Here is a 144,179-nt window from a genome sequence, read left to right as displayed (position 1 = left end):
CGATGATTTGGATCCTACTTGTTCATTCATTTTTCCACATCTTTTGAAGGAGAGAATGATGCAGAACCTCTTATTTTAGAAGCAGCTTTTAATGTGGAAGGTGCGAGACAATCAATGTGGAAGGTGCGAGACGACGGTAGCAAGGACGTCCTTATTCAATCAATCACCCATTTATTAATGACAAGAAGGAATGCACCTCCCAATAAGAGCATTTAAAAGGGCACTTTTGCCACACTTGTTTGCACCAAATATATAACACTGGTAAACAACACGATCAGAACGCTGTCTCCTTCTGTCTCGACGACGGCGGTTCGTGATGTGGAAGGCAGATGATGGATTATCAGGGTAACCTATATATATAAGATGTGATAGACTTTTCCGAGGCTCTAACATCGTCATCAATGCCCACTGTATCCAACAAAAGCAACCCCTTCAGCTTTTTTGTCATCATATTATTTCTCACAAGTGAAGCAGATTCTAAAGCAAACACCAGCTATTAATCAAAGGCATTGATTTCTAAACTGCATGAAGCTGTGTCATTATGCCAGTTCCATCTCGAATTTTCGACACAAATTAGTGGAAACATTATGAAACAAAGGATTTTGGACGTGCACAGAAATGCTCACCAGTGACAGAAAGCCATTTAAAGTGAGACCTCCCACTTGATTGGTCTCCGCCACATCACTATATGTCAGCTCCGTCCAGGGGCTGCAAGTATTGTTAGGCAGGTCAGAGTCTCTCCATGCACAATTCCAGTAAGTTTATAATATCATTGACAGGGTTATTGAAACGTCTTTAACTGGGATGCACATGTTCAAACTTTCTTCATATATTTATATGAGAATCGCGAGGAAATGGTTCGAATTTGTACAAAGACCTTACACATCCTGCAAAAAGGCAATCAAGTTAATTCTATGATAATCCATGTTATCATTGGCATATGAATATGAATGATAGATTATCATTGGCATATGAATGCAGAAGCTGAAACTCAACGAAGACAGACCATGTTATTATTCGCAGTGTGTTTGAATGGAGGAGGCAATAGACCTGGAGGGAGCTGTAGAAAAGAGCTCTTCTAGCTGTTGGGGTCGCAGTGCACAATCCTGCGCTTTCAACAACCTTCAATCCATCAAATATAAAAAATTCTGCTTAATGCCAACTAACCAGGCTGCAAATAAGTTAAGTATAATAGTGCAACACACTTTCCTCTGGTAAGTCCTATCAATGATCGTCGCAATTATAACATTTTAATAGTGACTTTTTATGAAGAGAGATAGCTGGAAATTAAGCCCTCTTGTAAGAGCATGTTCTGCTGGTTTGTTTCAGTGCTTACCCCATCTGCATCAAAAGCTACAAAATCTCTTTTGAGAAAATCTAACGCTTTCTCGGTCAACTCCACAAACTGCATGAGAATAAAGGACAATCGCATCAAGGACAATCTCAACTAAGCAGAACGAGCAAAACAAACAGAATATTCGGACAAGAAATTAGTGAAGGGTGACAATTCAAAGAGCCTCAACAAGTATCTCAATAACTGCGGTCAAACCTATGCGTCTGCTTACTCCACAAAGTTTTGACTACCAGGAAACTGGAAAAAGCTGAACATACTTCTCAGTGGGTTACGTTCAAATTTGAAATCGAATGTAGAGCTTGCTAAAGTAAAAATGTGAGTAATCATGGAGTTGGTAGAGAGAAAAAGTACACGACGTTACCGCATCCGCACACCGCTTGAATGATGGGTATTGTAGCAAGTCGTCCCTCAGCTTAATCTCATCGTCATACCCATATTTTCTAAGAACCGTCCACGTGGTTTCCAGGCGACCCTTCTCAATAAACAATGCATGAAGAAACAGAAATCCAGTCAAGGTGAGTCCGTCCACATTCACACCCTCGGCCATCTTCTCTGACACTACATTCTTCACCTCATCTATCTCAGATAGCTGCAGTGGTGCATTGAAGCACTTGACCTGGCTCCCCCCACATGAGAAAATAAAATTTTCAAGCCAATGGTAACATTCATCTGCCGTGAGCAAAAGAAACGTCTGCTCTTGAAGAGATCAGAAGATGAAACCGAAAGCTTCTGCGCTAGTGAGTACTGATGTCCATGCGTCCTCTGCAGCCTTAGACGACACATCAGGAAGTTGGGGTGCAGAAGAGGACGTTGTAGGAACCTGAAAGTCGTTAAGTTCTGCATCATTAAGCGCACCATCTTTATCCCGGTCACAAAGCATGAAAATTCTCTTTAATGCCCGAACACAACGGGGTTTTAACGTCCGAGTCTCCTGGTCAAATAAAGGAGCAGTCGGGTGAAGAACCGCTTTCTGAGCATAATAAAATACATCAGCAATCTGCAAATCACAGAAAAATAGCAAGCACTTCATGACATAATATGATATGCAATATGAAGCACCTTCTTGTGGCCTAAATGAAGTTCAACATTTTATTGACACTGCAAGGCATAGAATAAATGCGGTCTGCCAAAAACATAATACAAATACAAATAAAAAAACATATAAAAAAATAACCAGCGCATTAAATATCGACGTTTATTACACTATTAAGCTTTTATCAACTTCAAAACTGTCGAACGTGTCAGTTGATATCAATCAGAGCTATATTGAAAGCAACCTGAACTTGTTTAAGAGCAGAGCATTCTATAATTGTTTCAATTTCCCGGTACTCCTGCATCAGTGGGGCCATGATTTGTTCTATATCAGACTGACGATCATCGTGGAGGTCCAGCTTGCATCCTACCACAACGATGGGCACTTTAATCTGCAAAAATAATACAAACAAATAGTACTTGAATGTAATCCTCAGAGGAATGCACCCAATTGTTGTCTCATATCATGCTGTCATTTGGATGCCTCGTAGATGACAGAGACTAACCTCTAATCGCCGAAGCTCGGGCAACCAGTAGGTTGAGAGCCGGTCAAGTGTACGAGGCAGATCGTCGGAGTATGTCAAAACTATGGCATCCGCCTTCTTGCACTCTGTTTCCGTCTTGATCTTGTCTTGTTGCCTGTCCATTGTGATGCAATGCAAGAGACACATGAAATTATATGGTCAATCAAGGTTTTACTTCGATAATTCTTCTCGCTAATTTGTCCATCATCGCAGCCCCGCAACACAAGTTAGCAGCGAAACTACATTAATTGGCCAATCAAAACGACATGAAGGTGATATCCTCCCGAAACTCCAATGCAGAGAATACCGAATGCAACAAAACAATTAAAAAAATTGGAATCACCACCATGCATTCGTGACGAAAAGAAACGTCGTGAGGCAGAACCTTGAAGATGTATCCACGATGGTGAGCGAGACGCGACTGGGGTAGAAATCTGGGGGAAGGCACGTGGGCGGCAACACAGGGGGAGGCTTGTCAGGAAAGGAATCGGTAGCAAGAGCGATGATAAGACCGGACTTGCCAGTTCCGTGATCACCTACGACCACCACCTGACACCGAGACCTCGCACCCTGCCCATCCTCTTCTGCCATGATTCCTGTCCCGATTTGTCCACTCTCCCCCTCATGGACACCAGGTCATGCTCGTCGCGGCGGCACCATTACAGATTTCCATTGCTGCATGGATTGTCACTGACCTAAATCATGGTGCCACACTCTTGTTTTCACATCCGTGCCCTAATTAGATGCGGTTCATCCTGCTTGATACGCACACTGGCTTGTTCGCTGAGTTCGCAACAACCTTGAGTCGAGGTCCTAGGAAGTTTGGCTGTCTTTTCCGCAAGCATGATTGCTCCATTTGAATCCTGGACTTCTACCTCTTCGCCCATCTTGCGCTGAAATGGTCACTTTACTCTATACAGCAGCGATTACCTCTTGTGCAGTAGGGTTGAACCTTGTTAGGTTTGTTCGGTTAGAGAATTCGGCTTACTGTCTGAACGTGAGGAAAGGTTCTGTTCATTCGAGGTATTCCCATTTCCAAATTTTCTTATAGTTAGTGCCTGACTTCGAAAGATTGGCTGCTGGTTCAATTGAGAGCTTCCAGAATCCGCCACCAATCGTAAGCTTACCAGATGAAGTTCTCAGGAGTTCAAAGGTCGTTTGACATAGCGCCTCTTCAAGGATGAACGATGTAGACCTACGAACTCGGCTTTTGCTTTAGACACTCTGCAGTGCAGCCAAAACTTACATTAGAGAAATCAGACATTGTACGAGGTGGATAGTCCTGTCAGCCATGGCAACGCGGTGGGTCAGTGTGACTTATCCTTTGCAACAAACTGCAGTTGCCAGTGCTCATGAAGAGAGATAAGGATTGAAGCGAATTGCAGGGAAGTAATGAGAAGCTCGTTATCGGGGTTCTTGTACAATCGTGCATTCGATGAGGTTGAAGAGCATGAGCTGCGGGTTTCGGAGGGGTTCGCAAGCGGAGAGTATGCACGTCAACGTGAAGGCGTGGACTCGAGAGGAATGGTTTCTGATGACACGAGGTGTCTCTACTTCGAAGTCGCCTTAACAAGACCCAGCTGATATAGTGCACAACTGTTTCGAGGACATCAAGAGACGTGAAATAGCCAAGAATGGCGAATTATTTGCAGATCAATGAGTTCTCAAAAACCTCACGCAATGCGAAACCAGCTGCACAGGCCAATCTCACTCATTGCACACTGCCCTCATAAAGAAAGCGCACATATTCCGAATATGAAAAAGCGAGGGTTAACATGAGAACCCACATGCGATGGATACCGAAAACTCTCCAAGACTGCGCAGATCCTTTAGAAGTGGTCTGCTGCGGAGGGTTTCGTCAATGGCAAATGGGTTTACGAAGGTCCTTTACTGTCGAGGAGGTCATCTGCAGAATTGCCATAGTTTTCTGCCAAGATGCCTTGACTCACAAATCAAACTCCTCATTCAAACTGCTTTGCTACTACCGATTACATCTACATTGATCTGGATCGTAGAACAACATTCTTCGGTTTTTGCACGCAACGTGATTTGCACCATATCGTCAATCCTCGACTGCTATCAGTGTTTTGTTTGCAACAAGCAGCGTGTTCTGGACAATAGCAGTGGCCTACTCTACATACAAGCACACACACATGCAACACTGGAGATCACACGACGATTGAGGTGGGCATTGAAATGACCACCGCACAGGTTTTGCAGCTATTGTCAGAAAACTGACAGTTTTACTCGAATCGATGAAGCTCAGCGAAAGTGGCATCGGTCTATTATAAGACCCTTTTCTATTTCATCTCACGGGACACGGTATCCATGCCCGGTATATAGTAGCTCATATATTCGTAGAGTCTGTGACCGTAGGAGGGAACTTTCAACCGTATTCCGTCCCCATGCAACACACACTTTGGCTTTAGATTGTATCTAGACTATTTGGTACCAAGAGCATGTGGGCTGGCTCCTGCTGTGACGAAATTGGGCGGAAGGTCTGTACTTTTTGATTACCCCTAGTGACAATTTATTTTTTTTTAAAAAATAAAAAATAAAATAAAAAATTAGACACAAAAGTTGTTTACTACATGCATTGATAGGTTTGAGTGATAACAACAAACTACTCAAATATACTATGAGAAGGCACACATTGATGGAAATCAATTAATCTATCATCATATTACTATATATTAGTTTCATTTAACTAGCAAAATTAATTAGTTGAATTTGTGAAAAATTAGAATTTTACACATTATTAAAGTCAATGTGATTTTCTAACATATTTCAAGTCATTAACTTTTTATTCCCACAATAAAACAAATCTTTTGTTGTTGTTGACTTGTTTTTTTGGTTTTGTTATAAGCAATTTTCTTTACATCATATATCCATACTTTTGGAAGTTATAGTAGCCAATTTTCTAATATATTGATTAATCTATTTCTCTTCATTGAAAAATATACATTTTTTTTATATCCAAATAATCTATGAATGGAACCTTCTAAGTAGTGACAATATTATACTAAAACTTTCAAACCTATAATAAGTCATTGATTTCAAGTCTAATTGTAAATAAATATAAAGTTATATGATATGGTGAAAGTAATAGTAACTCATGAATTGTCATAATCAATGTGGATTTAAGATAGATGTAGACTTTTTTCATATTATTATATTATTAAATACTTTCTATTCTCTAAAATTTAATTTGATTTATTTACATAATAGATCTATCTTGTTAAGATTATTTCTACAAATCTAATAATATATATATATATATATATATATATTACTTTTGTAAGTCATATGTTATTATGAATTGATACTTCACAAGATTTAATAAGAACCAAATATCTAAAATAATTTCTTGGAAAATCAAAACAAATCATTTCATTGAACATTATTTTTATTAAATGTAATTGATTTGTTCCCAAATTTTCATAAAATGCTTTGTATAGACAATGTATTTTTTGAATTGTAAAAATATATTATTTGTTTGTGTTCCATTTTTGTCTTGCATGTGTTGAAATTTTTATTTTTCTTAATGATCTTATAACTCAATCTATTTGCATAGTATGAAAGTACATTCCATCTTTCAATCCAAATTATAAGATCGCCTCAATTAAGAGTTACTTGTAATTGGTGGTATAAAGTGGAAGTAACAAAAGTAAGAACAAAAGAAGTATAACACAAAAATAAGTGAAACAAGTGCAATCAAGCAATTCTATACTACAAAACTAATCACAATTTATTCACTGAGTTTTTATCTAGTAAAAAATAAAAAATAAAAGTAAAAATCTATTTTTAGAAAATTAATTTTATTATCTTTCTAATAATATAAGAATCACATAAATCCGAATTACTATGAATAAGTTATAAAAGATTAAAAATAGAAGATATATAATAGAAAAAGTAAGTGAATAATTTTTACCTCAAGAATAACTTGCTTAAGAGATCAAGAATTTGAACCTCAACAAGGCTCACAAGTAGTATATATGGACGTCTAAAAGAGGCTACGAGGCCTTAGTCTTATCCTCCTAACTATCTTAAAGATGCTACAATCCATATGGAACTTGTGCACCTCTCTTCTTATAAAGACTACACTAGCTGTTGGTCCTCCTATTTTCTACTAGTAAAACCAATATTTTTTTATTTTTGACTTCACCATGGTATTTTAAAACACCTAATCAGCCAAAAAAAAAGCCTTGTGTGGCCTTCAAATCTTGCTCCATTTCTTCATAATGACTCCCAAGGTAGTAAAACTCATTTTTACTAAAGTTTTAAAATTGCTATAAAAATTCTTAAATTTTTAAAAATAAATTCTAAATAAAATTTAAAAATTCCTATGATATTTTTATAATATAAATATCAATTTAAAACTATACTTATCTACCTTAGTGATATTTTATAATAATAAATTCAATTTAAATCAACTATAAATCCTATTTCTTATATAATTAATTAAAAAGACATGAAGTTCTTTGTCATGCTTGTTTTAACTATTAACTAACATTTATAATTTTTTTTTATAAGTAATACATATAAATATAAGGTCAATATAAATATTAATCTTAATAAATAATCCTTGATACTCAATAATAAATAAAAATACTAAATCAATTGAAATAATTGCCTCTAAGACTTACTAAGACTCCATTTCTACAACTAACATTCTAATTTTCTATTGGTCTAAAGATTTCTACACTACTCACTATATATTGAGGTTTTAAGTATTTTTATACATCTTTTTATCTTAAAACAACTAGTAAGGCAATTTGATGATTCAAACATGGTGACCATTTGGGATGACTTATAAAAGAAAAAAACTCACAATTGATTGTGTAAAATTTGCTGCTTAGAAAGCAACATTGCTATAGAAGCTGTCAATTTTTTTAAGATTAGAATAAATAAACTATTGCTACTTAATATTTCAATTAAGTTGGATTAATCTAGCTCACTATTCCAAAAAAATAAAGGACTTAAAATCTATATTGATTAAGACTTTTAAAGACAAAAAAATATTGAAAAAATAAAATAATAAAAATTAATACTCTAAAAGCTTTTTCAACATGAAAAAAATATGACATCAATCTTACAAGGCCTACATAACCTTTGGTTGTTTATTATTGGTTTCTCCTATACTAACACTAGCTTGTTAAAATAGCTTATTTTTTTCAACCAAGTTTGAATCTAAAATAGTTTTTTAACAATTCTTCACTAAACCAATAATTCTACAACCTTTTAATGATTAATTAAGACTTAACTACTACTTTCTAATACTCAAAATTATTTATTTATTTATTTATTTATTTATTCATTCTCTAAAATTTTAATCAAGTATTTTCTTTTTTGAATATATGGGATTTTTTGTGAAGAACTAAATTGAATAGAAGACAAAATAAATGAGTATAACAATTACTTGACTTAAATTTTAGAATTTTAGTTTTCTAAATTCCAACTAATTTTGATGATTTCTTACTCAAGGGTTGAATAAGAGTAAATTTAAAGATGAGCTATTTAATCACGTATATGATAAAAATCACACTCTATATTCTTTACATTTATTTCTTGAAGTTCTAATAAGAAAATATTCTCTGTTGAGAGTTTTCAATCAAACTAAATTGTTTGGAAAGACTTCTTTGATCAGATATGGTCTCAATTATATGGCATTAAATTTTCCTAGGAAATCTAGTCTTCTAGAATCTTGTAAAAGAACCAACATGCCAGGCCAAAAGATTCTAACTTTGTGTTGTTTATCAAAGGTAATTTTTTTGCATCTTTGAATTATTTCTATATATTGAGTGCTTCATCTTTTGGCCTCATGAAGATTTTCTAACTATTTGAGTTTATCAATTAAAGATTTTTTAGTTGACAATCTTTCTATCAAAGTAATACAAAGAAAAGAAATCTCAAATTTAATTGATAAAATGGCTTTTATACCATAAACCAAGGAGAATGGAGTTCCTTGGATCCTCACCTTGAACATCATCTTATAAGTCCATAAGGCTATAAGAAGTTTTGTGTCTCAATCTTATTTAGATGTTGTGACTATTTTTCTAAGTATATTAATCAAAGTTTGGTTGACTTATTTCATATGGCTGTTGATTTGAGAATCATAAGGAATAGTCTTTCTATGATCAATTTAAATTGTGAGGTCAAGTTATCACCTCATTCAAGTAATACTTTTTTCTAACATTAATCAAAATTTTTGGACATCCAAATCTAGTGATAATCTGCTTATTGAGGAATTTGGCAAATTACTTGGTATCGTTGGCTTTAATTGCCTTTGCCTCAATCCATTTGGTAAAATATTTGATAGCTACTAATTTATGTTTTATAGCACTAATGGAGTTGAGGTGAACCTCTTCAATGTAATTAATTATCTATTTTTCAAAAAAAACTAAAGATAAAGATACATGGAGAGAGAATGAAATAAGACTAGACTATCTCAAAATCCAAGATCCTTCTAATCCACAACAACATAAAGCCTTATTACAAAATAAGAAAAAATATAATAAAACAAAACTAAATGGAATTAAATAGAATAGCACATGAAAGACAAAATTGAGCAAACAAAAACAAAACAAAACAAAATTAAACAAAATAAAGTAAAATCAAATTTTACTAAGAAAAAGGGTCCAAAATCATACATGACTAGATGCCCCAAAAGACCCTAGTTAGTCCTATTTATACCTTATTGAATGACCGGTCTAATAATAAAATTGGAAGCATGAATGTCAAACATACAAGGGAGCTTGGGGTCATACAGTTACAATATTGGAGCAATAATGAGTGCCTCTTTCAACTTATCAAAGGCATTTTTTTGTTCTAGTTTCTATTCAAATGAGGCACTCTTCTCCAATATATTTTTCAATGAGACAACAATGTGAACAAATTGCCAAACAAAATGGTGATAGTATTTAACAAGGCCTAAAAATGAGTGGATATTAAAAGTATCTTTGGAAGTTGGCTAATCCTTTACTACTTTTATCTTATCTTACTCCATATATATGCCTTTGGAAGACACTACATGCCTTAAAAAAGTGACGTTTAACTTTTAAAGTTCATATTTTGATTGCTTGCAATAGAAATGACTATCTTCTAGCTGGTGCAATACTCCTCATAGGTATTTTTTATGCTCTTCAAGGATTTTATTATATACAAAGATATTATCAATGAAGACAATTACATACTTGTCCAAAAGATCTCGAAACAATTTGATCATCTGATCCATGAAAGAAGTTGGAGCATTGGTAAGGCCAAAGGATAAAACCATCCATTCGAAATGTCCATAGCACATACAAAATGTTGTCTTTTTCACATCCTCTCTTGCAATAGTTCTTTGCTATAGCTGCTCCAAAAATTCAATTTACTAAGGATGGTCACACCTTAAAGTTGGTTAAGCAAATCATCCACATATAGAAGTAGATATGCATTTTTAACAATCTGCTTGTTGATGCCTCGATAGTCGATACAAAGGCAAAATCCACCATCTTTCTTAGGTATAAAGAATACAAATACTGTCTATGGTGATGTGCTTTCTTGAATGAGGCTTTTCTCTAAGAATTTGTTTAATGTCTTCTACAATTCTTCAATTTTTTTTGGTACTAGGTGTTAAATTAGTCGACTTATTAGTTTGCCTTCAGGCAATAGTTCTATTTGAAAAGAAGCACCTTGGTCATGAGGTACGCCACTTGGTAGGTTGATTAGAAAGACATCCTGATATTTTCGTATGAATTGCTATACCCATTCTATCCCTTCAATGTCTTTCCTACCACTGGCACATGATTTGGAACCACTATATATATATCGGTTGCTTATGTTGTATTTTTTTCTTTATAAAGGTCATTCATATGAGTAAGTCTTTGGTTATAAATTATCTTTCATCTTGACTTGATATAGAGGTGCCAAGAGTCACCTTATGTCTTCTATCTTTAAAAGAGATTGTCCTTGCTACCCAATTAACTTGCTTATTTCTCATCTCTAGCCATGGCATACTAAACATAACATCATACCTTAGCTTTTTCACCTTGAATCTCTCTCTTAAGATATAGGCATCTATTAATTTTAAAATTTTTTTCTCACAAGTCTCACTCAATATGTTCTTTTGGTCATTTGCAAGGTATACTTTTCCTCCCTTGATTTCTTTAGTTTTAATTCCAAGTCGATCGACAATTTCAATTGAGATGCAATTTTTTTGTAGAGCCACAATCTACAAGGACTTGACACGGTTGTCTCTTTAGAAGTCTTATTAGATGCACTAATCGACTTCTTTTATAGTTGTTCGAGGCTATGCCATTTGTCTTTAAGAAATAGTAGCTATCCCAAGTACTGACCCTCGATGCCTTTACTAGACAACCTTGTTTTCTTACTCTGATTTATTGTTGACTTGGTGAGTGTCGAGACTGTAAATCTGCCTTGTCTTGCAAGTACTTGAATTTTGAAGTTTTGAAAAACCTTTGATCTGATGGCCTGGCTCCCTATAATAAATTATGCTCTACAATTTTTGAAATCTGTAGCATCAATCTTCTCTGTAATTCGAATTACATCTTTGAATGTTTGTAGATTCTTTAGCTCTACCTCTTACTAGATCCTAGGTTTCAAACCTTATAGAAATTGATCCATCATCTCCACGTCTAAAATATTTCTAATCTGGAGACATAAGAACTTGAATTGGGAGACATAATCTTGCATTGATTTAGCTTATGAAAGATTTGCCAATTGATTGCTTATTATCTTTTCCGCATTGATGGGCCAAAATTAATTCTTAAATTCAATCTTAAATTCCTTCTAATTACAAAATCTACCTTAAATTCTATAGCTTTGAATTTGATGTTGCCACCAAATGGCTATTGTATCTCTAAAATAATTGATTGTATATATAATTCCTTCAGTGGTATTTGTCATAAATAGTTGGAGGTATTGTCGCATGTTGAAGAACCATTGACATACATCTTCTTGTTTTGAAGTCTCAAAGTATGTATTAAGCTTACTCAATTTTAATCTAGTAAATGTTGACTCTTTTGTCTTCAAGGCTTTTATTTGTCCTTGCAAAGTAGCTATCTATCCTAAGAGATGTTGTATTTGAGCCTCCATCTAGGATTATTCTATTATATCTTTAGTACTGTAACTTCTCCGTTGGACTCTACTATTGTAATGCCTTTTCACATCTTGATTGACTTTTTAATAATAGCTCATAGTAGATTCAACATAATACGCAGTGTGACAATAAGAACTTGTTAAGGACATAAATTTCAAAGAAAGAAAATCCTTGATACTATCTTGTATCACCAAAGAGAACTAAAAAGTCACTCAAAAGATAATATAATATTTATTAAGAATGGCTATTGCCAAAAACAAGAAGACTAGAAAGTCTTGAAACAAGAGTAAGGACTAAAACGACATTGATAAGAGTGAAGAAGGCTTCATTCTAGCCTCCATATATACTCTTGACTAGGAGCTACATGGTGATATCCTTTAAGACCTCCAAAATATGTTGACTATGCTAGCCACATATCTTAACTTGCAAGGTAAGTTATCTGTGTATGTGCCACATGGTTAGCTTGTTCCACAAGCTATTATATGGAGTTAACTTGTTCTATAATCTATCAACACATGGTTAACTTGTTGGCCAAGTTTCTAACCTATAAATACATCTAAAATCAAAACCACATCTGTAGAGCTTCTATGAAGCTTCACTAATAGACTTTATAAAATTAATCTATATTTATGTATTTCTACCTAATCATATAAGTAATTATTTAGGTAAATATATATGTCTGTAATATTACTCTATTTTCTAGGAATAAGTTTCACGAAGAGCGATCTTCATACATTGAAAAAATCCAAGATGCGACGAATTATATTTGTTACAAACTTTGATCTTTGCTTTCTTTGAAGATGATTGATAGGCCTTCTCAGCCACTGATAGTATCTCATACGAGTGCAAGAAGACCACCCTGTTACTTGGTCGTTGTTGAGGCCTTTGTAACTTCTTTCAAATAAAATATTTAGAACATCGTCAAGAATTGTTCCTACTTCTAATAAAATCACCAAATAGCAGGAGTCTCTTCTAAGGTCATGATACCAAATACATTGTATCTTGCCATCTATTCGAGGAAGAACATGTCATTCTTCAGGATCTTCATGTTGATTTTATCATCTTAAAGATTGTAATAATTGCAATGTCTTATCTAAAAAGTCTGCAAATGAAAGCTCTTGAGTTGAATCTGCTAGTTGTTAGTTTTCCATGTCTTTAGCATCACAAATACACATAAGCTACAAAGAAAGATAGAAGGTAGAATGTTATCTTCCTTTGATCTTGTTTCTTTTATAACAAAGATTTGCTATTCTTCATCTTGATTTTGATGGATTTTGTTGATAAAAAGCTTCAAATTTCTTTACTGCTTTTGCTTCCATGTGTATTCACTAATATCATATCCGTGCCAATGAACAAGATATTTCAACCTATTTTGGCGCCACTTTGAATCTAAGACTTCTTCTACATCAAATTCTTGATTATTATCTACTTCTATAAGAGGATGTGACATTTGTCTTCTTCCCAAAATATTCACAGTCTTATATGGCTCAAGAAGGGATACATGAAATATAGAATGGATCTTCATAGATTCCAGTAGATGTAATCAATAAGCAAAAAGTTTGATTTGTTTACAAATAGAAAAAGGTCCCAGTCTACGATAGTCCAACTTATCATATGGACAAGTAGTCTTGATATTACGATGAAGTAACCATACCTTGTCACCTGTATTGAATTGTGGTTGCTTCTTGTGATAGGCATTTGTGATGGTCTTTTGCAATCTTTGGGATTCTTTTCATTGTATCTTTATTGTTACATGTAGCTCTGACAAATGATTTTTTTAAATCTTTTGGTATAAGATTATCAACTTTTGAAAAATAAAAAAGTATCAAGTCATAGATGATAACCATAATTAACAAATAAAGGTGTTTGTTGAGTAGAAGAATGTACATAATTATTGCATGCAAACTCTGCCAATAGCAAAAGAGTTGTCCAATCATCTTTATGATAGTTGATAGTACACCTCAAATACTGTTCCAAAATTTGATTCACCTATTCTATTTACCAATCAATTTGAGGATAAAAAGTAAAAAAAGTTTTATATCCACTTTTAGAATCTTAAATAAGATTTTCTAAAATCTTGGTACAAATTGAGTCCCCCTATCTGATCTAATATCCTTTCGTAATCCATGATAGCAATAGATATTGTTGATAAAAAACTTAGCTATTTCTTTATCTGAAATAGATTTTGTACATAGTACAAAATGTGCCATTTTGGTAAAGCTATCTATGATTAAAAATATGGAATCATATGAACTTGACATTCGAAGATCCGTGATAAAATCCATAGAAATAGAAAACCATGGTTGTTCTAGAATAGATAACAATTGAAATAGTCTATGAGGTCAAAGGTGAAGAGTTTTGGATCTTGAACAAGTATTGCATGATTGTACAAGGTCTTTGATTATCTTTCATATTTGAGGCCACCAAAAATCTCTTGATATTAGCTCTAAAGTCTTATTGTATCTAAAATGTCTAACCACTAGAAAATCATGACGAGCTTGAAGGACACACAATCGTCCCTCACCTTCTAAAATATGTAGGCAATATTTGAATATAAAGACATGTTCAAATAGACTTGACGACAATTCAAAATATGTATCGACATAAAGTACTCGAGGTTTTTATGATTTGTATACACGGTGATTGGATTTGAAGCGCCTTCTAGATAATAATACCATTCTTAAAATGAATCCATAATTGCAAAGAGCTCTTTATCATGGATCTCATAATTAATCTTGGCTACTGAAAATTTCTTAGAATGAAAAGCTACTAGATGGAGTTTTTTATTTGTTTCTATTTGTGACAACACGACACCTATAACAAAGTTTGATGCATCTATTTTCATAAAAAATACCTTGAAAAAGTTGATGTAATACAAGATTAGTGCAGAAATAAATTTCTTCTTTAAAGCATCAAATGATGCTTTTGTTTCTTTATCCCACTCAAATTTGTCTTTATAAATCAAATATATAAGTGGAGTTGCAACTTGAAAAAAGTTCTTGATGAAAATTTGGTAGTAATTAACAAAGTCTAAAAAGTATTGTACATCTTATACTGTTCTTGGAATCTTACTATCTATGATAGTTTGGACTTTTTTGGGATCCATCATAAGGCCTTTTTTAGAAATGATGTATCCTAAATAGTCAACTTGAACAGTGTAGAATATACATTTTTTTAACTTGGCATATAATCTTATATCTTTAAGTTTTTATAAGACATAATAAACATGAAGTTTATATTCTTCTTTGTTCTTAGAATAGATTAAAATATTGTCTAAATAAAAAATGACAAAATCATCTAAAAATTCATGAAAAAAATCATTCATAAGATGTTGAAAAGCAGCCAATGTATTTGTGAGTCCAAAAGGCATGATATTATATTCAAAATATCCATACCTAGTTCAAAAAGTAGTCTTCCATTCATCTCCTTCTTTGATACGAACTAAGTTGTATGCTCCTCATAGATCTATTTTGGTATAGATCTTTGCTTGATTGAATTGGTGAAGAAATCTTGAAATGAAAGGAAAAAGATACCTATTCTTGATAGTGATCTTATTGAGTCCTCGATGATCCACAAATATTTGCAGAGATCCATCTTTTTTCTTCACAAATAAGATAAGAGCCCTAGTTGGAAATTTAGAATGGCATATGAAGTTCTTTGCCAAGTTTCCATCAATGTATTTCTTTAATGCAGTCAACTCATTTTGTGATAAGCTATAAATTGGTTTGAATGGTGGTTGAGCTCCTTCTTGTAAATCAATTGAACATTCATAAGGTCGATGCTCTAGAAGAATATCTGCATTCTTCTTTTTAAAAACATCTTGAAATTCTTGATATTAGCTAAGAATACTATTTGACGTTTTTTCACCATTAGAAATAGGGTAGCATATATAACAAAAAATGATCCTTCTTTTGCAACATGCATGAAAGCTCTTGCACCTATCAGTAAAGATTTAGATGTATTAGACTTTTGTGCTTCTACTTCACTAACTCGATCTTGGATTATACTACGAAAAAGTTAAGATTACAAGAAATTCAATCTATTTGAGGGTTATATTTTTTTAGCTATAATAATCCTAAAATAACTAGATTGAAGAAAAATCTTATTATATTTAATACTACTACATTGTTATGATCTTTAATTATTACATTTAAAAGAATAATTTTATGGATAATATTTTCAAAAGACAACAAACGGCTATCTAAGAATTCTACATGTACGGATTTAGTTTTCTTGACTAAAGTTATTTTTTGATTTTTGACAAAATCTTTATCTATAAAATAGACTAAGGATCCTAAATCTAATAAGATAAAGACTTTGTGATTTTTAGGTCCTAAATATACATCTATTATAAAACAAAATGAGGAGTCTGAAAAGAGAATAGGACCTCTACTAGGTATTGCACATGATTCCAATTGCACAATCTCCATTGTAGTTGAAGAAATTCATTTTTTGACACATTATCTTCTTTGGTAATTATGCTTCTTATTTTATAATTATTTTGCTTCCTTGGACAATGTTAAGCAATATATTTAGCTTCTCTACAATATAAACATAAACCCTCTTGGCGACGTCAAGTCTTTTCCTACTATGCGAGAATTTTAAAACGTATCGTATCAATTTGCATTGGTTTTAGCCTTGATGAATATGTTTCAAAAAACTTAAAAGGTGTCATCATTACTTGACTTATTCTTCTTTAGCCAAATCTTTGTTCTTGATGTTTTTGAAATAATCAATTGTCACATGTAATGGTTTGAGCAATAAATTGTTTCAAAGATTCTACTTTTAACATTGTTAATAATAAATCTTTGACACTATCTTTTAATCTATATCAAAATTTATTGATGAGTGCTTTGTCATTTGAGTCTATATCGCAAGCAAGGTTTTGGAATTTAGCAGCATATGTGGTGGCTAATTGTGATCCTTATCATAAAGTTAAGAGTTTGATTTTTGCTACTCATTCTCGATCACTTTCTTTGAATAAGGCTGTAAACACTTCTAAGAATGAATTCAAATCATAAAGGAGTTGCAAATCTTTTCTATTAAAGATGCAAACCAAGAAAGAGAACTTCTTCATAAAAGTACGCTTATGAATCCAACTTGAATAAATCCATCAAGATATTGGAAAGAATACAACCTTAAATAGAGCTTAATTTGTTGCAAAAATCCTCAAAATTTTGATCTTGTTCCATCAAACTTCTTAAGCATGTTAATTCTTATCCCCATCATACTTGTAGAAGCAAAACTCCCTGAATTTGGTTATGAGATCAATCTACTTGCTTCCTTCAATTGTACAACTTCTTGCTGCAAACTCTAAACTTCTTCCATATGTGTATGCATAGTACCTCCATGATTCTCATTAGAAATACATGAGATTTTCACTCTAAGAATATTGACAAGCTCATGAAGATCTGCAATAGTTGTAAATCTATTCTCACTTATACTAGATGTAGCATCCATAATCTTTCCTTCTATATCAACTCAAAAAAATTCAAAAAGTTAAATTAGAGGAGGATAATCCACAAATTCTAATAAAAATTTCTACAAAGAAAGATAATCCACTCTCTTTAAGGAAAGATCAATGTTAAAAAATAAGATTTTTTTTGTTTAAAGGGTTAGTAGTCTGTAACCTTTAAAGTATAATAATAGAAGTGAAATAATCTATTCACTTCTAAAATAAGACAAAAATAGTATATTAGTACTCTTTTTAAACTATCAAGGACATAAATCTCAAAGAAAGAAAATCTTTGATACTTTCTTATGTCACTCAAAGGAACTAGAAAGTCACTCAAAAGGTAATGTAATATTAACTAGAATGGCTATTGCCAAAAACAAGAAGACTAAAAAGACTTGAAATAAGACTAAGGACTAAAACAACATTGATAAGAGTAAAGAAGGCTTCATTCTTGCCTCCATATATACTCTTAACTAGGAGCTATGTGGCAATATCTTTTAGGACCTCCAAAACATGTTGACTTTGCTAGCTACATATCTTAATTTGTAAGGCAAATTATCTATGTTTGCGCCACATAGTTAGCTTGTTCTACAAGCTATCAACACGTAGTTAACTTAGAGCCAAGTTTCCAACTTATAAATACATCTAAAGTCAAAACCGCTCTATAAAGCTTTTAAGAAGCTTCACTAAAAGACTTTATAAAATTAATCTATATTTATCTACTTTTACTTAATCATATAAGTAATTATTGAGGTAAATGTATATGTCCGTGACACAATTGATCTTAGACTAGATGATAACTATTGATATTCTACCAAAAGTAAACAGTCTAACTTTCACTCTAATACTAATGAAATACGACTAGACTATCTCAAAACCTAAGATCCTTCTAATCCATAATAACATAAAGCTTCATCTCAAAATATGACAAAACAAACTAAAAAAAACTAAATAAAACGAAATAGAATATGACATAAAAGACAAAACTGAACAAATAAAAATAAAACAAAATAGAATTGAATAAAAAGATACAAAACCAAATTTTACTAAAAGAAAGGTATGAAGCCATATCTGACCAGATGTCCTAAAAGGCCCTAGGCAGTCCTATTCATACCTTATCCTACCACCCTGGACTTTCTAGAATGTTCTTAGATGGTGTGCCCCACCTAGATAATTGCCTTAAATTCCTTTCGTTGAAGATTCTATGGTAGACTTCAACTACATAACCGCCTTAAGTCTTTTTTAGAAGATTCTATGATATGACCTATCTAAATAATCGCCTTAAATTCTTTTTAAAATGTTCTATGATGGATCCTACTTGGTCTACTAATCTAATCTCAAATTCTAGAAACTTCCATGGTTTTAATTGTCTATACAATTATCTTATATATACCCTGTTATAAAAAAACTAATCCTTAAGTCATTCCTACTATATTGTTGATATGCATCTACTTTGTAATTCTACCACTCAAATCTGTCTTATTAACAAGATATTTGATTGCCATATAATACAAAAAAATATTGTTAGTATCAAGAGGACAAGCCTCCTCGAGAGAATATAAGGTCTTTGATTATAAGTCAATTTTAAAAAGTACATTTTTTTCCAAATAAAATCAAATATAAAAAGATAGCCAAAGGCTAATTATAAAATTTAGACTACTTTCTTTCTTGTACCAAGATGCATCCAATCTCTAATTTAAATCTTCAATTGAAACCTTATCTTACTAAAATATCTATAATTCACTTATTATTAATTCAATATAATCAAATTTTATCTTATTTAACTTTAATTAAGCTACAAACTTCAAATTATCAAAGTCGATGAATAAAATCTTGAAAAAATGAGGGCCAAATCAAAGAGAAAAAAATGCTTTGCTTATTGCAGCCGTTATCTTTAAAATCTCCATCTACAAATCAATTTTGATCTCTTTCATCACACTTATTCTTCTTATATACTAGAACTTATTGGAAAGCTAATAAATCTAATTTCTTCCAAATTCTCAAAATAAAAAGAAAATCTAATAAATGGCATAGAAAATATCAAACTGGTTTTAAATTCGAGTATTTGAAAACTCTTGTAAATTCCTTCCTAAAAATTTAGGTGAATCTCTCTCATCATAGCTCTACTTTTTGCATAGTATAGCTTGTTATAAAGCTTACAATAAGATCTAGTTTTTTACAAAATCTTAAAATAATAGAAAAAAAATACCAAAAATGGTATAAATATCTTCAATCAAACTTGAATCTCGTCACCTAAAAACTCTATCAACCTCCTTCTCACAAATTTTCTTAAATCTCCCTCTTCACAGCTTTATTTTTTTATATGTTATAGCTTCTTAAAAAGCTCACAACTAGATCTAACTATATTCAAATATTAATATAAAAAGATAAAAATACAAAAAGTAGCGTAGAAAATTCTAAACTAGTATTGAATCTCTTCTCTCAAAAACTCCAGTGACCTCCTTTTCTACTTTTTTTGATCCTAGTCCCTCAAAAGAAATCCTTGATGCCAAAAATTCCTATTTGTAACCTCCTTCTAATATCCATCTTAAACCATTGTAGAGTCGGGTATCTATTCTAAAAGACAACACCTTCAAGTTCAAATAATCTACCTAGACAAAAACTTTATATTCTAAATTCTATTTAAATTCATTAATATATTAGTATTATATTCTTTTTCTCCCTACAAGTAAAATTAATTATCTAAGTGTCTAAAATTCTTGACAAAAAAATCACAGCAAGGCATTTCTATTTCATGGTAGTATAATTACTTTCTGTCAGAATCAATAGCTTGCTCCTTGTCAGCTCTTAATTATGCTTCAAAATTTAAATTTTTATTATTTTTCTATTTTATGATAATTATGTATGTTAGATTAGGATTTATATAAGTAAAATTTAGTTTTATAGAATTTTTAGGATTATAGCCTTTGATGGTATAAATTATAGCCTAATTTCTTGAATTAGATTAATTAGGACCAAAGTGATAAGAGTTAGTAAATTAGAATGGCAACTTAGTTAATTTTAATAATTTAGAGTTTATTAGTTACTACTAAGAGGATTGACTAAAAGCGTATGAGTTCACCTACAATCAGTTCATATGATTTAGAGTGAGTTAGAATCATAATTTTCTAAAAGATCTAGTAAAGTTTAACAATGTCAATTTTGAGATTTCTTCCAAATTCAACAAATTCAAGGTGTATAGTGGTTCTTCTAATTAATAGAAGCCTTTTTAATGCAATGGTGGCATTGGATTCATTCCATGGAGTGAAGAAAATAAGATCAGCATCCTCTCCTTCAAAATACAAGTAGAACAATGAAATTCTCATTTTGAAGAATTTTACAAAAATTGCCAAAATCCTTATAAATAAAAACTTTCATAAAAATTGAAATTAAGCATATATTGAGTCATGCAAGTAGTCGATCTTAGCATAAAAAGGTATTTTAAATACAATGGTGAAGTTAGATTTATCCAAAAGTACTTTCTTAATTACTTACAAGAGCCATCAACCTTAATAACGAAATTGGCTCTTAGATGAATGAAGGCCATAGATCTATATTAGAGATCTTAGAAATCAAGGGTGGAGATATGGCCGCCCTTCCATAAGCTACTACTCAATTGTATAAAAGTGGCTTGGTTCTCCAAGCCCTCTCTCTCTTCTTTTAGTGAAGGACAAAGCCATGCCAAATTTTGTTGTTAAATCCTAATCTTAATTTTATTTTTGATTTTTAATCTCATTGTAAACTTGTGGTTGTGTATGTATGTATCTTGAGTAGTTAATGATGGTCATTGAATTTTAAGACATAGATCATTGTGGTAGATAGCTCCCTTGACCTCCCAAATATCTCAAAGATTTAAGAATCTCAAATTTCCTTTAATTAGTCATTCAATTCTATGAATTTTGTGGTTATAGCTTTTGGTATAAGTTTTCCAACAAGATGAGGATTTCTTGATTTGGAGTAAGAACAAAGTTTTTTTAGAATTTTGAATGTGAAGGGGGGGACAGGATTGGCTACCTTGCAGTTTATATCATTCTTCTTTGAAAAGCTATTTCTTAGTGCTTTCTAATTAAATTATTGTGAAATTTTGGAAGTAAGTGAATCTTTAAGTTAGGCTTTTAATAGCATAAATTTTTATTGAATTTTAAGACGAAATGAACTTTTGATTAAATTTCAAGTAGAGAAAGATTGCATGCCATGGCAATCTTGGTCATTCATCTTTGAAGGAGCATTTCTCACGGCATAGATATTGGATTGAATTTAAATTTATTGAAGCAAGAGTACCTTTAAATTAAATTTGTAATAAACTAAAAATAATTAAATTTAAAATTAATCACAATTTTTGGCAAATTTTAGAGTAGAAAGGATTTGTTGCCCTCGATATTTGAGCATTATTATTGTACCTTCACTTTTATGTCGTTTTAATCCTAATTTAATTTTAATTTTAATTTTTTTTACAATAATTCATAGCTTTCATATTTTAACTTTTAGATTTTAATTTTAAATTTTTAACCTTTAATCTTCTATCTTTTACTTTTAATTTTTTATTTTAATTCAACTTTTAAGATTTTTTACTTTTATTATGGATTAATAGTAATAATTTGATCAATTACTTTTACTATCAGTTATTTAAGGAATACAAATTTATAAGTTTCAACTAATTAATTATGTATTTATTTTAATTAATTATACTTTTGTAATGACATAAAAATTAGTAATTAAAGATTATATAAATGATCTTGAACAAACCATTAAGATTAAAATGGAGATCATGCAAACAGCCTTGAAGACCATAGTAATTTTATTAATTTTTTTTTTTATTAATATTAACAACCATTGCTTGAGAGGTTTAAAGCTAATTGAATTGTTAATACTAAGATTTAAATCAACTTAGCAATTACACAATTAGTAGTTCTTCTATTCCACTTCTTGAACTTGTTGTATGGCATCAATTTCATTGAGTGGTGAAATTTGGGCTCACAATTACAAAGGCTATAGAATAGTCTTTACCTTTTTCTCTAGTTGTTTGACATAAAGTACTTCTTACTACCACTAACAAAGCATCACAAAGTATATAGAAGGATAATGACTAATTATGAGGTATTAAGATTGGAAAGGTATTATGTTTCTTTTAGAGTATGAAATACGTCTTGGCATTTTTTTTCTTTATTGGAACTTTATCTCTTTTTATATTAGTTAAATTATGGGCATAGAAAGTATAGCATAGTCTAATATGACTTGTCTATAACATCCAATATATCTTAAGGTTCTTTTTACTTCTTTTACCATTGATAGAGGACTTAAATCTATAATTACCTTGACTTTCTTTGGATCAAGTTACCTATCCTTTTCTTATACAACATATCTTAGTGTAATTTCTATTTTAAATATAAGAAATATTTTATCATATCTTAGTGTAATTCCTATTTTAAATATAAGAAATATTTTATCATATTTTAAATGCTGTCATATTACATATCATCCTTTTTAAGAATGTACCGGGCATCTGGCTGTAAAAGGTGGGATTGTATTTTACAAACATCTAAGAAGCTTTATATGTTTCACTCTTATAAGAAGAATGTAATTTTAATTTTAATTCAAAAGTGATTAAATCCAATACAAAGTACTTAAAAATACTCTTCTTAGTAATTTTAACTATATATAAATCCAATTGCCTTGTTACTTTCATAATTAGGTAATTTTGAATTTTCTTTGTAAGTCTTAATCCTAATTAACAAGCTTTAGTAAGCTGTAGCTCATAATTTAATTGTCCACTTAGAACAAAATTTTGCATATAAATGCCACTAAAAAGCTTTTATGTGCTTTAAAAGAATTTTCTGCAATCTAACTTACAGATTGTGAGAAAATGCCCAAAAACCACACTCATGTTATTTGGCCGCCAACTTAAAAATTGATGCAAACATTTTAGTAGTGTTTTTTCCTTGTCCAACTATTAACTTTAACTCAAAATTGATGTATAGCTTGATCTTCAAGTCTTCTAACACTATGCCAAATTTCATCTTGATGCAACTCGTAGATCTTTAAATATCATAGAAATACTATCCAACCCTAAACTGCCAATTTTTGATACGTCTTTCAAACAAGCTCCAAGCTAACTCTTGAACCTTAATTACTGATCTTTGAATAAAATCCTATTTTATCCTAGGTCGTTGTTTTAATAGTTAGAGGTCTGATTTTGATCCTATCTCTCAAATGGTCAATCCCCAAGTATCAATTTAACCTATCTTAGGAATTTTTTAGTCCAATCCTACCTTCAATTTAATCCTAGTATCAACCATGCTAATTATTTACATCTTTTAATCTGATTTTATCCAATTTATGGTCTTTCTAAGCTATAAAAAGAATCTCTATAACCTAAATAGTAAAATTATTAATCAATCTTTAACCTACTAACTATTAAGACAAGAAAATAAACTAAGAGGCTTTTATAAAAGCCATATTTAAGTATCTTGAATTATTATTGAATCAAAATAATTAGATATTAATTAAAAATTTATTTTTGATTATATTTTCATTGTATACTTGTATAATTGTAGTGATTTCTTTCACACATCTATAGCAACAAATAACATCTTTAAGTAAAAATCTACAAATGTCCTTTGTGGACTTTGTTCTTACTGCCCTGCATTCTACTTGGTTTGATAAATCTTTACAAACCAAAATTAAATATCTCATTTTTTATAGTTCCATTGGTATAATAACCAAATCCACAATCCATTTAAAATGAATAGCAAAAGGATATGTCAAATGTAAACCAACTCGAAGTCGTATATTTGAATATATTTGATAAGTTATACAAGATTCTACAAATGAAGTTATATCTCGATACACATTCTTCCACCAATATTATTCTTTCAATTTAGCAAAAGTAGCCCAAATTCCTCTATATCCTGTCTATAGACTATTATGAAATTTCTTGAATAGTCTTTATTAATCTTTTTGGTACCTACTACTTGTTGTCGCATTCTAATATTTAATTTTGGCTTCTTCCATAGAAATCTTTCTTTTAATACAAATTTATATGTTTTTTTCTTGATTTATTTAAATTTTTCAACTAATTAAGTAGTATGCTTGATTAATATACTTAAATAATGTCCAATATCTAATAACTCTTTTTCATAATTTTTTTCATAAAATGACTTATCTTCCTTGTTCAATTGTGTAACTGAATAAATTTTTTTATCTATATTATCAATATCTTCAATCATCTCAACTTATCTATCACATATTGCTCAAGATAATATATCTACTACCAGATTGTTTTTGTCTTTTTCTAAAATATGCCTAAATTTTGAAGTTAATGACTTAATATAAGCAATCCATCTCAACATCACAATATCTGGTATTATACAATTAGTAATTATTCTATGTAAAGGCAAAAAATCCATTTCAATTACCACCATTCCTCCAATCAAATAATCTTTTTTAGCTTTCATAGCTGAAACAATTCTCTATAGTTTTCTTTTCACCTGTGAATACGCACATTGATAAATACTTAAAATCTTAGATCCAAATTGCATTGTAAATTTGTGTCTATTCAAATCATCTTGACCTATATTCCATCCAATAGCAATCGTACTAGTATCCATTCTAAGAATTACTAGTCTATTATACTTATAGTCAATTTTTTTCAACATTAGAGGTAATGTCAATAATTTCTTCAACCTTTGCATTCCTTTGATATATTTTTTTTCCATTTAAACTGATAGTTCTTATATAAGAGTTCATATAATGGATCCACTATGTGAGTATAGTGGAGAATCTAAATACGATAAAATATACATGTACCAAAAAATCTATGAATCTCTATTAAAGAACTACAATCTTCTTTCATTCTCTCAATTGCATCAATCTTCATTGGATCCGGTTTTCTTTTATAAAATCTACATAAATTTCTAACAATCACAACTTCTTATATTCTAAATATAAATTTTTTATCCAATAATGTGAAATAAACTTCATCAAGCTAAGTCAATATTTTTTTATTATCTTGTATATAATCAATAACATACTTGTAACATCCCTTCTTATCTAAAGTTTCATCCTTGTCTTTTTTTTGTACCTCTAAATAGAAATATTATCTAGAAAAAGTATAATCTTCTCAACAATAAAATCTCTCAATACCTTGTTTATCTCATTTATCATATGTGCAACTGAGTTAGCTGCCCCTAGAGGAAGAATATACATTCTAACTAGTCAAAGTGGTATTCTCATCATTGTCATAACTCTATTCTTTTTTGTAAGTTAAAATTGGTCATAGCATGAATGTAAATCACTCATTGAATAGATTGCCCTTCTTGCAAATGCTTCAACAAATTCATCTACTATTGGTCCAATTCTTATATTTTTGATAGTGACTATATTTACTAATTACATATTTTGAATATATCATAATAATCAATTCCTCAAAAGTCTCTTTACTGAACTTATACCTAATATTTCTTACATTTCTTAAGTTCTTTTTTTTGATGCTTCTTCCATTTGTTCTTTAGAATCTTCTGGCAAAGGTCCAACAACGAGTTTCACCTTTTTATCTACTATCTTATATTTTGTCTCAACTATAATTTCTGGTATTTGAAAAGATTCAATCATATCATAAACTTCTCTTGAAAGAATTTGTATAACTTTATTATCGTTATCTAATTCAATAGATGCAATCAATTCTAAAAGATCTTCTAGCCTATTTTTTTCATAAATACTAATAATCTTTTTATTATCTTTTAATATTTCTAATCTACACAACTCTTTTTTAATAGCACACAATTCTTTTCTTTTTTTTCTTTTTAATTCTTGAATCCTCTTATACATAATACTTTCATTCTCAAAAATATCAATAAATCTTTTATCAAAGGCATCTACATCTTACAAGAGTACCTCTTCTTTTATATCTCTATAATCTTGCTTTATAGTAGTACTTCTAAAAAATCCTTGATTTTTTCAACAACTTTTGGCAATGATTTTTTTTTTAATTTATCTCTATTCTGCTCATGATTTGAAAGCACAATCAAAAATTATACTTCTTTCCTTTCATCTTCACTATAAATTCATGCATAAGCTAAATCATCATTAAGTACCATTGTTTCCATCCAAGTTGCAATAACATATGATTGTCTCAAAATAAAAAGATAAGACATTGCAGCTTGAATAAAGAAATTTTGTTCCATTGTAATATCACCAATTTGAATTTTTATATCTTGGCAAGCACTATGTAATTTATCTTGTGTATTATTAGCTGCTTGTATTGTTCATCCATGTTCCATATCAATTGGCCACCTTTGCTTCATATAAAGATCCTTCAATATAAGGTTTATTTCCAAACCATAATCAATCAAAGTAATAATTGGCTCATCCATATTTCCAACCTGCACTAATGCCTTTGTAGTTGCTCTAGACTAATATTTCTATGTATAATGATTTGAAACTTCTTTATCTTTATTACTTTGATCATCAAAACATACTTTGTGATTATGACTCCTTCCCTTACTTATTGATTATTTATAATAATTATCAAATTTATTTTCTTCATGCTCATATATTCATGCATCAATAGCATGACTCAATCCAATTACTTCTATTAATTACCTCTTTTGTTCAATACTATCAATAATGACATCATGGAATTTTTTTTTGGCAATTCTCAAAATCTCCTTCAATGTAAACTCAACCTTAGCATTGAGTACACGTTTCTTAAGTAATTCTTTTAAATCTATTCCTGCTTCAATATCAGAGAGTAGTTTTTAAGTTGTCAATTTACCTTTATCTTTTGTCTCTTTTATTTATTTTTTTAATATTGCTGAAGTATCTTTTGTAAACAATTCTTGTGAAGTTGCTTTACAAGCCTTATCTCCTCAAGTTTGCCTCTTGAAAGAATTTCTTTGTCTTGTATCATCAAAATTTCTTTTCTTCTTTTCTTCTATTAAAGCTTTATATTAGCTTTTAGCAATATATGCATGTACTGACAAAGCTTCTACAAGATCCTCCCAACTTGAAGCACCACAAATTATTGCAGTAGTTCTTAGTAAAGCTTTAAGTGGCATCTTTTTTTTTTTTATTGTAGAAATGGTAGAAGACCAAATTCTACTTGGTTAAATATTTCCAACAAAATTTTTTTTGCCATCATTATCCACCATAGTTTCATAACTTGCAGCTTCCATTATTGCAACTCAATATCTTTCCAGATAGTCTTTAACCAATGCTATCATACCTCTTTTATCAAAATTTATTTGGAGAAGATTATTAGTATCCTTCAATGCAACTTTTCCATCTTTTCAATAAACAATACCTTATTGCACCATCTCATTGAATTCACCACAATCTTTTTGAGAATGAGAATTATCATCATACGAAATATATCTTTGTACATGTCCTTGATTAAAAGTAGTCTTTGAACTTTTTCTTGAAGTCTTCTCGTCAAGCCTTGTAAGTTTGATTTGAAGATCTTGCATCTCACATATAATCTCCTTGAACCTCATATCTTCTTTCTTGATATAGCCAATAGAGATTGGACAATAGGTACAATCAATTGTATAGTATGCATTAGGATCTTTGGTACTTATACTATTTTCTAAGCACCAACCCTATCATTTCTTCTTTTTCTTTTAGCAAGCAATCCAATAGCATCTTCAACAGCTATTAAGGACCATATACAAGATAAGAATTCAAGACAAAGAAATAAACTTAGCTCAACATTACAACAATAACTAAATACAAAAGAAAAGGGTCTTAATTAGACCACAAGATGTATGTTGTCAAGTTTGAGGATCCCCTCAGCCTCGACTCCTATATATACTAGGTCCTAAGAAGCTTCTTGAGAAGTTTTCATGAAGCTTGGAATTAAAGCAAGCCTAAGATCCTTCTTCAGCAACTTCCTAAATCATCTAAAGCCTCTTAGAACTTTCTAAGATCTCCTATGACTTTCTAGAACTTTCTTAGAATCTACTGGAACCTTTTGGAACCTTCTAAAATCTTCTAGGATCTACCAAAATCTTCTTAAAATCCTCTAGAATCTCCTAAAGTCTTCTCAAATATTTTTCACTTGTATGTCCTCTAGCTTTGAGGTCTCTGAAAAGTAATGTTGCTGCAAGTTAGTATATGTACAAGAAGTTGAAGATCTATCACATAGTATCCCCTATATATTTTAGTTGTTTTTTGTAGAGAAAATAGTTTATAGGTCCTTTAGCCATTGATAGTGCTCCAAGTTTTATACTTATGACCAAGCATGAACTTCAGTATCTTCATTATAAAATTGTCCTATAAACACTCTTTTTAGATGTCCTTCATATGTAAGTTCTACCTCAAACACAATTACTAATGATCTATTATTAGGTATTCTTTGATGTCTTTGTGGTTCAATCAGCTCTTTAACTCAAGATCATGTTTGCGAGCTATTTGGTTAATATGGTATGTCCAACAAGGTATCTATTTCTTGACTATCCATATCACTTAAAGCAAACAAGACCAAAAGAATATAAACAAGTTATGATCGTAAATTTGAACTATTGACTTATATTATTCTAAACATTTGAAAAAACTACCTCTTCAGAGGTTGCTTCCTTCTCTTTTTTATAATGCCAAGAACTAAGAAACTTCATAGTGAAGCCATCTTACTAAGTTATTTATTTTTTTATTTTTGATTTGAATAGATATCATTAATGGAACTTTTGAACCTTCATTTGTGTATTTACAAGGTTGCTAGCTAGTTCCCACTTGCAATCATTGATATCATATCCATGCCAATAGAATAGATATTTAAGACTTTTATGTCTTATTCTTGAATCTAATACCTCTTCTACTTCAAATTTAACATGATCATTGACTTCAACCATATGACATAGTGGTTGTCTTCAACCTAATATATTTGATTCTTTATACCTTTCTAAAAGTGAAACATGAAAGATTAGATGAATCTTCATGGATGAAGATAATTCCAAAAAATAAGTTACATTATTGATTTGTTTTTGAATCACAAATGATCCCAATCTTTAGTAGTCCAACTTATCATATGGCCTATTGGTTTTTATATTATACCAAAGAAGCCACACTTTGTCATCAACTTAGAATGGAAGTTGTTCCTTCTTCAATTCATTTGTTAGTAGCTTATAACGTTGTTGAATCATTTCTAAGTGAGTCTTTATGATTGCTTGAAGTTCGGCCTTCTTTGTAACAAACTCCTCTACTGTTGGATTTTTTGACTTTGAAGGCTCTATCATATCCAACTTTGGATGATGACCATAGTTTGAATAGAATGGCATTTATTGTATAGATACATGGATTGTATTGTTATATGCAAATTCCATCAATGACAAGTAAGAAGTCTAGTTGTCTTGTTGATAGTTGATGATGCACCTCAAATATTACTCAAGAATTTCATTGACCTCCTTGTTTTGGCCATCAATTTGAGGGTGGAAAGTAGAAGAAAGATTGATGTCAACCTTAAGAATATTAAAGAGTGTCTTTCAAAACCTTGATACAAATTGTGGTCCATGATCTGACACAATATCATCTGTCAATTTGTAGTAATAATAGACATTCTCAATAAAGAGTCTTGCCATCTCTTCACTAATAATTCACTTCTTGTAAGGTATAAAATGTGCCATCTTTGTCAATTGATCAACAACTACGAAGATAGTGTCAAATGAGCTTGATGGTGGAAGATCTATAATGAAATCCATGGAAATAGATGACCATAGTTGTCTTGGAATAAGAAGGGATTGAAGAAGTTCATATGGCCAATGTCAAAGGTTCTTTAACCTTGAATAAGTATCAAATGATAGTACAAATTCTTTAATGCCCTTCCACATTTTAGGCCACCAAAAGTCTCTAGACAGAAGTTTCAAGGTCTTGTTGAATCTAAAATATCCACCTACATGAGAGTTATGGTGTGTTTGAAAAACATGCAAGTAAATTGGCCCTTCAAGACTAAACAAACATTGTCATATTACATATAGTCTTGTTTAAGAATGCACTGAACACCTGGCTATGAAAAGTGAGGTTGTGTTTCATAAGTATCCAAAAAATCCTAATAGGTTTCATCCATATGAAAAGAATATAATCCAAATTTCAATTCAAAAGTGCTAAAAAATACTCTTTTTAGTAGCCTTAATCATACATAAATCCCAATTACCTTGTTATTTTCATATTTAAGCAATTTAGATTTTTCTTATAAGCCCTAATTCTAATGTGTGAATTTTAACAAGCTATAACTTCTAATTTGACTATCCACTTAATATAAAACTTTGTAAACAACTGTCAATATAAGTCTTCTATATGCTTAAGAATTTTTAGCTGAATCCAACTTACAGATTGTGAAAAAACCTCCAAAAATTACACTAATGTCACTTAGCCGCCAACTTGAAAATTGAAGCAAAAATCCCAGCAATAATTTCTCTTTCTCCAACCATTAACTTTAACTTAAAATTGGTGTGCAACTTGATCTTTAAGTCCTTCAATACCATGCCAAATTTCAACTTGATCCAACTAATATATCTCTAGATATCATAGAAACCCTATGCAACTCCAAACTGCCAACTTCCAAAATCCTCTTGTGCTAAAAATTAAATATCTCTAAACCACACTATTAGATTATTACAAAATTTTGTACACACTTAGCATACCTAATGATCTAGACAATATCAAATTTTGAATTGTAGATACTACACCAATTGTACAAATTAGCCATAATTATTATTCCTAATTATATTATATAAAATCCAAATCACTAATACAAACCCTGATTTTGAACAATAATTGCTAAGTCTTCAAAAATCCTACAAAAACAATCCTTATGCTTTTGAAAAGAGCTTCAAGCTAGCTCTCAAATTCTAATCTCTAATCTCCAAATGTCTCCCTAATTTGCCCTAAGTGGTCATTTTAGTGACCATAGGACTAATTTTGACCCTGCCTCACAAATGATCTATCCTTGGATATCAATCTAATCTATCCTAAGGATTTTTTAGTCCAATCCTACCTTCAACTTAATCCTAGTATCAACCATATCAACCATTTACCTCTTCTATCTTGATTTTAATAATTTATGGCCTTTCTAAAGTAGTAAAAGTGTTTCTATATCCTGAAAGGTAAAAATACTAACTAACTTTTATCTACTTGCTATTAAGACAAGAAAATAGGCTAAGAGACTTTCATAAAAGCCTTATTAAAATATTTTGAAATCTTGTTGAACTAATATAATAGAGTATTAATTAAAAAATTATTTTTAGTCATATCTTTACTATATAATCGTATCACAATACCACAACGTTCTTCAAAGAATAAGAGTTTATCTTCATACTTGAATTTAGAAGACTCTTTAGAAAGGTTGTTGGCAAGAGGCTTGATGTTAAGAACAAGAGGGTCTATTTTTGAGGCTTTATGAACTTGATCAAGAAATGATAAATTCACAAGCATTGATACATTGGTTGCTCAAAGATCAAATTGCTCAGGCTTTAATTAGGTTACCTATTATTGATCATATGTTGCCTTGCCTTTTTTTAGTTCAAGATAGGAATGTCTTAATAATACATTTGATAATACATCTTGAGTCGATACGAGATGCATAAATCTAATTGTAATAAAGATATACTCCTATATGCTTGGTAATAGTTCAAGACTTGGGCTGCTATGAAATATTCAAGATTCTTGTGATTTATATATACAGTCGTTTGATGAGAGGCGTATTCAAGAAAATTGTCCTATTTTTGGAAAAATCTATAATGGCAAGCAGTTCTTTATCATGGATTTTATAATTGATTCTTATTAGTGAAATTTTTTTAGAATGGAATGCAATTGGATGAAGTTTTCTAAATTCTCCATATTGCAATAAGACTGCCTTCAATGCAAAGTTTGAGGCATCGGTCTCCATAAAATAGGGCTTGCTGAAATCTGGATGTGTCAAAATTTGAGGTGTAAAAAAAATAAATTTTAAGCTTTAAAAAGCTTTTTCTATTTTAGAGCCCTAGTCTAACTTGTCCTTGTATGTCAAATGCATAAGCGGAGCAACAATCTTGGAGTAATTCCTAACAAAAATCCTATATGAGTTTGCAAATCAAAAAAAATATTAGACATTACGTATAGTTTTTGGCTTTGCACAATCAATGATTGCTTGTACCTTCTTTGAGTTCATACAAAGGTCTTTGTTAGAAATAATATATCCAATAAATTTGACTTGAGGTGCATGAAATATACACTTTTCTAGTTTTGCATATACGCCAACACTTTGTAGCTTTTCCAACATAAGGCCGATATGTTTTTTGTGGTCTTCCGGATTCTTGAAAAAAATTAGAATATTAATCAAATAAATCACAACAAAATTATTGTGATACTTATAAAATATATTATTTATTTAATATTGGAATATAGCTGATACATTCATAAGTCCAAAAGACATGACATTGTATTCAAAATATCCATACCTAGTGTGAAATGTTGTCTTCCATTCATCTCCTTCCTTAACGCATACCAAGTTATATGTGTCTCATAGATCAATCTTTGTAAAAACCTTTACTTGGCTAAGTTGATCAAAAAGTCTAGATATCAATGGCAATGGATATCAATTCTTTATTGTGATTTTATTAAGATCGCAATAATTGACACATGTTCATAAAGATCCATCTTTTTTCTTCACAAATAATATCGGAGCACCAACTAGCAACTTGAAATATCAAATAAAATTCTTCGCCAAATTTTCGTCAATGTACTCCTTTAAAGTTGTAAATTCATTCTAGGATAAATTGAAGATGGATCCAAATAATGGTTGAGCACTTTCTTGAAGGTCAATGAGAGAATTATAAGGATAATGCTTCAACAATATGTCTACATTTTTCTTTTCAAATATATCTATAAATTCCTTATATACCTTTGAAATTGTTGTTGTATCAACTACATGTTTCGTTTGTGGATTTGCATAGACAACAAATGTAGTGCCCTATTTGGCCGCCCTCACAAATATTCTACCTCTAATAAATAAATCTTGTTTTAGTTTTGGCTTGTTAGGTGTTAGAAGTTTTTTCATAGATTTGAAGATTCTATGATCTACTGCACAAAATACTAACTTTCAAGATACCACCTCCAAATGTTCATTAGAATTGGATGGTGAAAAAGCTAAAAAATAATTGGTGTATTTATGTTACATAATTGAAGAATATTTATCTTATTGTCATTGAAATAAAGGATTATTGCACTTCACAACTTGACTAATGGCTTCATTGAGTATTTGAGGATATGGCATAGACAACAATAAGTCCTTGACATTGTCTTTTAATCTCCAATAAAATTGATTCATCAATGCATCTTCTCCTCAATTTATATCACATGCTAATTGTCAAAAATCTAAGGCATATATTGATATAGAATATATTCCTTCTTGAAGGCTTTGAATTTTAGTTATTGAAGAAAAAACTATATCATGTTCACCAAATGCTTCTACAAATGCTATAAAAAATGCTTCAAAATTATGCAATATTGGAAAATTCTTTTCAAATAACAGAGTGAATTAAGATAAATCTTGATCTGAGAATAAGGTTCCAACCAAACCAATACAAGATGCTTTAGTAAAATATTGTTGAAGTTGAAGTAAGGTGATTAGTCGTACTTGGTTTACAAAGCCACAAAAATTTGAATGAGTGCTATCAAACTTTTTCAGAAGGCTAATCCTTGGTTCTTTTATTATTATTGTTGTGAAATCATTACCTTGAGTGTATGTACCTCCCATATTTTTTGAAGTAGACATAGTCGTTTGAAAATTTGGAATCTCTATTGCCATTTGATGTGGTGGTTGAGGCACTCCGGCTCCTTGACTATTATGTATGATCATATATAATTCTTCATTCTGCTTTGACAAAGTCTCTGTCTTGATCCTCAATGTTTTAAGAGCATTAATAATAGAATCTAAGTTGATCTCTTTAGAGTCTCTCATATTGACTTTTCTACCTTTTTTTATAGAAAATTAGAAAAACATACACTTTCAAAAAAAAAAAAAAAAAAAAAAAAAAAAAATCTATGGTGTAAAGAAAAAAAATCAAAAGAAAAAAAAAAAACAATATTAGTCTAGAAGAGGATAATCGGCAACCTCTACATTGCTATAGTACTTCCAAGAAGAGAGGTAATCCACTCTTTGTTAAGAAAGACTAAGCTTCTAATATTGTTTTATGGCAATGTGGACAAACTGTTAGAGACCATATACAAGATAAGAATTCAAGACAAAGAAATGGAATTAACCCAAAATTAGAACAATAATTAGATATAAAGCAAGGTCTTGGCTAGACTACAAGAAGTGAGTTGCCAAGACTGAAGATCCCCTCAGCCTCGACTCCTATATATATTAGGTCCTAAGAAGCTTTTTGAGAAGTTTTCATAAGACTTGAGATGAAAGCAAGCCTAAGATCTTTCTTTGGTAACTTTTTAAATCATCTAAAGCTTCTTAGAACCTTCTAGGATCTCTTATAATCTTCTAGAACTTTCTTAGAATCTATTGGAATCTTTTTAAATCTTCAAGAATCTTTTAGGTTCTACAAGAATATTCTTAAAACCTTTTAGAATCTTTTAGAATCTCCTAGAACCTTCTCAAATCTCAGTTGTATGTCTATGATAATAGCCTTCTACTTTGTTGTCTATCCTTCATTTTCTTCCTTGTCTTTATAAGAAGAACATCTAACTTCTCTTATAATTCTCTATTAGCAGCTCGAAGAAACAATTCAATCTTATTTAGTCCAAATGTTAATTTTTTTATTTTTGATAATCAAAAAAAATTCCTTTCAAATTCTCTTAAGAATTCTATAGCTTATAAATTCTTATTAAGTCGTTTAATCTATTTCAAGAATGATTTCTTGATAACTCAATCAATATCCTCCAAAAAATACTTGTCTTTCAATGCATGTGAAAATACCTCCCATGAACTTCCAAATTACCCTATAATAGACCTTATATACTTCCTTATCTCTGATACCATAGCAAGCTCAAATAATTGAATCATTTCTTTTTCAAAAATACAATTCAATTATATTTTTTATACATAAAATCTTAAATATTTAAAAATATCCTTTCCATCAAATTAGTCAACCTTGTTAACCACTGCTTGCAATGCTCTAATTGCCAAAGTCTTTTTGTAATCATTGCCTTGTTACTATTGTATAAATGATGTAAATGCTTGAAATATTTTTGCAGCGATTGGATCAAAGTACATACTTTTTTCACTAATAGAAAATCCACTTGAAGCTTGACTTGAAGATCCACTTAAAGCTCCATCTGAAGGTCCATCAAAAACTCCAAATTTAACATTCTTACCTTCTTATGCCATCAATTCTAAATAACCACAAATATAATTTAATACCTTATATCTCAAACTTTCATATCAATTTTACTACTTATGTTATATTATGTGTATTCTTGTTTGGAAATACATCGGGCATTTGGCTGTGGAAGGTAGATTGTATTTTATAAGTATCCAAGAATCTTTATATGTTTTACCCTTATAAGAAGAATGAAATTTTAATTTTAATTCAAAGATACTTAAATCCAATACAAATTATTAAAAAATCCTCTTTTTAGTAATTTCAACCATATATAAACTCCAATTATTTTGTTACTATCATAATTAGATAATTTTGAATTTTCTTTGTAAACCTTAATCCTAATCAGCAAGCTTTAGTGAGCTATAGTTTCTAATTTAATTATCCACTTGGAGCAAAATTTTACATACAAATGCCACTATAAAGCTTTAATGTGTTTTAAAAGAATTAATTTCAATCCAATTTACAAATCAAGAGAAAATGCCCAAAAACCACACTGATATTATTTGGCTACCAACTTATAAGTTGATGCAAATATTCTAGTAGTGATTTTTCCATATCCAATCATTAACTTCAATTCAAAATTAGTATGTAGCTTGATCTTTAAGTCTTTTAATACTACGCTAAATTTCAACTTGATCTAATTTGTAGATCTATAGATATCATAGAAATTCTATCTAATCCCAAATTATCAACTTCCGATACCTTCTTATACTAGAATCTAGATATCTTCTAATTGCACAATTAGATTTTTACAAATTTTTACATATACTTAGGAAATACAATCAACCATCCAATGTTAAATTTTGAATAATAGATGTGACACCAATTTTATGAATTAGCTGAGAGTGCTAGCTCTAATTGTATTGCATAAATCCTAAGTTGCTAATATAAGCCCTAAATTTGAATAATAATTGCTAAGTCTCAATAAAATCTATAAAAATAAACCTTATATCTTTGAAATAAGCTCCAAGCTACCTCTCCAATATTCATCTTTAATCTTCAAATTAGAATCTTATTTTATCCTAGGTCATTATTTTAGTGGCTGGAGGTTTGATTTCGACCATATCTCACAAATGGTTGATCATGGGGTATCAATCTAACCTATCTTAGGGATATTTTTTGCCCAATCCTATTATCAACTTAATCTTAGTATCAACCATGCTAATTATTTATCTCTTCTAATCTAATTTTACTAATTTATAGTCTTTTAAAGATAGAAAAAGAGTCTCCATAGCCTAGATGATAAAATTACTAACCAACCTTTAACCTACTAACTATTAAGTTAAGAAAATAAACTAAGAGGCTTTTATAAAAGCCATGTTTAAATATCTTAAATTATTATTGAATCAAGATAATTAGATATTAATTAAAATTTTATTTTTGATTATACTTTCACCATATAGTCGTATTACATCACAACAATGCTATCCTAGCTTTTCTACACCTTTGAAGACTAGCCTTTATACAATCATGATGTATTGTCTTAAAAGACCGGATGCTAAAATCATCACTAAAACTTTTCATTGATTAGTATAGTAGATATAAGAAGGCATACAACATTACTCTTTGAAATGGTGTACGAACATTACAAAGTCTAAAATGCATGATCACATAGGTGAAGGTACCTTAAGATATAATAAAAGCAATTTTATGGTGGTCCTTTAAGGCTATAGATATTTAATTGTATCTTAAATATGCATCTATAAATATATAAAGTTCATAACCTATCACTTCTTCTAAAATGGTATTAATAAATGGTAGAGGAAAATGATCCTTTTGAGTGCACTTGTTATAGTATATATATACTAAGAATTTTGTATTCTTTTTTTTTATTAATACCATATATGAAATCCAATCCGTGATCTCTATAGGTTGAATAAACTTGACTTAGAGGAGTTTTTCTAATTCTATCTTGATAATTAATTGAAGATTAGAATTCATTTTTCTTTCTTTTTGGCTCACATGAATTGAATTGAAAAGGAGAAGGTTTCTATGTTAGACTATTTCTAAAAGTATGTCCTTAAGATCCTTCTAAAACCATAGAAATGTGTCCTTATAATCCATAATTAATGACTTATAACTTATCAACTCATCCTCTATCAATTGACTTCCCACTTTGATGAATTTTGGATCCTTATTTTCTAATGACACATCTATTAATTTGTAGTCAAGGTTGTGTAAATGAGCTTGTTCTATAGAGCCTTTATATCAATTATTTGAGATATGTAGATAGATAGCCACATCAATTCTAGCCATAAGACCATTGGAATTTTGTTTAAATTGTAAGGAGGGATTAAGGTTAATCTCTTCAATTATATCATCTAATTCTTGACCTTGAGTACCATCAAAGTTTACTCAAAAGACATCTTCAGTCATCCTTAGCCATAGTCTATCTAATAGCAGTGAATAAGTATTTCTACTTAGATGTATATGAATAACATAAAAAGTGAAATAATATTCATCACCACTTATTATTACCCAACAGCCATTAATTTGGCTCAAAGGGGTATCTTAGCTTTAATTAGCTATATTAATTATATAAGAAGAAGGGCCAGTTATACTAAGGTCTAACTTCTCTATTGTTTATATGGGCATCATATTTAATCCACTACTTCCATCTACAATTATATAGGGGATGATCTTGTCAACTAATAAAACCTCTAATTCAATTGCTTTGACTTTTTGTGCTCCTTAAATTATTCTTACATAGACTTGGATTTTTTTCTTAGATCTTAGATGTCTTTTAATAAGTATACTTGTTTTAAAAAAAATTCTCATTTTCAGAGATATGTCCAAAAATTGAGCAATGATTATATTTCCCTTGATTTTTTTCAAGTCTTTCCAAAAATCATGACTTTCTTTGATCATTCTCTTTTAAGGATATTGAAATATCACATTTTGGTTTTAGAATGTTAGGACCTTCCCACTCTTTCTTAGAAGAGAATTTCTTCATAAGGATTTTTTCCTTTATTATCATGGTTTTTGGATTGATAATGGATTCTAAATAATGGAATACTTGTCTTCATTTCCTCACATTATCTATTTCTTCTTTTATAGCTTTGTTTAAATTAGAAAAGTGAAAAAAAAAAAATCTTTTGAATTATTTTCACTCTCTATTGAAGTTAAAAATAAATAGCTAATAAATCTAGATCTAGTCACAAGTGTCAATGCTAGCATATTAAGAAGGCTTTTAACCTTATTAAAAACTTCTTCATGAAAGATGTAATAAGTGTGAGAAGGCGACAATCTTCAATGGATTAAGAACCTAGTTTCTCAATTGATATTTCTAAATATCTTACATCTTGTAAATTTTGGCTTTTATTTTATTGGCCATGTTGAAGTTGGCCAATGCTTAATAAAATAAATCCTCCTTGTTTATTTAAACCTGAGGAAGGGACTTGAATTTGATGATTATTATTATAATTATAAAATAAATTAGGAGGTCTTAAGGTATTATTTGAATTTAAGATTTTTTCTTCCTTCAAATAATCTATGGCTTGTTGTTGATAATTTTCTTGTCAAAATTTTAAGAAAACTACCTTGTCAAATTATCTACACATGTTTGTAGGATAGTTTCTCCTATAGTTTCCACATATTATTCCATTTTCTATTCAACAATTATTTGATAGATGGTTTTTTTTTTTGCAAATATGGTGCACTTATTGTTATTGTCATTATTAATTTATAAAGCCTTGGATAATATTTTTTTGATATTGGAATTCGAAATTAGAACCCATTCTACTTTGGTTCTTATAAAGTAAATCATACAATTAGTGCCTTCCTTGATTTTGATGGTAATTTTGCTAGATTGAGCAAAATTGACTAATATGCCCTGATTAGCTACACTTAGTGTATCAAAGCTAAGAAGTGTGCCTATCAGATTCTACAAAAGGTGGAGCTTGATTTGGATCTTGATTCTTAATTTAAAAGAGTCATTTGCTCTTACATAGCCTTTATTTATTGAAAAAGTTTATTTTCAAACCTTTATTGGCTTTTAATGACTTCATTCTTAAAATCCTCTTTTTATATATTCTTATCTTTTGGGTATGTCAATTCAAAAAGAATAGAGGGTGGTCTAACCTCTAAGGATATTGGATAGTATTTTATAGGTTGAAATTAAGTTTTCATAGTCCTATATGAATGTCGTTAAGAATTTCTTATATTTTGAGCATGTATAAGAATGACATAGGGGATTTTATGGTCTTCTTTTCTCCACATTTGCTCTTAGTACTTGTTGATATCTTCAACTATCTGAGTAATTTTCTTGATTTTTCAAAATTATTTGTCCTATCTTTTAGGATCTCTCAAATTATTCTTTCACTATTAAACCTTTGAATAAAAAAATATGTAAGGATATTATACATGAGAAGAGTTTTCATTGACTAAATTACTACTAACTCAAATTACCAAATATATTTTGTGATTTCTTATCTTTTACCTTGTCTCAAAGAAGAGAGGGTTGTGACGACATTACTTTGCCCTACTTCTAGTCTGAATTTTTCTAAAAATGTTGTCATGAGCAAATTTTAATTTTTAAAAGTTTAATGGAGGTAGTTTCTATACCATTCGTAAGTTCCATCTTTTAGGGTGCTTAAAAACCATACAAGATAATAACTTGGGTTGATAATTAAACATGTTGTTAGAAGTTCTATGTATCTCTTGAGAAGTGCCGATAGATCATCATTTCTAGTATCTTTAAATACAGAGAGGTTGTAAGATATGGGAGCTACTGATAAATCCTTAGGAATTACAATTAGCAAATTCCTTGGTTGAATCAAGGAATTAATGGATATAAGATTGAAATTAGTTTCTCTATCGTATTCTATTGGATGAAAAAGAAGTATTGATCCTTTTCTCTCTTGATTTATTTCTAGAAATAAGTTGGATGAATTGGATTTCAATTCTTCTCCTCTTATATTATCATCTAGATTTGTTTGAATTGAATTTAAGACAAAAATATCTTCTAACATTGTAAGTGTGGATTATTTATTTTGAGTCTCTCTTTATTTGATCTTTGGTTTATTTTTCTTAATAGCTAATTTGGAGTTTTTTATGATTGGTGATAGATTGAATTACCTAGTTCTAATAGAATAATGCATCTACACAACTATCAACCTAATATTCAACTTAATACAATTTCATCTATGAATCCACAATAATATAATTTTTGGCTCTTCTACTTGCAATCTGCTTAAAGTACCTTCCAACAAAGAAGAAAAACAAAATAAAAAAAACTAAAAAAAGAATATTTATTTGGGTATCATCTCAAATAAGACTATTTCCAATTTTAATTGTTATACAAAATTATCGTGTATAGGAGTGATTCTTACCAATCTTATTCATAAAAAAGAATTTCGTATTGAAATAGTAGAAAGTCCAAGTTTTTTTTTTTTTTTGTCTTTTTAAAACAAGAATAGTAAGGAATTACCTACTACAATAGTTAAAAATAATTTTTTATTAAAAAAAAATTATTCTTTGCAAGATAATCATATCATATTGAAGAAAAACTCACTTGGTTGCATCTTTAGCCAATCTAATATTAGTTAAAGAATTTCTAATTTTATTTCTTTTTATCCAATTTAAAATAAATAAATAAAATAAATAAATAAATAAATAATGGATTAGAATAGCCAAAGGTTCTAAAATCCTATTGATTCTATATGAAAAAATCTATAAGAAGGTTTAGAAAATTATCTCTTCTTGCATCTTCTTCTTAGATTCTACCCTCAAGTTTCTAGCTTTTCATTCTTGTGTTCAAGAAATTTTCTAAAATTTCAAAAATAAATAAATGAATAATTGATAAGGATTTAAGTACTTACTTGCTTACAAGCTATTAATACAACTCTTCTTTTTTCTTAGACTCCTTCTCTTCAAACCATAATCTATGGTAGCAAAATAAATTAAAATTTAATTAAAGTTATTCAAAAGAATATTCACTTTAGATTTATGATTTGAACTTGTTGGTCTTTTCTTCCTTTGTTGATGAAGAAATTTCTTGAGGTTCTTATTAAGCTCCTACTATACTACTTCCTATGAATAGAAGGAATATGAGAGGTAGAGAGAATGATTAAATTCCCTTACTACTAGAGAAAGGCCTTCAACTCAAAAAAATTTAAGAAGAGATAGTAAAGATCCTTGAAGAGAAGCTCTACTCTTTATGATGAACCCTTAAAACTTCCAAGCTTGTTCTTTACTCCAAAAATTACCAAAAATTGAAAATTAATGTAATTTCAAAGAAAATTATATAACTCCAAGCTTATCCTTCAAATACTTCTATTATAAAGTAATTTAATTTAAAATAGCCAATAGGCACTAAAAAATATCTTTTTCAAACATATATTATATAAAACTATCAAAAAAGTGGATCCCTTTTTAATTAAAAATTTACTAAAGTTTAATTTTAGTCCAATTCAAATTTGTGATAGTTTTTTAGAAAGGTAATATTAAGATACAAAATCTCACAAAGTTTCAAGTTAAAATAATAAATATATAAAAATTGATTGATAAAAATTCGAGAACAAATCACTTTCTATCTAGCTATGATTTTATTTTATTTTATTTTATTTTTTAAAAATATATTTTAATCAAAACATTAAAAAGATTTGTTTACAATAATATTAAAGAAAGGTAGAAGACTTCCCAATGATGGAAAAAATATTTGAAATGTTCACTCAAAAAGTCCACATAAAAGGTCAATTACAATTCACACACATAATTAGAAGTACTACTTCTTTACAAATGCACTAAAATATAAAGATAAATTCTATCCCTCAATCCAAATTATAAGATGGCCTCAATTAAGAGTTACTTGTAATTGGTGGTATAAAGTGGAAGTAGCAAAAGTAAGAACAAAAGAAGTATAACACAAAAATAAGTGAAACAAGTACAATCAAGCAATTCTATACTACAAAACTAATCACAATTTATTCACTGAGTTTTTATCTAGTAAAAAATAAAAAAATAAAAGCAAAAATATATTTTTAGAAAATTAGTTTTATTATCTTTCTAATAATATAAGAATCACATAAATCCGAATTACTATGAATAAGTTATAAAAGATTAAAAATAGAAGATATATAATAGAAAAAATAAGTGAATAATTTTTACCTCAAGAGTAATTTGCTTAAGAGATCAAGAATTTGAACCTCAACAAGGCTCACAAGTAGTATATATGGACGTCTAAAAGAGGCTACGAGGCCTTAGTCTTATCCTCCTAACTACCTTAAAGATGCTACAATCCATATGGGACTTGTGCACCTCTCTTCTTATAAAGACTACACTAGCTGTTGGTCCTCCTATTTTCTACTAGTAAAACCAATATTTTTATATTTTTGACTTCACCATGGTGTTTTAAAACACCTAATTAGCCAAAAAAAGCCTTGTGTGGCCTTCAAATCTTGCTCCATTTCTTCATAATGACTCCCAAGGTAGTAAAACTCATTTTTACCAAAGTTTTAAAATTGCTATAAAAATTCTTAAATTTTTAAAAATAAATTCTAAATAAAATTTGAAAATTCCTATGATATTTTTATAATATAAATATCAATTTAAAGCTATACTTATCTATCTTAGTGATATTTTATAATAATAAATTCAATTTAAATCAACTATAAATCCTATTTCTTATATAATTAATTAAAAAGACATGAAGTTCTTTGTCATGCTTGTTCTAACTATTAACTAACATTTATAATTTTTTTTTATAAGTAATACATTTAGATATAAGATCAATATAAATATTAATCTTAATAAATAATCCTTGATACTCAATAATAAATAAAAATACTAAATCAATTGAAATAATTGCCTCTAAGACTTACTAAGACTCCATTTCTACAACTAACATTCTAATTTTCTATTGGTCTAAAGATTTCTACACTCCTCACTATATATTGAGGTTTTAAGCATTTTTATGCATCTTTTTATTTTAAAACAACTAGTGAGTCAATTTGATGACTCACACATAGATTAAATGCTAATTCTAAAACATATGTCTTAAAATTTATTAATTTAAAAATCATATAGATTAACTTTTTATTTTTTAATATAACTGACTAAACATTGACTATTTATACAATTGATTCATTATCAATTATAACTCTATACTGAGTAGCAAGTTGGCTAAAATTGTGCCTAAAATACAAAATATGTAATTACAATCTTATTGTGTAAGCAACGAAATTCTGTAATCTATTCCTGAAATAAATAAATAAAATCACTATGATGATTTTACTTGTGGTCTATATTATGAATGTTTTAATCAAATACCTTATAAATTTGTATTGCCTACCTGATATATGTACAATTATAATTATAATTTTATATGTATATATATATATATATATATATATGAGAAAATGGTAAAGCGATTCAAATTTTTACTAAATCAATCTACATGTTTAAACCATCATTGTATCCTTTTAACTCTATCTCCATTTCCAACCTTTTCTAACCATTGCTCTTGTTTCCAACCATTTCCAACCCTTTGCCTTAGTCCTTAGCAACAGTTGGAAATAAGAAATAGTTAAGAATAGAGATGAAGGCTGGAAGGGTACAATGATCGTTACAATAGAGTGAGTTGCTTTAGTAAAAAATTGAATTGCTTTATCATTCCCCTATGTGTGTGTGTGTATATATATATATATATATATATAAAAAAAAAAACTTATAAAAATATTTTATATTTTTGGATTAATTCATTAAAAAATAAAAAAATAAAAATTATACTAAAATTGGTAAAAACAATGATATATTGACATTATTATTTTTTATTTAATTTTTTAAAAAAGATTTATTGAACTTTATAAATTAAATGAATTTTTTGTTTAGATCCATTAAAGATTTAATGAATCTAATAAATTAAATATAATATTGTAAGATTATAAAAATTATAAAATAAGACAAGTTTAATTTAAGTAATTCAAATGGTTTTATGATCAATCAAGAATGTAATTTTTTTAATCACATAATTATATATATATATATATATATATATATATATATAATTTTAAAAATAATAATATCAATTTATGCTTTTATGTTTAAAATATATAATTATTTTTATTCTAAATAATTATATCTAAATACATATAAGTATATATCTGTATATATTTTTCAAAAAATCATACAAAATTAAGTTAAAATAATGCACTACTTAAGTTTTTATTTTTAAAAATTAAAAAAATAATTTAAAATTACCTTGATAATATAAAAAATTTGTTATTATATAATTTTTAATATTATAGTGTAAATGATTTACACTGGCATACATTCTAAGTTTTATATTTCTATGTATATATATATATATATATATCTATAAATTTTAATTTTTTTGTGCAAGTATCATATGTGCAAGTGACAGATTCCAATTATTTTGGATTTTTTTTATTAGATTGCTGTAAAAATCTATGGTAGATTATTGCATAGTATACTATGGCACTAAACATACAGATTTGAAAGTAATAATGGCATAGTCAACTTTAACAGATATTAATAATTATAATTATTATGTATTATAAGATGTGTGTGTGTGTGTATATATATATATATATATATATACACGTGTATATCTAAAAGTTCAATAGGAAAAGAACAAAAATAAACTTTGAATTGATCATAGAGGGCTTTACAAGAAAGTTTAATAATATTTTTTAAACTATAAAATGTATTGGAATTAGCAAAGGAAATGTTACAAATATCTAATTATGAAAAAAATAGATATTTTGCACATGTCTTTGCTCCATTTTTCATTATAATCCAAATATTTAGTAAATCAATAATTGTGATGTATTCATAATCTCATAATTTTTGTTCTTATTATTATTTGATTGTATTTAAATCACATTGTCATAAGAAAAGAAAACCACTGCGTGCCCACCTCTGTTTTTGTTGCATGGACATCCCTCATGCCATGTTCCTTGACATACACACATTAACATTATTATTTACACCAAAAAGTATTGCATACAAATCTTTCACTGTAAGTTTTACCCTAAAACCTTTTTGTGTACATAAGAGTTTTATTATCTGTATGCAGGGTGCATGGCACGAGGTGTCCACCTAAAAAAATCCCTATAAATAAATAATTAATTTAAAGCTACATGTCAGCAAAAGATTGAATTTATATGTTTTGGATGAAAGTGGATTGAATGCCATTGGGAGAGGTCATTCTCCAAAGCCTACCCTTTTAGATCGTCTCTCCAAACCAGCAATTCTCAAAATGATTGGGCGTTAACAAGGCTTGGCCAAGCTCACAAATTCAGCAGGTCTCCAAGAGCCACAATATCCGGTGACTTGCTTCTGACACAATATTGGTGGGATTACAGACACAAAGGGAGGATGGTTAGAATTGAATGATGTGGAGTTTATCCCACACGTTGCCAGTCATCATGCAACAATCACACCCAATTCATACTTCATAAGGGAGCACCCTTCATTTTCTGTGCTGAAATCCAGGATGTGTGTTTTGTTACTTTTCGACTGTGCCGGGGATTCAGTTAGGCGGATTGTGGGAGGCGATCCAACAAAGGCTGCTCAGCTGAATTGGCGTTACCTTGATGTGAATGGTTTTATGCGCACATGGAAGGATGCCTCACTAGTCCTAACATAGATGCAAAAAGATTGCAGTAGCCAACAATGATATGATCCGAACATTTCGTGATCGCTGGTCCCGCCCAAACTGGTGCTGGGGATGTGCTGACGAGCTTCAGTTTGGTCCAAAAAAAGACCGTCACGTTGCGCTTTCGACCTGGAGATGCCTTGCAGCTACAAGTTCGTTTGGGTGAAATGCACGCACGTAGTACCTAGTGTCATCAGGACTCGTAGACAAAGAGGGCTCATTATCGGAGTTTTGGTGAAGCTGGACAAGTTTTCTTCGTGTACTGGGTGGTACCTTTGAAGTACAGACTCTTTTGTGTGTGTGCGTGTTGATAGGTGACTGTGGGTTGGAGGGGCCCTTGGTGAACAGCGGGGCTGCATTGTGAATGTTTAATGTGTTGCAGAGGCGAATTTTGAATTGGGATAAGGTGGTCTATTGCAATGGGTTTGATGGCGCCAAGTCTGAAGGACATGGATTATTGGGAAGTTAGTAGGAAAAGGAAGCCTGCAAAGTCGAGCATGGGCCTCAAGAAACCGGTGAACGTCGTCATGTGGACAGTAGATGGATCAGCCTTGCAAGCTGGCGAGCCGGCGCGAGTTAGATCGATGGAATGTTGCAATGCATTGTGGAGGCGGATGATGTGTGCACGAAACGTGGGCAGAGTCAAAGACGGATCAGAGCATACGAGGATTGGTCATGCGTCGGACTCTGGTCGTAACCATGGGCACGATGTACATGAGCTTGGGCAACCTCCGAAGCCTCACATGTGGGCCGACGTCGGTCCAAAGCTGCAAACAGTATTTGGCATGCGGCGATGGCCGCAGGGGTGGATCTAGGTTTCCCTTCTATCCTGATTACTATATTGATCTGTCTTGTATATTACGTGCTCGTTATGATTCTAACGGCCATTATAGACAGCTTCGTAATAACTAGAGATGTCTGTGACAGACAAGTAATTTGTACACTTAAAAGAATACTACCTACATTGGGTGGGATACGATTCATTCGAACTGGAGGAGTCACAAGCATTTGAGGTTTGCGGGGATGGAATCTGATTGGACGACGTGTTAACAATTCATCATATTCTTTTAGGTGATGTGAGAGAATAAACTGATAATTTTCTTATGTAGATAGAATATCTATTAACTGCGAATGGTATCACATTTGACTTTCTTTCTAATTAACACATCGATTACGGTGGTTTCACGTGCATTGCAGCACTTGTAGTAAACTGAAATAAACAGGATCTTCTTATTGCCCAGCTTAAGAGCGTCTTTCCGTATGTTGACATTGTTTATTACAAACTGGGGATGGACTGAATGATTTGGAACGAATTTTATTTTCAGAGGCAATGTTACCGGGTTTTAAGACTTTACATGTAGAATCAAATCAGAAACATGCTCTCATCGAAAAACAACTGGATTACACTGAGAGTAGAGGAAAGAGTGGACAATATTATCTATAATTGCACCTTTCCACATGCATGCTGCCGACCAGTTCATTTTCCGTCGAGTCTCGATTACAACAGAAGAGGTGTACCATCGATTTGTGTAACCCTTCACCTCACATTTGACAAATTGCACTGTTATCAAGAGGTTTCCAAGTATATTACAAGCATCCATAATTTCATGAGATGTTGCAGGTTTCATAGAAATAGATTTACGCCCACATGTGTTATCTTATTAAAGAGTAAACGATACATGTCAGCATGTGTGTGTATAGCAAGTATGTGACAGTGCACGAGATAATATTGCCTCAACCGAGTCTGTCACTTTTTGAAAAATATTTGCATTTTTAGATACTTATGATGAGTCTGGCCCAAATCTCGGGCATGCAAAAGCTGAACTTCAGAAAGTAGTTGAGGGATTTAAACTTTTGTGAAAAGGGAACCAAAGGCAAATGAGAAGTTCCAGTCAGTTGCAGACAACCAATTTCACAACTACGCATCCAATGGAAGACATCTAAAGTGTTATTTTTATGGCTGCAAACGTTTGCGCAGGCAAAACAATGTCGCAGGATTTTCAATTGTACAAGATTAAGTCTTGATCAGAAGCAACGCAACAAAAAAAAAAAAAAAAAAAAAAAAAAAATCTTCAGACCTAAACTGACAATGTGTCAGCCGGGTTGAATGAATCCGGCGCAGCCCAGGATGCTTGAAAAGAAAGCAAGGGAGCTGAATGACAATTGACCCTTTACACCTCTTGGGTTTTGCGGACAACCTTTTTCCCATTCCTATTACTACGGCCTGTCTACAATCATGCTTCTGAGAGTGCAAGAGCGAGTCCTTCGAGCAAAGCTAGATAGCGTGACACACCTCAGAATCTGTTTGATAACCACGGAAATAGGACCATGGTAGGATGCCATTGAATTTTGATGGCATTGACCTGTCTAATATCTGTGTAGAATCCCTCCCCCTCTACGTCATCTTGCAACCAGATAATCACTTAAGCATCGACGAACCACAACTACCAGCCAGATTCAGGTGGAGGAGCATACTCTGGCGCTGGGTAGTAAGGAGCGGGAGAGCTGGACCGAGGTGCATGATCATCCGGAGAAGAGATCGGAGAACCTTCGGGCAAAGATACACTGGTGCTAGGACCCTGGACGGGATACGAAGCCATCGGAGAACCATAAGGCGCAGGACCACCTGTGACTGGACCTCGGGCGAGGTACGAAGGCATCGGAGAACCCACTGGTGAAGGACCGCTTGGAGCTGGAGCCTGGGCGGAAAACGAAGGCATGGGAGAACTTAATGGGGCAGGTCCCCTAATGTAACCTCCCGGAGACGGCGCGGGGGAGAAAAAGCCAGCAGGAGAGTCGACAATAGGGGCAGCGGCAGGCTCAGAACTACGCAATTTGAAGCACCCTTCGTAGCAAATCGTCTCGCCGGTCACCGGATCCATAAACCGTCCCAACGTGTAGTATATATACGGGTTCAAAGCGCCAGGAGGGTTAGCCGTGGCATTCAAAAGAGCGTCTCGCAATTGCACCAGGCACGACAATCCCACAGCAACAGGGAATAGCTGGTTGGCGAAACCATACCATTCACATGGAACCAATTCACCCTGCAAGTCCAAAACTCCAGGGAGGGATCCATACGACGCCGTGGGTACGTCGGGGAGGTTAGCAGGCCGAGGAAGCCCATCCTCAACATCTCCCGCGACGCCAGTAGCGACGCAGGCAAGGATCGCAAACGTCACCACCACTGTTCGCATAATGGTCCCCATCCCGATGTTGCCGAACAACCCCAAAAATCTGCTACAGCACGCGGGTAACACCACGAGGAACTACGATCCCAACAATGGCGTCAGTCGCTGATGATCTAGCACGGAGGTCTCAGCCTCCGATGTGAGACAGGAGCGAACCGAGACCTCTGCGATGGAATGCCATAGCTGATCGGAAAGCTGCAAATCCTACAGCAGCTCGAAAGCAGTCGCGGTAGCGCTGATCAATCCTCGAAGAATTGTGTCGCAGAAACCTGTCTATTCAATCGACTGACACCGCCATTTTGAGCCGTCGGATCGTATCTGCCTCCCAGATGCAATCTCAACCATCAATTGGATTTCTGGGAACGGAGGGGGGAACGTAGGGGAACCAGGGGCGGGCAGGCAGGTTGGAGGTCGAGCAGTTTGGAGGCCGGGCAGGTTATATAATTTTTAAAACTATGTAACATGTGTTATTCCAATATAAAAATATAAATGAGAGCAATATAAAAACCTTCGTGGCATTTTTTTTAATGTTATGATTTTTGTATTTTTTAGAAACATATGCAATTTCTTCTACACACATACAACTGTATTAGAAAAGATAACATAATTGAAGATGTGAGGTATATTTAAGTTAGTTTTTAGTTCTAGTCTGATAATAATTCATGTATTTTATTTTATTGTAAGTCTAAAATTTAAAAGGCCATATTTAATAATGCATATGTATATATATATATATATATATATTCATGTTTTAATGTTCAAACTTAGAAAGGTCATTCAATGCCATGCCCAGCTAAGCCACACAAAAGTACAAGAGTCATCTATGCAAGTAATAAGGGCATCAGCATCACCCTCCTGCTTAGGGCTACACTGTAAATAAATACTTTGAAAAGAATTGTTTGAAGCAAGAGTGATGGTTGAAAAGTGGGGATTGAGAGGCAGCATCTGAACAAAATTCAGCGCCCATGACTGTGAATGCGGATCAGTGCGGGCCCAATAGGAAATGGCTTCTGAGTTCCCAACCTGCCCGGCCTCCAACCTACCTGCCCCTCCCTGGTTCCCCTACGTTCCCTCCCTCCGTTCCCTGAACTCCTATCAGCGGTCGAGAGTGCATCTGAGCGGCAGATGCAATCCGACGGCCCAAAATGGCGGACCTAGTCGATTGATTATAGAAATTTATGCGACACGTAGTGACGTGGCTGATCAATCGATCGATCGTCGCACGAAAGAGCTCTACCCGCCGCGCAACAACTCCGCCGCACCTCAACCCGGCATCGCCGTCTTGACTTGTTTTGCGGCACCAGCACGGCAGGTTCCGTAAGTTCTGAGGCGGCCTGTCTAGTCGATGCCTGGTGCCTTCTATTTGCAGGTACCATGTATATATATAACAATATAAAATGAGGGGGAGTTGGGAGTGGTGGTGGTTGTTGTTCTTCTATTATAATCCATCTTGCCACGATATTGTAACTGTGGTAGAATGTGTCACTCTTCATGTGATGCAAGTCTGATTTGGTTCCTTCCTCTTCCATGTTGATGCTGTTTTGAGTGGTGGGGATGGAGGGAGTTGGTGGTGGTCTGGCCAGTCCTCGTGTTGTTGTTGGCTGTCTGCAACATGGATTTGCGTCTGTTAATGCAAGATTTCATGTTAGTGTGGTATTTTTTATGGATTAATGGGATATGCTGTGGTGTTTTTAGTGATTTTGAAAAATGATGAATGATGTTTCATTTGTGGTTGTGATACATGGCTTTTTTCCAGAAATTTATGATAACAGATGTACTTGAAGATGTAAATTATCATCTATTTCTGAATGGTTTGCGTGGTATGATTAGATATTCAAATTGATTTTTTTTTTAAATTAATAAATAGAAAAGGAAAAACTACAATCATTAGGATTATAAACTAAAAACGCACAAAGTCATGTATAGCAAATCACTCGGAAAATTATATATCAATAGATTAATAAATTTTATATATATATATATATATATATATATATATAAGTTAAAGCCACAGCCCCTTGCCATCTCATGATTAGTTCCATCCATCTTGTTGAAAATCTTTAGAAAGTCACAAGAGTAATAGTAAGTCATACACACACACAAGAGTAGTAGTAAGTCATACACACAAGAGTAGTAGTAAGTCATACACACAAGAGAGTTTCTAAAGAGAGAGAGCTTCATACACACAAAAATCTATTCATCTAATTGTGTCTCATATACAAGAAGAGAAAAGAAGAGAGGATAAACAATACTTCTCTACTAGACTCTAAATACTTTAGCTATGGTAATTACTGTAGTCTATAATAAATATTATGGAGAGTGCCGGCTACATTTAATAATCTCAACACTCTTCCTTGCTCATCATAATATTTACATAATATAAAATTTGTATAGAATTATGATCTATACTTTTCTGTGATCTTGCAAGATCAAGAATTGTTGCCTCATTAAAACCTTATCTCAAAAAACCTTATTTTATTTAAGGACAAAACCATAGATGTAAGAAAAAGAGTACAACATCATTTTTTTTTTTAATTATTTAAAGAACTCATTATCTTTCTTATTCAAGAAAAGGAAGTCGCCGCATATCAATGCCATAAGTAAGTCGACAATGGTTGCTTAATGGGAGAGCTTTGGTGAAGAGATCAACAAGGTTATTTGTAGATTCAATTTTCTTAATTATAAGTGCTTGATTAGTAATCAAGTCATGAGTGTAACTAAAATACTTTGGAGCAATATGCTTTGTCCTATCGCCTTTAATGAAACCAACTTACATCTGTGCAATACAAGCACTATTATCTTCATGCAAGATAGTTAGAGAATCATCATATGAAAATCCACATGTTATTTGAATGAATTTATCAATTGATCGCAATCAAATACATTCTCGAGATGCTTCATGTAAGGCAATAATTTCTACATGGTTGGATGAAGTTACAGTTATTATTTGTTTCACTGATTTCCATGATATTGTAGCTCCATGTCTTAAAAATACATAGCCTATTTGAGATTTAGCTGTTGCAATATCAGATTTATATCCTGCATCATAATATCCAACTAATTTTGGATCTATGGATTTTGTGTAGTATAATCACAAGTCTTCAGTACCTTTTAAATAATGTAATAAATATTTGATGCCATTCCAATGTCGTAGTGTTGGACATGCACTATGTCTTGCAAGAATACTAATTGCAAATGCAATATCTAGTCTTATAGATGTAGCTAAATACAAAAGTACTCCAACTGCTACAAGGTATGGATATTGGTCTCTCAATATTTCTTCTTCCTCCTCGTATAGACGGTATGAATCATGACCATCATGACCAAGTCCAACCATTGGTGTGGACAATCAATAAGCATCAATCATATTAAATCTTCACAAGATTTGTCTAATATACGTTAGTTAGTAGAGAAAAATGCTACCATATGTTAGATGCATAATTTGAAGACCAATGCAAAAAGTTATTTTTTTTAGCATTTTCATCTCAAATTCATGTATAAGTAGGTTTGTAGCTATAACACATGTAGATGTAATGCCCACTAGGTTAAGGTCATCAACATATATAGTGATGATCACAAAACCAATTTTATCTCATTTGATAAACAAACAAGGGATTAGTGGATCACTTATAAAATTATTTGTAATTAAATAATCTCAAAGAAATTGATACCACATTCGTCCGAATTATTTTAAATCATACAAGACTTTATATAATTTAATACCATGATATTTTCTTGGAGCAAGTTGATTTGGAGTTCCTATTTCTAAGCCAGGTGGAACTTTCATATAAATATTTGCATCAAGAGAACCATATAGATATGTAGTTACCACATCCATCAGATGTATCTCAAGGGTGGCATAAATTGCCATTCCAATAATATATCAAAATGTAATTGAATCCAAGATTGAAAAATATGTAGATTCATAATCAATACCAAATAATTGAGTAAATCCTTGAGCAATAAGACGAGCTTTATAGTGGATTATTTGACCTTGAGCATCTTGCTTGCATTTTAATACCATCTTATATCCCACAGGGTGAGATATAAGAGTGTCTATAATTAAACCAAAGACTTTCCTCTTACGCAAAGAGGCATACTTCTCCTCAATAGCAGTTTTCTATTTTGACCAATCTGAACGATGCATCGCCTCTTTGATGGTTTGAGGTTTAAGATTGTCTTCCTTGTAAGAAAGGGCTTCTATAATCATATATGCAAATGATTCATCTACTATAATAGATGGTTTGTCCCAAATATTATCTGTAGCACAATACAAAATAGATAATTCTTTACTCAACTTGTTCTTATTCTTTCCAATTCCAAGATTATTTTTCATAGGAATTGAAGGTATAGTATGTATGGATATATCATCATATATTGGTAGTCTTACAAGATAAGTGGCAATTTCTTGAGAAATAATATCAAGATTAATTAATTTTATAGCTTTCTTCTTATATGGTTGCTTATCTGGTCCACGAATTCTTTTAGTTGTTGTTATTATAACTTGAGGTATTGTAGTCAATGGCACTCCAATTTGAGCAGGTGCATTTTGAGCCTCATTAATAGGAACTCTTGTAATTCTAGGTGCATCTTTGAAGCCATTAGGTGTTTCATCCATGATCCATTTTAAATAAAAAATCTTAGCAACTTCAGTTTTTACCAAGGATGTCCTAGAATCGGGATTCATTATAAACATTTTTGGTGCTTCAAATATGAATATTTTTTTTTCTTTATTGATTTGATACTCCTCCTTGAAGAGATTGGAATATAGTTTCTTTAAAAATGACAATTTTACAAACATGCACATAATAATGTGCCAGTTGATGGATCAAAAATACGAATAATGCTTGGTGAATCAAAACCAACATATATGCCTTCTTGTCAATGAGCTCCAATGGTACACCATTGAGGTTTTGGTACTAGAATCTAAGCACAGCAACCAAATACTCCTAAGTGAGATATCTTTGGAACACGACCCAAAATGAGCTCATGTGGTGAAACAATTTCAAGAGAAGAAGGATGGAGGGATATTAATGCTGGAACCTGTAAAACTGCATGACCTCACATAGATGCAGGTAGATTTGCATGAAGGAAGAGTGGCAGGGTAATGAGTTGTATATGCTTTACAAATGACTCTGTAAGTCCATTTTGAGCATGTTCATATGGAACACAATATGTCAATTCGATTCTTGTTGCAGTACAATAGTCTTCAAAAGACTTTAATGTAAATTCTTTTGTATTATCCATACGCAATGTTTTTATAGGATAATCAGGAAAATATGTCTAAAAGCAAATAAGCATAGGTATAAGATTGGCAAACACTATATTTCGAGTTGATAATAATGAAACATGTGATTGTTTACCTGATGCATCAACAAGGACCAAAAAATAATGAAATGGTCTTGATATTGGATTAATAGGACCACAAATATTACCATACAATCTTTCAAGCATTGGTGGTAATTCTTGTGGAAGTTTCTAAATTAAAGGCCGAGTAATCATTTTACCTTGCACGCATGTACAACATAATTCCATAGAGTCTACATCTGCAGGCTTTAAATTGTGCCCACTTATACATGGAATAATCTTTCTAAATAATGTGGATCTTGGATGTCCCAATCATCCATACCAAAGAGAAACACGACTCTCTGAGATAAATGATGCAAAATTAAATATAATAGGAGGCCGAATCACAATTCGGTATAAACCATTTTCTGTAGCAAAAGCTTTTTCAACAACTTTATGATTCTTCGCAAGAACCAAAATCTCTTTTCTATTTAAAGTAGCGGTTGAGAGGTGATAACCATTAATATACACATCTCGGTAGCTGATCAAATTCCAAGGTGATGAGGGTACAAACATCGCATATTTACATTTTATAATGGAACCCATAGGTAATTTTACCATCGATGTGCCCTCTTGGAAACAAAACGCATTTGCTCCAGCCATGGTCATCATATTTTTAGTTTGCCAAGTTGAAGATTTTTCAATAAAAAATCGTCTATCTCGCAAGATAGTATGTGTTGTTGCAAAATCAATGAGTGCATCATTTGATTCATCATTAGAAGTTCTATCATTCATATAAGCCTCTAAGTCATCAATACCAATTGAATCCATGGACGCATCCATTATATGAACTTCACGAGCTTCAGCTCGTAATTTCTTATTTTTTTGGAATATTTTAATAAAATATTTTGAAGTACGACATGCATGTGCTAAATGTCCAATCATTCTACACTTATGGCAAGAACACATCTCTAATTTTTGTTTTCTACTATAATTAATAGTAGAACATTTATTCTTTCCATATGGGTAGAAATGGTCTTGACTATGACTACCATGATACTTATGAGCACGTTTCCCATATTTATATAAATTCTTCTTAGACTTTGAAATATTAAGTGCATGAGATTATGGAACTGTAGTTCTAACAGGACGAGCTTCCGTATTGCACAAGAGTAGCTCATTTTGCTTCTCTGCAAGAAGTAGATAGGACATGACATCAGAATGACTTTGAAATTTCATGTTCCTGTATTATTGTGCAAGCACAGAAGATACATGAGGAAATGTAGAGAGTGTTTTATCAATCATTTCTTCTTCAGAAATGCTTTGTCCACATAATTGTAATTGTGAGATAATACTATACATTTCACTATTGAAAGCATTTAAATTTGGAAAATCCAAAACACGTAAATGTGTCCAATTATGATGTGCATGTGGAAGAAAAATGGTCATTTGATGATCAAACCTAGATTTAAGATTCTTCCAAAGTTTTGCAAGATCTTCCATTTCTAAATATTGATGTTATAATACAAGTACAAGATGACGACGAAGGAGAAGAAGTGCTTTCCAACGAATAGCAAGAGATGTAGAAATACTTGTTATAGAAGATTCTTTAAATATAATGGTATCCAAGAGTTGTTCTGTAAATAAATTTATTTTTGCCATTTTTACCCATAATAGATAATTATTTCCATCCACAATCAATGGATGAAAATAAAAGAGCTTGAAAATGTTGGGATGCATAGGTAATAGGTGGAACCATAGTAGAAGTAGTTGAAGATGTTGAAGCACTCATTATAAATAAATCTGTAAAGAAAATACAAGATCAAGTAGAAAAGTTGAGTAAAACGTACTTTAAAATATAAAGTCAAATAAAATGATAAATTTGAAATTGAAAAAATAAAAATATATAATTTTGTTTTTTTTTTTTTTTTTTTTTAAAGAGATTATAGATTAAGGTAGCTGAACAGCAATAAGATGGTGCAGCAAGCAACGGTAGGGCAGCAGAGTGGCAGCGGTAGGTAGTGGCAGACAACAGCGATGGATGGTGACAGTGTCGTGTTATAACACGTCTATATGATGAAAATATAAATAAAAAAGATTTATTAATATTTAGTCACCTTGGGTGTTAGAAGCAGCGGCCAATTCCAGTGCAAATATTGAGAGGCCAGGTTCAGTCACCCCGTTACAGTCAGCCGGGGCATACTCACCAATAACAAAATGCTCCATTCGATTCCACTAACAAGAGTCATCAGGAAAGGAAAGGACCAATTCAACGTTGGATGAGCCTGGTTTGGAGAGCCAACTGGATCCAATTTCAGAAGACATCTAATCTAGGTCCTATTATGGGGCTCTTATCTAGTATGAGACTTGACTTGGTCAGGTAACTCAATGTGGTCTAATTACAGGGCTTCGATTCCGTTTCAGGCTGTTCCGATCTTTGTGCCGTTCTGGCAACGTCTTTTCTGAAAAAGGATCTTTTAAAGGCAAAAATGGGAGGAAGAAAGCGGGAGGGTCGGCGGTTCCAATTCGAGGAGTCCAAGGCGAAAGAATAGGATCTTCTCAGGGAAAAAGAGGAGGGTAGGTTAAGAAATGGTTTTTTCTTCGAGAATCAGGGTTTTTAGGTCAGAGAACTAGTTTCATGCTTTCAGAAAAAAAGACGGAGAATTGGGGGTTTTTTTTTATATAGGATTTTGGAGAGACTGAGAAAGGGAGTTGCTGAAAGTTAGTGTTATATTGGTGAACTGGATTTTCTGTAAGAAAGGGAAGGCTAGTACTCTTGATTGTTGATGGAATGGGAGATACTTCTGTGGTTGAAATCCAGAGTTGTCTAGAAGGTTGATTTTGCTGAATGCATACATGGTTGTGCTAATATGACTGTACGGATAGAGGATATCTACCAATAGTTTAAAGAGGTATTGGGAGTTGGTAAATTGGGAGTTATTTAGGGTTTCTATGATAACTAGGGACCTACCGACAGGGATAAGAAGAATATCGATGAGTGGCCAAGGGACATTGGTGCGAATTATAGCATAGCCTCACAATCTGTAAGCGAGATTGAACTGGAACTTCTTGAGCATTCAAAAGGGCTTGTAGAGACACTAGCGATAGATGTTTCACAACAAGTCGGAAGGACAGATTGAGGATCACAGCTTGCCGAAGTTCACGGTCTAAGATTAAGGTAATTAATGATAAAGATAAAATATAAAATATAAAATAAATAAAATAAAATAAAAATAACAAAAGAAATGGAAGTTATATAGGGTCTCTAGGCGTTTTATATTGGAATTAAGCTTTTACATTACAATCTAATATAGATTGTATTTGGGTAGTCAAGAACCCGATAGACTGCTTGAGTACTAGTGAAACACCATACTACCTCCTATAGCGAGATGCCCGACGCATTCTCAAGCAAGATAGCACGTAATACGATATAAGTGGTGAACTCGACGTGAAAGCTTGAGGTGGAAGGTATTGGATTTCGTTTGATTTTATTTTTATTTCTATGGAAAACAAAAATAAAAATTTTGAAGGATCTTTGGGAGGAGTTTCTGGTGGGGGTTCTTCTAAAGGACAAGGTATGCATATGGATTTGTCTATTGCTAGTATATTTCAAGCCTTCTCATTATCAATGTAGCAACAGCAAAGCAATGATCGAAAAGAAGCTTTGGCAACCAAAGCATTGCAAGCAATGGTCAATAAAATTGATCAATTTGATGGAAGGAATATTTCAAGGTATTTAAGATGTTATGTTCGTGAAATGGAATTAAATCGGGTTTTTGAGAAGAAAATGGTTGAATTATTTGGACTTGCCACGATACCGGAGATAAGAGACTATATTACATCGATTACGGATTGTTATGGAAATTCATAGGAGGTTTTTTCACATGCATTGAAAGACGAATATTTCTTGGAAGATACTGATCTCGTTACTAAGAAGCTGTTTCTGGAATGGATTGAATGGCCTAATAAGAATTTGCAAACAACAGAGCTACTAAGGAAATTTGAGAGGCAGTACTCTCAATTATCGAAGGTAGAAAAATTGACATTGGAGCTGAACAAAGTTGATCTATTTCTTCAAGCTGCTGATGGAGAATTGTAAGAGAAATTAGAACCCCTTCTTGAAGACAAAGAAGAAGATGAAGGATTGACAATAAAGTGAAAGAACATTGAAGATGCGGTGGGATTGCTTGCAAAAAGAGAAAGGAGGAAAGATAGGAGCAATATTCCAAAAACAGTACAAGCACCCAAAGCTCCAGTACGTACAACACCACCAACAATGCCTACAGTTCAACCTTCGACATCCTTATTAAAGAAAGCAGATATGGAGATGGAAGAAATTATACAAGAAATGTGAGATCTTCAAATGAAATTAGCAAGACTTGAAGAGAATACTTCTACAAACAATTTGAAGAATGTTTCAAAACAAGGATTTGTACAAAGATGCATTTGGTGTGATGACGCTTCACACACTAGGAAAGATTGCAATGAATTTAATAATATGATACGGCAAGGAATTATTTGCTGGAAAGATGGAAAGATAGCATTAAAAGATAGGGAGGATCTTCTTCAAACCAATTTTGGCAAGGGAGAAATGAGAGCATTGATTCAAGATTACTTAAAAGAGTATGAAACAGCAGCACAAGAAAGTACAAGTTATGGTGCTAGAGTAGATGATGAAATTGGTGGAAGTACGAAAACTAGTGAGTTTTGAGCTTCTGCCATTTCTACAATGCAAGAAGGAAAATTACCTCGAGAAGCGTTATTGAGGACTGCAGCTACAATACGAGGTGCAACAGGTTGAAAGGATCCTGTTGAATCTCTTTTAGTTCATGCATATATTGCTAAGAGCCAACATGAAGCTTTGATGGAAGAAAAGAGACGAGGAAATTTTGATGATACGAGAGAAGGAAATTCTTCTAAGAGGCAAACTTGAAGAGACAAGGCTCGGGAGGCAGCTTCACAAGAATTACCTATAAAGGATATCTCAGCATCATTGGAAGAAAAAATAAGGAAAACAAAAGATAAGGGCAAGTCAATTGCTTATAAGCTACTTTCTGACATTGAAGCGGCAACAAATTTGAAAGGAGTATTGGAAGCACGTATATTAAACGCTAAGGTAGAATTCACATTGAAAGAAGTTTTGGGAATTGCAAAGAAAGAGTTTCATGATGTTATCATTGACAACATTAAGCGAAAGAGGTAATTAATGGGTGAAACTGGAATGAGTCATGCTATTGATGCAAGAATATATAAAGATGAAGAAGAGGTTGATATTGGTTACAAGCAACCAACAAATGAAAAGAATGGGTATAATCAACGAGTACATTTCAAAGATTATAGTGATAAGGAAATAGAAACTTTGAGTCATTATACTCGAAAGCATTGGGCAAAAGCAACTACTGAGGTATTGGTGAAAGTAGGAGATATAGAAGAACTAATAGTTGCTTTAGTCGACCATGGTTTTGAAATAAATCTTATGTCTAAAGACCTTTACAAGAAGCAAAAATGGCCAATTGATATGGAACATGGATGGGTAATACGAGCAGCTAATAACACATGGAGCGAATTATATGGAGCTTGTCCAGTTGTCAAAATTTGGATTAGGGATGTTGCGATGGAGCAACATTTCTTTGTTCAAGATACAACGTCTTATCCGTTGATTTTAGGACAACCTTATATTACGGCAACACGGATGGAAACAAAAGTACTTGACAATGGTTCTGCTTATGGAAGGGTACATATGATTGTCATTTTACTTACTCTAATTAATCTAATCAATGTAAATCTATATAGGAGAATTCGAACACAAGGAAAGAATATCGCATGAGCTTACACGTTAGGGTCACATAATTAACTGTATTCCGTACTACTTAAAACACCCAAGAAACACTACAATGCTTTCCACTTCCTAATAATACTCCGCCATCACTGATAACAACAACGTGTAATCCCACACTATCCTAAATAACATGACATAATTATACTATAATCCAAACTCTGGAGTTCTTCACCATTAACTGCCTTTACATTACAGTGTTTCACACAAACACAGATTCATTCTCTCTATTGAACTACAATCAGATTTCAGCATTCAATCTTTCTTCTTCTCATTTAATAACAATCATACTTCCATTCCATAATTCACTTTCACAATATTCAGAAACTCTTAATCTTCTTATTCAAAGAAAATAACAAACAAAAGAAAAGAGGTAGCACCAAGCTTACTCCGGCTCACACTATCACAGTTTGGCCCTTACTTCCTCTCTCCCATCCTCCTTATGCTACCACGAGATACCAACTGCTACATCTCTAATGAAAACTGCTTTTCCTAACTATTCATCTATTTTACCTACTGAACTACCTTTTCAACAGTCATCTATCCCTGTTTACACTATAAACTAAGTATCTACAATTCAGCAAATAACTACTTATTCTACATAGCCCCACTCCCATCTGTGCGCGTCCTCGCAAACATAGAACCAATACATAACTAAAAAAAACTTCTCCAAAATTTCTATTTATTTGATACACCCAATTGATCAATTACTACATTATCTGTTATTGGTTCCACTGATTCTGGCTCTAGTGGTACGTCTTCATCCTCTTCCAATATTTCAAGCGACTCCTTTTTCAACTGGGCTGAAAGATCTTCATTTTATTCTCCCAATTGGCGGACCTGAGCTTCCAGTTTCAGGATCTGGGCATCGCGAAGTTCCAACTGATGTTGTTGCGGACTCATCCCTTCTGGGACATCTTCAATCGACACTTGAGATTGGCTCCTCACAGTTAACTCTTCCGTCAGTTTTGATACCTCATTTCATAAAACTTCAATTTCAGACCTCATTTTCCCTATTTTACATCTCAATTGATCACACAATAACGCTTTCTCTGTCGCCAATAACTCTGTCTTGTCCACTTCCGCTTGCAACTGGCATTTGAACTTCTCCCGTTCCAAATCCCATGACTTTCTATTCTGAATCAATTTGTCCCATTGTCCTTCCACAATCCGTGAAATCTGTTCTTATTCTTTTGTCCAAGCCTCATATTGGAGAACCAATTTCTGCTCCAGGACCAACTTGGCTTCTTCAATTTCTTGAATCCTCAGTTCTTGCTCCCTAATTTTTTAATTTTGATCCGATATCTTTTTTTTACTGTCCTTCCAATCCCGTTTACTTTTGTCTTCTACATCCAATGCTCGTACCATATAATGTATTTACGAAATGTGCCTCAATACGGCATTTTTAAGAGATACTCCTTCAGATAATCGACCTTCTAGAAACACCAACTGGTTGATATTTATCAATAATGGGACTTGATTCTCCTCTTCCACCGCAACACAACTTGGAACCCGTCTCACTTCGATAACCGAAGCTACCCCTTGAACCATTGTACGACTTGATTCTCCAATTTCATATATTACATCTGCTGTATTGTGATTCTGTGCCAACAAATTTCGTTCTCTCTGCAAAGGTGCTGACACTGGTATAGGATTTTCCTCTTCTGACGGTGGTTGACGCAATGTGTGCACGATGACAATATACACATAATTTGAACAAAGCAAGGATGTGAACTTTCCCAATTTGAACTTGGCTCCTATCTCCGCATGAATATGAGTAGCTACGTAAGCCGCCCAGTTAAACACCATCCCTTCAAACGCCCCTACTGTTGCATACAATAATCGTTTTGACACATAAGTGGGGTGTCGGTACAATCCTAACCGCCTCAGCACAAACCGCAACCATTCCACATATTCAGGTGTAATCGCTTCCTGAGTCCGCCATCCTTGGCTCCTTTCAAAGGATGACATTCCTCCCTTGAAATATCTACCTGGGCTGAAATCGCTTGACTCATCAGTCCCTACTGCCATCTCTCCAATGGGAAGAAACAACACCTTTTCCAGGATTGTTTCATGAATCCCAATAATTTGCCCTTGAACGACACTCGATCCATCCTCGGGGTCGTAATTCTTAATGTATTCCTCCACTAATGACACATTGATTGATGGTAAACGCTCTGAATGGTGCAAAAATTGGAACAGCTTCGCAGTCCAAAAATTCCTTATTTTTCTCTGCGTCCAACAGATTTCTAACTTCATCGGCTCCATATTGGTAACGATTATCACAGACGGTGGTTTTGCTACGCGTTTAGCTCTCACATTCTGGCCACTTTCATCTTTGTCTATAGCTCTCTTGGTACTTTCAATCGCCATGACTCAAACGCTTACAGGTCCTAACCGTCAATGCGACTCTCCAGTATGCCCGAAACACTAAAATGAAACACAAATAAGCAACGATAGAATATAACACCACAGAATAACCCTTAATAGGAGCCCCACTCCTATTCTATTACTTAGTGATGAGAACGACAACATGGTACCCATACTGTCTATTTCTCACTTCCTTCGTATCTGACACAATAGTGATTACTAAATATCCTTGCAGCCGCTTCTATGCCTTATACCATAATTAGGTCCCTCCTAAGTCCATTCGAAGTCTCCTCCCCTCAAATGAAATAAAACCCATCCCTGGTTTTAGATATTATATAACCGTAAATGATTCCCATTAATGCGGGTATTGAAATGATGGCCCGTGAAATCCTCCAATTGAATAGACTCATTGGAAAATCCTTCAATTACGCGATATGGCCCATGCCAGTGAACTTGAAATTTTCCCGAAAAATGATTGAATCGGCTGTCATACAGCAATACCAAACCATTGGATATAAAACACTTCGGCCGCAGTTTACTATCATAGTAACTCTTCCTCCATTTTTGAGTGGCTTCCATGTGGAATAGAGCAACAGCCCGTATTTCATCCAATTCCTCTAATTTCATCAATCAAGTATATCATACCCAACGCCTCTCGTTCAGTAGTAGTATAGTTACGTTCGGCAGCCACCAATTATCGACTGGCATAATATATGGGATGATCTAATCCCTTATCATCCTTCTGGCTTAACACCGAGCCAATAGCAGCATTGGATGCATCAACATACACATGAAATGGCTTTGTCCAACAAGGAGCCACCAATATTGGTGCAGAGACTAATTTTGACTTTAAGACCTCAAAGGCTACGGTACACTCCTTGGTCAAGAGAGGACTAGTACCATCGGATGGAGGTTTCTTCAGTAAGTTCGTTAAAGGTTGACAAATAACTGCAAACAAACTTGTAAATCATCGATAATAACTGACATGACCAACGAACCCTCGAACACTAGAGACTGTCTCCGGTCTGGGCAAGTTCATGATATGCTGCACTTTGTCAGGATCCGTAGCAATACCACGACTGGAAACAATATGGCCAAATAATTTTCTGGACGGAACACCAAATTGGTACTTCTTCGAATTCAACGATATCCCAAATTTGGCACACTGAGCCAAACATTTGACTAAACAATGAAGATGATCTTGTTTGGTACTGAATGTACAAAAGTCATCTAAAAAGATCTCCATAAACATCCGGAGATAGTCTTGAAAAGCTTGAGTCATCACGCGTTGGAACGTGGCTGGGACGTTACATAACCCAAAAGGCATCACGCGATAAGCAAATGTGCCCCAATCCGTAGTAAAGGTTGTCTTGAGCTGGTCTTCTTTTGCAATTTGAACTTGATTATACCCGGAGAAACCATCGAGAAATGAATAGCATTCGTGATCGGCGACGGCGTCCAATATACTATCCGTGAATGGTAACGGAAAGTAATCTTTCTTGGTGGCTGTATTAAGTTTCTAGAAATCTTGACAAATTCGGATTTTTCCATTCTTTTTCGGTACCATCACAATTAGAGAAACCCACTCACTATTCGGTACTGGGTAAATGAAACCCATCGCAAGAAGCTTGTCCAATTCTTCCTTCACCATAAGGGAATATTTAGGATTAAGGCGATATTGCCTCTGGCGTACTGGTTTAGCATTTTCTTCCAATATGATACGATGTTCATAGACATCAGTGGGGATACCTTGTAGATCATCATAAGTCCAAGCAAAAGCGGATTTATGATGTAAGAAAAAGTCTGTCTAATAGGTCAACTCTTGTTCCTTAATACCTTCGTAGACCTTAATTAGCCGAGGTTTGGCCGTGGTCGCTAAGTTAATAGTTTGACATATAGGTTCAGCAACAATACTCTGTTTCAATTCCCGCAGTGATTTAAAGTTACTCGATATGTCCGACATATGCGAAGTAATGAATCTCGTCTCGAGGGCACTAACATGGTACACATCCTACGGAGGTTTCCACTCAATATTAACATAAGCAGAGTTTTCCGAATCTTTCGCGTATATCAAGTACTCCCCCGGACCTCCACATTGGTATACTACCTCAGGGTACTGTGCTGCCTCCACATTGGCCTCCGTACTCGGTACTTCTGTGTCATCCTCGGAGCTAAGCTCTTCATCCAACGTCAATTCAGATACTGGCAACTGAGACTCCCCGTGATAGCGTACTGGGTACATTTGTAACACCATTTTATCTACGCCATTACCAATTGTCAAAGTACCCCGACCCCAATCGTTCTTGGCCTTTGCTTGATACAGCTAAGGTCGTCCCAATAAAATAGGGTATGATAAAGTCGAACGTTGTAAGCGAAAGACAATGTAGTCAATTTCATATGCAATACCTGCAATTATAGTTTGAACACTCCGTAAAATACCCATTGGCTTAACTCGGCTATGATCTGCCATCCGTAATACCAATGTCGTGGGGACTAATTGTTCCAGATCTAAAGCATCCATTGTATCAGCGTTCATTAAATTGACGTTGGAACCTCCATCTACTTGGACGCTATCGTATTACATGCTTTCCTGCTCGAGAACGCGCCGGGCGTCTGGCTGTAGAAGGTAGTATGGAGATTCGCCGATAGTCAAGCAGTCTATCAGTTTTTGACTGCTGGAATATAAACGACTGCAACAATGTATCGTAAATCTATACGGGTGCTCTTCGACTGCTTGTCGAAGTCCTTTTTGCCCCAGCCGGTAGGTCTCTTGACGTTACAGAGAACCTCGAACAACCCAAACTGTTAACCTTCAATACTGCTTTGTACTTACGATCTCGTATCCACTGACTGTCTTGTTAGATTAACCCAGTAAATTTCATTCACTCCGCATACTCAATCCTATAGACACCCTTTTAATCCTTCAATCACAGACGTAACTCGATTTCACAAAACAGTCAAGAGTATTCAAAACCACTTCATTTAAAAATCTCGATTCACCATTACAACACTGACTTCAGCAGCGATTGCCTCAGTCTTCCCCAAAACTCTACGAAGAAGAAAAATCCAAATCCTATGTCTTTCCTTCCCCGACCCGAAGCATGAAGCTCCTCTCTCTAATTCCCTTGATCTTCAAAAACCTCCCATCCAAAATAAAAACCCACACCACTCCAAAACTATATCCCCCCTAACCTTATCCTCTGAATTTCTTCAATCTTCCGTCTTAGATCCGGAATTGGCTCCCACCTCAAGCTTGGATCCGAAATTGGCTCTCGCCGTCAAACTTTCTCCTCCGTTTTTACCTTTAAGAAATCCATTTACCGAAAACAACGTTCCCTGAAACGGCACAGAGAACAGGACAGCCTGAAACAGAATCGAACCCCGTAATCGGGACCACATTGAGTCGCCCGACCAATTCAGGTCCTATATTGGGAGAGATGCCCGTAGTAACCTGGATGTTCCCGTAATTGGGTCAAATTGGTCCTCGCGTCAGATTGGCTAAGACCCGTAGTAAGACCTGGATTTCCCGTAACTAGACTGCATTGGGTTGCCCCACCAATACAGGTCTCATATTGGGTAAGAGGACCCGGATTAGATTCTCGAAATTGGATCCAATTGGCTCCTCGAATCCGTCGTGTGAATTGGTCCTTCTCTTCCTGCTGACTCCCGTTATTGGAATCGAATGGGACATTCCAGTATGCCCCGGCTGACTGTAACGGAGTCACTGAACCTGACCACTCAGTATTTGTACTGGAGTTGGTCGATGCTCCCAATATTCGAGGTAACTGAATATTAATAAAATTCCCCTTTCTTTTTATTTTCACTGTATACTCGTGTTACAACACGACATCCACCCCCTCTGAACCTGTGCATCCTCCGGTATGCACCAATTTACCCAATTGCTGTTTGATTCAGAATATATCCCCTACGTCTTTGTCCAGTTTGTCTTCGTCACCTTCATTATCCATATCACTTTCATCTTCTTGCTGCGGAATCTCTGTACCTTCATTAAGGTCTTCCATATTCATCTCTGCGTGTCTTCGTTTAAATATTTTTACTCTCTTCCTTGCAATTGGTATTTTCAATTTTGTACCATCTAACTCCCGTAATGAGTAAGTCGCATTATCATGAACAGTTGTTACAACATATGGTCCAAACCAACGTTTTGAAAATTTCCGCAAAGTACTATGTTGATTATCCAGACTATTGTCATAAACAAGTATCCAGTCACCTTCCTCGATTGCTTTTGGTCTCAATCGATGTTGCTTATCGAATCGCGCCTTGTTTTGTAACCTTGCTCTTTTTAACCTTTCCAATGCTATCTGGACATCTTCCGTTCTTTGCTCCAATTGTCGAATCCTAATGGCTAGAAGTTCTTCTCTTGTCAATCCATCTTCCCATGGTAGCATACTCCAAGTAAGTACCTTTTCTTCAATCGGCATAATTGGTTTTTGACCTGTCATAAGTTCTACTAGCATATATCCTGTCACCGAACTATGTGTTGTTCGATCAGCCCATAATGCAAATGACAAAAGCCGTGGCCACTCTTTAACTTTCCCATTACAAGCTTTAACCAATGCTTTCACAATCGGCGGGTGACCGCGTTCGCTTTTCGCATTCCCTTCCGGATTATAAGCAGTAGTCAGTGATAGTTTAACTCCACATTTTTCAAAGAACTTACGAGCTTCTTGTGCATTTAATTCTCCACGATCTGCAGTGATTTTTCCTACGCACCCGTAACGGCAAATGACATCTTCAAGCAAAAACCTACAAATCCCCTCTGTAGATTTTGTCCTCAATGCTCTTCCTTCTACTTGATTTGATAAATCTTCACGAGCTAAAACCAAATATCTCATCTGCCATAATCCAACCAGCATAATAACCAAATCAACAACCCATTTAAAATGAATAGCCAGAGGATACGTAGGATGAAGACCATCTCGATGTCGGATATTAGAATACGATTGACAGATTTCACATGACTCTACAAATGAGAGCACATCTCGATACATATTTTTCCACCAATATCGTTCCTTGAGTTTAGCAAAAGTAGCCCAGATTCCTCTATGCCCTGTCCATAAACTATCATGAAACCCCTTTAATAATTTTAGTTTTTCTTTCCTTTTTCCTATCACTCGTTGTGGCATCCCAATTCCTTTCTTCGGTCTCTTCCATAAGAATCCATCTCGAAGTAAAAATCCATATGCTTTTTTTCTTATTTGTTTGAATTTTTCTGTAGACCAATTCCCCTACTTAGACAAGGTATTCAAATAATGACCAATATCCAATAATTCTCCTTCATAAGATTCTTCAAGAAATAGCTTGTCTTCTCTGTTGAGATTTGATATTGAATAGAATTTCAATCCGACATCATCAATGTCTTCAACCATTTCGTCCTCCCTCTCGTATCTTGCTCGAGATAGCATGTCTGCTACTAAATTGTCCTTTCCAGTGATATGCTTAAATTCTGGATTTAGTGACTTAATATAAGCAATCCATCTCAACATTGCAATATCTGGCATTGAACAGTTAATAATCATTCCAAGCAATGGCAAGCAATCTGTTTCAATTACTACTACTGCCCCAATCAAATAGTCCTTTTCAGCTTTCATAGCCGAAACGACTCCCCAAAGTTCTCTTTTGACTTGCGAATATGCACGCTGACGAATACTTAAAACTTTAGCCCCAAATCGAACTGCAAATCTACTCCCATTCGAATCATCTTGACCCACCGCCCATCCAATGGCAAATGGACTAGCGTCTACAGTAAGAATCACTGGTCTATTGCACTTATAATCAACCTTCCTCAATATTGGAGGTGACATCAATAATTTCTTCAATCTTTGCATTGCCTGAATATGCCTTTCTTCCCATTCAAATCGGTAACCCTTGCGTAACAATTCATATAATGGATCCGCTATGTGAGCAAAATGAGGGATCCAGATTCGATAAAATACACATGCACCCAAAAACCTGCGAACCTCTGTTAAAGAACCACAATCCTCTTTCATCCTTCCAATTGCATCAACTTTAGTCGGATCTGGTTTTCTTCCGTAAGATCCGCATAAATGTCCAACAATTACAACCTCTCGCACTCCAAATACGGACTTCATACCCGATAATGTAAGATGAACTTCTCCAAGCCGAGTTAAAATCTTTTCACAATCTTGTATATGATCAACAACATATCTGCGACACCCCCTCGTATCTAAAGTTTCATCCTTGTCTCCTTCTTTGCACCCTTTTATAGGAACATCATCCAGAAAAGGCATAGTCTTTTCCGGGATAAAATCTCTCAATACCTTATTCATCCCATTCATCATATGCGCAACTGAGTTGGTCGCGCCTTGAGGAAGAGTGCACATTCTAACCAACCCAAGCGGTGTCCTCATCGTTGTCATATCTCTACTTCCTTCGACAAGTTGAAATTGATCATAACCTGAATACAAATCACCCATTGAATAGATCGCCCTTCCAGCAAACGCCTCAGCAAATTCATCCACAATAGGTCCAATTCCTGCATTCCTGACAGTTACAGCATTCACCGGCTGCATATCTTGAATAAACCGCAATGACCCATTCTTCTTAGGTACCGTAAACCATCGACTAGCATACGGCGCAAATGAAGGTTTTAATATTTTCATCTTTATCTTTTCTTTCAACAGTTCCACCAATTTAGGTAAATGTGCCCTCGGTACTGGAATCGATCTTAGATTCCAAGGTACATGCGGTACAGTGAAGATAACCATAGGTGTTATAATATTTGGATCCACACACCCAATTTCATGAGATTCGAAGGCAAACGATCTACCTTGTTTAGCCAACATCTTTTTGAAGCAAGTAATTTCCTCCGGCAATAAAGAACCATCAGAACCAATCTTCAATTCTTCAAAAGTCTCTTCAGTAAACTGATGTCCAATACTCATTGGATCTCTTAAACTTGCTTCTTTTGATGCTTCTCCCATTTGTTCTTTAGAATCCTCTTGTAATGGTCCGGCAACAGGCTTTACCTTCTTATCTGCCGTTTTATATCTCGTCTCTACTGTGACTTCTGGTGCTTGAAAAGATTCAAGCATGGTATAAACCTCTCTCGAATGAATTTCAACAATCTTATCATTATCCCCTAACCCAATAGATGTAATCAATTCCAATGAATCTTCCAGCCCATTTTCTTCATAAACACCCAAAATCCTCTCATCATCTTACAATGTACCTATCTTGCGTAACTGTCCTTCAATATCATATAATCTTTTTCTTTCTTTTCTTTTAAAATCTTCAACTTTCTTATACATAATATTTCCATTTTCCAATATACCAATAAAACTCGCATCAAAGGCACCTTCATCTCGCGAGAGTACCTCCTCTTTTGTACCTCCATAATCTCGCTTTACAGTGGTACCTCTCTAAAATCCTTAAATCCTTCAACAATCTTTGGCAATGGTTTCTCCCTCAACCTATCTCGATTCCGTTCATGGTTAGGAGGTACTGTTAGAAATTGTACAGCTTTCCTCCCATCTTCGCTCCGTACCCTTGCATAAGCAGAACCATCGTCAAGTACCTTTGTTTCCATCCGTGTTGCCGTGATATAAGGTTGTCCTAAAATCAACGGATAAGACGTTGTATCTTGAACGAAGAAATGTTGCTCCGTCGCAACATCCCCAATCCGAATTTTGACATCTGGACAAGCTCCATATAATTCGCCTCGTGTGTTATTAGCTGCTCATATTGCCCATCCATGTTCCATATCAATTGGCCATTTTTGCTTCTTATAAAGATCTTTAGACATGAGATTTATTTCAGAACCATGGTCCACCATAGCAACTATTGGTTCTTCTATATCTCCTACCTTCACCAATACCTCAGTAGTTGCCCTTGCCCAATGCTTTCGAGTATAATGGCTCAAAGTTTCCATTTCCTTGTCACTAGAATCTTCAAAACGTACTCGCTGATTATACCCATTCTTTTCATTTATTGGTTGCTTGTAACCAATATCAACCTCTTCTTCATCTCTACATATTCTTGCGTCAATAGCATGACTCATTCCAGTTTCGCTCATTAATTGCCTCTTTCGCTTAATGCTGTCAATGATAACATCATGAAACTCCTTCTTTGCAATTCCCAAGACTTCTTTCAATGTGAATTCCACCTTAGCGTTTAATATACGTTCTTCCAACACCCCTTTCAAATTTGTTGCTGCTTCAATGTCAGAAAGTAGCTTATAAGCAATTGATTTGCCCTTATCTTTTGTCTCCGTTGTTTTTTCTCCCAATGATGCTGAGGTATCCTTTACAGGCAATTCTTGTGAAGCTGCTTCCCGAGCCTTGTCTCCTCCAGTTTGCCTCTTAAAAGAATTTCCTTCTCTAGTATCATCAAAATTTCTTCGTCTTTTCTCTTCCATCAAAGCTTCATGTTGGCTCTTAGCAATATATGCATGAACTGAAAGAGACTCAACGGGATCCTCCCAACCTGTTCTTCCTCGTATTGTAGCTGCTGTTCTCAATAACACTTCTCGAGGTAATTTCTCTTCTTGCATTGTAGAAACGGCAGAAGCCCAAAACTCACTAGTTTCCGTACTTCCACCAATTTCATCATCTACTCTAGCACCATAACTTGCACTTTCTCGTGCTACTGTTTCATGCCCTTTTAAGTAATCTTGAACCAATGCTCTCATTCCTCCTTTGCCAAAATTGGTTTGAAGAAGATCCTCCCTATCTTTCAATGCTATCTTCCCATCTTTCCAGCAAATAATTCCCTGCCGTATCATATTATTAAATTCATTGCAATCTTTTCTAGTGTGTGAAGCATCATCACACCAAATGCATCTTTGTACATATCCTTGTTTTGAAACATTCTTCGAATTGTTTATAGAAGTATTCTCTTCAAGTCTTGCCAATTTGATTTGAAGATCTCGCATTCCTCGTATAATTTCTTCCATCCCCATATCTGCTTTCTTTGATAAGGATGTCGAAGGTTGAACTGTAGGCATTGTCGGTGGTGTAGTACATACTGGAGCTTTGGGTGCTTGTACTGGTTTCGGAATATTACTCCTATCCTTCCTCCTTTCTTTTTTTGTAAGCAACCCCACCGCATCTTCAACGTTCTTCCACTTCGTTGTCAATCCTTCATCTTCTTCTTTGTCTTCAAGAAGGGGTTCTAATTTCTCTTGCAATTCTCCATCAGCAGCTTGAAGAAATAGATCAACTTTGTTCGGTTCCAATGTCAATTTTTCTACCTTCGATAATTGAGAGTACTGCCTCTCAAATTCCCTTAGTAGCTCTGTTGCTTGCAAATTCTTATTGGGCCGTTCAATCCATCCCAGAAACAGCTTCTTAGTAACGCAATCAGCATCTTCCAAGAAATATTCGTCTTTCAATGCATGTGAAAAATCCTCCCATGAATTTCCACAACGATCCGTAATCGATGTAATGTGGTCCCTTATCTCCGGTATCGTGGCAAGTCCAAATAGTGCAACCATTTTCTTCTCAGAAACCCGATTTAATTCCATTTCACGAACATAACATCTTAAATACCTTGAAATATTCCTCCCATCAAATTGATCAATTTTATTGACCATTGCTTGCAATGCTTTGGTTGCCAAAGCTTCCTTTCGATCATTGCTTTGTTGTTGCTGCATTGACAATGAGAAGGCTTGAAACAAACTAGCAATAGACGGATCCATGTGCATACCTTGTCCTTTAGAAGACTCCCCACCAGAAATTTCTCCCAAAAATCCTTCAAAATTTTTATTTTCGTTTTCCATAAAAAATAAAGATAAAATCAACCGAAATCCAATACCTTCTACCTCAAGCTTTCACGTCGGGTTCACCACTTATGTCGTATTACGTGCTTTCCTGCTCGAGAACGCGCCGGGCGTCTGGCTGTAGAAGGTAGTATGGAGATTCGCCGATAGTCAAGCAGTCTATCAGTTTTTGACTGCTGGAATATAAACGACTGCAACAATGTATCGTAAATCTATACGGGTGCTCTTCGACTGCTTGTCGAAGTCTTTTTTGCCCCAGCCGGTAGGTCTCTTGACGTTACAGAGAACCCCGTACAACCCAAACTGTTAACCTTCAATACTGCTTTATACTTACGATCTCGTATCCACTGACTGTCTTGTTAGATTAACCCAGTAAATTTCATTTACTTCGCATACTCAATCCTATAGACACCCTTTTAATCCTTCAATCACAGACGTAACTCGATTTCACAAAACAGTCAAGAGTATTCAAAACCACTTCATTTAAAAATCCCGATTCACCATTACAACACTGACTTCAGCAGCGATTGCCTCAGTCTTCCCCAAAACTCTACGAAGAAGAAAAATCCAAATCCTATGTCTTTCCTTCCCCGACCCGAAGCATGAAGCTCCTCTCTCTAATTCCCTTGATCTTCAAAAACCTCCCATCCAAAATAAAAACCCACACCACTCCAAAACTATATCCCCCCTAACCTTATCCTCTGAATTTCTTCAATCTTCCGTCTTAGATCCGGAATTGGCTCCCACCTCAAGCTTGGATCCGAAATTGACTCTCACCTCAACTTGGATTCGAAATTGGCTCTCGCCGCCAAGCTTTCTCCTCCGTTTTTACCTTTAAGAAATCCATTTACCGAAAACAACGTTCCCTGAGACGGCACAGAGAACAGGACAGCCTGAAACAGAATCGAATCCCGTAATCGGGACCACATTGAGTCGCCCGACCAATTCAGGTCCTATATTGGGAAAGATGCCCGTAGTAACCTGGATGTTCCCGTAATTGGGTCAAATTGGTCCTCGCGTCAGATTGGCTAAGACCCGTAGTAAGACCTGGATTTCCCGTAACTAGACTGCATTGGGTTGCCCCACCAATACATGTCTCATATTGGGTAAGAGGACCCGGATTAGATTCTCGAAATTGGATCCAATTGGCTCCTCGAACCCATCGTGTGAATTGGTCCTTCTCTTCCTGCTGACTCCCGTTATTGGAATCGAACGGGGCATTCCAGTATGCCCCGGCTGACTGTAACGGAGTCACTGAACCTGACCACTCAGTATTTGTACTGGAGTTGGTCGATGCTTCCAATATTCGAGGTAACTGAATATTAATAAAATTCCCCTTTCTTTTTATTTTCACTATATACTCGTGTTACAACACGACAACGCCAGAGATCAAAACACCATCAATCGAAACATCAATGGTTGGTGCACCTAGATCAGGGTTCAAATTAACTTCACAAACTTCCATATTACGATGCCGATGTCTTGTTAGGGATGAATTCAAGGTGGAACGACACTCTGATGCGACTGCTAGAAGTTGCTTCATAGAAATTGAAGGCCGAATAGCATCCAAATCCTTTAAAATGTCATAGGGTTCCATATTTAGGATAATTCTCAATGCCCTCTTCCGTTTCATGGGTTTGAGTTTAACTCCGTGAGGTAAATTATTCTGCCGCCTTGGACTTGGAATTGGAATAGCAGCTTGAGTTTTCTTGGGACTACCTTTCCCAAGGGGATCTTTCAATGGGTATGATGCTTCTTGGAACTGCAGTGGGAATAGACCGGCTCGAGACGGAACTGAAGACTCCGTAATTGGGACCTCATTGGGCTTCACAATCAAATCAAGGCTCAAGACTTTTTCAGTGTCAGGACCTGAATGAGATGGATTCGTAATTGGGTGTGATTGGCCCTTCTCTTTTTGATGACTCCTAGTAAGAACGGTATGGACACATTCCACCCGATTTACTGGAGAGTCTTTAGGACCTCGATTTATCCCCTCCATTTTTCCTGGACTCTGGATGTGCTGATCCCGATTATTGAAATTGAATGGAGCATTACATTGCTGATACGTATGCCTTGACTACTTGCAATTCCCACAAACTGGCGCATAATCGTCACTGGCTCTTAGATTAGGACATTCATTGGCATAATGATCAATCTGTCTACAATGAAAACAATGCAATGGCCTTTTTGCACCCCCATCAGGCATATTGGATGTCTCCACCGATATATACCTACTAGGTTTGTTCCATGTAGGTTGAGAAAACGATCCTGGTTATTCTGGTTATACTTGGTTCAATGGCATCGATGGAGCATATGGCTGATACCCATGCTGTTTCTTACCATAGTTTTGAGGATTTGATACAAACCCCTGATTATAAGTGGAATTCTGAAAATGATTGACTGCTCGATTTTGTCGGTTATATCGATTTTCATGCCATCCACACGTATTTCCTGTTTGAACTTGATTGACATCCCATAGAGTTGGTGGAATCATGGTCGGATTATTGAATTGTTGTTGTCTTTGCAAATTCCAATAATTAGCGGTTAAGTGCTTGCCTCCACAAAATGTACATTTATCCAACACTTGTGAAGGTGATGGGCATTCCGTTACCAAATGACCGTGGCCCTGACAATTACTGCACCATACATTGGTCCTAGTATTGGTTGGCTTTTGCCTCTTCTCCTTATCTTTGGCCATATTAATGGCCATTTCTTCCATTTTCTTCGTCAAGTTCAATAACAAGGCTTCATTGGAATCTTTTGAAGTTAGTATTATTTGTTTTTCTGCCAAAGTTGAGTCTTGTGTTTGATATGGAAAATATGGAGCATATGTTGTTGTGACTTGCGGTCGTAAAGCTTCCAATGGGGTAACATTAATTGGCCCCTGAGTATTGGCACTTGAATGGACCACTGTTTCGATCATCTGTGGATAACTATCCACTGATCCGTTCAAAGCCGGATATTGATAATTGCTTTGAACTGGTATCATCGTGGCACTCGTAGTTAAAAACTGATCATAATGGCATTCCTCCCAAACCTTGGCTCTATCAAGGGATGCAGATACCGTAACTGGTTGAGCTTCTTTTACAAACATTTTTAGCTCTGGTGGGTGCAAACCATTTATTAATATAGATAATATAAATGCCTCCGGCATTTGGTGGTTCGGCCACTTACTAAGTATATCAGCCACTCAGCCATAGTACGATTCCATCGCCTCTCCTAGGATCATTTTGCTGTTCATTAACCTTCCTCGAAGATGGTCTTCAAAACCAATTGGTCGAAAATGGATCAAAAATGCATTCTTCAATGCTTCTCAGTTCAAAAATTGACCAACTGGTTGATGGTTATACCATTCAAACGCCGTATCCTTTAAGGTTGCTGGCAACTATCGTAACCAAATATCCTCGGTTCTTCCATTATTGGCGACACATGCTATCAAAAACTGCGAGAAATGTTGATCTGGATCCGCACCTGGAAAGCCCCTAAAGGTAGGTAATGGAGCCACGCTAGTTGTGCGATCACTCACAATACCCATTTGTACTGCTATGGGAACCGCTGGACCTCCCGTCGTCATTGAATTTGATAATGTGACACTTAATCGTTTGTTAATATAGTCTGCGTCTCTCCCAAATATATTTTCTAAACTTTCCACCCTGTTCAATTTGCTATTATTATCCTTGAACAAGTTTATTGGTTGAATAGGAGGTAAGAATGACAGATTTTGAAACACACTAAATTGGCCCTTATTGACTAATAATTTATACCACTCTATAGAACCAATTTGACGGAATCGATAGTTTTCGCTATTGGAAACGTACCCAATGGAGTACCCAACTCTTCTGTGATTCCCCCACTCTTAGTTAACGGTCTTAGAAGAAACCCTAGCCTATTGACCAAATTTTCTGCAAGTGCTCTTGATAATTTCTCTAACGATATATACTTCTAAAATATTAGATGTCGATTAGCTTCTGGGTATGCTCAAATATGACGACAAGCATGCAACCATGGCTTAATCCAACTTTGTCTATGATTCCTTTTTAACTTTCTTTGTTGCTCGTTTCGCAACCAATTTCTTGCTTGCGATCTCTCTATTCTTTCTCTTGACTGTCGTATTTTCTTTACTGTTAAGTTCTCATTCTTAATAACCATACTCTTTCATTATATTCTTCTGCGATTGCTACCTATTTTCCATCTATTTGAACCGGCAGTTAATACCTAACATTCCATGCTATTATCAATTTGTGATTTTCGTTTTACTTACTCTAACTAATCTAATCAAAATAAACTTCTATAGGGGAATTCGAACACAGGGAAAGAATACCGCATGAGCTTACACGTTAGGGTCACACAATTAACTGTATTTCGTACTACTTAAAACACCCAAGAAACACTATAATGCTTTCCACTTCCTAATAATACTCCACCATCACTAATAACAACAACGTGTAATCCCGCACTATCCTAAATGACATGACATAATCATACTATAATCCAAACTCTGGAGTTCTTCACCATTAACTGCCTTTACATTACAGTGTTTCACACAAACACAGATTCATTCTCTCTGCTGAACTACAATCAAATTTCAGCATTCAATCTTTCGTCTTCCCATTTAATAACAATCATACTTCCATTCCATAATTCACTTTCACAATATTCAGAAACTCTTAATCTTCTTATTCAAAGAAAATAACAAACAAAAGAAAAGAGGTAGCACCAAGCTTATTCCGGCTCACACTATCACAGTCTGGCCCTTACTTCCTCTCTCCCATCCTTCTTATGCTACCACGAGATACCAACTGCTACATCTCTAATGAAAACTGCTTTTCCTAACTATTCATCCATTTTACCTACTGAACTACATTTTCAATAGTCATCTATCCCTGTTTACACTATAAACTAAGTATCTACAATTCAGCAAATAACTACTTATTCTACAGTACGTAATGAAGATGGGAGGAAAGCTGTACAATTTCTAACAGTACCTCCTAACCATGAACGGAATCGAGATAGGTTGAGGGAGAAACCATTGCCAAAGATTGTTGAAGGATTTAAGGATTTTGGAGAGGTACCACTATAAAGCAAGATTATGGAGGTACAAAAGAGGAGGTACTCTCGTGAGATGAAGGTACCTTTGATGCGAGTTTTATTGGTATTTTGGAGAATGGAAATATTATATGTAAGAAAGTTGATGATTTTAAAAGAAAAAAAAGAAAAATATTATATAATATTGAAAGAAAATTACGCAAGTTAGGTATATTGTAAGATGATGAGAGGATTTTAGGTGTTTATGAAGAAAATGGACTGGAAGATTCATTGGAATAGATTACATCTATTGGGTTAGGAGATAATGATAAGATTGTTGAGATTCATTCAAGAGAGATTTATACCATACTTAAATCTTTTCAAGCACCAGAAGTCACTGTAGAGACGAGATATAAAACGGCAGATAAGAAGGTAAAGCCTGTTGTCGGACCATTACCAAAAGATTCTAAGGAACAAATGGGTGAAGTATCAAAACAAGCAAGTTTAAGAGATCCAATGAGTATTGGACATCAGTTTATTAAAGAGACTTTTGAAGAATTGAAGATTGGTTTTGATGGTTCTTTATTGCTGGAGGAAATTAATTGCTTCAAAAAGATGTTGGCTAAACAACGTAGATCATTTGCCTTCAAATCTTATGAAATTGGGTATGTGGATCCGAATATTATAACATCTATGGTTATCTTCATTGTACCACATGTACCTTAGAATCTAAGACCGATTCTAGTACCGAAGGCACATTTACCTAAATTGATAGAACTATTAAAAGAAAAGATGAAGATGAAAATATTGGATCCCTCATTTGTGCCGTATTCTAGTCGATGGTTTACGGTACCTAAGAAGAATGGGTCACTACGTTTTATTCAAGATATACAACCGGTGAATACAGTAACTGTCAAGAATGTAGGAATTGGACCTATTGTGGATGAATTTGCTGAGACATTTGTAGGAAGGGCGATCTATTCAATGGATGACTTGTATTCAGGTTATGATCAATTTCAACTTGCCTAAGGAAATAGAGATATGATAATGATGAAGACACCACTTGGATTGGTTAGAATATGCACTCTTCCTCAAGGCGCGACCAACTCAATTGCGCAAATGATGAATGGGATGAATAAGGTATTGAGAGATTTTATTTCGGAGAAGACTATGCCTTTTTTGGATGATGTTCTTATAAAAGGGTGCAGAGAAGGAGACAAAGATGAAACTTTAGATAAGAAGGGGTGTCGCAAATATATTGTTAATCATATACAAGATTGTGAAAAGATTTTAACTCGGCTTGGAGAAGTTCATCTTACATTATCGGGTATGAAGTCCGTATTTGGAATACAAGAGATTGTAATTGTTGGACATTTATGTGGATCTTACGGAAGAAAACCAGATCCGACTAAAGTTGATGCAATTGGAAGGATGAAAGAGGATTGTGATTCTTTAACAGAGGTTTGCAGATTTTTAGGTGTATGTGTATTTTATCGAATCTGGATCCCTCATTATGCTCACATAGCGGATCCATTATATGAACTATTATGCAAGGGTTACCGGTTTAAATGGGAAGAAAGGCATATTCAGGCAATGTAAAGATTGAAGAAATTATTGATGTCACCTCCAATATTGAGGAAGGTTAATTATAAGTGCAATAGACCAGTGATTCTTACTGTGGACACTAGTCCAATTGCCATTGGATGGGCTGTGGGTCAAGATGATTTAAGTGGGAATAGATTTGCAGTTCAATTTGGAGCTAAAGTTTTAAGTATTCATCAGCATGCATATTTGCAAGTCAAAAGAGAACTTTGGGGAGCTGTTTCGGCTATAAAAGCTGAAAATGACTATTTGATTGGGGCAGTAATAGTAATTGAAATAGATTGCTTGCCATTGCTTGGAATGATTGCTTGCCATTGCTTGGAATTCAACGCCAGATATTATAATATTGAGATGGATTGCTTATATTAAATCATTAAATCTGGAATTTAAGCATGTTACTGTGAAGGACAGTTTAGTAGCAGACATGCTATCTCGAGTAAGATACGAGAAGGAGGACAAAATGGTTGAAGACATTGATGACGTCGGATTGAAATTCTATTCAATATCAAATCTCAACAGAGAAGACAAGCTATTTCTTGAAGAATCTTTTGAAAGAGAATTATTGGATATTAGTCATTACTTGAATACCTTGACTAAGTAGGAAAATTGGTCTACAGAAAAATTCAAACAAATAAGAAAAAAAGCATATGGATTTTTACTTCGAGATGGATTCTTATGGAAGAGACCGAAGAAAGGAATTGAAATGCCACAATGAGTGATAGGCAAAAAAGAAGAAAGACTAAAATTATTAAAGGAGTTTTATGATAGTTTATGGACAGGGCATAGAAGAATCTGGGCTACTTTTGCTAAACTCAAAGAATGATATTAGTTGAAAAATATGTATTGAGATGTGCTCTCATTTGTAGAGTCATGTAAAATCTGTCAATCGTATTCTAGTATCCAACATCGAGATGGTCTTCATCCTACGTATCCTCTGGCTATTCATTTTAAATGGATTGTTGATTTAGTTATTATGCCAGTTGGATTATGGCAGATGAGATATTTGGTCTTAGCTCGTGAAGATTTATTAAATCAAGTAGAAGGAAGAGCATTGAGGACAAAATCTACAGAGGAGATTTGTAGGTTTTTGCTTGAAGATGTCATTTGCAGCTACTGATGCGTAGGAAAAATCACTGCAGATCGTGGAGAATTAAATGCACAAGAAGCTCATAAGTTCTTTGAAAGATGTGGAGTTAAACTATCACTGACTATTACTTATAATCCGGAAGGGAACGCAAAAAGTGAACGTGGTCACCCACCGATTGTGAAAGCATTAATTAAAGCTTGTAATGGGAAAGTTAGAGAGTGGCCATGGCTTTTGTCATTTGCATTATGGGCTGATCGAACAACACATAGTTCGGTGACAGGATATATGCCAGTAGAACTTATAACAGGTCGAAAACCAATTATGCCGATTGAAGAAAGGATACTTAATTGGAATATGCTACCATGGGAAGATGGATTGATAAGAGAAGAACTTCTGGCTATTAGGATTCGACAATTGGAGCAAAGATCGAAAGATGTGCAGATAGCATTGGAAAGATTAAAAAGAGCAAGGTTACAAAACAAGGCTCAATTTGATAAGCAACATCGATTGAGACCTAAAGCAATTGAAGAAGGTGATTAAATACTTGTTTATGATAGTAGTCTGGACAACCAATATAGCACTTTATGGAAGTTTTTAAAACATTGGTTTAGACCATATGTGGTAACAACTGTTCATAATAATGCGACTTATTCATTGCGGGAGTTAGATGGCACAAGGTTAAAAATACCAATTGCAGGGAAGAGAGTGAAATTATTTAAACAAAGATATGCAGAAATAAATATAGAAGACCTTAATGAAGACATAGATATTTTGCAGTGGGAAGATGAAATTGATTGGATAGCAGAGATGATGAAGATGAACTAGACAAAGATTTGGAGAATATATTATGAATCAAACGGTGTCGTGTTGTAACACGAGTATACCGTGAAAATATAAAGAAAAGGGACTTTTGTTAATATTCAGTTACCTCGAATATTAGGAGCAACGACTAACTCCAGTGCAAATACTGAGTGGCCAGGTTCAGTCACCCCATTACAGTCAGCTGGGGCATACTGAAATGCTCCGTTCGGTTCCAAGAACGAGAGTCAGCAGGAAGGGAAAGAACTAGTTCGGTTTCATTAGAGGTTTTTGAAGATCAGGGGATTGGAGAGGAGCTTCATGCTTCGGGTCGGGGAAGAAAAGACAGAGAATTGGATTTTTCTTCTTCATAGAGTTTTGGGAAGACTGAGGCAATCGTTGCTGAAGTCAGTGTTGTAATGGTGAATCGAGATTTTTTAATGAAGTGGGTTTGATTACTCTTGACTGTTTTGTGAAATCGAATTACGTCTGTGATTGAAGAATTAAAAGGGTGTCTATAGGATTGAGTATGCGGAGTGAATGAAATTTATTGGGTTAATCTAACAAGACAGTCAGTGGATACAAGATCGTAAGTACAAAGCGGTATTGAAGATTAACAGTTTGGGTTGTTCGGGGTTCTCTGTAACGTCTAGAGACCTACCGGCTGGGGCAAAAAGGACTTTGACAAGCAGTCGAAGGGCATCTGTATAGATTTACGATGTATTCTTGTAGTCATTTATATTTCAGCAGTCAAAAACTGATAGGCTGCTTGACTATTGGTGAATCTCCATACTACCTTCTACAGCCAGACGCCCGACATGTTCTCGAGCAGGAAAGCACCTAATACGACAACGGTAACTAGGTTAATTGGTGCATACCAGAGGATGCACAAGTTCAGAGGGAGTGGATGTCGTATTGTAACACATCTATATGATGAAAATATAAATAAAAAAGATTTATTAATATTTAGTCACCTTGGATGTTAGAAGCGGCGGCCAATTCCAGTGCAAATATTGAGAGGCCAGGTTTAGTCACCCCGTTACAATCAGCCGGGGCATACTCACCAATAACAAAATGCTCCATTCGATTCCACTAACAAGAGTCATCAGGAAAGGAAAGGACCAATTCAACGTTGGATGAGCCTGGTTTGGAGAGCCAACTGGATCCAATTTCAGAAGACATCTAATCTAGGTCCTATTATGGGGCTCTTATCTAGTATGAGACTTGACTTGGTCAGGTAACTCAATGTGGTCTAATTACAGGGCTTCGATTCCGTTTCAGGCTGTTCCGATCTTTGTGCCGTTCTGGCAACGTCTTTTCTGAAAAAGGATCTTTTAAAGGCAAAAATGGGAGGAAGAAAGCGGGAGGGTCGGCGGTTCCAATTCGAGGAGTCCAAGGCGAAAGAATAGGATCTTCTCAGGGAAAAAGAGGAGGGTAGGTTAAGAAATGGTTTTTTCTTCGAGAATCAGGGTTTTTAGGTCAGAGAACTAGTTTCATGCTTTCAGAAAAAAAGACGGAGAATTGGGGGTTTTTTTTTATATAGGATTTTGGAGAGACTGAGAAAGGGAGTTGCTGAAAGTTAGTGTTATATTGGTGAACTCGATTTTCTGTAAGAAAGGGAAGGCTAGTACTCTTGATTGTTGATGGAATGGGAGATACTTCTATGGTTGAAATCCAGAGTTGTCTAGAAGGTTGATTTTGCTGAATGCATACGTGGTTGTGCTAATCTGACTGTACGGATAGAGGATATCTACCAACAGTTTAAAGAGGTATTGAGAGTTGGCAAATTGGGAGTTATTTAGGATTTCTATGATAACTAGGGGCCTACCGACAGGGATAAGAGGAATATCGACGAGCGGCCAAGGGACATCGGTGCAGATTGCAGCATAGCCTCACAATCTGTAAGCGGGGTTGATCTGAAACTTCTTGAGCATTCGAAAGGGCTTGCAGAGATACTAGCGATAGATATTTCACAACAAGTCGGAAGGACAGATTGAGGATCACAGCTTGCCGAAGTTCACGGTCTAGGATTAAGATAATTAATGATAAAGATAAAATATAAAATATAAAATAAATAAAATTAATTAAAAATAACAAAAGAAATGGAAGTTATATAGGGTCTCTAGTCATTTTATATTGGAATTAAGCCTTTACATTAGAATTCGATATAGATTGTATTTGAATAGTCAAGAAACAGATAGACTGCTTGAGTACTAGCGAAATACCATACTACCTCCTACAGCCAGACACCCAGCGCATTCTCAAGCAAGATAGTACATAATATGACAACGAAAAATAGCAAGCAACAACGGGCGGCAGTGGCAGCGGTGAGCGGCATTGGTGGATGGCAGCGGTGGGCGACGATGGGCAACAGTGTCAACAGCGACAGGGTGGCAGTGGCGGATTTGGCATCAACTTGGCGATTGTTCGACGGTAGTTCCACGACAGCAAGGAACAAAGGCGGGGCGCAGTAGGGAGCAAGTTGAGATGGAGTTGGACTAGATCAAGTATTGTAAACAAGCAGGGCAGAGAGTGGAACAAGTGCTCTAAGCAAGCTAATGTAAGAGGGGCCAATAAGAAGAACAAAATCATGAGACAAACACTAAGCAAGGATAGGAATAAATTTGAAGAGTCAAAGACTAGAACAAAAAATTATGATAGTGTGTAGAAGAGAGTCGTTTTGATAACGTGTTGAGAATGTTTAGAAAGATACAAGAATAATAGTAAGTCATACAGATACACAAGAGTAGTAATAAGTCATACACACAAGAGAGTTTCTAAGGAGAGAGAACTTCACACACACAAAAATCTATTCATCTGGTTGTGTCTCATATACAAGAAGAGAAAAGAGGAGAGGATAAACATTACTTCTCCACTAGACTCTAAATACTATAGCTATGGTAATTACTGTAATCTACAGTAAATATTATGGAGAGCGTCGACTACATTTAATGATCTCAATACATCTCCCATCTCTATTTCCTATCCTATATTTATTGTTCAACATTTTCAACCTGTCCTCTTGTTCTCAATCATCCATCCTCCATTCTTTATTCCAAATACATTTGTCTCTTGTTCTCAACACCTCTTGTTCTCAATCTCCCTTATCCTCCATCCTTCATTCCAAAATAGAAAGGAGGAAATTATATTTCATAAGATAATTGATATTAATTATATTTAATTATATTTAATAAAATTATTATAATAAAATATTTAATATTTAGTGCGTGGCTTTACCAAATCATTATGTATATATATATATATATATATATATATATATGTGTGTGTATTTATACACTCGCATACAAACATACATATGAGAAAAAATTCTTAATGCAAATCATAAATATTTTATTTGACTTAATAATGCCTTAATAGTGTATCAACTTATGAATGTTGATGTTGTTTAATAAAATTTGAATGACTTAATAATCATACATTTGCTTAGAATTTTTATTCACTTAAAGATAGATGACATGTTAATATTATTTACTATCTATTTTTTATACAAAAAAATATTAGTGATTTTAATTTAATAATAGAATCTATTTTAAAAATTCAATTAATTAATAATTTATTTTTTATAAATAAACTAAAAATTAATTAAATTATTTTAAATTTATTAAAGAAATGAATAATATAGTCATGTAGATGTATTTATATATTTATATATATATTCATCAAGATTATAAAATAAAATAATCAATAGTCTAAAAATATAATTAAATAAACTCTCCAAATTCATGTTGATTTGACTTAAATAAATTGAAAACATGTAAAATTATCTAGTGTTGATAAATCTCTGTAAAGTTTTTTTAATGTTATCCAAAAATAATATAGGTCTAAAATAATAGATTGGTGTGTATGTTTATGTTTTTATTTTTTAAGTTATATTTTATATTTTTTTAATTTCTATTTTCTTTGACATAAATAACAAGTTAAAAATTATGAAACATCTTTTATAGATATAATAATATTTCATGTATTTGTAAAAAATGGTTCATTTCCATATCAGATATACTAATATTTCAAATGTAGTTTGTAAGTACATATATCTTAGATTGCAATGAATATTACTTCAATGTAATTAAAATCTTATTTGAAACCAATTTTTTTGTATTAATCCAAGAAAATATTCTTTTTAGGCTACAAGTAAACATGAATTTGAAGGAGTAATTTTAGGAAAGAAAAAACATCAATATATGTTATGAAGCCTAAGTATGTGACTATGGATTTTTTTATTTTTGTTTTTGTTTTTTTGAAATTTAATGGCACATTGAAAAGGTTCAAATTTATTTTTTTATACCAAGAAAAAGGTAAGAAAAAAGAATTTAATTCTTCAAACAAACTTGTTTATTTGATTATTATCTAATAGATAAATATTTTGATATATTTTATTTGATTTGATAAGTTTTTAGTTCAAAATCTATTTTATTTTTTACTATATATATATATATATATATATATATCTGTATATATAAATAAAATAGATTTTTTTATTAAAGATTTGATTACTTATTTTGCTAACATTTATTAAAGCTTGTATTATAATTATATAATACTTCAAAATAATAAAAGCATGCATTTTTAATTTAAGGTTCAATTTAAGTCTAATATTATATAGTATTCATAATTTTTTAAAGATAATATAATAAAAAATAAAATTAATATAATTTAATTCAGATATTTAATTATAAATAATTTTTTCAAACTATAATTGGAGCAATTTATTGCTTAAGCTATTGTATGCAACAATCAACTCTTTGAAAGTTATCAAGAAAAAAGATTTAGTTGGAGAAGTAAAGGTCAAGCCATAGCAACACATTCACAATTTTTCAAAGCTTACTTATATAGGCTAGAGCCTATCGAAATTGATATGATATGTTTCAAATTTCTTGCTAAGCAAAAAAATACGAGTCATCATCAAAAAGATTTGTACCTATATTGTGGAGAATCGAAGCACACTACTCAATATTGGCCAAAAAAACAATATAATCACTTAATGAGATGCTTGATTGCCAAAGATGATGAGGTGTCAAAAAAAAGTTTCTTTAGCTACAATAGAAATCATGTGGCTAGAATCTTACATAATGTCACAAACATACGCATATAAGCCAGTAATTACATGTATAAATAAGTAGAAGTAAATAAAAATAGGTAAAAGTAAGTTAATTTTATAATATTTACTATAAAAGCTTTCTAGAAGCTTCATAGCTGCTGTTTTGACTTTATAGGTGTCTTTTATTGACTTTTTGGATTAGAAACGTGGTCAACAAGTTGGCCATGTGTCACATATGTTGTTAGCTTGAAGACCAAGATAAGTACGTCGCCCACACATAGAAAAACTTGCCTTGTAAGTCAAGGCATGTGTCCTACAAAGTCAATACATATTGGAGGTCCTATAGAACATCGCCACGTAGGCTTTAGTTAGATAGTATATATAGAGACAAGAGTGAAGCCTTCTTCACTCTTGTCAATTCTTTTCTTGCTTCCAGTCTAGTTTCAAGGATGTCTAGTTTTCTTCGCTTTTGGCAATAGCCATTCTAGTTTCTTTTTTAATATACATATGAAGTTATTTTTATTTTTTCATCTTTCTTTGAGAGAAGTCTCACTTGTTTATTTGTTTTTATCATATTCTTGTCTTTGATAAATTGACAAGAGTACACTTACAATATCAGAGCTTTGTCTAATCTTGATTAAGAGTGGATTACTCCTTTCTCTTGATAAGATATAAGCATATTAGAAGTTGTGGATTACCCTCTTCTAAACTAATATTTTCTTTAGTATTTTCTTTGTTCTAAAGTCCTATCTTCTATTTTTCTTGAGCAATATTAGACGTCTTCTCTTTTTTGAGTGTTATCATAGCAGAACTTGCTGAAATAAAGAGCGCAATGGCACAAATGCAAGAATAATTGAGAAAATTAATGCTTGTGTTGCATCAACTCAATTTACCACCACAAGGAGCAACAAGATTGGTAGGAAGTAAAGATATAGAAATGATTAGAGCTACTTCAACATCTGTACCAAATTATGTCCCTTTTTCTACAGTAAAATGCCCTTTCAGTATTAGAGAACCAAGAATTACCCTACTCGAGAAGTTTGATAGCACCAAATCAAAGTTTAGAGAATTTATCAATCAAGTACAACCTGTGATTGAACTTCAACCTTAAAGCTATCCAATTCCAGGATCGCAAGTTAGATTCATTGATACACTTCTTTCACATTCAGAATTATCATCGTATTCATCTTTTCTTAAACGACAAGATCCAATATTAGATAATCTAGAGATTTTTTTGGTAGAGTTTCAATCCATGTATGGAAAATATGATGCAATTCGTGTTGCAACCAATAAGTTTCATATTTTGCTATAAAGCAATCGATTATTAACATTGTATGCTTCACAATTTTGACAACTTATAACTGATATTAAGAGGGATGATGCTGTACTTATTAGCCAATTTCTCTACAGATTACAATATGAGGTAAAAAAATTAATGCTCAACTTACCTGACTCTCAAACATTGAGTCAAGCAATTGACTTTGTTGTGAAGTATGACAATCGTCTTTTTAAATTCCGATCTTAGAATCATACAAGTAGACCTCAATGTTACTATAATTCAATGGCAACACCAACATCTCTTCAACACATACATTCAGAATTAGAGGATATCTAAATTGTTGTGATATGTTTCAAATCTCCTACTCAGTAAGAAAAGTCTCATTGTCGTTAGAAAAGATTGTGCTTATATTATGGAGAACCTAAGCATATTACTCAACATTGCTCAAAGAAGCGATGCAACCATAAAATGAAGAGTATGGCGATCAAAGAAGATAGCATGTTGGAAAATAAATTTGTCCAGCTACAATAGAGAGCGTGTGGCTGGAATCTTGTACAACGCCTAGTGAAGATCCTATCCTCTCATCAGAACCCTCTCTATGTTTTACGATAAATGTTATTCTAGGACCTAAACATCACAAAGCCTTTGTCTTGCTAAATTCATGAGCCTCAACATGTTTCTTAGATGAAGAATTTGCTAAAAGACATAGCATATTTTTAGTGAAGAAAACTAAACTTGTTCATATAGAAGTCATAGATGGTCATCCGTTGTCTTCAAGAGATGTTACTCATAAAATCCTTCCTATAGAAATCACAACTAATGGTCATAGTAGCTTTATAATATTTAATATCATTAGATCTCCTTCTAATTCAATCATTTTAGGTTTATCATGGCTAAAAAAATATAATCCTAAAATAGATTGGACTTCTAGTAGTCTTGATTTTTTTGAAAGTATAACTAAGAGCATAGTTAATCAACTAGAAAGTCATAAGTTTAGTATAATTAAACCTATATTTATAAGTGCAAGAGCTTTCTTACATGCTGCAAAAGAAGAATCACCTTGTGCCATTTATGCCACATCTCTTTCTATTAGTGAAAAGACTTCAAGTGGCATTCCAAGCTAATATCAAGATTTTTAAGATGTATTTGAGAAGAAGAATGCAGATACTCTTCTAGAACATCATTCCTATGATTGCTCAATTGACCTTCAAGATGGATCACAACTGCCATTTGGACCAATCTACAATTTATCTCAAAATGAATTGGCTGAACTCAAGGAGTATATCAAAAAGAATTTAGCCAAGAACTTCATACACCATTCCAAATCTCCAGCATGAGCTCCACTTTTATTTGTGAAGAAAAAAGACGGATCATTGTGAATGTATGTTGATTATCGAGGACTCAACAAAATCACTATCAAAAACTGGTACCCACTACCTTTCATATCTGGACTCCTTAATCAGTTGAAACAAGTTAAGATCTATACAAAAATAGATCTACAAAGAGCATACAATGTGGTACGCATCAAAGAAGTAGATGAATGGAAGATTATATTTCAAATAAGATATGGATATTTCGAATACAACGTCATGCCTTTTGGACTTACAAATGCACTAGCAGTATTCCAACATCTAATGAATGATGTTTTTTGGGATTTTTTAGATGATTTTGTTGTTTTTTACCTAGACGACATCTTAATTTATTCTAAGAACATAGAAGAATGTGAACTTCATGTTCGTCATGTAATACAAAAACTAAGAGATGCGACTCTCTATGCCAAGATAAAAAAGTATGTATTTCACACTACTCAAGTTGACTTCTTAGGATACATCATTTCAAATGATGGACTTATGATGGATCCTAAGAAAATTCAAACTATTATGGATTGATAGATCTCAAAAACGGTAAGAGATGTCCAATGCTTTTTGGAATTTTCTAACTATTATCAGATCTTTATCAAAGACTTCTGTGAAGTTGCAACTCCACTTATATGTTTGACTTGTAAAGACAAACTTCAATGGAATCAAGAAGCTAAAGTAGCATTTGAAGCTTTGAAGACAGCCTTTGTTTCTACACCAATCTTATATTGCATCGATTTTTCTAAGCCATTTTTTATGGAAATAGATGCATCAGACTTTGCTTTGGGTGTCATATTGTCACAAATAGGAATAGATAATAAACTTCATCCAATAGCTTTTCATTCCAAAAAATTTTTAGCAGCCAAGATCAACTACGAGATCTACGACAAAGAACTTTTTGCAATCATAGATTCGTTTCAAGAATATTGCCATTATCTAGAAGGTACTTTTAGCCTAGTCTTAGTGTATAGGGATTACAAAAACCTTGAATATTTTATATTAGCACGTGTTTTGAATCATCGCTAAGTCCATTGACCTATGTCTTTGTCAAGATTCAAATTCAAAATCACTTATCGATCAGGAAAATAATAAGGTTTGTCACGTGCACTCTCTAGACAATCTTACCTTGCATCAAAGGAAGGAGATGTTACTTTTGATCAACAACGAACAATTCTCTTGAAGCTAGAGCATCTTCATCTTTAAGCAATGAAATCAACACTAACTGTTGATTCAACTTTCATTAAGCAAATTCAATCAAATATGTCTTCTGATCCTCTTATTCATGGTATTAAGAGAAATCCTTCAAAGTCTCATGATACTTCCAAATTTGAATTCAAGAAGAATCTACTATATTTTGAGGAACGCCTATATGTTCCAGAAGATAAAGTTTGATTACGTGTTCTTCAAGCTCGTCATGACTTTCTAACAGCAAGATATTTTAAGTACAATAAAACTTTGGAATTAATATCCAGGGACTATTCTAGCTTCAAATGTGGAAAGCAATCACAGATTTTATACAATCTTGTGATGTTTGCTCAAGTTCAAAAACTCCTTGTCATCAATCGTACGGACTTCTTCAGCTATTAACCATTCCAAAACAATCATGGTCTTCTGTTTCTATGGATTTCATCATAGATCTTCAATCTCAGGTTCTTATGACTCTATATTCGTGATAATAGATCGTTTTATCAAGATGGCTTATTTTGTATCATGTACAAAATCTATCATAGGTGAAGAAATAGCTAAGCTCTTTCTTCACAATATTTATCGCTATCATGGATTATCCAAGGATATTATATCAGATAGGAAAACTCAATTTGTATGAAGATTTTGGCAGACTCTTTTCAAGATTCTAAAAGTAGATATGAAACTATCTTCAGTATTCTATTCTCAAACTGATGGACAAACGGAGCATGTTAATCAAGTTTTGGAGCAGTATTTAAGATGTACCATTAACTACCAATAAGATGATTGGACAACTCTTTTGCTATTGGTAGAGTTTGTTAAAAATAACATAATACGTTTTTCTACAAAATAAACATCTTTCTTTACTAATTATGGTTATCATCCATGACTTGATACTTTTGACTTTTCAAAAGTTGATAATCCTATTGGGAAAGTTTTGACAATTCATTTTTCAGAGCTACATGTAACGATGAAGGCATAATTAAAAGAAGCTCAAGAACGATGAAAGATTAATGCAGATGTCTATCGAAAGGAACAACCACCATTCCACATGCGTGATAAGGTATGATTACTTCATCGTAATATCAAGATCACTCATCCTTATGACAAGTTGGACTATCGAAGGGTAGAACCATTTTTTATTTTTGCACAAATCAATCCAGTTGCATATTATTTATACCTATCAGAGTCAATCAAAATTCATCTTGTATTCCACGTGTCTCTTCTTGAACCATACAAGACAGTGGACATACCAAAAAGAAGACAAGCTCCACCTCTTCCTATAGAAGTGGACAATAATGAAGAGTTTGAAGTGGAAGAAGTCTTAGATTCAAGGTGGCACTAAAATAAATTGGAATATCTTATCCATTGGCACGGATATGATATTAGTGAACACACATGGGAGCTAGTAAAGAATCTTGCGAATGCAGCAAAGGCGGTGGAGGCTTTTCATTGATGACATCCATCAAAATCAACATGGAAAACCTTCCTTGTAAAAGAAACAAGATCTAAACAAGATAACATTCTACTTTCAATCATTGTTTGTAGCTTCTTTGTAGTTGTGACGTTGAGGAGATAGAGAATCAATAACCAACGGATTTGATTTAAGAGCCTTTATTTGTTGACCTGTCAGATGAGACATTATGATTGTCACAACTTTCAAGACAACGCAATCGAGATGAAGATCTTCAGGATTGACATGTTTTTTTTCGAATAGATGGCGAGATACAACGCGTTTGGTATCATGACCTTGGAAGAGACTCCCAATGTTTGGTGATTTTACTAGAGGTAGGATCAACTCCTGATGGTGTTTCAAATATTTTATTCGAAAGAAGTTATGAAGGCCTCTCAACGATCAAATAATTGAGTGGTCTTCCCGCCCTGGTATGAAACACTACCAATGGTTGAGAGGCCCTATCTATCATCTTCAAAGAGAATAAAGATCAAAGTATGTGGCGAATATAATTCGTTGTATCATAAATTTACTCAACATATGATGACCGCTCCTCGTAGAACTTGTTCTTAGAAGGAGAGATAATGTCACGGACATATGCATGCAAGCCAATAATTACATGTATAAATAAGTAGAAGTAAATAAAAATAGGTAAAAATAAGTTTATTCTATAATATTTATTATGGAAGCTTTTTAGAAGCTTCATAGACATTGCTTTGACTTTATAGGTGTCTTTAATTGACTTTTTGGATTAGAAACGTGGTCAACAAGTTGGCCATGTGCCACATATGTTGTTAGCTTAAAGACCATGATAAGTATGTGGCCCACACTTAGAAAAACTTGTCTTGTAAGTCAAAGCATGTATCCTACAAAGTCAATACATATTGGAGGTCCTATAGAACATCGCCACGTAGCCCTTAGTTAGATAGTATATATAGAGATAAGAGTGAAGGCTTCTTCATTCTTGTCAACTCCTTTCTTGCTTCCATTCTAGTTTCAAGGATCTCTAATTTTCTTGGCTTTTAACAATAGCCATTTGAGTTTCTTTTTTAATATACATATGAAGTTATTTCTATTTTGTCATCTTTCTTTGAGAGAAGTCTCACTTGTTAATTTATTTTTATCATGTTCTTGTCCTTGACACATAATACCTAATAAAGGTCTTATTATTTTCTTAGATCTTTCACCTTATTTTATAATAGAAGTTTATTTAGAATCAAAAAATTGCAAAGTCTTAATCTTATTAGATCAAAGAGCTTTAGCCTATTTTATAGATAAAATTTTTGTCAGAAAATAACAAATATCTTTAGTTAAGAAAACCAAATATATACATGAAAAGACAATAGATGGTCATTTATTGTCTTTTGGAGATATTAAACATGAAACTATTATTTTAGATGTAGCAACTAGTGATCATAATAATTTAATAATATTTAATGTAATTAGATCTCATTCTAATCCAATCATTTTATAATTATTATTTCTAAAAAAATATAACTCCTAAATAGATAAGATTTCTCTTAACCCTAATTTTTCCTAAAATTTAGACCAAGTTTCTACTAGGCAAGTAGAAACCTATTAGATCAATACATTTAAATCATTATTGATAGGTGTGAGAGCTTTTATACATGCTATCAAAGAAGGATCAATGTTTGTTATATATGCCACACGAATTGTTAATGGAAAAAAGATTTCAAGTGGCATTCCAAGCCAATATCGAGATTATCAAGACATTTTCGAAAAGAAAAATACAAATATTTTTTGAAAGCATCATCTTTATGATTATTCGATTGATCTTTAAGAAAGAGTTCAACTACCATTTATATCAATCTATAACCTATCACAAAATGAGTTGGCTGTACTCAAGGATTACATTGACAAGAATTTGGCTATAAATTTCATACACCATTCAAAATCTCTAGCAAGAGCACCTCTCTTATTTATGAAGAAAAATGATGGATCTCCACATATATGCATAGACTATCAAAGATTTAATAAAATCACCAACAAAAATAAATATTTTTTATTTTTGATTTTAAGACTTCTTGATCAATTCAATCAATCAAAGTTATACATAAAAATAAATCTATAAGGGATATTCAATCTAGTCCATATCAAAGAAAAAAATGAATAGAAAATTGATTTTTAAATTAGGTGTGGACATTTTGAATATAATATCATACCTTTTGGACTTACAAATGTATTAGTTACTTTTCAACATGTCATAAATGATATTTTTTGTAAGTTTCTTGAAGATTTCATTGTCTATTATTTAGATGGTATTTTAATCTATTTTAAGAATACAAAAGTATATCAACTTTATGTTCATTGAATGTTATAAAAATTAAGAGATGTAAGATTATATGCTAAAATAAAAAAAATATAAATTTTATATTATTCAAGTTGATTTTTTAAAATATATCATTTCAAATAATGGTCTTATGGATTCAAAAAAGGTTCAAACTATCATAGATTCAAAGATTCTAAAATAATCAAAGTTATATAATATTTTTTGGAGTTTACTAATTATTATTATATTTTTATAAAGAATAGTTCTTAAATTATGATTTTTTTTATACATTTGGCATGTGAAGAAAAACTTAAATGGAGCGATAAAGCTTGAACATCTTTTGAAGCCTTAATGATAATATTTATTTTTGCCCTAATTTTTTATCACATTGATTTTTTTAAGATATTCTTCATGGAAATAAATGCATCAAATTTTTCTATGCATGTTATTTTGGCATAAATGAGAGCAAATAGAAAGCTCTATCTAATAGCTTTCTATTCTAAAATAATTTAGCAATTAAGATTAATTATGAGATCTATAACAAAAAAATCTTTTAACTGAGGATTCATTTCAAGAATGACATTATTATTTAAAAGGTGCCTTGAATCCAATTACAATGTATATAGATCATAAGAACCTTGAACACTTCATATCAAAACTTATTTTGAATCATTACAAAGTCCATTGTAGCATATTTTTATCAAGATTTGATTTTAAGATTACCTATCAACTCAAAAAATAACAAGATTTATCAAACGTCCTTTTTATATGTTCTTATCTTGCACCAAAAGAAAGAAATACATCTTTTGATCAATAAAGAAAAATTCTCTTAAAGCAAGAGTATTTTCATCTTTAAACAATAAAATCAATATTGATTATTGATTCAATATTTTTCAAGAAAATTCAATCAAAAATTTCCTTTGATCTTCTTATTCATGGTATTAAGAATAACTTTTTAAAGTTTTATAATTCTTCTAAATTAAAATTCAAAAATAATTTATTTTATTTTGAAGGATGATTATATGTTCTAGAAGGAAAAAAATAATTACATATTTTTTAAGCTTGTCATGACTTTTCAACAACCGGAAATTTTAGATGCAACAAGACTTTAGAGCTAATATCTAGAGATTTTTAATGGCCTCAAATGTAGAAGGAAATCAAAGATTTTTTACAATCATGTGATATTTGTTCAAGATCCAAAATTCCTTATCATTGACCTTATAGACTTTTTGAACTATTACTTATTCCAGAACAACCATGGTCTTCTATTTCTATGGATTTTATCATTGATATTTCAATTTCAAGTTTTTATGATTTTATATTCATATAAGTAGATTCTTTTACCAAAACGGCATATTTTATATCATTTTAAAAATCTATTTTAGATAAAAAAAAAATTAGATATGTTCTTTTTTAACAATAACTATTGCTATCATGGATTATCTAAAGATATTATATCAAATAGAGGGATTCAATTTGTATCAAGATTTTGAAGAATCCTTTTCAAGATTTTAAAGGTGGATATAAATCTCTTTTTGGCTTTTCATCCTCAAACTGATGGATTAATAAAACAAGTGAATCAATTTTTAGAGTAATATTTGAGATGTACCATCAACTATCATTAAGATGATTGAACAATTCTTTTGCCACTAACATAATTTGTATGAAATAATTCAATATATTCTTTTATTTAATAAACACCTTTCTTTGCTAATTATGGTCATCATCTATGGCTTAATATTTTTGACTTTTTAAAATTCAATAATCTTACAGAGAAAGTTTTAAAAAATTCTTTATTGAAGTAAATAGAATAATGAAGATGCATCTAAATGAAGCTCAAGAATGACAAAAGTTCAATGTAGATGCCTATTAGAAGGAACAACCATAATTCATTGTAGGTGATAAGGTATATTTACTTTATTATAATATTCAGACTATTCATCATTATAACAAGTTGAAATATCATAGGTTTGAATCTATTCTTATTTATTTTTAGCAAATAAGATAAATCCTGAAATTCCATTACTTTTGGAGTAAAAAAGAAAATCTTTTAAACCATAACATATATGAATCGAAGTTTAAAATTTAATAGAATCACCACCAATAAAATACTAAATTTTAATTTTTTGACAAAATATTGTTGTATTGTAACAAAAATGATTGTAGTACAAAAGACTTTATTTAAAAATAAATTTAAAAAATTACTTTAGAAAATACAAGTAAAATTTAGGGAAGTAATAAAAAAAATAATTAGTATTAATGTTGCCTTTATATAAATTAATTATTTTATTTACTTTATAGGGCAATAAATTAAATAAAAAGTAAATTAATAAAAATATTATTTCTATATTTTTAGATAAAAATAGAAAGTATTTTTTAAAAATATATATATATATAATATCTTAGATTGATTTTTAAAAAAAATCAATTCTAAATTAGGATTGAAACCAAATCTTGAGACTCAAAATTGTGTGCCTACAACATGTGGAAGTTCTTTTATTATTAATCATAGAACAAAGTTAGAAAGTAGACTTGATAGGATTTCTTTAAAAATTTATTTTGAAGGATTTGAGTAGATAATGATCTTATGAGAGTTTTACAAAGTCAAGATTGTTTTAAGTGATTTTTTTGTGTATTAAAAAAAGAATAGATTTTGATAGATTTTTTGAATTTTATAGTAAACATACTTATGATGTTTTGTATATTTGCAAATATAATTTTGTTGAATATTTTTTGTAAAATTTAACATAATTTGATAATCGATTTAAAATTAATTGAGATTTAAGTAAGTTAGGATCTTAGAAACTAACTTTAAAGAGGGTTTCTCTGATTTTCAGTAAATTGGTAATTGGATTAAAATGATTTTTTTTTTTTTTTTTTTTGCTAATAATTGACTTAATTTTTAATATTTATAAAAATATTGAGAAAAAAGGAACAATATAAAAAAAGAAGGTATTGACAATAGAAGATCAATATCAAGATTAAAAAATGATGATAACAAATACTTCAGTAAATCAAAAATATATATATATATATATATATATATATATATTTTCTAATTTTTAAGTTTAATTTTCTTCAAATTTTTTATACTTATAGTGAATTAATAGATTGAAAAGTTAAAAATTTGAATTAAGATTAATAGTTGAAATTCTAATGATTGAGCCTTCAAATATGTTATAAGTTTGTTTTAAGCTAGATTTGAATTTGATTAGAATCTTCTAAAATTGAATAGGTTTTTATTAGAAATTATTTATAATTTTTTAAGATTTTTTAGGATTCTTTTATGATTTCTTTAGGATTTATTGAATTTTCTTCAAAGTTTTATTATGGTTGATAAGAATTGTTGAAGATTTAGTTGGAATTTATTAAAATATAATAAGATTTTTTTATGATTTTTCTAAGTTTGATAAAAGATATTTAGCATAATTAAAAGCTTACTATTATGGATATATACATGTAAACCAATAATTACCTATATGATTAGATAAAAGTAGGTAAAAATAGGTTAATTCCATTATATCTTTTATAATAGCTTCCTAGAAGCTTCATAGCCATTGCTTTGACTTTATAGGTGTCTATAATTGATACTTTGGATTAGAAATGTGCTCAACAAGTTGGCTATGTACTCCACATGTTAGTAGCTTGAAGAACAAGCTAACTATGTGGCCCACACATAGAAAACTTGCCTTGTAAGCTAAGGCATGTGTCCTGCAAAGTCAACACATATTAGAGGTCCTATAGAACATGGCTACATAATTCCTAGTTAGATAATATATATAGAGGCAAGAATAAAGCCGTCTTCACTCTAGTCAACTTCTTTCTTATTTTTAATCTAGATTTAAGAATCGCTAATTTCCTTGTCTTTTAGCAATAGCCATTCTATTTTTTTTTTAATATACATACTACTTTATTACTATTTTGTCACTTTTCTTTTAACACAAAATTTTTTGATTTATGCATCTTCTTTCAATTCATATCTTTGATAGATTGACAAGTAAGTATTTATAATATTAGAGATTTATCTTCTCTTAAATAAGAATAGATTACCCATTTTTCTTGATAAGACATAAGCATGTTAGAAGTTATGGATTATCTTCTTTTAATCTAATATTGTTCTTAGTATCTTCTTTGTTCTCAAGTCCCCTCTTTTCCTTGTCTTGAGTGATATTAGATATTTATTTTTTATGTATTTTCATGGAAAAGCTTGTTGAAATGAAGAGTGCAATGGTACAAATACTAGAACAATTGAGGAAATTAATGATTGTGATGCATCAACTCACTTTACTACCACATGGAGCAACAAGAATGACAAGAAGTAAAGATATAGATATGATTAGAGTTGCTTCAACATCTATACCCAATCATGCCCTCTTTCCTATGGTGGAACATCCTTTTGATACTAGAGAACCAAGAGTTGTCTTGCTTGAGAAGTTTGATGGCATAAGCTTTAAGTTTTGAGGATTTATCAATCAAATATAACTTGTGATTGAACTTCAATCTCAAAGCTATCCAATTCCAAGATCACAAGTTAAATTCATTGACACACTTCTTTCAGGTTAAGCATTATTATGATTTTTATCTTTTCTTGAATGACGAGATTTAATATTAGATAATTTAAAAACTTTTTAGTAGAGCTTCAATCCATGTATCGATAACATGATACAAATTATATCACAACTAAGAAAATTCATATTTTACAACAAGGCAATTGATCCGTAATATTATATATTTTACAATTTTGACAACTCGTAAGTAATATTAAGTAGGATGATGTTGCACTTATAAGCCAATTTCTCTATGGATTATATTATAAGGTAAAGAAATTGATCCTCAACCTACATGATCCTCAAACATTGAGTCAAACAATTAACTTTGTTGTGAAATGCAATAATCAATTATTTGAATTTTGATCTGAGAATTAGACAAGTGGATCTCAACGTTACTAAATTCAATGGCAATACCAATGACTCCTCAACATATACATTCAAAGATAGAAGATATGAAAATTAATGTGATATGTTTCAAATCTCTTATTGAACAAGAAAAGACTTGTCGTTGTCATGAAATATTGTGCTTATATTATGGAGGACCTAAGCACATTACTCAACATTGTTCAAAGAAGCGATGTAATTATAAAATGAGAAGTATAAATGTCAAAGAAGAGAATATATCAAAAAATAAGTTTGTTCAGCTATAATAGAGACAGTAGAGCTTGAACCTTGTACAATACTTAATGAAGGTCTTATTCTCTCCTCAAAACCTTCTCTTTATTTTAGATTAAATATTATTTTAGAACCTATATATTACAAAGCATCTGCTTTGTTAGATTCAAGAGCCTCAACATGTTTCTTAGATGAAGAATTTGCTAAAAGACTTAACATATCTTTTGTAAGGAAAACTAAACTTGTTCACGTAAAAGTCAAAGATGGTCGTCTGTTGTCTTTCAAAGATGTTACTTATAAAATCTTTTCTATAGAAGTAATAAGCAATGGTCATAATAGCTTTGTAGTATTTAATATTATTATATTTCTCTTTAATCTAATCATTTTAGGTTTATTGTGGTTAAAAAAATATAATCTTTAAGTAGATTCAATTTCTCGTACTCTCGACTTTTTCAAAAGTATAACTAAGAATGCAGTTAATCAAGTAAAAAATCACAAGTCTAGTATAATTAAACCTATGTTTGTAGGTGCAAGAGCTTTTTTCAATGCTACAAAAGAAAGATTACTATGTGTTATTTATGCCACACTAATTTTTAATGATGCAAAGAATTCAAGTGACATTTCAAGCCAATATCAAGAATTTCAAGATGTATTTTAAAAAAAATATATGAATATTCTTTTAGAACATCATCCCTATGACTATTCAATTGACCTTCAAAAAAGAGAATAACTACCATTCGAACCAATCTACAATTTATCACAAAATGAGTTGGCCAAATTCAAAGAATGTATTGAAGAAAATCTAGCTAAGAACTTCATAAGTTATTCCAAATTTCCAATAGTAGGCTCAATTCTATTTGTGTAGAAAAAAGATGGATCATTACAGATGTGTGTTGATTATCGAGGATTCAAAAAGATCACCATTAAGAATAGGTACCCATTACGTTTAATATCTGGACTTCTTGATTAGTTGAATCAAGCTAAGATCTATACAAAAATAGATCTAAAAAGAACATAGAATTTAGTACACATCAAAGAAAGAGATGAATGGAAGACTCCATTTTGAATCAAGTACGGAAATTTTGAATATAATGTCATGTCTTTTGTACTTACAAATGCACCAACAGCTTTTCAACATCTTATGAATGATATTTTTTGAGATTTTTTAGATGATTTTCTTGTGTGTTATCTAGATGACATCTTGATCTATTCTAAGAACACAAAATAATATGAACTTTATGTTTTTCATATGTTACAAAAATTAAGAGATGTGGGATTCTATGCCAAGATAGAAAACTATGTATTCTATAATATTCAAGTTGACTTCTTAAGTTACATCATTTCAAACAATGGACTTATGACGGATCCTAAGAAAGTTCAAACTATTATGGATTTGAAGATTTTAAAAACGGTTCGAGATGTCTATTATTTTTTGTGATTTGTCAATTACTATCAAATCTTTATCAAGGAATTCTCTTGAATTGCAATTCCACTTACACATTTGACTTATAAAAACAAACTTCAATAGAATCAAGAAGAACAAGTTAACAATATGAAGAACAAGTTAACAATGTGGCCTACAAGTAGAAAACTTATCTTGTAAGTTAAGGCATATGTCTTACAAAGTCAACACATATTAGAAGTCCTATACAACATCACCAAGTAGCTCCTAATTAGATAGTATATATAGAAGCAAGAATAAAGCCCTCTTCATTCTTGTCAACTTTTTTCTTACTTCTAGTCTAGATTTGAGAGTCTCCAGTTTTCTTGTCTTTTGGCAATAGCCATTCCACTTTTCTTTTAATATACATACTACTTTATTGCTATTTTATCACTTTTCTTTTAACATAGACTTTACAAATTTATACATCTTCTTCCAATTCATGTCCTTCATACTTACTTAGGTTTTTAAAGATTGCAAAGAAGGAATTTTAAAATATCTTATGTATTGTTTTTGGATTATAAATCCAACTTTAAGATAAAATCAATTTGTTCCACAACTAGATGCCTATTACATTCTTATATTAATTTTTATATAATACAACAACATAAAGTGAAATTACTTAATTAAATTAAAATATTATTGTATTGTAACATAGCTATTGGATAGAAGAAAAATGAAAGAATTATATTATAGTAAAAATTATTTTTAAATATAGTAGAAAATTACTTTAAAAATATAAATAAAAGTTAGAAAGGTGTTAAAATAATTTAGTATTAATACCATCTTTTGAAAAAAAATTAAAAAATAAAAGATTTATTTTTTACTTTGCAGGATCATAAATAAGATAAAATAAAGTAGATTAGCAAAAATATTATCATATGCATCTTTAGATAAAAGTAAAAAGTAGCTTTTAATAAAAATTACCTAAAAAAATTTAGATTGATTTTCAAAGAAGATTAATTTTCAAAGAAGGTTGATTAAGAACTAAAGTTGAAACCAAACTTTGAGGCACAAAATTGCATATCTATGTCAAATGTGACAATCTTTTGTTGATTAAAGAATAAGATTGGAGAGCTTTGCAAATTTATGGTTTTTTTGAATGACTTTATTTTTTGTAGGAAAAAAAAATAGTTATATTTTAATAGATTGTGTGAGTTTTATAAGAGATCTATGGATGAGATTTTTTGAATTTGTGAACATAGTTGTGTTGGATTTGTGTTGTGAAATTGAACTCAACTAAATGTTTAAATTAAAAGTAATTAAGATTCAAGTGAGTTAGAATCTTAGCAATTAGATTTTGAAGATCAGTGAAGGTTTTTATAATTAGATTAATCTTTTTGTGTACTAGTGATTGATTTAGTTTTTTTAAAATTTATGCAAAATTTAAAAATAAGCTAATAGTTAAAAGAGAAATATTGACATTGAAAGGTTTACATTGAGGTTAGAAAAGGAGGATGATCAACACCTAAGTAGATTAAGAGCATTTCTTCCTAATCTGTAAGTTTAATTCTCTTCAAACTTTGTATGCTTGTTTTTAACTAGTAAGTTGAAATGCATGAAAAATTTGAATCAAGATCAATTATTAAAGTAAAAATTATTGAAATTTAATTTTTATTCTAAATTTTAATTAGAATTTGATTAAGATTCAATTAAGATTTTTGTAGAGTTTTTATGATTTCATTATAATTTCTTCAAGATTTATTATTATTTTTTTAAGGATTTTTTAAATATTTCTTTAAGATTTAATTGCAATTTTTTTAAAGGATTGTTTAAGGTTTATTTGAAATTTAATATAGTGCAATAGGATTTTTAGGTGGTTCCAAATTGCCATGAGAGTGTTTTTAAACACATTGTGCATTGTTTTCTTTGGATTGTAAATCCAACTTCAAAATTATATTAAATCCTATGAAAATCAAATGCCAAGTGCATTTCTACCTAATTTTCACACAACATGACAATGCACATGAATGAATCTATCAATTGACTTTAAAAAGACCAAAATGGTGAGCAATCGCTGCATTCTTTAGAGTTGTTGCCATCTACATTCACAATAAATTTCATCAACAATCTTTACTTCCATTCATTTCACATCTTGGCTTATAGGTTAGATATAGAAATATTATGCAAAACCCCTCCATAAGACCCTCCTTCACACTCACACAAGCTTAAAAAAACCAACTTGATTCATCCTATATACGTCCTCAACCAAACTCATGGAGATTATTGTTTGTCAACTTAAAATTGATGGTAACTCAGTTCACAAACAACTTCAAACAAAACAAAAAAAAGGGGAAAAAAAAAAGGGAAAAAAAAAAGTATCAAATTCACAAGTGTAGTAAATCTGAGTCACATTGGAAAATAACTGCTCGATTCATAACTCTAATCCACAAACTTGTAGGTATAGGTTGAGGGTCCAGAAACAGGGGGGGACCTCTTGAGCAAGCACCCCCAACGAAATACCTTTCGACGATCGTCCATGCGTCGTCCACTCCGTCGGCGGTAATTCCATTACGACGAACGACGTCGGTCCCACGTTCCGTCCAGCATAGCGTTCTCCGTCGACGATTACCAGGTCGGCCCTTTTGCAAAGCCTCGGGTCTCTGTCTCTCTGTCTTTCTCTCTCACTCTGCGCAATTCATTGGTCTGTCTCGCAACGCAATGGAGTGAGGCCCGTCGCGAAGCTCCCGATCGCGTCACTCGCGAGCCTTCTCTGCAGCATTACTGCACTTCACATTCACAAGGCCAGGGACGGGGATTATCTGTTGCTGCGAGGGAGCTTTGGAGCAACATGTCCAAAGGGTATCACAGTCTCGGCGACGAGATTGTTTCTGGATCTGTGCCGGTACGTGACTCCTTTTCCCAAATTAGGGCAGGTGTTTAAATCATTGCTCCTTGATTGGCTTTAGGTTTGGCTTAAATTGAGGTTCGGTTGCTCTCAATGAATGCTATGTGACACTTAGTTTTTCACTACCGTCGGGGAGCATTAACAGAGAGTGGTGGCGACACTGCGGGAGTGTGTGTAATAATGTTTTGGTAACCTTGAGTTGGCTTCAATAGCGAGCGAATAGGGCAGATCGTGGATAGTTTTGAGAAGATTTGGATTTAATGAGGCCCGGGGGTTTCTTTTGAGGCTGGAGGGTTGTGTGAAGTCCATAATCAAGGATCAGGGTTAGTTGTATGTAACGGAAAATTTTACTGTTCTAAGGCCTCGGATCTGGCACCAGACCTTGACCAATTTCTGGGAATTGCATTGTATGAGAATGTTCAATGCGTAGCCAGAGCTGTAGTCGTCGGTTGCTAATCATCTTTTAGCTCTTCTTTTTTTTTCGTCTTAGTGACCTTTATCACCTTTTCTAGTTCCCGTTAGAGGAATTAAATTGGCCTGGATCCTATCCAATTGTAAACGACACATTTGATGAGCAATTTCTCTGAGGGATGAGAGTGGTAGATAATGACATGCTTATTATCAAGTGAACTCATCCTCTTTTCATTATTTGACAGGTGGCTGCAAGTTCGGACAGAGTGTTGCAGTTTCAAGGTGAGAAAAATATAAAAAAATAAAAGAACTTATGCTCAATCTAAAAGAAATACTTTTCAAACACTCAATTTATCTCGAGTCCTGACCCTATCCGACATCATTGAGAGTTGTGCTTATAAGCTTCTAAACTTGAACTCTTATTTAAGGAAAGAGGTATTATGTATACATGTCGTGCTTCACAATGCGCTAGAAGAGTTGGATTAAAGCTTTCATTTCTTCCACAGCCACTGCAAATTATCATAGCAACGGGAAGCGACGGGAAATAGCTTGTTTGACAGTTCGGTACTAACATGCACGCGTACCGTAACGTGCTTATCAAGTCTTTCTACGGGTGAAACAAGCGAAGATTGGAAAAGCTCCATGTTTTCGCACATAAAAGCCACATATTGAACATCTTGGATCATGTGATCCACATTTCATGAACAAAACATTGTGTAGGAACTCTAGAACTCAGAATATCCAAGCTAGATTCTCTCATGTCACAACCATATGCCCGTCTAAGTAGTAAGTATAAGTATATGAGTGACTTGTTGAGTTACTCTTGGTATACATTCGTAACATAGTAATGCGGTTGGCTTAGATTATTTTTTCCTCCTCTTGCAGAGTCAAATTTACAGACGTTTCCTCCAAGTGACACTCGGGGCAAACTCTCTGGATCCTTTCAGCCGCCTAGAGATGCCGATGGTACGCGGTTCTCAACCCCCTACACGCTCACATGCTCTTGGTGCTATTTTCTGCCATGGCAATGCAAGTTCCCAATGCAGATTGTGCTCTCTTTCAACGTCTTATTGTGGGACGAGCACCTCGAGAAGGGATGAACACGCCCACAAGAAGCTCTTGTAACTATGAAATGTCGAGAATGAGGAGTAACCTGCTGTGTACAATCGATATGGAGGATGCATGAAATAAGCGCATGTGGTAGGGTCCTCGGTGTCTTTAATTCGGTGGATAATGTTGGCATGGGTCATGAAGTTGTGAAGTAGAAGGGGGGCACTTCACCGTCATAGGTCCTGAATGGCTCCCATTCGTGTAGTACATTGCAGTTGCCGTGTTAGGAGGGACCACGGCATTCGACTCCTGCAGTGAGTCGGATTGGTAGGAACGTTGTTGGGTGAGCCGAGGCAGACAACAGCGGCGTATGTGTGGAAGCAGGAGAGAGAATGGAAACGCACGATAGTGGATGAGCGGATGGTGAGCACGCATTAGTGAGGAAGAGATGGTGAATGTGAGTATGAGAACGGTTGGGTTCGGATGTGCGTGGTGGAGTCGGTTGAGGTGGTTGCGTGAGACGTGAGTGGGGGTTGTGTTTCTGACTGCAAATTGATGGTACGAGCAGACTCGTTTTCGAATCCCGGATCTGGAAGTCAAGGGGGAGCGAACGGGTCATCAACGGGTTCGGGGTGGCAGAGTTACTTCAATGCTGTGTCGTATCGACCATACTTCAACGTGGACACTGCGGACGTGGTAGAGCGGATTCGAGATTCGTTGTTTCCGTTCAAGGGAGACTTTGTGGAGAAGACGAGCCACAATCCTGACATGTAAGGGCGAGTGGCATCTTTGGTGTGTATGTGGGTTAGGCAGTGGAGAGGGGAAGCGACGACTGATTGTGCGGACAATGGTGGGGGTGCAGGTATGGGCCATTTTGGATCTGCTCGACGCTGGTGTTCGTAACGGCGGCGCTGGGAAACTTTGCAGCATTTTTATCGGCTCAGTCTGGGTCGTGGCATTACGATGTGAACAAGGTGTCGTGGGCAGCGTTCATGTTCTATGGCTACGTGGCAGTGATACCGCTGGGGCTGTATTTTGTGCTGAAGTACTTGGGCGTTGTGTCGGGCCTGGTGCAGCTGTGGTGCCTGTACGGGTACTCGCTGTTCGTGTTCATTCCAGCCTCGGTAAGCCATCGTAGCTGACGTTTGCGTGTGGAAAGGGAGCGAGGTTGGTGGTTGATGGTTGCAATGCAACAGGATGCGAGGTGTGTTGCGTTGGGGTGTTGTGGGGGTTGGAGGCTGGAGGACGTGCAGGTGTTTGGACGGAGCTGACAAAAGCGTGGTTGATGTGTTGTGGAATGGCAGTTTCTGTGCGTGGTCCCATGGGACATCATGAGGTGGGCGGTGGTGGGAGTGGCGGCGGTGATGTCTGCTGGGTTCCTGGCGATCAACATTCGGTCACATGTGAAGACCGCGAGCGAGCGGTGGTTCCTGATAGTGACCAGCTCAGCAGCACTGCAGCTGGGGTTGGCATTGGTGGTGAAGTTGTATTTTTTCACGTATTTTTATCACGATAGCTTAGTTCACGTGTAGGTGGTAGCGTAGCAGAAGCAGTGGATGTAACGTTAGTAGAGGATTGCGGGTGGTGGATGGTGTGAGGAAGTTGGGAGGACGTGGTTGTCGGGAAGACGTGACGACGACCCCGTAGTATGGGGCGCCCGTGCAGAATGTGGTATTTATGCGCGTTCCGTTTTGGATGAGTGCGCCGCAATGCATAAATTGAGTACGCAGAGGATGCGGATGGATGCAGAGGCTGTGGATGGCGCAGGGCATTGGGTTAGTAAGGCGGAGGGGGTGCTTGTGTGGAGCACAAAGTGGTTGTGCGGCGTGGTCATGTAATTGAGATGCATGTTGGTGGAGTCGGGGATGTGGAGGGAGTTGTGGATTTGGTTTAGTGTGGGGGTGGATGGTTCATGGAGATGGTTGAACGTGCAGCTGTGAGTTGGAAAGGCATGGCAGGTGTACTGATGGCTTGGGTCAAGCGGGTGAGATAGGGATGGTGAGGTCTTGGGAGGAAGACGGTTGTGGACCCATGCAAGGAGTTGGAATGCTAAGGGGCTGCGTTGCGCAGGAAAACTAATGGCATGCTTCTGGGTGCATGTCTTGATCATGGGTTTTGTGTGCACACAGGGCAGGAGTTGTGAGATTCATGAGTAGAGAGGTTGTGACACTGTGTACGCAACATTTGCATCCATATATCACGCTGTTTACACTGCTTCTGATAGGATTAACCTATCGATTCTGAATAAAAAGCACGTATATTTCATTTTCGGCATATTTTTTTTATGTTTCAGTTTTACCATTAACACAATAGTATTTAATAACAAATTGCAAATCCTCATCAGTGAAAAATAATTTCACTTAGATGGCGGCTCAAAAAATCGATAGGGAATAATCTTAGGGATCGTATGACTGTAATTTAAGTCAATATGCAAAAACATGCGTCAAATAATGTACAAACCTGAATAATGAAATAAAAAATACGCAACAATTGCAAACTACAAAAAACAACAGAATTGTACTTGGGGTTTTGAAAACATCTACTTTCATTCGCGAAAACTAAATATTTATCAGTATCATGTGGAAGAAATGAGGATATAAAAAACGTTTTCTATCATTACGTGTTTAAAGAATTAACTTAAGTTGATGTATACATAAATATATATATAGTAACCAAATGACTTCTCCAAAACCCAACCTCATCATCCTAAGAAAAAGATCTGAAAAATCCTATCAGAAGCACAGTGTAAACTATTCAACGGATAAGTCAAGATTGTGATTATGGAATAATGGTGCCAGAGAAAACACTTATAAAGCCATATCACTACACATACCATGCTGTGAATATCCAACACAAACTCTACACTAACTGACCACTCCAGCTCGAAACCTACTTCCAAACATTAAACTCCAACATTTCAATTCATTGCGACCAACCAATACAATCACAACCTCTCTACTCATGAATCTCACAACTCCTGCCCTGTGTGCACACAAAACCCATGATCAAGACATGCACCCAGAAGCATGCCATTAGTTTTCCTGCGCAACGCAGCCCCTTAGCATTCCAACTCCTTGCATGGGTCCACAACCGTCTTCCTCCCAAGACCTCACCATCCCTATCTCACCCGCTTGACCCAAGCCATCAGTACACCTGCCATGCCTTTCCAACTCACAGCTGCACGTTCAACCATCTCCATGAACCATCCACCCCCACACTAAACCAAATCCACAACTCCCTCCACATCCCCGACTCCACCAACATGCATCTCAATTACATGACCACGCCGCACAACCACTTTGTGCTCCACACAAGCACCCCCTCCGCCTTACTAACCCAATGCCCTGCGCCATCCACAGCCTCTGCATCCATCCGCATCCTCTGCGTACTCAATTTATGCATTGCGGCGCACTCATCCAAAACGGAACGCGCATAAATACCACATTCTGCACGGGCGCCCCATACTACGGGGTCGTCGTCACGTCTTCCCGACAACCACGTCCTCCCAACTTCCTCACACCATCCACCACCCGCAATCCTCTACTAACGTTACATCCACTGCTTCTGCTACGCTACCACCTACACGTGAACTAAGCTATCGTGATAAAAATACGTGAAAAAATACAACTTCACCACCAATGCCAACCCCAGCTGCAGTGCTGCTGAGCTGGTCACTATCAGGAACCACCGCTCGCTCGCGGTCTTCACATGTGACCGAATGTTGATCGCCAGGAACCCAGCAGACATCACCGCCGCCACTCCCACCACCGCCCACCTCATGATGTCCCATGGGACCACGCACAGAAACTGCCATTCCACAACACATCAACCACGCTTTTGTCAGCTCCGTCCAAACACCTGCACGTCCTCCAGCCTCCAACCCCCACAACACCCCAACGCAACACACCTCGCATCCTGTTGCATTGCAACCATCAACCACCAACCTCGCTCCCTTTCCACACGCAAACGTCAGCTACGATGGCTTACCGAGGCTGGAATGAACACGAACAGCGAGTACCCGTACAGGCACCACAGCTGCACCAGGCCCGACACAACGCCCAAGTACTTCAGCACAAAATACAGCCCCAGCGGTATCACTGCCACGTAGCCATAGAACATGAACGCTGCCCACGACACCTTGTTCACATCGTAATGCCACGACCCAGACTGAGCCGATAAAAATGCTGCAAAGTTTCCCAGCGCCGCCGTTACGAACACCAGCGTCGAGCAGATCCAAAATGGCCCATACCTGCACCCCCACCATTGTCCGCACAATCAGTCGTCGCTTCCCCTCTCCACTGCCTAACCCACATACACACCAAAGATGCCACTCGCCCTTACATGTCAGGATTGTGGCTCGTCTTCTCCACAAAGTCTCCCTTGAACGGAAACAACGAATCTCGAATCCGCTCTACCACGTCCGCAGTGTCCACGTTGAAGTATGGTCGATACGACACAGCATTGAAGTAACTCTGCCACCCCGAACCCGTTGATGACCCGTTCGCTCCCCCTTGACTTCCAGATCCGGGATTCGAAAACGAGTCTGCTCGTACCATCAATTTGCAGTCAGAAACACAACCCCCACTCACGTCTCACGCAACCACCTCAACCGACTCCACCACGCACATCCGAACCCAACCGTTCTCATACTCACATTCACCATCTCTTCCTCACTAATGCGTGCTCACCATCCGCTCATCCACTATCGTGCGTTTCCATTCTCTCTCCTGCTTCCACACATACGCCGCTGTTGTCTGCCTCGGCTCACCCAACAACGTTCCTACCAATCCGACTCACTGCAGGAGTCGAATGCCGTGGTCCCTCCTAACACGGCAACTGCAATGTACTACACGAATGGGAGCCATTCAGGACCTATGACGGTGAAGTGCCCCCCTTCTACTTCACAACTTCATGACCCATGCCAACATTATCCACCGAATTAAAGACACCGAGGACCCTACCACATGCGCTTATTTCATGCATCCTCCATATCGATTGTACACAGCAGGTTACTCCTCATTCTCGACATTTCATAGTTACAAGAGCTTCTTGTGGGCGTGTTCATCCCTTCTCGAGGTGCTCGTCCCACAATAAGACGTTGAAAGAGAGCACAATCTGCATTGGGAACTTGCATTGCCATGGCAGAAAATAGCACCAAGAGCATGTGAGCGTGTAGGGGGTTGAGAACCGCGTACCATCGGCATCTCTAGGCGGCTGAAAGGATCCAGAGAGTTTGCCCCGAGTGTCACTTGGAGGAAACGTCTGTAAATTTGACTCTGCAAGAGGAGGAAAAAATAATCTAAGCCAACCGCATTACTATGTTACGAATGTATACCAAGAGTAACTCAACAAGTCACTCATATACTTATACTTACTACTTAGACGGGCATATGGTTGTGACATGAGAGAATCTAGCTTGGATATTCTGAGTTCTAGAGTTCCTACACAATGTTTTGTTCATGAAATGTGGATCACATGATCCAAGATGTTCAATATGTGGCTTTTATGTGCGAAAACATGGAGCTTTTCCAATCTTCGCTTGTTTCACCCGTAGAAAGACTTGATAAGCACGTTACGGTACGCGTGCATGTTAGTACCGAACTGTCAAACAAGCTATTTCCCGTCGCTTCCCGTTGCTATGATAATTTGCAGTGGCTGTGGAAGAAATGAAAGCTTTAATCCAACTCTTCTAGCGCATTGTGAAGCACGACATGTATACATAATACCTCTTTCCTTAAATAAGAGTTCAAGTTTAGAAGCTTATAAGCACAACTCTCAATGATGTCGGATAGGGTCAGGACTCGAGATAAATTGAGTGTTTGAAAAGTATTTCTTTTAGATTGAGCATAAGTTCTTTTATTTTTTTATATTTTTCTCACCTTGAAACTGCAACACTCTGTCCGAACTTGCAGCCACCTGTCAAATAATGAAAAGAGGATGAGTTCACTTGATAATAAGCATGTCATTATCTACCACTCTCATCCCTCAGAGAAATTGCTCATCAAATGTGTCGTTTACAATTGGATAGGATCCAGGCCAATTTAATTCCTCTAACGGGAACTAGAAAAGGTGATAAAGGTCACTAAGACGAAAAAAAAAGAAGAGCTAAAAGATGATTAGCAACCGACGACTACAGCTCTGGCTACGCATTGAACATTCTCATACAATGCAATTCCCAGAAATTGGTCAAGGTCTGGTGCCAGATCCGAGGCCTTAGAACAGTAAAATTTTCCGTTACATACAACTAACCCTGATCCTTGATTATGGACTTCACACAACCCTCCAGCCTCAAAAGAAACCCCCGGGCCTCATTAAATCCAAATCTTCTCAAAACTATCCACGATCTGCCCTATTCGCTCGCTATTGAAGCCAACTCAAGGTTACCAAAACATTATTACACACACTCCCGCAGTGTCGCCACCACTCTCTGTTAATGCTCCCCGACGGTAGTGAAAAACTAAGTGTCACATAGCATTCATTGAGAGCAACCGAACCTCAATTTAAGCCAAACCTAAAGCCAATCAAGGAGCAATGATTTAAACACCTGCCCTAATTTGGGAAAAGGAGTCACGTACCGGCACAGATCCAGAAACAATCTCGTCGCCGAGACTGTGATACCCTTTGGACATGTTGCTCCAAAGCTCCCTCGCAGCAACAGATAATCCCCGTCCCTGGCCTTGTGAATGTGAAGTGCAGTAATGCTGCAGAGAAGGCTCGCGAGTGACGCGATCGGGAGCTTCGCGACGGGCCTCACTCCATTGCGTTGCGAGACAGACCAATGAATTGCGCAGAGTGAGAGAGAAAGACAGAGAGACAGAGACCCGAGGCTTTGCAAAAGGGCCGACCTGGTAATCGTCGACGGAGAACGCTATGCTGGACGGAACGTGGGACCGACGTCGTTCGTCGTAATGGAATTACCGCCGACGGAGTGGACGACGCATGGACGATCGTCGAAAGGTATTTCGTTGGGGGTGCTTGCTCAAGAGGTCCCCCCCTGTTTCTGGACCCTCAACCTATACCTACAAGTTTGTGGATTAGAGTTATGAATCGAGCAGTTATTTTCCAATGTGACTCAGATTTACTACACTTGTGAATTTGATACTTTTTTTTTTCCCTTTTTTTTTTCCCCTTTTTTTTGTTTTGTTTGAAGTTGTTTGTGAACTGAGTTACCATCAATTTTAAGTTGACAAACAATAATCTCCATGAGTTTGGTTGAGGACGTATATAGGATGAATCAAGTTGGTTTTTTTAAGCTTGTGTGAGTGTGAAGGAGGGTCTTATGGAGGGGTTTTGCATAATATTTCTATATCTAACCTATAAGCCAAGATGTGAAATGAATGGAAGTAAAGATTGTTGATGAAATTTATTGTGAATGTAGATGGCAACAACTCTAAAGAATGCAGCGATTGCTCACCATTTTGGTCTTTTTAAAGTCAATTGATAGATTCATTCATGTGCATTGTCATGTTGTGTGAAAATTAGGTAGAAATGCACTTGGCATTTGATTTTCATAGGATTTAATATAATTTTGAAGTTGGATTTACAATCCAAAGAAAACAATGCACAATGTGTTTAAAAACACTCTCATGGCAATTTGGAACCACCTAAAAATCCTATTGCACTATATTAAATTTCAAATAAACCTTAAACAATCCTTTAAAAAAATTGCAATTAAATCTTAAAGAAATATTTAAAAAATCCTTAAAAAAATAATAATAAATCTTGAAGAAATTATAATGAAATCATAAAAACTCTACAAAAATCTTAATTGAATCTTAATCAAATTCTAATTAAAATTTAGAATAAAAATTAAATTTCAATAATTTTTACTTTAATAATTGATCTTGATTCAAATTTTTCATGCATTTCAACTTACTAGTTAAAAACAAGCATACAAAGTTTGAAGAGAATTAAACTTACAGATTAGGAAGAAATGCTCTTAATCTACTTAGGTGTTGATCATCCTCCTTTTCTAACCTCAATGTAAACCTTTCAATGTCAATATTTCTCTTTTAACTATTAGCTTATTTTTAAATTTTGCATAAATTTTAAAAAAACTAAATCAATCACTAGTACACAAAAAGATTAATCTAATTATAAAAACCTTCACTGATCTTCAAAATCTAATTGCTAAGATTCTAACTCACTTGAATCTTAATTACTTTTAATTTAAACATTTAGTTGAGTTCAATTTCACAACACAAATCCAACACAACTATGTTCACAAATTCAAAAAATCTCATCCATAGATCTCTTATAAAACTCACACAATCTATTAAAATATAACTATTTTTTTTTCCTACAAAAAATAAAGTCATTCAAAAAAACCATAAATTTGCAAAGCTCTCCAATCTTATTCTTTAATCAACAAAAGATTGTCACATTTGACATAGATATGCAATTTTGTGCCTCAAAGTTTGGTTTCAACTTTAGTTCTTAATCAACCTTCTTTGAAAATTAATCTTCTTTGAAAATCAATCTAAATTTTTTTAGGTAATTTTTGTTAAAAGCTACTTTTTACTTTTATCTAAAGATGCATATGATAATATTTTTGCTAATCTACTTTATTTTATCTTATTTATGATCCTGCAAAGTAAAAAATAAATCTTTTATTTTTTAATTTTTTTTCAAAAGATGGTATTAATACTAAATTATTTTAACACCTTTCTAACTTTTATTTATATTTTTAAAGTAATTTTCTACTATATTTAAAAATAATTTTTACTATAATATAATTCTTTCATTTTTCTTCTATCCAATAGCTATGTTACAATACAATAATATTTTAATTTAATTAAGTAATTTCACTTTATGTTGTTGTATTATATAAAAATTAATATAAGAATGTAATAGGCATCTAGTTGTGGAACAAATTGATTTTATCTTAAAGTTGGATTTATAATCCAAAAACAATACATAAGATATTTTAAAATTCCTTCTTTGCAATCTTTAAAAACCTAAGTAAGTATGAAGGACATGAATTGGAAGAAGATGTATAAATTTGTAAAGTCTATGTTAAAAGAAAAGTGATAAAATAGCAATAAAGTAGTATGTATATTAAAAGAAAAGTGGAATGGCTATTGCCAAAAGACAAGAAAACTGGAGACTCTCAAATCTAGACTAGAAGTAAGAAAAAAGTTGACAAGAATGAAGAGGGCTTTATTCTTGCTTCTATATATACTATCTAATTAGGAGCTACTTGGTGATGTTGTATAGGACTTCTAATATGTGTTGACTTTGTAAGACATATGCCTTAACTTACAAGGCAAGTTTTCTACTTGTAGGCCACATTGTTAGCTTGTTCTTCAAGCTACTAATAATTCTTATCAACCATAATAATGCTTTGAAGAAAATGCAATCAATCCTAAAGAAATCATAATGGAATCCTAAAAAATTCTAAGAAATTATAAATAAATTCTAATATAAACCTTTTTAATTTCAGAAGATTTTAATCAAATGCAAATCTATCAGAAAATAAACTTATAATATATTTGAAGGCTCAATCATTAGAATTTTAACTATTAATTACAATTCAATTTTTCAACTATTTAATCTATTAGTTGACTTTAAGTATACAAAATTTGAAGAAAATTAAACTTACAAATTGGAAAAAAAAATATTCTTGATTTTTTGAAGTATTTGTAGTCATCGTTTTTTTAATCTTGATGGTTACCTTCCACTATCAATACCTTCTTTTTACATTGTTCCTTTGCTCTTAAATTTTTTCACAAATATTGAAAATTAAGTCAACTATTAGCAAACAAAAAAAATCATTTTAATCCAATTAGCAACTTGTTGAAAATCATATAAACCCTCTTTAAAGTTAGTTTGTAAGATCACAACTTAATTAAATTTCAATTATTTTTAAATTCATTATCAAATTATATTCAATTTTACAAAAAATATCCAACAAAATTATATTTTCAAATATGCAAATCATCATAAGTAGGTTTACTATAGAACTCAAGAAATCTATCAAAATCCCTTCTTTTTTTAATACACAAAAAGAAAATCACTCAAAACAATCTTGACTTTGTAAAACTCTCATAAGGTCATTATCTACCTAAATCCTTCAAAGTAAATTTTTAAAGAAATCCTATCAAGTCTACTTTCTAACTTTGTTCTATGATTAATAATAAAAGAACTTCCTCATGTTGTAGACATACAATTTTGAGTCTCAACATTTGGTTTCAACCCTAGTTTACGATCGATTCTTTTTGAAAAATCAATCTAAGATATTTTATATTGTTTTTTAAAAAGATACTTTTATTTTTATCTAAAAATATAGAAATTATATTTTTATTAATTTACTTTTTGTCTGATTTATAGTCCTATGAAGTAAATAAAAGAATTAATTTATGTAAAGGCAACTTTAACACTATTTTTTTATTTTTAATTTTTATTACTTACCTCAGTTTTGTATTTTCTTAAGAAATTTTCTAATTTATTTTTAATTAAAGTCCTTTGTACTACAATCATTTTTGTTACAATACAACAATGTTTTGTCAAAAATTTAAAATTTAGTGTTTTATTGGTGGTGATTCTATTAAATTTTATACTTCTGTTCATATATATTATGGTTTAAAAGAATTGCACTTTACTTCAAAAGTAATGGAGTTTTAGGGTTTATCGTTATTTGTCGTTATCGTACAGGCAAAACTAGCGAAGTTGCTACGGGAAATTTTGGCACCACCATAGTCTGAAGGTTGAGGAGCTCGTGATAGTGGAAATTCACGAGTTGGGCTTGTCGGTTTTCCTTCTGATAGCAAGTCTAACCTTCTTAACAAGCTTGCAGGAACCTTAGTCGCAGTTTGTTAACTTCTTCTTAATGATTTGTGTTCTGGATATTTTAGTTCTAACGTGCTGTGTCCGTCCTCAAATAGACCAGTCTTCACTATTACGAACTCAGAATAATAATAAACCTGGCATAACTTGTAATAAATGAAGAAGTGTTCAAATTATACAAATATTGCAAGGTATTCAAAGTGGGAACGAAGCTTGCAATCGTTTGATGCTTCAAAAACAACACATCGTAACAACTTGGGAGATGTGATTAATTTGGGGTGTAGATTATTTCATTTGAACACCATCATTGATCTCAACGTGTAGCCCTCCATTAGGACATGATGCAAGTAGCGTCTTATGAGTTTACGACAATGACATGCGTTCCAGGTTTTATCAACCACCGTGGATATAAAACTCAGGGTCGACTTGTGTTAAGATACTTTCGTGCAAGAGTGATTACCATGTGGAGATTCTGATCGATTTTTTGTTCGCAGCTCCTGAATATTCCTGGGATTATTGTAACATAGAAGATTTTGATTAGAAATGAATTGGAAAATTGTTTTCACCGGCTTCTTTTGAAGCCTTTGCATGCTAGCATTATCTTGTAAGTTGATTTAAGAGACATCCTATTCTCCTATGTAGCTACTTAGAAATGCTAACGATGTGCATTTACAATTGCAGAATAATGCATCTTTAAGGAAGGATGATATCAAGGCATTTCAGACAGAATACTAAGTTACCCGATACCAGCGAATCTGAAACTTCCGAGGAGGAAGAAGAGGAAGAAGAGGCATCAGCACAAGAGGAAATCCTGCCTAGAGTGGTTGCTCCAGGCCACATCCATTTTGACCATTGTGAAGCTAGTTGCACGTTCATTAATCATTGCCTGTGGTCTGTGTGTTTAGTCTATTTTATTTTGGTTTTTTAACTAAATGCTTTTCCAATCCCTCTTTTTCCTTGCCCAATATAGATGTTTATGGATTCAAATTAGCTGGAGCCGATTCAACGTTAGACTCTGTTAATGCATTTCGTCTACTGTTAGCTTCAACTTACACACCTAGCCTAACGTTTGCCTAGTCTTACCGTGTGGTGTTTCTTGCGTACGTCTTCATTCATTGATGCATGATGCAGATAAAAGAGATAAAGGACATTGCACTGCGATAAGCTTTCTTGATTCTGTCAAGTAAAAGATTTGCGGAAATTCATTTGTGAATAATGTACAGAACTTGTCTAAATGTACAAGAGGTTTACTTTTGAATATTATTTTGCTGAAGCTTGATTTTCTTTAGAGGTCTTAGTTTTGGAGTACATCATTTCTAGTTCAAGAAGTCCAAATTTCAAGAGCTGATGATAGATTATTCATGCATTTGCGGACGTTGCGCTGTCATATCCTCAAGTTAAGTGCAAGCAACATGGCCAAGCCTGGGGTCATGAAAAATCTCAAATCAATTTTTTTGAAGGTGGTCACTACAGAAATGGTGAAAAGTTTGAGAACAGACCTTTGGAGGGAACGATGGAACAAATAGACCAAGCTGGCGATGTTGCACATAAGATTGGTTTCGAAAATCTCAGTGATCTTTATCGTGATCCCAGGGTATGCATCTCTTCCTTGTTGCTGAGACTTCCTTTTTTGTACTCATCAATTGATGGTTGCGCCCTACTCCCATGTTGGTGAATCAATCCAGCACCTTCCTTGATGACGTCATCCTGACACGTCATGATACTTAAATTAGTATCACCTCACCCAATAGTCTTGCTCAGAGCCCCAAGCCTGTAATGCATATATACACCTTTGATATCAAATACAACTCCCTCTTTCACTGTTGAGTACACAGAGTATGTTACGAGTGCAGATGTCAACATGGTATCAGAGCGAAACGCTCTTTGGTAGTTAGTTGCCAAGGTGAGCACTGCTCCCTTGTACTAGAGTACAGAGCAGACACGAAATAGAAAGCTCTCATAACCGATAGCTAGTTCACTAGCAATGGCAGACGCTAGAGAAAAGACCTCAAACTGCGAGGTAGGAGAAACCAACAAGTTACTTGGTCCACAGAACTACAACGTGTGGAGCCTCAAGGTGAGAAAAGACCTCAAACTGCGAGGTAGGAGAAACCAACAAGTTACTTGGTCCACAGAACTACAATGTGTGGAGCCTCAAGGTGAAGACGGTTCTCAAACGTGAGAATCTCTGGGTACTCGTAGAGACAAAGAATCCCCCGAGCCAGTTTCCGGCGACTATAGGAGGGATACAGTCCACAGAGGTCCGACAGAGACTCAAAGCAAAGGGCGCAGTCTGGAATAACGATGTCGGTGGGAGACAACCTGATAGGAGCCGTGTCCCAACATAAAGATCCCGCCGACTCTAATAGCCAGGATTTTAGTACAGCCTACTATGTCAAAGGTGATGGTTATGTTGATCAAGCAGAATTATCAGCAGAAGCCAATCTTATCAACTATCATAACCAGAATTGGTACATGGATTCAGGCGCTAGTCACCATTTTAGAAAAGAGAGAGGGAAGTTTTATGTTATAGAACAACGACACTTGGATAAGAGTGTCAAAACGGCAGATGACAAATCTCATCGAGTCGATGCCATAGGCTCATCCAGTGCTGCCACACATTCTGGAACAATAAATTTGAGCAACGTTTTATGTGTTCCTGCGTTAAAGCAAAATCTGATGTCTGTTGGAGCTTCGGCAGATACTGGACACATCATCTTGTTCACAGACAAACGCTGCCTAGTCCAAAGAAACGACACAAAAAAAACGGTATTAGCAGTTAATAATAGAGAAGTCTCAAATGGCCTCTCCAGATTTGCTGACAAACAAATAGAAGAATTATGTAACGTGGTTACATCAAAAAATGCAGCACAGCTGTGGCATGAGCGGTTTAGACACCTCCACTACGCAGGACTTCAACATTTATCATCAGCAGGGAGAGTACGGGGCTTACTTCAACTTCTAATCACAAAGGAGATATGTCACGATTGCTTTGCTGGCCGCCAGCATCGGGAGCGCTTCCCAAAATCATCTTCGCATCGCTCAAACAAGCTACTGCAACTTATTCATTAAGACTTAGTCGGACCTATTAGAACTCCATCACTGAGTGGTTCACAATATTATGTTGCTTTTGCGAATGATTACTCCCGTAAAACCTGGTTATACTTTATGAAACACAAATTAGAAACCTTGACAAAATTGAAGGAATTCAGAACAAGAGTAGAAAAAGAAACAAACATGAAAACCCTCTGCCTCAGGACGGACAGAGGAGGGGAATACTTATCAACAGATTTTACTGCATACCTCAGAACTTACGGGATCAAACGTGAGCTCACAATGGCTCGCACTCCTCAGCAAACGCAAGAATCGAACAATCATAAAAAGGGCCAGATCAATGGCCGCCACCAGCAATTGTCCAGGCTTTCTATGGACTGAATTAGTCAATATAGCAAACCTCCTCATCAACTTGAGCCCCACTTGTGCTAATTACCGGGTAAAACCTAAAGAATGGTACACTAGAATTAAACCTAGAGTATATTTCCTTAAGATCTTGGCTCCACTGGCATACCTTCATGTCCCAAAAGAACAGAGGACGGAATTGGAAAGCAAGACGATTAGGTGCTTCTTCTTGGGATACAACACAGAAAGTAAACTTTACAAGGTGTTTGATCCTGCTCACAGGAAAATCCGTCTAAGCAGGGACGTCGTCTTCGATGAGACAAAAGTTGGGTACGGGCATGCTCACACCAAGCACTCTACCCCAAGCAAAACTTTCGTCTTCCCCAAACCCCATCGCAGATCGAACCTGCTAAACAGACAGCGACCAGCGACTCACTCCTAGGACCCGGATCGCAGATCCTACCTGCTGAACGAATGCCCCAAGTCCCGACAGAACTGGACAGCTGAGAAATCATAGAACCTCACCTGGGTCAACCTGTATTCAATCCCAATCATAACACAGACTGCAGCCTTATTCCAAAAATAGTAAACTTGCCGACATCACCGCAATGAGTCCCGACTCCGAGGTCGCACCGCAGAACTTCTGCTCCACCGATATCGCCGCCGAACCCCGACAGAAGCAATAACTACCCGCTCACATACGACACCCAAAAGTAGCCCAAATTGGAACCATACATCGACGTATCACAACAAATAGAAACCGTAGCACAACCACCTCGCAGGTATCTAATCAGGAATAGAAAAACAAGCTCAAGATACTACCGCAACAATTTTACTTTTGCGGCAGAACTGGATTTAAAGCCTCAAAGCTACAACGATGCAATTCAGACACCAGGCTAGAGAGACGCAATAAACCAGGAGATACATTCCATTCGAAAAAAACAAACATAGAAACTTGTGGATTTACTCGCTGGGCGCACACCCATCTTAGCCAAATGGATATTTAAAACCAAATTAGGAACCACAGACAAACCTGAAAAACTGAAAGCACGAATCGTCGCACGAGGTTTCGAACAGGAAGATGGCTTGGATTATTTCAAAACATTTGCTCCAGTAGTTCGATGATCCACATTCGATGCTTGATAGCCCTAGCAGCCAGAAGACACTAGAAACTACAACATCTCGATGTTAAAAGAACCTTATTAAACGAAAAAAATTCTTAGGAGATATACATGACAATACCACCAGGGTTTGAGGAATCAGGAAGCATCGGGAAGGTATGCAAGCTGGAAAAGGCTCTATGTGGCCTTAAACAGGCTCCAAGAGCGTGATACGGAAGAATAGATACATATTTAACTAACCTGGGCCTTCACAGGAGTCAAGAAGATCCAAACATGTCCTTCTCCATCAAAAACGAGAAATATATTATCATATTACTCTACGTTGATGATATCATAATCACAGGAAATGTCAAACAGAACATTCAAAAGCTCAAAGTAAAGATGATGTCAGAGATCGAGATGACTGACCTGGGAGATGCTCGCATGTATCTAGGGGTAGAATTACACTATTACAAGCAAGAGATCTATTTTCATCAACAAAAATACATCACAAAGCTGCTAGAAAGATTCAATCTCACATATTGTAAACCACTAGATATATCCATGAACCCCAACTCAAGCTCACCAAGGAAACTAACACTTCAGCTGTAGATCCCAAAATTTACCAAAGTCTCATAGCTGTAAATCTGCTATATGTCACCATCAGTAGATGGGACATTCAATATGTTGATGGAACGTCTATCCCATTCTATGCAAAAACTACAGATGGCACACCTAGTAGCTGCAAAGAATGTTCTCAGGTACCTAAAGGGAACTCTAGACTTTGGCACATTCTGCCCAGCAAAGGATCGAGGGGACCTACTCACATACGCGGATGCAGATTGGGCAGGCCACGCAGATTCACTCAAGTCGTCCTCTAGAATCTTGTACAAGCTAGGATCGACCCCAATTGCCTGATCAAGCAAGTTGCAACCCACGCTATCCCTGTCCTCGACTGAAGCCGAATATCAAGTCCTCTCCGAAGCTGCACAAAATATCTCAAACTATCGACAATTGCTCAAGGAACTACAGCTCAAAAATAGCGGACCGACACCCTTGTTGTGCAATAACTTGAGTAGTATTAAGCTCGTATGCAATCCAGCAATGCACAACAGGACAAAGTACATAGAACTCGATCACCATTTCATTTGGGAAAAACACCAAGACAACAGCATCAAAGTCACCTACGAGCCGACCCTCGAACAACAGGCAGATATCTTCACGAAGCCCTTGGGACCTCAACTTTTAAAAAAAAACAAAGAAGAAGCGGGTCTGCGAAAGATCCCAGCCTCATTACAAGAAGATGACGATTGATCAGTAAGCTGAACGCAACTAAAAAAACGACACATCTCACATACCTAAGTAGCCCAACCTCGATCAGTTACGTGCCACAAACTCCAATGCCTCCTGTAGTGTTCTGAACTTCCTGAAGTCACATGAATGCCAGTGCTTTGGTATGGGATTCAAGTGCCAAACATAAGCCACAAAGTGTGGAAAAGTTACAATTTTTGCTTCTTTGTTTTTATTAAAATTAATTTTCATATTTTCTATTATGACTAAATTGTATTGATGACACAACTTCACCAAATACCAAGATACATTGTAATCAAAATTTCTTTTACAAATTTGTTAAGATTAATTAAAATTAATCTCTTATCTTTTTTAAATTCATGAGACTTATGAGTTTTCAACTTGACTTTGTTAATACAGATAATAAAGAGTCACATTTTATTCTTATTGGTACCAAAGCTAGATGCACAATGTGAAGACTTTATATTCTACCATGGATCTTGCTAAGTTTAACTTTTATAAGAGTAGCAAGCTAGTAGGAATTAAGAACTATCCCATTTGGTCTTTCATAGTAGAACAAATCTTATGTGCTAATAATGTTGAGGACATTAGCATGCTTATTGCATCATCAATAAGCTTATCTTTTAAATATAATGGATCAAGCTCTATTTCCAATGGAGCTTTTTTTAACCAAGTTGTGATAATTGCTATTGCCACAATTGCTATTGCTACCACTATCAAGGTACAAATAGTGCAAAAGAAAGTAGACAAAGCCAATATGATCATCACTTTCACAATTTCTAAAAAGATTGTTTTTATTGTTAAATAATTTAGAACCAATTTGTTTGTTCTTTGGCTCAAGTTCAAAAAAAAAATTGAGTCTTTAGCAATATTGAGGTAAGTTGATATTTGTAATGGATAATCTTTTTTTATAATGACTACATGCATAATTGTAAAAGAATATCTTCTCTAAATTAAAGAAATTATTATTTAAATAGCAAATATTGATAAAGATGCTGAAGATAATCTCCTTGTGTAAATTATTCTTAATGGATTAGATATCATTTAAGGCCACACATGGTACTATTATTAAAAATAACCTCAATCTAATATATTCATACTTTATAAAATTTATACAAATAAAACATCTCTTCTAAAAAGTAATATCAACAAAAAAAATCTTTAATAGTGTTAACCAAATACAAGCCACTTATTGCCTATCTTTCTTACAACAAGTTTAAGTAATCAATAAATACAACTATAAAATGCCATATTGGTTCATTTACTATTCTTCAATATTCACACTATAATTGCTATGGTCATAATGAAGTTGATTGCTAAATTAAAAAGATTCACTTTTAGTTTTGTTATCTTGTACTTGTACAACTCTAAGAAGTTTAGAGCATTAACTCAAAGCTTTAATTCAAACAACAAAGCTACATTGCAAATAAATAGATTTCTAATGTCTTAGAAGACGATGCTTTGTATAGCAATAGTAGCAATACACATGAGGTAAACATAATTGCCATGCTTTCATACATTAAAGACTCTTCTTAGATCATCAATTATAGTATTAGATCTCACTTTATCAATTAGCATAAACATTGCTCTCAATTTCTTATACTCTTTAATTATGATTAATGTCACTACATAAGGAAGATTAAAACTTCTAATTGTCAAAGTTGGTCATGTTCATCCCTTCAATAATAAATGAGTCTCTAATATTTTTTATTTATTGTTTATCAAGAGCAATTTGCTCTTGATTGGAAAATTGATTGATGATGGATATATAATTGTGTTTATTTTTAAAATTCTAATATATCATTAATCTTCATAATTTTTTTGATATTGTTTTTAAAGACTTTTAAGATCTATTTAATTCACTTTACAAACTAAATCCAAATCTAAGATCCTTCTCTCAGACTGTCTTTACAATTTCTATCAACAAGTTCTTATCAACAACATCCAAGTTTCTAAAAATCTTTTGGCATTGATAACTTGGTCAGTCCAACTACAAAAATTATATCAAATTTTGATACATAATCTTATTTCAAAAATGCCTCTACTACAATACATTTCTAGTTTTTGTAAATCTTATGCTATTAGTAAGTACTATTACATTGCCATTTCAAAGTCTTAATTTATGTATTTATCTTGCTAGCTTTAACTCATTCATTTCAACTTCTCTAACACTCTTCCAATAACTTCCCTTACTTAGAGCATGTGCTTTATTATATTCGTCAATAATTTCAGCCAATATACTTAGGTCTACTTTATCACTTACAAAAACAAGACCCTTTCTTGATTTTAGTACTTCAAAAGATACATTGAAAATAAACTCAACTTTTCTATTGTAGCCATTTATTCAAATAGAAGAAGCAAGAACTTCTTTAGAATATTTATAATCTTTCTTGATCAAAATAATATTCAATAATAATTTACTACTGCTTAACTCTTCAATAAAATAACATTCACAAAATAAAAGCAAAATGCTTATTGAAATGGCTCAAAGTATTTTTATTGCACCAAAAATTCTAACTCACCTTTAAAATGAGATAATCCATGCATCTAACTACTTAAAGAATTGATCTAGTACTAAAGTTTTCAAAAGAATTATTCTTTTTAAAAAAACTCTATGGCATCAGATTTTTAGTCTCTCACTTAGTAATTTTCAATGCCTATGCATACATCCATATTTCCAAAAAACAACAATACAAACTCAAGGATAAGACTATTGTCACAATCTTGGTAGGCTATAATAATCGATCAAAAGTTTGTGAAAGATGAGTGTAGTATACAATGAATGTAAATGTATGGACTAACGTTTTTTTTCTTCTATATGTTAATCACTACTTTTTTGTTCTACATAAGTTAAACAAATAAAATTTCTTTTTAAAATCAAGGTTCGAATTATTATTTATTTTATTTAAAAAAAATCAAAATCTAATAAAATAATCCATTTACTTATCACTAAATTGGTAGTATGTTTATTATATTGAAAGTAGATTCTTTCTAAATTTGGTAATATTGAATTATACAAAGTTTTTTTTGAAAATGCACTAGATATTTGGTAATAGAAGAATTCTTTTAAGTAAATCCAAAAAAATCCTAATAAAATCCTAACAATCATAAATAAATATATAAATAAGTAATTAATTTTAAAAATTATAATTTTTTATCAATTATTAACTCAACTTCAAATTTCGTATATATTTTAATATTCTAATTGGAAAAAATATGAAGAAATTTTAAAAGAATTGTGCCTATAGATTTAAAAAAAAAAAAAAAAAAAAAAAAAAAAAAAAAAATCTGATTATACAACTTCCTTTTTTAACTTTAATGTAGAATTCCTTGCTATAAGATCTTCTTCTATAATAATTTTTCTCAATAATTTTGTAAGAATCTCTATAATACATTTATAGCTATCCCAACTTATTTCTTATTGATTCTCAAATTTTCATTTATTGCTATCATAACTTATTCAAATATTAATAACTTCAAATTGGGCCAATAAATTAAGCTTCAATCCAAGTTACACATTCAATACAATTATATATACAAATCCACATAATTTTATCAATACATCTATTATAAAACTTTATAATATTATTTAAAACATACATTTCAATTTATTATTCTAAAAAATAGTTATTAAATATAAAATCTAAATTTCTTTAATTTTATGAAGTTATTACAAATTTTCTTTTCAAAAATTTAATATTTTTTAAATATTTTTTTAATTATAATTTTTTATTAAAAAAAAAACAAAAAAACAAAAAAACAAAAAACAAAACAAAAACCTAGTAACTGCTGTTGTCAAAGCTTATTTGACAAAATTATGTTGTGCTCACAAGAATTGATTTGTAGTAATCATGCATCTCAATATAGTATTTGGCAATTGTAGAAATAGGAGTATTCAAGAACATGCTTGAAGAAAAGAATAAGCACTATGAACAACAAAGAACCAATGGATATAAAACCATGAGTTGAGAAAAACAACAAGTGGGCACGATTAGCACTAAAATATCAATTCTTTTGTACTAAAATTGTGGTATCTAGTAAAAATATTACAATCTAAGTTTGAAGCAAGAATTGAACAATATGGTTTTAAATTGTAGCAGAAAGATTGTAACATTAAGATACCTTAAATTATCAACTTAAGGCTTTTTTAGCTATATCAAAGAATTTTTTTTAGAAGAATTGATTTTTTTTAAAAGAATAAGGTTTTGATGTGCTCCAAAATATGGAAAAATAAAATAAAATAAAATAATACTTTAGTGATTTAATTTTAAAAAATAAAAATAAAAAATTTACATTTGATCTTTAAACCAATATATAGACTTGATCAAAATCATCTATAAAAAATATTAAACTACTACTTCCATTATATTAAACAACCAAATTCATCTTTATAAAGTTTATCAATCATTGGTGGGCTTCGAATGGACTAAGAAACTTTAATAAAGAAAAGGTTGTTTTTGAGTTTGGATTTTTAGATTTTGATATTAGTTTGACAAAACTTGAGACATCTCAATAATTAGCTTCTAAAACATTATGTAGTATTGAAACATGTTACAAGATGCTTGAAATGATACTACAAGAAGTAGGCTTGATATGCCTTAGAGGTGAAGTTGGAGGATGCATCTAATATATCATGCCTTTGAATACTACATGCTTTTATTAAGCTCAAAAAATTAAGATGTGTCTAAAAATGATATGATTGATAGCATATGGTAATTTTATAATTTTATGAGTAAATATGCCCAATGGAAATAAAGTATAGATATTTTTCAATTGTACATTGAAAACATGTTACAAATGAATAGTACCAACTATAGAGGTCGCTTCTTTAAAAAGCCTATTTTCATATATTTTCTTTCTTAGAAAGGCTTCAATATCAGTAGATTGGGATTTTGTGGATGGAAATGACTTGCGTCTCTTTAAGAAAAATCTTTTAAAAAATATCATTTTTATAAGATTTCTTCATGTATCTGATAATATCTATAAAGGACTACAAGACAAAGTGGCAACATATTTGACGTCTTGCAAAATAGGTATTAAGAATTAAAAGATTGCCACTATTATTGTTATTAAGTTCATCACTAATCTTTTAATCTTTAGAATCTTGACATTAAAAGAGATTCAATTTTCTTAATTTCTTTGATATAGAATCAATGAATCTACTCTCTCTATCATTTTTAATTTTTTTTTTATTCTTTTCTTGTTCAATCATTTGTATGCACATCCACACAATTTCAAGCTTCAAGTCTCAATTTTTTCTTTACAAAAACTTGTAGTTTTTGTTCAATATTTTTTCAATGATTATATTTCTAACCATCATTCTTTAAGCTAGTTGGTAATGTAGAGCTAGATTTCTTGTATTTATTGTAAATATTCTATTTTATTATCACAATTGTTTGAAGTTGAAAACTTACACAATTACATGGATTGAGAGTTTTTCAATCAACAATAAATGCTATATTTTTTTCAATTTTTTTTCAAACCTCACAATAATTTAAAAATTTCTTTTCTAATTCTTTAATCTTTCAAGTCCATTATACCCTAATAAATACCACCATCTACAAATTTGTACCTTCTTCTTGTACTAAATATACCTTTCCAATTTTTACCTAATGACATATTTTACTTTCTTATATTAGTTGCATATCTCTATTTTCTATTTGACAACTTGTATGTATTGCACACATCTCATTATTCTTCATTGAATGATCAATAGTCAATCCTTACTTCTCTTCAACTTCTATACACTTATCTCTATTTTTCTAAACTTGATGATTTTTATTTTTTTAACATGTATGTTGATTCTTTTTTTTTAGATGTTATTAATAATTTTAGTAATAACATCTCTATTTTTTCCACTTTACAATATTTAAGCTGGCATCAAGCTATAATCTTTTACTCAAATTCTTGAGCTAAAAATCATATATGGAACCTTGTATCTCTTCTTCTTGTACAAAGAATCTTTACTTTTTGGTAGGTCCTCTACATCAAATCAGATCTTTATGCTTTCTACATGCGGCTCTAGGCGAGGCTTGTTGCAAAAGGTCATAAGCAGCAACTCAACATTGACTATGCCAAAACTTTTGTTCAAGTCCTAAAATGGTACACATTTTAACCCATTGTTGTTTTTGTTGTAACATTTGGCCAAAAAGACATCCATTCAAAGGCTATTCTAATGGTGATTAAGTTTTTTGTAAAGATAATTGCCAAAGGACTAGCAATTATTTTTTTATCTTATTTGGAAGGTAACTTCTTGGACTAGCAAAAAACAGTCCATTTTTTTTCTTCTATACAACTAAAATTAAGGATCAAGCCTTTATTAATGGCACTTGTAAAGAAATATATATCAAATGTCTCTTTACCAAATTATTATTACTTTCATCTATACATCATTCAATTTCTCATTTTGATTCATCAATCCACTTATTATAGATATGCATATTTACCTATTTCAAATATAAATATATAAAAATTAAATATAAAATAAATTTAAGAATTAAGTATAAGTAAGTAAATTTGATAATATTATATATTTTGTAGATTGAAAATTAATAAAACAATTAGATTACTTATCCAGAGGTCATTGAACTTCAATTGAATTAAGATCTTTAAATTTGAATTTTAAAAGTTAGTGAAAGTTTCTTTAATCTTGTGCAATTAATGAATCTAATTAGAAATTTTTTTGTGAGCTAATAATTAATTTAGTTTGAAAAAAAATAAAATTTGATGTAAATTAAATATGGCAAGAAGAAGATACAATTGCTAGTAGATTAATATTATGATTAAAGAAAAAAAACACCTGATATCTAAGTAAATTATGAGTTTTTTTTTCCAATTGATAAGTTGGATTTTCTTAAATTTCTTATATTTAGTATTAACTAATAGATTCAAATGTATAAATAGAATTAAAATAAAATCAATAGTTTAATTAATAATTATTAAAAAAAATTAAATTATTATAAAATTTGATTAAGATTCATTAAGATTTATAAGGATTTATTTAGAATTTTATTAAATTTTTTAGAACTTACATAGGATTTGATTAAGATTTTATTAAAATTTGTAGGATTTATCAAGGAATTCATTAAGATTTCTTTATATTTTTTTGAAGTTTTAATTTTCAAGATTTCTTTATGTATTTATAATTTTATCATTTTTATAATTTTTTTATAATTTCTTAAATATTTCTTTATAATTTCTTTATAAATTTTATATTAAAATACTTTAAAGATATTTCTATGATTTATTTAATGATTCTTTAGAATTTGATTAAAAAAATTCTAAAATATTTGAGATTCAATTCTAGTTCATTTGTGATTTTATTAGAATTTTTAAGTTTATTGTTTATTGCAAAATATAAGTTATTTTCTTTAATTAAGTACTCATTACATTTTCAAATAAGACATGTTGTCATGAAGTAAGACAACTTTTAGATAAAAGAGAATAAGAAAGATTATATTATAAAAGAACTTAATTAAAAATATTCTATTAAATTATCTTAGATATATAAATAATTGTCAAGGAGATATTAAAATTACTAAGTGCTAATATTACATCTTTGTGGAATAGACTTTTTATTTACTTTGAATGGCCATAAATGAAACAAAATAAAGTATATAAGAAAAATAACTCATTTAGGAATCTATGAAAAGGACTTAAGAGTTGTTTGTAACAAAAAAAAGTACTTAAGAATTTAAGAATTGATATCTAGAGAAGACTAGTTATAAATCAAGGTCAAAATTAGATCCTAAGGCATAAAATTGTGTACTCATGACAATTCTAAGATCTTTTATTCAATCAAAAAATAAGAATTCTTTGAGCAATGATTTGGAGTGATTTGAATTTGTAATGATTTTGTAAAGTCAAGGTTGTTTTGGAATAACTTTTGTTTTTTGAAAAATATAAAGAATTTATAATTTAGAAAATTTTGTGAGATTGGTGGTTGATCTATAAGTGAAATTTTATAATTTTGTAATCATAGTTTTATTGAATGTATGTCATGATTTCAAACTTAATTTAATAGAATATTAATAGGTTATTAAAATTTAAAAGAATTTGAATCTTTGAAATTGGAGTTTAAAAAACTATTTATAATTTTTATGATTTTAAGCAATTTGTTAGTTGAATTGAAATAAAATATTGCATACTAATACAAAAATTGAGTTTCAACAACCATGCAAAATTAGAGAACAATTAGACAATGAGATCAAAGAATATTGGCAATTGGAGATTAGCATCAAGATTGAAGAAGAAGGCCTGGCAATATTCAAGTAGATTATGATATTTAACTTCTAATAGATAAATTCAATCTTTTTAATCTTTTTTGTATTTTTTTAATTAAATAGTAAATTTATGTATAACTTTTGAATAAAAATGAATTATTAAATTATTATTTATTGAGGTTTTAATCTATTACAAGGTTTAATTAGAATTTATTTAAAGTTAAGGATTTTATTAGGATTTCATTAAAATTTGGTATAAGATTTAGAATTTGATTAAATTTAGATTAGAATTTGACTAGATTTTTATTAAAATTTGGTATAAGATTTGGAATTTGATTAAATTTAGATTAGAATTTGATTAGATTTTTATTAAAATTTGATTAAAATTTGATTAAGATTTTTTTTAAATTAGATTAAATTATAATTAGAATTTAATTAAAGCATATTAAATTCAATTTGAGAATTATTTTAAATTTATTAGAATATAATAAGATTTATTTAGAATATTTTTAAGTATTATAAAACATACTTAAGTGAATTTTAAGCTTATTTGGATTATTTGAGAATACCAAAGGATATTTCTAAATACCTTATATATTATTTTGAGTTCTAAATTCAAATCCTTGTACAATCAGATGCTTAGTGCATTTACAAATTAGTTTTTACATAACTTGATAATATAATACAACATTGTATAATTGCTTCTTTAAAAGCTTTCTATGTAATATCAAATCTAAGAAAGATGCTGGAATTATTTTTTATATCATCTATTACGACTAAATCTTATCATTGAAACAACTTCATCAAATACTACACTATATTATAAAAAAAATCATTGGTACAAATCTATTAAAATTAATTTGATAAAGATTAATCATCATGGTTAAATTTATTAAACTAATAAGTTACCAACTTGATTAAATTAATTTAGATAATAAAGAATTATATTTTATATTTCATCAATAAGAATATATTTTTATCACAAATTTATATATTAATATTAATTAAAAGAGTTAAATAAAATAAGTTGAAGTAAATATTTAAATAGATTTAATAATATCTTATGAATAAGCTTATTAAAAGATTCATAGATGCGATTTGACTTTATACATTGTCATATTGTAAATGCTTATAGTATGTAAAAATTAGTTAAAACATATTTTATGTTCATAAGTCTTTATGTGTGTTAGAATGGTTAATAAATTGATTTAAAGAGACTGGATATAAAAAAAATTATTTTAAATTTTATCTATTTTTATTATAGCATTTAAATTATATAAGATTTAGATGTTTAATATAGAGCTTTAAGAGAAGGTGGAAGCCTAAGGATGAAAATCTAAACTATTAGGAGGCTTATGGAGAAGGATGAAATGAAGGCATGATCAGATAAAGGAAAAAGAAAAGGATCTTTATTTCTATTGGTCGAAGGCCATATTCAATGCACATTCAGCAAGTTGTCTATGACCATAATAAGGATTTTGGCAACTTTAGAAGAAGCATTTAAAAATCAAAAGTAATAAATTTAAAGTTTAGGATTTGGACTATAATTTGTATGCAAATTTTAGAGGATTTGGAATTAAGGTGATGAAGTTATAGTCGTTTAAAATTAAGGTATCTTTTTAAGATATACTATTGCTATTTTGAGGATATGAAGTATTTTAGGATAGATTTTAGAAATCAAGAGATGTAGCTACAAGGATGATTTTAAGATCTATATCTTTTGTGAAGGAATTTTTGTATTTGAAGTTTGTATAAAGAAGTTATAGAGCATTAAAGACAACACATATAATTCAGAGGCATTGTTAAAAGTACATCAGTACTTCATGTAAAATTTGGATTTATTTGGGTGATTTGATCATAAAACATGAGCTGTTGAAGTTTGAGAAGAATTTATCTTAAGGATATACAAGTTTTTTAAAATATTTTTATCTCATTTTTGGTGATCTTTGGTACTTAAGACTCATGTATTGATGTAATTGTTCCTATAGAGATAATTTTATATATAGACTTGGTATTTTTTTTTATCTAGAGGCTTAGTTGAGCATTTAGTGATAACCAAAAGCCCAGTGTTTTCTTAAGGCAAATTCTTTCTACCATGACAATATGATTATAGGTGATTGATAGATTAAAACTTGGCCAATAAATTGACTAAATATTATACATGTTGGCCACTTATAATAGAAATTTGACAAATAGTGCACATTTGAAACTTGTCTTACAAGTTAGAGGTGTATTTTGTAAGTTAAACATCTATTGAAGGTCCTATAGAATAATGTCACGTAACTCTTAATTAGATTATATATATATATATATATATATATATATATATATATATATAAGATTATAACAGGCTTTACTCTTTTCAACACTTTTTTGTCCTTACATTTGTTTCAAGAGACTCTAGTTTTCTTCACTTTAATAAAATCTATTATAATTATATATTTTTTCTTTGAGTAATTATTTAGTCTTTTTGAATCTATATCAAAAAATTATATAGTCAAAAGAAGCAAATAGATCAATCTTGTTATTAAATCTAAAAATTCTTGCTATCACAAATATGAAAGAGGATAGAATAAGTATGTTGGAGAATTTTGATGGAACAAAATAAAAGTTATTCTATCAAACCTAAAAGATGCCAAGAACAATGATTTACATTGACAAGAATAAACAAAGTTATAATGGCAACTCCTAAATTTTTTTAAAAAATTTTATGAAGGCCAAAAATTTTAAAAATTGATTTTAAATCTCTCATTGAGTAAAAAAATACTCAATATTGTTAAAAAAAGATTTTGTATTATAAATATCTAACAAGAAGATTTTGAAAATATTTTTAAAATATTAATCAAGTTTTCAAAGATTTCAAAAGATTTTTTAAATATTGTAATAAAAGATTTTAGAAAAAATCTTTAAAAATTCTAAAAGTTTTTTAAAATATTTCAACAAATTTTAGAAAGTTCTAAAAAAATTAAAGAAGCTGTTTGAGAAGCTTTATAAGATTGCTTCATCTTTAATCAACATAAAAACTTTCCAAGAAGCTTTCTAACTTTGCTTTATCTTCAAACAATATGAAAACTTCTCAAAAAACTTTCTATTATTTAATATATATATTGGAGTCGAGGCTAAAGAGATCCTCGATCTTAACAACACATCTCTTGGAGCTCTAGCTCACCTTTCTTGATGTTGATCTTCTACTCATCTAATTTAATCAAGTTCTTGCTAGTTTTCTTGTTGAAATTCTTATATTCAACTTCTTGTATGATCTCTTGTATAGTGTATCTATAATATTTTGTCAAGATTGCATTCTTATCAATACTAGAGCTTGATCTTTCTTAATAGAGAGTAGATTATTCCTCTTCTTAAAGGCATCTAAGTACTTTAGAGGCTGCGGAGTACTCTCCTCTACATTGATATTGTCTAAAAAAATAAAATAAAAAAAATATTTTAGAATGGCTAGAAGTAAAAACATTAGTATGATTGAGTCTCTTGAGTCTAAGTTAGATATCATTGTAAATATGTTGAATGTTTTTTCACATACAACTCTTGACATTGAAGAATTTTTTGTAAGATTTCATGGTGATGCAAGACTTAGAGCAATTTATCCTATGATACAACCACTTTTTCAAGCTTCTACATTGAAGGAGATAGCGGCACCTACACCTCAACAAGAAAATTCACCTATTCAATAATATAAGGAGCCTCTAATTAGTCTTTCAAAAAAAATTGATGCCACATGCTCCAAGTTTCAAGGATTTTTTAACCAAATTCAACTGATAATTTTTCTGCAACCTAAGCACTATATAACAAAGGAATTGCAAATTGATTTAGTTGCAACCTTGATTACAAGATAAGTCTTATTTTGATTTTTTTTCTTTATTTGAGAAGAGATTTTCAACCTCAAGCAACTTTAGAACTTTTTTAGAAGTATTTGCAAAGGTATTTGGCAAACATGACAAGATCTAATAGGCAACAACAAAGATTTGCTCATTATATCAAGAATCATCTTCTATATTAATTTATGCATCTAATTTTAGGCAATTGGCTTATGACATCAATTGAAATTAAAAAACTCTTATAAGTCAATTCTATTAGAGACTAAATAATGATGTAAAAGACTTATTATTATCATTACTTGATCTTCAAAAATTCAATAAAGCTATTAATTAAGCTATAAAGTGTAATAATTGATTATTTCAAGGTTGTCAAGATTAACGCTTATAAACTTTGTTAAAGTAATGCATTGAAAACTTTTACTCTTCAACTTCAACAAATATATTACTTCCATACTTTGGAGCTAAAGATACAAAAATTAATGTAGTATGGTTCAAACATCTTATAATAGTAGAAAAGAAGCATCAATTTGAATAAGGCTTATGCTTGTATTATAGTAAAGAAGTCCATAAATTTGGAAATTATTTAAAGAAACAACATACAACTAGGACTAGAAGTGCAATCATTTAAGAAAACAGAGAGGCCTAGCAACAATAAGAACCATGTGGTTGGATATTTCAATACTTCAAATTTATCAAGATCTCTTTCTTTCTTTGCTCAATCTTCTTGTTATTTTATTAAACTTTTATTTTTTGGCCCACAAAAACTTTAAATAAATGTCTTATTAGATTCAAGAATATCTACTTATTTTTTAAATAATAATTTTTTTAAATTTCGTAAAATTCCTCTAATATAAAAGTCAAAATCTATACATGTAGAAATAATAGATGATCAATCTTTATCTTCAAGTAATATTTTTTGTTAGACCATATTACTAAAAATATCATTTAATGGCCATAGTAATAAAATAATATTCAATATTATTAAAATTCTATCCAATCCTATTATTTTAAGACTTTTGTATTTGAAAAGATAAAATCCATCCATATATTGGAGGTTTCATAAGATTAAATTTCCTATAGAATTCCTTTGAACAAAACCTATGAAGAAGTCATTACCAATAAATTTTTTTATTTCTTTGAACAAGGACTTTTATGAATGCAGCTAAAAAAGAAATATCATTTATTATTTATGCAACTCAACTTATAAAGAAGCAAATTTGCTTGTAGCTATTTTAGAGAAGTATAAGAAATTTTAAGATGCCTTTAAAAAAAAATGCTCGCATATTATTGAAACATTGGTCATATAATTGTACTATTGATCTTCAAAAAAGTGCTCAATCATCATTTGGCTTAATTTACAATCTATCGCAAAACAAGATTTTAACATTGAAAGATTATATCAAAAAAAAAAAAAAAAAAAAAAAAAAAAAAAAAAAAAAATGCAAAGAACTTTATTTGGTATTCCAAATCTCAAAGACATAAATTAATATTTTTTATGAAGAAAAAAGATGGATCTTTGAAAATATGTATTGCTAATTGTGGCCACAACAAACTAATGGTGAAGAATTATTTTTCATTATTATTGATATCGAGGCTTTTGGAGTAATTTGATCAAGCTAAGATCTACATTAAAATAGATCTCTATAAAGAATATAATTTGGCACAAATTAAAGAAGGAGATAAAAAATATAAAAAATAAAAAATAAAAAACAATATTTTGAATAAAATATGTATATTTTGAATATAATGTCATGCTTTTTGGATTGACTAATATTCTAGCTATATTCTAACATTTGATGAATGATATTTTTTGAGAATTCTTGGATAAGTTTGCTTTTTTTTTATCTTGATGATATCTTAATCTACTGTAAGACTCTTGAAGAATATGAAGAATATAAAGAATACGTAAGATTAATCTTACAAAAATTATAAGATGTAGGATTATATGCCAAATTAAAGAAATACATATTCTATTAAGTAAAAATAAAATTTTTTAGATATATTATTTTTAATAAAAGTCTGTTAATAGATCCAAAGAAAATTCAAGAAATAATAGAGTGAACAACTCTAAAGACAATACGAGATGTATAATGTTTTTTTGGATTTGCTAATTTCTATTAGATATTTATCAAGAATTATTTTGAATTTGTTGCTCCTCTTACTTGGTTAACATCTAAAGACAAATTAGAATAGGAATCTTAAATACAAAATAATTTTCAAGATTTGAATGTAGCTTTTATTATAGCTCTAATCTTAATGCATCTATATTTCATAAAGGCTTTTTATTTGTAGACTGATACTTTCAACTTTATATTAGCACTTTTTCTATCACAAATGAAAAAAGATAGAAATCTCCACTTAATTTTATTCTATTTTAGAAAATTTTCAACTATGGAGATTAATTATGAAATTCATAATAAAGAACTTCTTGCCATTGTAGATTCTTTTCAAGAATAGCATCATTTTCTAGAAAGTGCTATACATCTTATAATTATATATACAAATCACAAAAACTTAGAGTATTTTATATGAGCTTGGATCCTAAATCATTACTAAGCTTATTAGAATATGTCAACATATCATTTTGATTTTATAATTATATATCAGCTAAAGAAGCAATAAAGACTATTAGACACTTTATCAAAGAAATCATATCTTGCTTCAAAGGCTTGAGAAGAAGTATTTAATTAATAATATATTACTTTCTTAAAATAATATTAATTTTATCTTTATACTATTTTTATGATTATACTTATAGATTTAAGTTTTTTTGAATAAATTCATACTATATTAATTAAAGATTCGTTAGTTTCTAATATCAAGTAACATTTTGACAATAACAAGTTTAAATTTGTCAAAGATCTTTTGTATTATGGATTTTTTTTATATACACCAAAGAAATCAATGTAACTTTGTATTCTTTAATCTTATCATGATTTTTCAATCATATAACATTTTTTATTTAATAAAATATTGGGGCTTATCTCTTGAGATTTTTGGTGGACTCAAATGTAGAAGACTATGAAGACATTAATCTCTTATGTGACATCTGTTCAAGATCTAAGAATTCTTGGCATTGTCCTTGTAGACTTCTATAGCTGCTACTAATTTTAAAGTAACTATAGTCTTTAGTATTCATGGATTTCATTACTAATCTACCATCATCAATTATATTTGATGCTATTTATATTATTGTGGATAGATCTAAAAAGATGGCATATTTTATCCTATACAAAAAGATAATTTTTGAAAAAAAAATGACAATGCTCTTTATTGATAATATATATTAATATTGTGGCCAACTTGATGACATAATTTTTTATCAAGGATCTCAATTTATATCAAAGTTTTGGAAATCTCTTTTTGAGATATTGAAGGTAGATATCAAACTTTCTTTTGCCTTCTACTTTCAAATTGATGGTCAAATAGAACCAATTAATTAATTTTGTTAATAATATTTGTGATGTACTATCAACTATTAACAAGATGATTAGACCTCATATTACCTTTAGCAAAGTTTTCTTTTAATAATATCATTTATACTTCAACTCAATAAACATCAATTTATACTAATTATGATCATTATCTATAGTTTGATTTATTAAATATATTAAAAGATAAAAATCTGTCAATTGAAGATCTTGCAAAATAATTGTTACAGCTCCAAATAACATTGAAGTTCCATTTATAAAAAAACTCAAGATTCTTATAAAGAATCTTCAAATAAATTTAGAAAAAAATCTCTTATTTTTTAAGTAAAAGATAAAGTATGGCTTCTTCAACAAAATACCAAGATTGATCGATCTTGCAATAAGTTGGTCTATCAAAGACTAGGGCCATTTTTTATTCAAAAGCAAATTAATTCATTGACTTATCAATTGAAACCATCTACATCTATAAAGATACAACTATTATTTTTTATTTGTTTTCTTAGATGCTTATTTAAAATCAACTATTTCAAGAAGAGTACAACCATTATTGTTTTACATTGAAATAGATAATCATGTGGAATATAAAGTAAAAAAGATCCTTGATTCTTGACAAAGAAGAAGCAAGTTGGAGTATTTTATTCATTAGTACAACTATAATATCTATGAACATATGTAGGAATTAGTACAAAATCTACTTAATACACCACAAAAGATACAATAGTTTCTTCTATGCTATCTTCAATAATTTAAACCTATTTTAGGATAAGTTCTCTATATAATTACTTTTAGGATGTTGTATATAACAAAGACAATAGGTATTTCTTACAATAACCTTAAAATTTACTATAATTTATTTATGATCTAATATGTCAAATTGAAGAGTATTTAAAATATCTTTAAATCATAAATTTCAAAGTAGAATTAGAGTTAGAGCTTTCTATTTCACTACTACTAGATCAACTGCTCTACTTCTTGCAATATTTTCAAGATCATCCTTAAAATGAAGTTGAATCTTTTCCAAGCAAAAGATATTGACACTTTAGTCAATTTATATAAAAAAAAAACTTAAAAATGATGCTCAAGCTTTGATTATTTTATTACAAATATAAAACCAATGTTCTTTGTGTAATTAAAAATTAAAAAGAGAGGTAATATTACAAACATCCAATAAAAATATTCTATCAAATTTTAAAAGATTTCAAAAGATTTTAAAAATATTTGAATAGAATATTTTTTTAAATATTCTTTAAAAGTTCTAAAAGATTTTCAAAATATTCTAGCAAATTTTAGAAAGTTTTAGGAGGATTAAAAAAATTATTGAAGAAACTTCCTAAAGTTATTTTGTCTTCAAGCAACATGGAAATTTTTGAAGAAACTTTCTAATACCTAATATATATTAGATTCAACAATAAGAAGATCATCAGTCTCAACAACGCATCTCTTGGAGCTCTAAGTCACTTTTTTTGGTGTTGATCTTATACTCATATAATTTAATCAAGTTTTTACTAGTTTATTTTTATTGAAATTCTTATGTTCAACTTCTTCTTTGATCACTTGTATAATATATCTATGATATTATACTTATATTATAGAAAACCTAAATACACTCTTCAATATTATTCAAAAAAATAATACAATCACAAAATAAAAAACAAAATTGCCATAAAAGATAATATATTCAAAAACTAATTTGTTCAACTACAATAAGAATTGTGTAGCTGGAATCTTATGCAATATCTACTAAAATTTCTATTATTTCTTTAGATCCATCACCTTGTTTTACAATAAGTATTTGCTTATAACAAAAAAATTGCAAAGTCTTTATCTTATAAGATTCAAGAGCCTCATCTTGTTTTATATACAAAAACTTTGTTAAAAAATAGGTAATATTGCTAGTCAAGAAAACTAAATCCATATATATAAAAGTCATAGATGATTGTTTGTTGTCTTCTAGAGATATTATCCATGAAATTATTTCTTTAATTATATCAATTAATTGACATAAAATCTTAATAATATTTAATATAATTAGATTTTTTTAATATACTTATTTTAGATTTATGATGGTTAAAGAAGTATAATTTTTAAATAGACTAAATTTTTTATAACCTTGATTTGTTTCTAACATAATTCAAAACTCTATTATTTAAGTAGAAAGTCATAAGTCCAATACAACCAAATTCTTATTAATAAGTTCAAGAACCTTCATGCATGTTGTAAAAGAAGTATTATTTTTTAAAATTTATATCATACCTATTTTTGACAATAAAAAAACTTTAAGAAATATTTTTAATTAATATTAAGATTATCAAGATATTTTTTTAAAAAATAAAATTATTCTTTGAAAGCATTATCTTTATGATTGTTAAATTAATCTTCAAAAAAAAATTCAACTGCCATTTAGACCAATCTATAGCTTATTATAAAATAAATTGGCTATATTCAAGAAATGTATTAACAAGAACTTGATTGAAAGCTTTATATGCCATTCAAAATCTTGTGTAGGAGCTTTTATTTATTTGTAAAGAAAAAAGAAAAATCATTGTGGATGTATGTGGACTATTAAAAACTCAATAAAATCACCATTAAGAATAAGTATCCTCTACCTTTGATATCATGATTTCTTAATTGATTAAACTAAGAAAAAATCTATATTAAAATATATCTACAAAGAATATATAATTTAGTGTATATCTAAAAAAGAGATGAATAAAAAACTTTATTTTTAATTAAATATAAATATTTTGAATATATTATCATATTTTTTGAATTCACAAATATTCAAATTATTTTTCAATATCTAATGAATGATATCTTTTGAGTATTTTAAGATGATTATATTGTCAATTATTTAGATAATAATTTAATATATTCTAAGAACACAAAAGAATATGAACTTCATATTTGTTATGTATTATAAAATTTTAGAAACATATAATTATTTGCTAAAATAGAAAAGTATGTTTTTCACACTATTCAAATTAACTTCTTAAGATACATCATTTCAAATAATAATCTTATGAAAAATTCTAATAAAGTTCAAACAATCAAAAATTAGAAGTTTTTTAAAAACAGTGAATGATATCTAATATTTTTTATTATCAAATCTTTATCAAGAATTTTTTTCAAGTTACAATTTTATTTACACTTTTGACTAATAAAGAAAAATTTAAGTAAAGTAAAGAAATTAAGGCATTATTTGAAGCTTTGATGACAAAATTTATTTTTGCACCAATCTTATGTAGTAAAAACTTCTTGAAAGCATCTTTTATGAAAACAAACACATCAAATTTTGCTTTAGATATAATATTGTTACAAATTGGAATAAATGAAAAACTTTACTTACTAGATTTTTATTTGAAAAACTTTCTAAGACCCAAGATTAACTAGGAGATCTACAACAAAGAACTTCATGCAACTATGGATTCATTTTAAGAATGGCATCATTATTTGGGAGGTGCTTTAGATCCAATCATTCTGTATATGTTACAAGAATCTTTAGTATTTGATATCAATAAATATATTAAATTTTTTCAAAGTTCATTGCAGCATGTTTTTATCAAGATTTGTATTGAAGATCACTAATCAATAAAAAAAAATGACAAGGCTTATAAAACACCTTTCTTAAACGTTTTTATTTTGTATCAAAAGAATGAAGTGTACTTTTGATTAATAACAAATTATTCTTTTGAAGCCAAAATAATTTTATCTTCAAGTAATAAAATCAACATTAAATTTTGATTTAAATTTTCTTAAGTTCAATTAAGTATATCCTTAAATCTTTTTATTTATGATATTAAGAATAATCTATCTAAATTTTGATAATACTTCTAAATTTAATTTTAAAAATAATTTATTCTATTTTAAGAGATACTTATATGTTTCCAAAAATAAAGCATAATTATATGCTCTTCAAGCTTGTCTAACTTCTTAGTTGTAGAACATGTTGAATACAATAAGACTTTAAAGCTAATATCTAAAAGCATTTGGTAGCCTAAAATATAAAAGAAAATTTTAAAAATTTTAATAAAAGTTTATAATTTTGATAGTAGATTATATCATAAAAATAGTATATTTTGTATCATATACAAAATTAATCATAGGTGAAGAAATAATTAAAAAAAAAAAAAAAAAAAAAAAAAAAAATTATTGATATCATGGATTACAATGGAATATAATATCAAATAGAAGGATTTAATTTATATCAAAATTTTAGAGAATCTTCTTTAAGATATTGAAGATAAATATAAAATTATCATTAACTTTTTATCTTCAAACTAATAAATAAATAGAATGGATGAATTAAGTTTTGGAGCAATATTTGAGGTGTACCATCAACTACCATTAAGATGATTCAACTACTCTTTTATCATTGACAAAGTTTACTCATAATAATATGATATACTTTTCTATTCAACAAATAAATTTTTTTACAAATTAAAGTTATCATTGATAATTTGATATTTTTTACTTTTTAAAAGCTGATAATATTTTGGCCAAAGATTTGATAATTATTTATTAGAGCTACATCCAACAATGAAGGCACAATTAAAAGAAGCTTAAGAATAAGAAAAAAATTAATGCAAATGCTTATTACAAGAAATAACATCAATTTTATGTGGACAACAAAATATGATTACTATATTATAACATCAAAATTATTTATTTTTTTAATAAATTTGATTATTATAGATTTTGACATTTTTTATTTGTGAACAAATTAATTCAGTTATTTATTGATTATATATCTATTGATGTCTAAAAAGATCTATTTTATATTCCATATGTCTCTTTTTCAACCATACAAGATAATAAATATATCAAGAAGAAGATTAATGATACATTCTTCTATAGAAGTGGACTATAATCAAGAGTACAAGTTCAACAAAGTATTAAACTCAAGGCAATATCAAAATAGATTGAAATAGTTCATACATTGGTGCAGATATGGTATTAGTGAATATACATGGAGGTTGGCTAAAAATCTTATAAATATAATAAATAAATCAATTATCAACAACATCCATCAAAATAAAAATAAAGATTGAAAAATCTTTGTTATAAAAGGAACAAGGTTCATTAAATATTACATTTTAACATCTATTCTTATTTATAATTTTTATATATTTATAGCAATAAAAAGATAGATTATCAACAAACAAGAGATTCTATTTAGGAGCTATTGATTGTTGAATTACCAAACTAGATGTTGTAATTTTTACAACCTTTAAGATGACATAATAGAAATAAAGACCTTTAAGAATAATGTATTTTTCCTTGAATAGATTGTAAAATATAATGTGTTTAATGTAACAACCTTTAAAGAAACTCCCAATGTTTGATAATATTATTAGAGGTAAGAACTATTCTAGATGATGTTTCAAATATTTTATTTAAAAAAAATATATAAAAGCCTTAAGAATAATCAAATATCATAGTAATCTTTATGCTTTGATATAAAACACTATCAATGGTTGAAATGACCTATCAATTGTATTTAAAAGAAACAAAGATCAAAGTATACAACAAATACAATTTGTTGCATCTTGAACTTCTTCAACATATAAATAAAAATTAAATAAAAATAAGTAATAATAAATATATTTAAAAATATCTTGTAATTTATAGATGTGATTTGACTTTAAACATGTTTATAGATAATTGACAAGTTGAAAATTTTGCCAACAAATTGGTCAAGTATTGCACATGTTGGCTATTTGTTATAGAAGTTTGTCATGTAGTGCACATATAAAACTTGTCTTACAAATTAGACATGTGTGTTATAAGTTGGACACATGTTGGAGGTCTTGTAAAATATTACCACATAGATCTTAATTAAATAGTATATATGAAGACAAGAATGAATCCTTCTTTATTCTTATCAACACCTTTTTTGTTTCTAATCTTATTTCAAGAAACTCTAATTTTCTTGTCTTTAGCAAAATCCATTCTAGTTCAATATTATACCATCTTTAAATGATTATTTATTCTTTATGAGTGACATAAGAGTATATTAATTATTTGGATTTTTGAGATTCATATTCTTGACACTTATTTTTTATGCAACTTAATTATATTATTGTATTTAGTTCTTGGATGTTTTTTTGTTATTTGTAACAATTAATCTAAATTTAAAGCAAGTAAGGTGAAAATGAGGTGCTTTTTATATATTTGCATGTTGGAACCCCATGAACATACCCTGGAAGATACCCTGGAAGATGAGGATGTTGTTCAAATAACCAAGAAGGTGTAACTCATCATATATAGTAGAGCAGGGTTAGGAAGAAAATTCTCTAGCTTTCAATAAGATTGCAGCAAGTGTCAATAGCTTCAACGCTATTGTAAAACAAGAAGTATACTAATGAAGTTGCCTAAAGGTAAATTAATGGACAAAAGTTTTATTTTTTCTCATCGTGTTCAACTGTTCAACTCATAGCGGCTTGATACTTTTTGAATATACAAAGAAGTTCTCATACATGAGGACGTCGCTTCACTTTTTCCAACCTCAACAAATTTGAAGCCCAAACGAAACAGACACTGAAAAGTGAGTTCCGAAATACTGCAACTCGGTCCTCGTCCAGCCAATCCAGTGTTTCTATCAACTTCCACCCAATGAAAGCGCATTGTGCTGTTTTCACAGGACATATTGTGAATCTTTTACAGGGAAGAAGGCAGTTGAGTTTGGTGAAGTGATTCCAGCCGTCTCCCATGGCTTACAGCACGGTGCGCCGTGACATATGACTCACAGCCACCACAGCGGCAGAACCTTCCGAAGAAGAAGCAGGGGCAATACTAGCGCAGCTTCCCTACTGAAATGATTCATATCATAAAATGTTGGGTCCTTTTCAGGTTTACAAGTCAGCCTTGGCTTCTGTCCAGGCTTCCGTGGTACAACTGCCAAGGTGCTTTTGTTTATCAATTGATCATGACAAAAGGAAAGCTCTAGGGCAGCAGCAGCAGCAGCCGCATCCGCAACAACAGCGCTACTGCAGCCGCCCTTGTGGCGCCTCGGTTGATGGAAGGGAATCTGTGATCTTTCGCCATGAGTTTGCCATTGCAGACGACAATTCTATGGAGTTGTGGCTGTCCACGAGTGAGTGCAGTGGGTGGAATTGCTAAGCCTGGGGATGCGTGCGGGGGTGGGTCCGTCGGAGACCCGGTCTTGAGCCTTGAGCTGTTGGGGGGGAGGGGCTAAATCCCTCTACGTTCCCTTAAAAATAATTGT

General features: G+C 32.4%; 4 protein-coding genes across 26 annotated transcripts in view; 1 reads left to right on the top strand and 3 right to left on the bottom strand.

Annotated features, from left to right (window-relative positions):
• The window catches only part of LOC112285061 (mitochondrial Rho GTPase 1), a 6,849-nt gene extending 1,700 nt beyond the window's left edge, over positions 1-5,149 (bottom strand). Inside the window, exons 1-11 of one of the 10 annotated variants that reach the window (XM_024525591.3) lie at positions 4,698-5,149; positions 4,038-4,134; positions 3,296-3,920; positions 2,893-3,025; positions 2,632-2,778; positions 2,175-2,351; positions 1,716-1,970; positions 1,337-1,405; positions 1,051-1,106; positions 627-708; positions 197-408 (exon numbers count right to left, since the gene is read on the bottom strand). In XM_024525591.3, coding sequence (XP_024381359.1) covers positions 197-408; positions 627-708; positions 1,051-1,106; positions 1,337-1,405; positions 1,716-1,970; positions 2,175-2,351; positions 2,632-2,778; positions 2,893-3,025; positions 3,296-3,501 — 1,337 coding nt within the window. In that variant the 5' untranslated portion in view covers positions 3,502-3,920; positions 4,038-4,134; positions 4,698-5,149. Of the gene's footprint in view, positions 1-196; positions 409-626; positions 709-1,050; positions 1,107-1,336; positions 1,406-1,715; positions 1,971-2,174; positions 2,352-2,631; positions 2,779-2,892; positions 3,026-3,295 lie in introns of all 10 variants that reach the window. The other 9 variants (XM_024525574.3, XM_090253692.1, XM_090253688.1 and 6 more) reach the window with 9 other exon arrangements.
• Positions 5,150-50,576: 45,427 nt separating this feature from the next.
• On the top strand, positions 50,577-107,150 carry LOC112283732 (uncharacterized). The gene is made up of 7 exons (XM_024522796.2): positions 50,577-50,890; positions 103,115-103,412; positions 104,072-104,108; positions 104,712-104,792; positions 105,445-105,646; positions 105,739-106,000; positions 106,181-107,150. The coding sequence occupies exons 1-7, from the start codon at positions 50,577-50,579 to the stop codon at positions 106,406-106,408; spliced, it is 1,422 nt and encodes a 473-aa protein (XP_024378564.2). The 3' UTR covers positions 106,409-107,150.
• Positions 107,151-108,239: 1,089 nt separating this feature from the next.
• LOC112283737 (uncharacterized) lies at positions 108,240-111,666 on the bottom strand. The gene is made up of 6 exons (XM_024522812.3): positions 111,452-111,666; positions 110,756-110,792; positions 110,072-110,152; positions 109,218-109,419; positions 108,864-109,125; positions 108,240-108,683 (listed from the first exon to the last, which is right to left on the bottom strand). Exons 1-6 carry the CDS (start codon positions 111,503-111,505, stop codon positions 108,456-108,458), a joined length of 864 nt encoding a protein of 287 aa, XP_024378580.3. The 5' UTR covers positions 111,506-111,666; the 3' UTR covers positions 108,240-108,455.
• A 4,258-nt stretch (positions 111,667-115,924) lies between these two features.
• LOC112292002 (uncharacterized) lies at positions 115,925-121,148 on the bottom strand. Of its 14 annotated transcripts, none has more exons than XM_073536891.2 (7): positions 120,590-121,148; positions 120,422-120,459; positions 120,090-120,232; positions 119,586-119,746; positions 118,615-118,816; positions 117,161-118,400; positions 115,925-116,168 (listed from the first exon to the last, which is right to left on the bottom strand). In XM_073536891.2, exons 1-4 carry the CDS (start codon positions 120,604-120,606, stop codon positions 119,612-119,614), a joined length of 333 nt encoding a protein of 110 aa, XP_073392992.1. In that variant the 5' UTR covers positions 120,607-121,148; the 3' UTR covers positions 115,925-116,168; positions 117,161-118,400; positions 118,615-118,816; positions 119,586-119,611. The 14 variants fall into 14 exon arrangements, 8 of the variants coding, with proteins under 8 accessions (XP_073392992.1, XP_073392982.1, XP_073393000.1 ...); XM_073536881.2 differs by having other exon boundaries at positions 118,615-119,466; positions 120,590-121,145; XM_073536899.2 differs by having other exon boundaries at positions 120,094-120,232; positions 120,590-121,126.
• Between the last annotated feature and the right edge of the window lie 23,031 nt (positions 121,149-144,179).

This window comes from Physcomitrium patens, chromosome 1, assembly GCF_059467195.1.
Source record: "Physcomitrium patens ecotype Gransden chromosome 1, ASM5946719v1, whole genome shotgun sequence".
Taxonomy (NCBI): domain Eukaryota; kingdom Viridiplantae; phylum Streptophyta; class Bryopsida; order Funariales; family Funariaceae; genus Physcomitrium; species Physcomitrium patens.
Note: the sequence above shows the minus strand (reverse complement) of the source record. Positions and strands in the feature narration are given on the sequence as shown.

What these genes read in the sequence shown, in the direction of transcription:
- LOC112283732 (XM_024522796.2), top strand. Translation starts at nt 50,577, where the DNA reads ATGGCTTCTGAGTTCCCAACCTGCCCGGCCTCCAACCTACCTGCCCCT. An exon ending in GCACCAGCACGGCAGGTTCC is followed by an intron (nt 50,891 to 103,114) that starts GTAAGTTCTGAG and finishes CGTTCCGTCCAG; the next exon opens with CATAGCGTTCTCCGTCGACG. An exon ending in TCGTGTTCATTCCAGCCTCG is followed by an intron (nt 106,001 to 106,180) that starts GTAAGCCATCGT and finishes GTGGAATGGCAG; the next exon opens with TTTCTGTGCGTGGTCCCATG.
- LOC112283737 (XM_024522812.3), bottom strand. Translation starts at nt 111,505, where the DNA reads ATGTCCAAAGGGTATCACAGTCTCGGCGACGAGATTGTTTCTGGATCT. An exon ending in TTGTTTCTGGATCTGTGCCG is followed by an intron (nt 110,793 to 111,451) that starts GTACGTGACTCC and finishes ATTATTTGACAG; the next exon opens with GTGGCTGCAAGTTCGGACAG. An exon ending in ACGAGCCACAATCCTGACAT is followed by an intron (nt 109,126 to 109,217) that starts GTAAGGGCGAGT and finishes GTGGGGGTGCAG; the next exon opens with GTATGGGCCATTTTGGATCT.
- LOC112292002 (XM_073536891.2), bottom strand. An exon ending in TGACTCCTGTGAAGGCCCAG is followed by an intron (nt 120,233 to 120,421) that starts GTTAGTTAAATA and finishes GAGATGTTGTAG; the next exon opens with TTTCTAGTGTCTTCTGGCTG. An exon ending in GCTTTCAGTTTTTCAGGTTT is followed by an intron (nt 119,747 to 120,089) that starts GTCTGTGGTTCC and finishes GTGAGCGGGTAG; the next exon opens with TTATTGCTTCTGTCGGGGTT.